General features: G+C 37.2%; 16 protein-coding genes across 19 annotated transcripts; 6 read left to right on the top strand and 10 right to left on the bottom strand.

The window, feature by feature from the left end:
- Positions 1–1,014: 1,014 nt before the first annotated feature.
- Positions 1,015–3,792, bottom strand: LOC149381904 (triosephosphate isomerase, cytosolic-like). Its single transcript, XM_089600835.1, has 9 exons — positions 3,650–3,792; positions 3,386–3,461; positions 3,154–3,277; positions 2,945–3,029; positions 2,741–2,873; positions 2,542–2,636; positions 1,830–1,908; positions 1,577–1,659; positions 1,015–1,486 (listed from the first exon to the last, which is right to left on the bottom strand). The coding sequence occupies exons 1-9, from the start codon at positions 3,686–3,688 to the stop codon at positions 1,439–1,441; spliced, it is 762 nt and encodes a 253-aa protein (XP_089456961.1). The 5' UTR covers positions 3,689–3,792; the 3' UTR covers positions 1,015–1,438.
- An 8,827-nt stretch (positions 3,793–12,619) lies between these two features.
- Positions 12,620–14,745, bottom strand: LOC149381905 (methyl-CpG-binding domain-containing protein 5-like). The gene is made up of 3 exons (XM_089629968.1): positions 14,378–14,745; positions 13,431–13,550; positions 12,620–13,358 (listed from the first exon to the last, which is right to left on the bottom strand). Exons 1-3 carry the CDS (start codon positions 14,558–14,560, stop codon positions 12,969–12,971), a joined length of 693 nt encoding a protein of 230 aa, XP_089486094.1. The 5' UTR covers positions 14,561–14,745; the 3' UTR covers positions 12,620–12,968.
- Positions 14,746–20,710: 5,965 nt separating this feature from the next.
- Positions 20,711–24,881, top strand: LOC149381906 (Glycosyl hydrolase superfamily protein). The gene is made up of 3 exons (XM_089630787.1): positions 20,711–21,887; positions 24,099–24,453; positions 24,538–24,881. The coding sequence occupies exons 1-3, from the start codon at positions 20,838–20,840 to the stop codon at positions 24,675–24,677; spliced, it is 1,545 nt and encodes a 514-aa protein (XP_089486913.1). The 5' UTR covers positions 20,711–20,837; the 3' UTR covers positions 24,678–24,881.
- On the top strand, positions 22,149–22,682 carry LOC149381907 (uncharacterized protein At5g01610-like). The gene has a single exon (XM_089630369.1). The coding sequence runs from the start codon at positions 22,149–22,151 to the stop codon at positions 22,680–22,682; it is 534 nt and encodes a 177-aa protein (XP_089486495.1).
- A 6,481-nt stretch (positions 24,882–31,362) lies between the features above and the next one.
- LOC149381908 (E3 ubiquitin-protein ligase RING1-like) lies at positions 31,363–31,731 on the bottom strand. The gene has a single exon (XM_089601441.1). It carries the CDS (start codon positions 31,729–31,731, stop codon positions 31,363–31,365), a length of 369 nt encoding a protein of 122 aa, XP_089457567.1.
- Positions 31,732–49,531: 17,800 nt separating this feature from the next.
- LOC149381909 (RING-H2 finger protein ATL32-like) lies at positions 49,532–52,882 on the bottom strand. Its single transcript, XM_089601442.1, has 4 exons — positions 52,859–52,882; positions 52,710–52,746; positions 51,911–52,054; positions 49,532–49,887 (listed from the first exon to the last, which is right to left on the bottom strand). Exons 1-4 carry the CDS (start codon positions 52,880–52,882, stop codon positions 49,532–49,534), a joined length of 561 nt encoding a protein of 186 aa, XP_089457568.1.
- Positions 51,507–56,964, bottom strand: LOC149381910 (CHD3-type chromatin-remodeling factor PICKLE-like). 2 transcript variants are annotated; one of them, XM_089602170.1, is made up of 14 exons: positions 56,861–56,964; positions 56,656–56,781; positions 56,018–56,126; positions 55,795–55,938; positions 55,280–55,327; positions 54,901–55,065; positions 54,498–54,794; positions 54,306–54,392; positions 53,638–53,760; positions 53,313–53,534; positions 52,859–53,183; positions 52,710–52,746; positions 51,911–52,054; positions 51,507–51,822 (listed from the first exon to the last, which is right to left on the bottom strand). In XM_089602170.1, the coding sequence occupies exons 7-11, from the start codon at positions 54,498–54,500 to the stop codon at positions 52,995–52,997; spliced, it is 624 nt and encodes a 207-aa protein (XP_089458296.1). In that variant the 5' UTR covers positions 54,501–54,794; positions 54,901–55,065; positions 55,280–55,327; positions 55,795–55,938; positions 56,018–56,126; positions 56,656–56,781; positions 56,861–56,964; the 3' UTR covers positions 51,507–51,822; positions 51,911–52,054; positions 52,710–52,746; positions 52,859–52,994. The 2 variants fall into 2 exon arrangements, with proteins under 2 accessions (XP_089458296.1, XP_089458297.1); XM_089602171.1 differs by having other exon boundaries at positions 51,911–53,183; positions 54,177–54,392.
- A 12,802-nt stretch (positions 56,965–69,766) lies between these two features.
- On the bottom strand, positions 69,767–73,843 carry LOC149381911 (uncharacterized). The gene is made up of 3 exons (XM_089601443.1): positions 73,413–73,843; positions 72,419–73,307; positions 69,767–72,307 (listed from the first exon to the last, which is right to left on the bottom strand). The coding sequence occupies exons 1-3, from the start codon at positions 73,841–73,843 to the stop codon at positions 69,767–69,769; spliced, it is 3,861 nt and encodes a 1,286-aa protein (XP_089457569.1).
- Positions 73,844–88,766: 14,923 nt separating this feature from the next.
- On the bottom strand, positions 88,767–89,561 carry TIM9 (Tim10/DDP family zinc finger protein). Its single transcript, XM_089600793.1, has 2 exons — positions 89,334–89,561; positions 88,767–89,000 (listed from the first exon to the last, which is right to left on the bottom strand). The coding sequence occupies exons 1-2, from the start codon at positions 89,426–89,428 to the stop codon at positions 88,814–88,816; spliced, it is 282 nt and encodes a 93-aa protein (XP_089456919.1). The 5' UTR covers positions 89,429–89,561; the 3' UTR covers positions 88,767–88,813.
- Positions 89,562–89,746: 185 nt separating this feature from the next.
- Positions 89,747–91,001, top strand: LOC149381913 (outer envelope pore protein 16, chloroplastic-like). Its single transcript, XM_089600792.1, has 6 exons — positions 89,747–89,954; positions 90,083–90,134; positions 90,205–90,236; positions 90,330–90,363; positions 90,456–90,523; positions 90,630–91,001. The coding sequence occupies exons 1-6, from the start codon at positions 89,853–89,855 to the stop codon at positions 90,768–90,770; spliced, it is 429 nt and encodes a 142-aa protein (XP_089456918.1). The 5' UTR covers positions 89,747–89,852; the 3' UTR covers positions 90,771–91,001.
- A 1,569-nt stretch (positions 91,002–92,570) lies between these two features.
- Positions 92,571–94,179, top strand: LOC149381914 (outer envelope pore protein 16, chloroplastic-like). Its single transcript, XM_089600841.1, has 6 exons — positions 92,571–92,844; positions 92,961–93,012; positions 93,110–93,141; positions 93,244–93,277; positions 93,442–93,509; positions 93,832–94,179. Exons 1-6 carry the CDS (start codon positions 92,740–92,742, stop codon positions 93,970–93,972), a joined length of 432 nt encoding a protein of 143 aa, XP_089456967.1. The 5' UTR covers positions 92,571–92,739; the 3' UTR covers positions 93,973–94,179.
- A 2,222-nt stretch (positions 94,180–96,401) lies between these two features.
- On the bottom strand, positions 96,402–97,492 carry LOC149381915 (metallothionein-like protein 1). The gene is made up of 3 exons (XM_089601613.1): positions 97,336–97,492; positions 97,137–97,220; positions 96,402–96,892 (listed from the first exon to the last, which is right to left on the bottom strand). Exons 1-3 carry the CDS (start codon positions 97,380–97,382, stop codon positions 96,781–96,783), a joined length of 243 nt encoding a protein of 80 aa, XP_089457739.1. The 5' UTR covers positions 97,383–97,492; the 3' UTR covers positions 96,402–96,780.
- Positions 97,493–102,885: 5,393 nt separating this feature from the next.
- On the bottom strand, positions 102,886–105,513 carry LOC149381916 (GTP-binding protein Obg/CgtA). 2 transcript variants are annotated; one of them, XM_089602167.1, is made up of 6 exons: positions 105,364–105,418; positions 104,894–105,029; positions 104,674–104,782; positions 104,501–104,583; positions 104,351–104,413; positions 102,886–104,250 (listed from the first exon to the last, which is right to left on the bottom strand). In XM_089602167.1, the coding sequence occupies exons 2-6, from the start codon at positions 105,014–105,016 to the stop codon at positions 103,186–103,188; spliced, it is 1,443 nt and encodes a 480-aa protein (XP_089458293.1). In that variant the 5' UTR covers positions 105,017–105,029; positions 105,364–105,418; the 3' UTR covers positions 102,886–103,185. The 2 variants fall into 2 exon arrangements, with proteins under 2 accessions (XP_089458293.1, XP_089458292.1); XM_089602166.1 differs by having other exon boundaries at positions 104,894–105,513.
- Positions 105,514–107,118: 1,605 nt separating this feature from the next.
- Positions 107,119–110,320, bottom strand: ATOBGM (GTP-binding protein Obg/CgtA). 2 transcript variants are annotated; one of them, XM_089601839.1, is made up of 5 exons: positions 110,182–110,320; positions 109,372–109,580; positions 109,108–109,190; positions 107,865–109,029; positions 107,119–107,779 (listed from the first exon to the last, which is right to left on the bottom strand). In XM_089601839.1, exons 2-5 carry the CDS (start codon positions 109,511–109,513, stop codon positions 107,337–107,339), a joined length of 1,833 nt encoding a protein of 610 aa, XP_089457965.1. In that variant the 5' UTR covers positions 109,514–109,580; positions 110,182–110,320; the 3' UTR covers positions 107,119–107,336. The 2 variants fall into 2 exon arrangements, with proteins under 2 accessions (XP_089457965.1, XP_089457964.1); XM_089601838.1 differs by lacking the exon at positions 110,182–110,320 and adding an exon at positions 109,935–110,130.
- Positions 110,321–122,786: 12,466 nt separating this feature from the next.
- Positions 122,787–124,403, top strand: LOC149381918 (Transducin/WD40 repeat-like superfamily protein). The gene is made up of 3 exons (XM_089629923.1): positions 122,787–123,469; positions 123,731–124,031; positions 124,127–124,403. Exons 1-3 carry the CDS (start codon positions 122,834–122,836, stop codon positions 124,207–124,209), a joined length of 1,020 nt encoding a protein of 339 aa, XP_089486049.1. The 5' UTR covers positions 122,787–122,833; the 3' UTR covers positions 124,210–124,403.
- Positions 124,404–127,187: 2,784 nt separating this feature from the next.
- Positions 127,188–129,039, top strand: SOS5 (Fasciclin-like arabinogalactan family protein). The gene has a single exon (XM_089630818.1). It carries the CDS (start codon positions 127,460–127,462, stop codon positions 128,717–128,719), a length of 1,260 nt encoding a protein of 419 aa, XP_089486944.1. The 5' UTR covers positions 127,188–127,459; the 3' UTR covers positions 128,720–129,039.
- The last annotated feature ends 11,622 nt before the right edge of the window (positions 129,040–140,661 follow it).

Consider the following 140,661-nt stretch of genomic DNA (forward strand, 5'->3'; position numbering starts at 1 on the left):
AACCCACTCAAACCCATCACTTCTCACCCGAACCCTAACATCGAGAAGAAAAATGGCGGACTCAAACCCATCACCCCCGCGTCCGACACCCCCGCGTCGGAGTCCTCGGACAATCGTAACTAAAGTTCCGGAGGAGCCGGGAAGTCCAATACCGGCTCGGAAACGAAAAACAACAACTTCGCCCAAATCCAAACCCCGGACGAAAATTGCGGCGACGAAGCCCCCAAAGAGGAAGAACATCACGGCGAGTTCGTCGGACACGGAAGAGGAAGAAGTGGTTCCCAAAAAACCCCGTACAAAAATGGGAACTTCAAAGGTTAGTCTTTGATCCAAAATCCCTAACAGTTATTGATTTATTTCGATTTTATTAATTTATTTTGGGTTAGTGTTGTTGATGAAATTATGGGTTAGTGTTGTTGATGAAATTTTCTTGATTTTTCGAAATGTTAGTCTCTGAACATGGGAATCGGTTCGTCTCTGAATATTTGTTGGTGATCTTGTCTCTGAATACTTGTTGGAATATATGTCTCTTTCTCTGAATACTTGTTGTATTTGTCTCTGAATAAATATGACATCGATGTCAACATTGTAGACATATATGTCAACCTATATCAACAGTGGACAATGATGTCTACAACGTTGACATCGATGTCAACATTGTTGACATAGATGTCTACATTCTTAATCCTTGGTGCAACGTTCTTAATCCTTCACTCCAATATTATAATATTTAGTCAATCTTAATCTTTTTATATTAACAAAAACACTTTTTTTTTTTTTTTACGTAAAGACTTATATGTCAGATGTTTGCAGTACGTAATCAAAATTGAAGTCTCTTTCAGAAAAATAAATAATATGAGTTGCTTTTTGTCTAAAACTCACGAAATAGACCAAACAGTAATAAGTACGGCAGTGTCATCGTACGTCCCAATTTAATAAAATGCTTTATCATTATAAATATATAGGACAAGAAGACTCGAATCTAGGCCATGTAATTTGAAGTTGTGAAATAGCTGAAAAGGACTTCAATCTTCTATATAAAGAAAAATGAAATAGGCTCCACTTACATGAACCGTGATCGACATGGCTTTCACATCATTGAAAGATATCATTTGTAGTCTTTTTGTTCACGCTGGTCTTGTTTGTCTAACTCCTAACTCTTATAAGCAGTTCAGCAAGAAAAGACAAAGGACAACTATCTATATTTGAAAAAAAAAAAAAAAAGTTTAGGCCCAACGAGAAGAGAGACCATTGTTCTTTTGCCATTACACACTTTTACAACCAAATGCAAGCTGTATCAAATTTCTCAGAAAAGAGTGCAAAACTAAGGAACATAATTTAAGCGACTTATTTAAAGTTTACACACGAGCATATTTATCACTCAAAAGTCATTTGAAAAAAAGAACCTTATGCCTGATTTTGGTTGGATCTTTGATGTTCAGGCATTCTTCACAGTGGCTGACTTGATAATGTCAATGAACTCCGGCTGGTCAAAGAAATTTATTTTCGGGAAGAAAGTCGGCAACGGAAGAAAGATAATAAAGAAGAGAGACTAATAATTTTAAGTAATAATCACCTTCAAGGAAGCTCCTCCAACCAAAAACCCGTCAACATCTGGCTGTGAAGCCAATTCTTTGCAATTCGCTCCATTCACCGAACCTAAAAATCAACATTTATTTATGTCAAATATTATACTTTGAAGCCATCTGTAGAAAGTTGCAAGCTGAGTATCTATAATGACAAGAAAGAAAAGAAAATAAAAAATATTTGATCTTTAAAAGAAAATTGTTAGCTCTTGTTGGATGTGAAACTGATCAATATTAATTAACCTCCGTAGATAATTCTGAGAGAAGAAGCAACTTCGGGGCCGGCATTGTCGTGAAGCCATTTCCTCAACATAAAGTGAACCTGGAAAATAGAGATAGAGAGAAACAACGGCGATGTATCGATAATTGGATTGGCATGCCTGCTTATATAATAAAGTGTTATAAGTTGATCTCATCATCAAGCTATAGCTCAGACGGCTCAGATTTAACAACCAAAAGTTGCAGACGACCGCTGGATCATCCAAGTGGTAGCTTAGATTACAAGTCACTTATGTTTCACTCCTATATGTGATGTAATTGACCAAACAAGAAACTTCATAGACATTGTATGAGATATAGTGATAGAAAGAATTCTAAAGAAAAAAAATACTGTAGAAAGAAGGAGCAAGTGCAGGATCGGATTTAGTGATAAGTTGCAATTGAGCTTTTGCCTCACTGATAGTGGAAGAACCCTAAGGCTGTCCGACCAGGATAACTCTCATGTATCTTTTTCATTCTTTACGTTTTTCTTGTTAATTGCTTGTGTTTGATCAGTTTATCGTGGTTTAAGGCATTTCAGTTTTGACAGCTTACCACAAAGAACAAGTTATTTACACAACACAAATAGAACTTCTCTTATGCTTAGACTATCCACATACTACAACGCACTATGATCAAGCAAGCATATCAGTGACCACAAAAAGTGCAACAGAAGAAAAGAAAAAAAAAATCTTACTTCCTGAGCCTGGGCAGGGGTGGCAACTTTCCCAGTTCCAATGGCCCAAACTGGCTCGTAAGCAAGGACAACATTGTCCCAAAGCGATACTTTATCTGTGGGGAAAAAAAAAAGACATACAGGTTTGATGAATTGAACGCTAGAAAATAAACAAATAACGCAACAAACAAGTGAGTGAGTGTACAAGGAATAGCATTACCGCTGATTGATCTTGTTTGTTCAGAAACAACGGACATTGTAGATCCCGATTCTCGTTGCTCCAGGGTCTCTCCGACACATGCTATAACTTTCAATCCTTGGGTAAGTGCGTACGCAACTTTATCTCCGACAAACTGAGCACAAACGAACCAAAAAATTCATACCAACACGAAAAACAGAAGACGCAATTCTCTACCACTCTCACCTCATTTGATTCGTTCAAGATGAGTCTCCTCTCTGAGTGACCCAGGATCACCCACGGAATGTGCAGATTCACAAGCATCTCACAACTGAGCAAATGCAATGAAGAACGCGAATTTAAAGTTCATCATTAACTAGAATCACAAGAAGGAAAAGCACAGACAGTGAATGTTTGCAAATAGTCTATTCTTTAAATCGATAAGCGTTACGAACCTAATCTCTCCGGTGAAAGGACCGCCTTTGCGAACCCAACAGTTCTGCGCAGCGACCTCGAAATCGGAGCGCAACAAGCTCTTCACCACAGGAAGGAACACAAATGGAGGGCTCACAACAACCTCTTCAACACAACACAGAGAAAAACAAGATAATAAAATACATAAAAGAGATTTTCCTCTCTTTTTTTATGCAATTCGACTATATAAATGTTAACGAGAAAAAATATTACCAACATCATCCTCTGATGGCACTTCAGCCTCGTTTAATGTCGTGACGATCTTTTTCACTTCTTCAATTGTTCCGTTCTTTGTAAGATAAAAATCAAACCGCGTATGAAAAAGAAGAATATATTTGTGTTGATCGAGGTTGATCAAGTATGAAAGTATAAGAAGGCGATCGTGGATCACATATTACACGATCAACAACAGCAAGCATTGTATTATAAAGAAAAGCGAAGGATTTTTTTTAAAAAAATTCATCAGAATTTGCTTACGCATTTCCAGTTGCCACCGACGAAGAATTTTCTGGCCATCTCTCTCTCTCTCTCTCTCGGATTTATCTGGAGCCTGCACAAGTGTAGCCTAGTCTCACTCTCAACTCAGTTCTGTTCTTATTAAAAAAAAAATAGTTCTGTTCTTCAGTGTCCGTACCATAACTATGCAGGAGCTTTCGAGAAATGAGCTGGGCCGTAAAAGTGAAGCCCGACCAAGTTAGAAAGTATGGAAAGAGCCTGTGATAGTGTTTTTATAAAAGTAATTTCAAGAATAGGGTACTCAAAATGTTTATTACGAAAATCATGTTTTTCAAGTTACAATTATTATATATATATAAAGAAGAGCCAGTTTTCACTATTCACACGGACTCAAATCATGTTCATTCTACAGTGCGGAGATAGTTTTGAATAATTACAACATTTTACGGTTTTGCCATTACATATGAAAAAAAACAACTAAAAAAATTCAAGTTAAATTACCCTAAGCATTAAACAATATTACAAGTTCTGCCATTCTAACTCTCTTGATGAACCCAAATATTTGTGGAAAGGACCTGAACATTTACAAAAATTACATCTATAGCCATGTGTACAGCCGTCTCGAATTCTCCAGAGCTTTGCTGACATTTTTCTTTCATCAAAATTCAGATATTTCGGGAAAGTTTTTTTTACTTCCCAATCTGCCTATATATACTTCAAGATAAATTGCTTCATTTGCCACCAATTTCATAACATTTTCTCACTTTTCACCAAAAGACTAATTTGGCCAAAAATGCCACAATCTATGTCAACAATGTTGACATCTATTTTTGTCCTTCACTATTAGATGTCAACATTGTTGACATAGATGTCAACATTGTTGACATATCGGTGGTATTTTGGACCAAATTAGTCTTTTGGTGGAAAGTGGGAAAATGTTATGAAATTGGTGGCAAATGGGGCAATTTCTCATACTTCAATAGCTTTGAAGTTCCTCGGCTCTCATATCTGTGTAAAATGTAATTACTAGGTAGCCATCTCTTTTACCCTGTTTTCATCAGCAATTTTTTTTTAGGTAACAAACAGGTTTAAAAAACCCAACACAACCCAAAAGGCAAACACTTTAAAATTCAACCCAAAACAATCTACTTTCCCCAATCTTCCAAAACCCTAAAATTATATAAACCAAGCAAATCCATGCAAAAAAAAAGAAGATAAACCAAGCAAATAATAATACAACGCGAGCGAACCCCCAATTACAGCGATCAAAACAGGGAAACCTAGAAATATGTAAAATATTATAATTGTTTAGAGACATTGAGTGAGAAGGCGATTAACGGTTTCGTTTGGGTTCATGTTACAGTCTTTGAGCTCCTCTTGGATTTTCGAACGAGAAAAGAATAAAATTTTGAACATTCACATGATGGACGATATCTGAGGCTGTGAAGAACGAACAATATTGAGCTGAGCGGTCCTCATGGACTTCATGGCGTTGATCAGATTGGTGTGGTGAGTTATAGCGAAGACGGTCTCGGTGATGGCTCCCAAGTCCTTGACGGAGTTGGAAGCGATGGCCTAAAGCTGAGAAGAGTGTAAAATTTTGAGGTCGGTCGAATCTCGATAAGAAGTTTCTTTTTCTTCTTCTTTCTAATTACTCCTCTCCCCCCCCCCCCCCCCCAAAATAATGTTTTTTTTTGTACAGCTCTTTGAACAGAATAGAATGGCGAAGATACAATAGATGAGTAAATGGATGATGGTCTATCTATTCAAAGCGAAAAAAATGGGTGTATTATTTTTTGTACTGGCGTGTTTTTTTAAACATAAAAATATAATAAAATCAACGTGGTTGCTTTTATTTATTTATTTATTTTGCTAGCAACAAGCCAACAACTAGCTGATATGGAGAAAGTGTTGTTGTACATATAGGTATTCAATGAATTATATAAGAAACACCAACGTGTGGAAGAAAAAAAAAAACTGTTTCAAGTATAACTCTCTTTCAAAAAAAAAAAAAAAGTGTAACTAACGTTAAACAATTATTTGATGAACATTTGTCAAAAAAATTCATAATACATTAGTTTATTGTTATTTTATTTATAATAAATTAGTTAACATTCATTTAATGTTTGAATCGCATATGTTGTCTTGAACATTATTCTCTATAAAAAAAACTTTATTGAATCGTGCTGTTTGTCCCAATAAATTATCTCATACGATTATCTATTCTAATAACAACAACAAAGAAGGTTTTTTTTTTTTTTTTTTTTTTTTGTTGTTGTTGAAGGAAACCACAAAAAAGTTAAATAATGTAAGTTATATGTTCAATGAATTTAAGAAAAATGTATTAAAATATGACCATTAATTACATTGATAATTTGCAATTTCATTTTATATTTAGAAGTTGGTGAAATTTATTATATATTTTATTCAGTGAAAAATGTGTCAATTAGAAATATATCATCAAACTAATTATGAGTGAATTACATGTAGAAATTTGTTACCTTAAAAACATAAAACAAATGTTATGCCATTGAATATGTATACTTTCATCAAAATGAAAGTAAAAGACAATTGCTCGCTGAAAAATATAATAACATTATAGATAAATTTATTATAGAAAGAAAGAAAGAAAAAATGTATAAATTTAAAACAAAAAAATTACTTTTTCAATATGCCGTTTGTATTTATGTAAATTGTTCCTATCTATTTATTGGACAACAAACAATTTTTTTTTTTGTTTTCTTTTGTTATTCTGTATAATATGATAACTGATATATATCTCCTCTTTTTTATTATATCTACATTCTTATATATATTATTATTGACTTACATAAAAAAAATTTGCAGCATCGCGCAGGTATCGTTTTGCATATTTTGATTATGTTGAAACAATGTAATATTTCTTAGTCAATGAATCAAATATATAATTTATTATTATTATTACTATATCAATTATATATACATAATTTATTGATATTAAAATGTATCAAATAATCCCGTTGTAATGCACGGGCACGTTTGCTTGTTATATATATATATTGTTATATATATATATATTGTTATATATATATATATATTATATAAAGAAGAGCGAGTTTTTACTATTCACACATACTCAAATCCATTTCATTCTACAGTGCGGAGAAAGTTTTGAATAATTACAACATATACCACTCTGTTACACTCCGACGACTAAAACATGTACCACAACTAAAAAGTAAAATTAAAAATAAAGAGGATTCGAGAGTGTGTTTGAATGAAGATAATATATACCTTTTATAGACTCAATTCAAAACCGTTCAACCATTAAGGGTAAACTTTTGAATAAGAATATAGCAAAAAGTTGTTGGGTTAAATTCTTGCTTTTATTACTCATCCATCTTGCCTTTTTTTTTTTTTTTTTTTTTTTTTTTACATTCAAACAACTTATAGCATTCAAGCATCAGTTTTTTGTTCATCCTATTCCTAACTTTGATTTTGACAACTTAAACGGCACTTTTTGCAATTCCATACCTCTCGCAATATGATGAAGAATATGATTAAATCCTTATGTTTCGATGTGAGGGGCTCACTCAAATAATTGTTATAAAATAAAATATTAACATAAAATACTCTTTAATTTTTTTTTTCAATACTTCATTGATCTAGACCATAAATCAATTAGAGTAACGCTGAAATACAACAAACCTTTTTTTTAGAGATAGTGGCCCGAGACTTGCCGATGTATGATTTTCTCTCTTTCTTTTTGTACACTTGTTGATGAGATATAATCGTTATTTTAATAAATTATAAACATAGACAAATTTCTGTGAGTGTGTCTGTGGATTCTACGATATACATTATATTATTAAGGCACCTCTTAACTTTTCAGCCTATATAATTTTGCAGATCGGATAAAATGTGGGTTGATTTTTTTCTAAGTAATTAGTTTGAGATATGAGGCTGGAATCTAATTGAATTGTGATTCTGATGAGTAAAATAACCAGATGATTATTATTTCACTTTGAATGAATATGTAAAAGAATGTGAATGTTGAGAGAAAATAGAGAAATCAAGAAAGTGTTTGGGTTGTAAACGATCATGCTCTGATCAATCTTGTTCTCTCATTCATATACACCATGTGTTTATTACAAATTCTCTTACATAAGTTAGTTATAGAGTAGAGTCAAGTTACTAATCCTCTACACATGCGTGTATTCTATTATGAGAAATTGCCCCATTTGCCACTAGTTTCATAACATATTCCCACTTTCCACCAAAAGACTAATTTGTCCCAAAATACCTCCGATATGTCAGCAATGTTGACATCTAATAGTGAAGGGTAAAAATAGATGTCAACATTGTTGACATAGATGGTGGCATTTTTGGCAAAATTAGTCTTTTGGTGGAAAGTGGGAAAATGTTATGAAATTGGTGACAAATGGGGCAATTTCTCTTCTATTATCCCCCTCAAGCAAATCGGAGGGACAAACGGTGAGCTTGGACTGGAGAGAAATGAAGCGCGAGACTGAAATGGACTTGGTGAACACGTCAGTTAGTTAACTATGATTTAGCGTGGTTAAGTCAGTTAGTTAATGAGGAAACCACGCACAAATAGAATGGTGACACGTGTATTCGACGCATTGTGTGATATAAATTTAATTTCCCAGTGACTGGAATAACCAGCTCTCTCATAAATCCAAAAATCCAAAAATGGATCTACGAACAATGTACTTCGACTCTCCGATCGAAGGCCGAGTTCCGATTTACGTTTTGACGGGCCAATACTTGACTGGACTCAGACGCCGCGTGAGGAACAAGACGAACGAACTCGCCGTGCAGTTGTGGGAGAGAAGGTTCGAGCTAATCCAGCAGAACGAAGTCGTTGAAAACCTCCCAATGGACCTCATCTTTCAAGTCAAGGGCTACTGGGAGGTCCAGATGCTCACCGTTCCGACCACGTTCCGCGTGTGTTGGGATTTTACATCCACTTTACCGCTGCAAAGTCATTATAAACCCAAATTGGGGAGATATTTACAATATATACTTGGTTTAAAGTGTTTCTTGCTGGGATGAATAGAATACATCATATGGACCCATATTTATACACTTTTTGAGCACACAAAGTTGTTCTCCTTTTCCCATGTGGGACTTTTATTCCCTCCTAGTATTTTAGGCTATACACCTCTAACAACTTTGAGACTAATCTCATCACGTGTCTCCATTTGGCAACGGCGACTCAACTCATCTGACGAGGAGTCCAACTTAAGTCGAGCACAACTTCAGTTTGTCATATGGCACTGACTTCGACAACATGTCAGCTAGATTATGGCTGCATGCGATCTTCTCGAGTGGTAGCACCCCATCTTCCAATACTGATATGATGAAATGGTATCGCAGCTGTATATGCTTCGTCCGAGCATGATACACCAGGTTCTTTGCCAACTGAATAGCACTCTGGCTATCGCTGTATAGCACACTCCCGCCGTGGTCTTGATCCAGCTCGCGCAGAAACGTCTGCAACCATATCATCTCCTTCGTGGCCTTGATGGTGGCCACGTACTTCGCCTCGCAGCTTGATAAGGCGATGATCTTTTGCAACCTCGACACCCAGCAGATTGTCGTCCATACGAACGTGTAGACGTACCCGGATGTACTCTTCCTGCCGTCGCCGTCGCCTCCATTGTTAACATCGACGTAGCCTTGAAGTCCCAGCTTGAACTTCCTGAATATCAACGCCGCTCGAACTGTCTCTTAAATATCGAATGATCCACTTCACATCCTTCCAGTCCTTTATCTCTAGGTTACTCATAAATCTTCTCACAACTCTCACTGCATGAATGATAAGTGAGATTCATTCACACTTATCTATGACTCTTAGATAAGAACCGGAACTTGTTCTTAGTTTTTTTGATGTTATTTTGTAGTTTTATTATGTTTTCAGGATAAAGAGAGTGAGAGAAGGCTGTGGTGCGAAAACAGGTTGAATTGGAGCTAAATCGAGGAAGTTATGGCCTTTTGAAGTAAAGTCAACAAAAGTCAACGATGGTCAACAAGAAGTCAGCGTCTCAAGGTTGGTGCGCCGCGCCCTGGTGACTAAATTTGCACCCGAGAGCTCGAGCGGGCAACGCGCAAGAGAGGCGCGACGCGCCTTCAGAATTTACGAGTGGCGCGGCGCGCCTGTTATGTGGCGCGCCGCGCCAGTTGCTTTTTCAGAATTTTTGGAGCTCGTCTTTTAAATCATTTTTGGCCCTTGGATCTCATCCAAGGGTCCATATTTGCTCCGAAAACCTCTCCTAAACCCTCATATACACTTATTCAAAGAGAAAGAGGGGAACTTTGAGAATAGAACACTTTACTTTTGTTTGAAAAACTAGAGAGAGAAAGTGAGAGAGAGAAAGCTAGGGTTTGACACTCATTTTTGTTCTTGAGCTTGGGAGTGAAGAAGAAGAGGGAGAAGTGACAACCTCCATCATCCTCATCACCTCCATTTGTTCATCCTTAACTCTATCTCTTTTATTTATTGTTCTTTATTTATGTACTCCACTTATTGCTTTGTTGAACATATTTTAAGCTATTAAGTATTCTATTTGAGTTTTTGTTGACTACCTTCATCCATTGAGTATTGAGTATTGTGATTACTTTATTGTTTTATCTAAGTGGAATATTGAAGTAGTGCTTGAAGTTAATGAAAGCTTTATTTGGTTGTTGAGATTAGCATTCAATGTCTTGTTTCTTTATTGTTTTATTTCTTTTACTTATTTCAATTTTACTTTGTTTATTCTTAATCATGAGTAGCTAAATAGATTTGGGGTGCGATGTAGTTGAGTAGTTGAGTTGGTTGGTCAAACATTTGGATTAGATTGGTGCTTCATGGTTGGGTTGAGAGTGAAACTCTATGGGTATGGGTGTGTGTTAGCGCTAACTAGAGTAGCTACCTAGTTAGTGAATCTTAGACGAGTTTAGACACCGAGAGGTAATAAACGAGTGAGCTCTACCCAATCCCATCTTTTACCTTCCTAGAGCTATAGAAAGACTAGGGGTAGTTGTAGTTGATTGAAATCACGAGCTAAATGCGGTTTTGTGTTTTAATAGAACCCAAACCGAGAGGTGTAAGTTCGACACATAGCTAGATTCCTAAAGACTCGAGAGAGATTAGTGAATGTTATATGAGGGATTGAGACTAAGTTTTAACACTCTAAACCCGAGCTTAGAATCGTATCTTGACTGACCGACTCGATGAAATAACAAAATCGTTCCCCTTCCTTTTAACTTGTGTTTAAACATTGTTTTCACTCTTGTTTACATTTCATCTTGTTCTCAAAACAATAAAAAACCCCCATTTTTCACTTTCATAACTCGAAAAAGAAAGCTAGTGAGTTTGCTTCGGAAATAGTCTAGAGTCCTTGTGGGATCGATATCCGTGCTTTTGCACTCTATTACTTGACGACACGTTCGCTTGCGTCGTGTAGAATTTTTCTTTAGTTAAGAAAATTCCCATCAATGAACAATGTCCGGTCTCGTACACACCATTGAGTACAACAAGCTTCCGATGGCCGAAGCATAGAGGATCTTGTCCATGTACGCCAGCTCGTCCTCCATCACCGCCAATTGCTCCTTGGACAGTTTGAAGTGGCTAGCCAGCGGCGTGCTGACTGACCTCACATCTTCCATGTTGAAGCGCGAGCACATTCTTAACGTACTCTTCATGTGAGAGCTCGATGCATTCTCTGGCACTCTTTATCCTTATCATGCGGATCTGCTTCGCATCTCCCAAGTCTTTCATTGGGAACTCTCTGGACAATCTCTTTTTTCAGCTCGTCGATCTCGTGTAGGTTGGCACCTACGATCACCATGTCGTCGACGTAAAGAAGAAGAATCACGAATGAGATTGAATCCATGATGAAAATACCATTTTGTAGCATCATTCATAAAAACCAATCACTACCCAAAGTTTCAACCAACCAAAATTTAAAGTCAATTAAGTCAGTTAAAAATTACAAATTCCACGCTTGAGATTTGAATTTGAAAAATTTAAAAGGCAATTCATTATGAAATATAATATAGGAAATAAATTAAATATTGATTTTAATCAGTAAAGAAATCTTTATATATATATATATATATATATATATATATATTGTATGTTAAAAAATTTATTTATTGTTTGGGCTCAAATGAACTTGCTACCGTTCACCAGTTTCATGATTATTAACATTATTCTTCAAATAATTAAAAACACCCATTATATTATTTTAAGATACACTATTTCTGTAAAAACATCTGGGTTGTTTAGTTTGTGATTTCAAATTTGTTTTCTGTTTTCTAATTCTAAATTCTTGAAAACACTTTTAAAAAACATGTTTGGTTATAGTACTTAGAAAACAAATTTAGAATCATGTTTCTTTTTCTTTGAAATTTGTTTAGAAAACAGAAAACAATAAAAATGTGTTTTCTATTTTATCTCTCTTATATTTTAAATTAAACTCTAAAACAATTGAATGTAAAACATAACCAAACAACATTTTAAAATATTCTGAAACGTAATTCTAAATCTGTTTTTTAAATTTAAAATTAGAATCAGAAAACAAATTTAAAAACAAAAAACAAATTTAGAATACTAAACCAAACAATCCTTATTAGTTTGTCAGTAGTGGCTTTGGGAATAAAAACAAATTTTCCACATGTTTGTAATACAAAACACGGAAAGGTATTAATTCATGTTAACTTCCCTTATAAAATGAAAAATAAACTATTGATTCATATGTTACGTACTGCCAACTTGCTGATAGCATAATACAAAAAATCACGCATTAATTGTTTGGAGTTCCGATATATAAGACTAATATGTTATCCTCAAATCAAGTTGAGTGAAGAGTTATTTCCTGTTCAAATATTTAATTTTTTGGCGCAAATCCAAAAAACTACCAGAAAGCAAAAGCTGCACCAAATCTAAGTTCGTGTGAATATAAATCCCCAAATAACCCACCTGGGAAAAATCTGCAAACCAAGAGCAAAAATCCACCAAATTGAATCTTCTTATCTTACAAAAGTTGAAACACATCACCGATATCATTACGATCAACTCGAAGGATGAACCGATCTTACAAAAATATAAAATGATGCCACTAGGACTACTGTTACAAAATTCCGAATCGACATCACATACAGCTGTGCTCTATGGACTGAGGAGCCAAAATGACCGGAACTAGAAAATAAGGGGAGTAAAAAAAAATTTGAAGACCTATTTGTTTGTTGCTCAGCAACACAGCAACTATTTGCATAAACGGAGACTTAAGGGACGAAAAAAAAATCCTAGTGTTTTATGAATAATACAAATGCCTAACTGAAAATGTCATCTTCAATGGTATTTGTCTCTATCTTTAGAAGCAAGCAACGTGAACGCGGCTAACCAATCAAGCTTACTAGATTCGGGCACTTGATCTCCGCCGATATATGCATTCCATGATGCTCTAGAGCCAGGCTCGGCCGAGAGAACCCATTGAACCTTCTCCGGAATTTTCGAGAAGTTGAAACCGACCCCAGAATCTTTCTTCTCGCTTGGCTTCTGAGAAACTTTCTCGCTTGGTTTCTGAGAAGTCTTCTCACTTGCTTTCTTCTCACTCGGTTTCTTCTCGCTCACTTTCTTCTCACTCGGTTTCTTCTCACTTGCTTTCTTCTCACTCGATTTCTTCTCACTTGCTTTCATCTCACTCGGTTTCTGTTTCTCATTCCCGGGTTTTTCCTTGGGCTACAAAAACCATGAACACTGAGTCCCCAAAACAATTCGACCAGAAGAGAATGGTTTAGAGTTTTTACTCACCGTTCCGTCGGCTCGCGGAGTTTCTCCCTTGCTCTTTTTGCGGGGAGTTCCCGTTTCTAGAAAGTAAAGAACCTCTTTCTTTGACCGGAATTTACGGTGTGATACTGGGTCAAAGTAGTACTGCAATACAGAATACGCCTTGTTATTCGGGTCCTTACGGTCTGGCAAAAAGTAAAGCTCAAATCCAAGGTCCGAGCATCCAATTCTTTATGAGAAAAAAGTATCGTGTTTTTACGGAGCTGACCGCCTAATTTGGTATTGACCAATATAGATTTGAGACCTTACAACTCAAGTTCAGCAACAAATCATATAACCTGACCAAAGATTAAATTTTGGAAACGAATTTATAGTTGGATAGCATTGAGGTCACTCCCAATCCTGACTCAAACCAGTACAGAAGGTGTATATTCCTTGCTAGACAAAGCAAAGAACTTTCTGCGCAATCAATCAACATTTTTGCATACAAGAAAAGACCCACTAATTCTCAAACTCTGAAAGTACTCCGGCCTGTTTCTATTCTATCCATGGATTCAAATGTAACTCAACACTATAACGTTCACAAAGATAAAGGCAGACCAGACCTGAGAGCTTAGTCCCAATTATTTATTTTATTTTTTATTTTTATTTTTGTACTTTGTTTGTAGGTGTTATTGAGTAAAGTTTGGACCTTTATTGCATTGCACAACAACGAACAAAAAAAAAAAATAATACTCACCACTCAGTCGCACCCATAGTGCCAAGAAACAGGACAAATAAAAAAATATACCCAATTTTCAGCTTTCTATCATAACCATCCAATTAAACCGAAAAATCGAAGCGCCGAACACGAAGCAGATCAACAAACCAACAAAGTGAGAGAGTTTCAGGTCTACCCAATCGCAGTTCAACAATGAAAAACGAAAAGGAAAAGGAAAAGGAAATGAAATGAAAAGCAAAAGAAGACTAACCCTATCGGTAGTACCGGCAGTGGCGCCGGAAGATCGAACTCTGTCCTCGAAAGACCATCCCTTAGGAAGCCAGTCCATCTCCGGCTCCGGCGTCTTCCTCTTCCCCTTCTCGGGAGTCGGGCCGTTGGAGGAGACGAACGACCCGGCTCGGAGCAGCGGATCCGAGTCCGGTTTGGCGGCCATGGGAGATAGGGCTTAGTTTCTTCGATTGACTCTGTCTAGAATGGGAAAACGAACATTCCGTTTTACATTTGTCGACTGCTTGGTTGGTGGTCGTCGTCGCGGTGGCCAAAATTTGAAGCCGAAAAATCTTTTTGTTTATAAACTTATTTTTATAAATGAATAAAAAAAAAAAACAAAAAAAAAAAAAAACACAACTTAACAGAACAGACTCTCCGGGGTTTTAAATTTAAACTAGCTCCACTTTCTTGCTCTAGTTATTAATTACTTATTAGTTTTGTTGCCATTTGTCTGACTCAAGTTTTTGTTTTTGTTTTTTCGAGTAATTAATTTTTTAAGTATCACATTTATTTATTTATGTTATCGCTGCTTTTGATTATAGGGAATTCGATATTTACTATTTAGTTCCGGAATTTACGTAATTGTTGGGCCTATTTTGAAACAAATCAGTGGGAAATGGGAAATGGCCCAACACGTTCACATACTTGCGGCCCATACAAAATCAGAGGTACCATTTCTCTACATAGAGAAACTACTAGTCATTTTCAAACCTTTTTTTTTTTTTTTTTACAAACAAACTTAATTTCTCAAATACCAAAAAAATTAATTACTCCCATAAATTTGCTTTTCTACAAATTTTTTTACTGTAATATTTTACTTATTTTCCGTGATGATTTTTTTTTACCATTTACTGTTTAAAATTTTACTATTTTTTATTATTTTACTGTTTACAATTTCAAATTTTTATATTGATCGTTGGATAAAATTTTGGTAGTCAGTATTCTTGAAATTAGCGTAAAAAATCAATATACGTGGAAATTCCCCTTGGAATTACAATAAGAACAGTGATTATTTAGTTAAAAAGGCTCAATTAAAATATTAATTAAACTATGACATATTTTGATACTATAGCCAAGCTAAAATAACTTTTTTCTAAAATGCCATTTCGTTAGGAACAAATTATTTTTGAACCGTATTCTCCACAAAACTATTACTTAGTCCTCACTAACGACGGGCTTTTGAAGCTCAAATGGGTGATGGTGATTACTTGATTTTGTTATGGACATAATATTTTATTAACTTCCATAGTTAATTTTGTAAAGTTTTATAGTTAATTTAATTACAGTTAATTTAACTTTGGTAATTTCGATTATCGAGTCATTCTTCATCAGTAACCACGACTCATGGGCTACTTTCGCCTGCGTATTCATGACGATTTTAAGAGGCAATTCTAAAATATTTGAAATGTGTTTGCAACTTTGATACATTTAAGTTCATTGACCTGGATAGTTAATTTGATTGACCTTTACACTCATATGAACTAGATAACAATATTTTAATTTATCAACGAAATAATTAGTAAGACACTCAAATTCAATGTGAATGTTGCAAATTTTTGGGGAAAACTAGAGAGTAAAAGAGGGTATATGATTGAAATAAATAAATTAGAATTGATTAGTATTTTACGAATACAAAGCATTGTAATGAATTTAAAATAAACTAGCCTTAAGAACATTGAATATAATAAGTTATTATTCTTAATGATAAAAGAGATTTGTAACTAATAAGGTCACTTTAAACATGTGATTAGGTCACTTTAAACATGTGATTTTGGATCTAGCCTACGTTTGACAATTTTTAGGGATATAGTCAAATGACTTATGTGACAATAATTAAGGTCTGATTTGCCCTTATTTATTAACAAATTCATCACTTTCTCTCTCCTATTTTTTTTTCAAATATTTTGTTTTTGCTTCAAAAATTCGCATATTTCTCATACGAACTCGAAATTGAGTGATTTCAGATACTACAAATTCGTGGCGTCGAGATCTTCAAAAATAAACTCATTGTGTTTGATGAAAAATTATGTTTAATGCATCATATTTACGTTTCCATTTATTTTTTTGATAATTTCAAAAAAATTCAGTTATTTCCATATTTAAGGTAGTAACGTAATTTTTCTACATCTATGGTATTAAACATGATTTTTCATCAAACACAATGGATCTATTTTGAAGATCTCGGCGTCACGAATCCGTAGGATTTGGAATCACTCAATTTCGGGTTCATATGAGATAGATATGGTTTTTTGAAGTTTTTATGTAAAAAAAAATTGTAGGAAAAAAGTAAGAGAGAGAAAATGACGAATTTGTTAATAAATAAGGACAAATCAGACCTTAATTATTGTCACACAAACATGTTGGTTAATTCCCTAAAAGTTGTGAAACGTAGGCTATAAACAAATTTCATAGTTTCATTTTGGTTATTTTGCTACACTGCTCATGAGTCACGCGCCTAGATGAATTGGTTGTCGACTACATTCAACGAAAAAACTATGAAAGAAATAAGCCGCAACTATGCAAACTTGAGCTTGATGGGAGGAACCCGACTACATCTCCGAAGGCATGGGTACGACCACACTCTGGTACGCTGAAACTGAACGTCGACGTGGCGTGGGACGCGCAGACCCGTCGGGCTGGGATCGGGGGAGTTATTCGTAACCACTGCGGAGCGGTCGTGGGCGCCATGGGCCTGGGGATCAGGGACGTGGATTCAGCGCTGACTGGAGAGTGCAGAGCAATTCGAGAAGGGCTGAGGTTTGCCCAAAACCACGGCTGGGAGATTTCGGCGGTTGAGTCTGATTGTCAACGGGCGGTGCAACTGATTAAAGGTAGACACACGCTCGGGCTCCAAGGTGCAGTTATAGCCGACATTTGCTTCTTTCTGGATGTTGTTTTCCCTTCTTTGTTATGTTCCTGGGTGCCTCGCTGCTGCAACGAGGTCGCCAATTGTATTGCGAAAAAATGTTTAGACTCTCCTACGTTGGAGTTTCATTCTTTTGACAGCCCTGCGTGGCTGAAGGCTTGTATTGACCGAGATGTGGTCTTCTCCTTGGTTGATTAATGAAGCTGTGAGTCTTTCCTTCAAAAAAAAAAAAAAAAAAAACTATGCACATTTTTTTTGGAAGAAAAAGAATTCACACATTTAAGATGAGACTTTTACCAGCTGAGTTTGCTAAAAGACATCGAGAGCCGGTCAAAAAATGCAATAGCTTCTTAAAGTTAGAGAAACTCTGAAATTGAAATTACTAGTTTCGTGCGATTGTCTCAGAATATGTTATAACACATAATGTAACAGTTATTAAAATTTAGAGAACATAAAAATAAAAATATAAATTACGAAAATAATAAATAGATATTGAAATTGATAATCCAGTTTGGCAAGTCTTGCTTACGTCTGCAGGGCATTTGTCTAGTAAAAAACAATTTACTATGATAACATGGTGCAATAAGGATTTACACTCAACAACTTCCTCGCTAGCTACACAACTTACGTCTATCCTCTTTAGCAGCAAGACCCTCCAGACGTAGGCACGACTTGCCGAACTGGTTTACCAATTCTGATGTTTATTTATTATGTCTGCAATTCATTTTTTTTTCTATTCTCTAAATTTAAGTGGAAAAAAAAAACCTAACCTCGTGTTTCTAATCAAATCACCCGAATATACACGACAAAGTAGAGGTAAAAGACACCTTAAGAGCTTGAACACAGGTCGTTCTAAACTTTTCTAATCACTTAAATAAATCTCTCAAAATGTGTGAGTGCAGATGGTGTGGGTTTGACATCTTTATAGAGAAAACTAGGTCAAAACGATTCTTAAAGTCGGATTAGGAGCACCAACCCTCTATCTCGTCAATCCACACTGAAATCATACTTCAATTTGGAATAGCAAAGACCAAAAATGAATGAGCCGTAACTGTTACATAAACATGTTACAACAAAAGTTGCGATGCTTTCAGAAAATAATTGTAATGAGACTCAATACTACCCCAAATTATATTTCACGATTCTTTAACTATTTTTCCAATTATAAATTGCCAATTAATGTAACAACAATCTTCCCCTTTGGCGTTTAAAGTAAAAACATAATCGTGCTTGTGACGAGGTGATGATGACAACGAAGCTTCAAAAATCTCAAACCCAGAACAACCCAATAAAGTAGAGAGTCATCATAATCGTGCTTTCCATCACATCCCTGTCCGAGCTTTCTAATACAAATAGTTTACGCCGTCGAGGAGGGGCGGATGACCAATATATGCATCTTCTTTCTTGAAGTATCTCTAAATAAACAGATCAGAATACGAATCATACTTAACAGTACAGTACCGAGTGAACCGCTCTGATACCAATTGAAATTAGTGATTCCGCTCTAAACGTGTTTCCCAAAATTTTCAATGGAAAAAACCTAACCTCATGCTTCTAATACAATTATCCGAATATAAGCAGCAGAGTAGAGGTAAAAGACACCGTAAGAACTTGAACACTCGTTGTTCTAAGCTTTTTTAATCACTCAAAAAAATCTTTCGAAAAGCATGAGTGAACATGTTGTAATTTTGACCCAATTATAGAGAAAAGTATGTCAGAATGATTCTTGAAGTCGGATTAGGAGCACCAACCCGCTATCTCGTCAATGCACACTGGAATCCTATTTCAATTCGGAATAACAAAGCCCAAAAAATGAATGAGCCATAACTGTTGCACAAACCTGTTACAATAGAAGTTGCGACGCTTGTAGAAAATAATTGTAACGAGGTCAAATATTATCTGAAATTATATTTCAAGATTTTTTTTAAGTATTTTGTCAACATGTAACAACAAACTCTAGTGTGGGTTGCTCTAGTGCAACTTGGCTTCTACATTGTATTGTGCGCAAAACTTGACTCTATGATCATTTGAGCAACGGTGTCTATGTATGACACCGATATCCACAATTTTTTAGACTAATTAAGTAAGAGTAAAGATAAAAGATTAAAAATTAAATACAATATATTAAAATAGATTTTTAGTGGACAACTTATAACGTTGCTGATATTGAACTTTTGATGTCTGCACATGATAGATATAATAAAATATATTTTTTAAATTATGTTTTTGTCATGAGTGACGACTTATAAATGATTTTTGTCACAAGTGACGACTGTCGACTTCCACCACCAAAAGTGATAAATAGCAAAAGCTGTTTAAAATGATTTCACTTGTCACACACACAGTGAATCGTTAAAAATCGGACCCGTGACAAATAACATTACTCGATAAAATAGGCATTTCGTATCATTGGTTATGAATGAAGTATAGAATCGACGTGCATATCTCCTACAAAAAAATATCAATAAATAAACTATCAACCAATAACCTTCCTAGTTAAGGCAAATATTGGTTGCGTAATCCCCATGTAAAAAAAAAGCATTACTTTTGCGCGTTAAGAGAAATCAAAAGTTGGACAAACGAGGGATCTTCCGCATCAGAACGGCTGCCGAATTCAAATGATACACGTAAGAAAAAGAGACATTATTTTTAAAAATTTATCTCTATGTAGTATGTGTAACACATACACACTAAAAAAACAAAAAACATACACACTACATACTACACTAGCTCGATGGTCCATCCATAGCTTTTTTTTTATCTTTTTGGGTATCCATCGAATCGAATCGAATCGATTGCTATTTAAAAATAAAGAATTTGTATAGAAGACAAACATAAAGTATAAATGTGATTGCATTATTGACTAGTACTTTAGTAGAAAACTTAACCGCCTATATCATAATTGTTATTACTTTTTCACTGTCTTTTCCAGCAATCAATTTTCCAATTTATTTCGGACAGAAACTATAGGCCACATATATACATATCGAATTCCGTGGTCCAAGTCCAACAATCTTAATCAAAACCAAAAGGTCCAAAAATAGAACGCTCACTTGATTAAAGATGTATCTAGAATTAGCAAAGTAGTAAAGTACATATGCAAGTAATTACAGACTACATATCTTTAAAGCACATTGCGAGACCCTCTAAATCCAGCAACGGAATTTATGCATCAGCAGCACCACATTAATTTAGTTCAATTTAAATTTAATTATTGTTCAGTCGAAAATTATGACCTTTCACCTGCTTGTTTCGTTCGTAGGACTGAAAAAGTCGTTTTAGAATTTAGTATATCATAAATTTGATAACTTAGCTCGTTTGTTTTTCTTCGATCAACAAAAAGTCCAAATTAAATAATACAAAGTATTAGTATACAACATTTGGCGGGACCCACAGTCCTCGTGAGACCAAAACTGAAACGCTCAATTAATTACAGCTATGTCCAAAATAAGCAAAGTAGTAAAGCAAAAGAAAAACATGAAGTAACGGACTAATAAACATCTTAAAAGCACATCGTGGGAGTGAGAAAACGAGACCTCACTTTAACTCAAAAAAAAAAAAAAAAAAAACAGCGATGGAACTGAAACGCCAAACCTCTGTTCTGTTCCTCCTCTTCTTCCAGTACTCTCTTTCCTCCGCCGCGGCGTACTCAATCGGCGTCAACTACGGCACCGTCGCCGACAACCTTCCTCCGCCGTCCCAAGTCGCCAAGTTCCTCAAAACTCAAACGACGATCGACAAAATCAAGCTCTTCGACGCCAACCCGGATATCCTCCGCGCCTTCGCCGGCACCGGAATTTCCGTCACCATCACCGCCATAACCGCCGAAATCCCCGCGCTCGCCAAACTCCCCGCCGCCCAAACCTGGATCGCCGCCAACGTCCTCCCGTACCTCCCGGCGACCAGAATCACCACCGTCGCCGTCGGGAACGAAGTCCTCGCCACGTCGGACAAAGACCTGATCGCCCACCTCGTCCCCGCCATGGAGTCCCTCCACTCAGCCCTGAACCTCGCTAACGTCACCGGAGTCCACGTCACCAGCCCGAACTCGCTCGGCATCCTCGCGGCGAACTTCGGGCCGCCGAGCGCCGGGAGATTCCGCGGCGGGTACGACGGCGTGGTGTTCGAGCCCATGCTGGATTTCCACCGCCGAACGAAGTCCCCTTTCACGGTCAACCCGTACCCGTTTTTCGGGGTCTCCGCGGAGAGTATGGACTACGCGCTGTTCAGGCCCAACCCCGGGGTTTTCGATAGCGCCACGGGGGTGAACTACACGAACATGTTCGACGCTCAGATGGACGCGGTTTTGGCGGCGATGAAGAGGCTCGGCTATGCTGACGTGTGGCTGGTGATCGGCGAGACCGGGTGGCCCTCCGCCGGGGATCCGGGCCAGGTCGGAGTCGGAGTGGAGAACGCGGCGGGGTATAACGGTAATTTGGTGAAGCACGTGGGTTCCGGGAGAGGAACGCCGTTGATGCCGAACAGGACTTTCGACACTTACATCTTCTCGCTCTTCAACGAGAACCTGAAACCCTCGGTTTCGGAGCGAAATTACGGGTTATTTGAACCCGACTTTACACCGGTTTATGACATTGGGGTTTTGAGGGACACGCGGCACATCCAGGTTGGTTCTAACTTCTAAGCTAATATGTATGAATAGATTTTTTTTTTTTTACGATGTGGAGTAGGATATTTAATGGGTAATATAGCTAAATAGCCTCCTATAAATATAGAGTTTTGGATTTAGCCAACATTTTGTTAATTTCGGGTAAATGGCCAACCCAATTTATTAACACGTAAAAAAGTACCAAAATACCCTGTAAACCGTTCCCGCCCATACATCCTGCGAATTAATTAAGCCATCATTACGCCTTCCTCGCAAACCATGGGTAACAATCCCTATCCACAAACCCTAATTCTTTCTTTCGCCTTCCTCGCACTCTCCATCCTCGTCTCCGCGAACGCCGGAGAGTCTCCGCTGACAATCTATGATTACCTCCGTCAACACGATCTGCCGATTGGGCTGTTTCCGAAGGGAATCACGGAGTTCACACACGACCCTTCCAACGGAAACTTCCAGGTCATGTTGAACCAGCCGTGCAACGCCAAGTTCGAGAACCAGGTCCACTACGACTTCAACGTCTCCGGAACCCTAAGTTTAGGCCGGATCGGAAACCTCTCCGGTATCTCCGCCCAGGAGCTCTTCCTCTGGTTCGATGTCCGAGGAATCCGCGTCGACGTTCCGAGCAGAGTACTCATCTACTTCGACGTTGGAGTCATCGACAAGCAGTTCTCTCTCTCGCTCTTCGAATCGCCTCCCGATTGCACCGCCGTTGAGCCCTCCTCCGATCTGTTTTCCAATGGCGGCGATTCCAATTCCAAGGCTTCTAAGGTTGATTATTTTGATTTTCTTCTTTGATTTCAGAATTTTATATTGCATCTTCGTGATTTTGTTTGGGATAATCAATAAATTGGGACGTGACTCGGCCTTTCCCCAGCCCCATGCCCGTGGATCGCCCCGATCTGGAGTTCGTGTTGGTTGGTTGGAATCACATGGTTGGAATCACATGGTTCGTGTTGGTTGGAGTTCGTGGATCGCCCCGCCGTTCGTGTTTATATTTTGTTGAATTTCTCTGTCGCATTGCTATGTTATCCATAATAATACATCGCTATTCGATCCCCGATGATAATTTTTGAATCGGTGACTCACATAGTTCCCAGGTGTGTTTGGCTAAGTTAAAAATGGTGTATTCGTAAGCGATTGTTGTTGCAGAGAAAGAGATGACACAGGGAAATTGTAAACTGATTCTGTAGATGTAAATTAATGTTAATGGACAATAATTATAAAATTTATTTACAGGTTATTTGTATTGTAAATAAGCTGCCAAATCAATTAACGTGAAAATTTCCATTTACACGTCCAGAATTTCAGGGAATCATTACCATTAATGCCGATATACACAGACCAAAACACACGTCCAACATACTAAAATGCAATAACTGCTTTCCAAAAAAAGTTTATTCCGAAAATAAAAACCATTTAATACATTTCAAATTTCAAATTAAAACTGCCTCAATTTAAAAATGAATGCGCAATTAATAAGGGCAATTCAGTAACAAAAAAAGAGTTAATTTCCTGCCACGTAGGCGCAATGGCCATTTACAAAAAATTAACCAAACGTTGGCTAAAACACAATTGCCACTGTTTTTAAGGCTTATCTAGCCAATTTTTTTATATTTAATTGTGACACATTTTGCTAGCTTGTCATATGTTCAAAAGCTCCAGATCTAGAACTTGAAAGAAAGAAACTGGTTCGGATGTGATTTTACCATATCGTCCTCGTATCACTTCTCTTTACAGAGCACATTTCTAAAACACAGTCACGTGCAAGAGATTCGAAAATCCATTCATTTTCATGGTTTCACACACACAGTAAAAAAGGAGAGTTGGCATCTGTACGGAAATAACTTGGTAGAATTTTATTTATTAGAGTCAAAGCGAGCTGTTGACTATTAGCATTAACCGAAAAGAGAGAGTTAATATCCCGCCTTATGTTACTTACTATATATGTTTTTTAAAAATTAAATTTCCCTTTCCCTTCCCCAGAAAATAAAAACCCAACCAAAAAAATATTATTTCTATTACATGCGTTCACATAAATTTAGAGGCTTGGTCTATTACGATATTATATACATTTATGACCGTTAGCCAGCTGGTTTAGTTCGCGTGTGAGAAAGGGGAAGAAAAAAAAGAAGTTAAATTATCAATTATATACACAAAATCATGATAAAATTTTATCTTAAAAAACGAAAAAAAAAAAACTTGGTGGTGCAGGCGGAGAGTCCTGCTCCGGCTCTGGCTCCCGGTCATCCCGCTCTTGATCTCGCTCCGGCTGTCTCTGTGGCTCCCGATTCTGGTCCGGGTCCCACAGGTGCCAAAGAGGACGAAAAGAAGTGGTGCGTGGCAAGAAAGGATGCGAGCGATGACGCGCTTCAGAAGAACATCGACTACGTGTGTGGGTCCAAGAAAGTGGATTGCAGCCCAATCAATCCGAATGGCTCGTGCTTCTACCCCAACACCGTCGCGTCTCACGCCTCCTATGCCATGAACGCCTTTTTCCTCGCCTTCCCTCCCAATGACCTCAACTGCGATTTCAACCACACCGGCCTCGTCACCCACGTCGATCCAAGTAATTACTACACATAATATATATTCCTCTGTTTTTTTTTTTTATATGTATCTTATTATAATTAATTTATGATGAGCGTGGCAGGTAACAAGAATTGCACGTTTGCGGGTGAAGAAGTTCGAAATCTGGCGCAGGCGCCGCAGCCTGTTGGGAGTGGAGGATCTGTGACTAGAATGTGGAGCTTAGTTTATGTTTTCCTAAGTTTGGCATGCTACGTTATTTAATTCCCACTTTGTTTAGTATTTATTTTCTATTATTGGTAATATTCGTCTTGTTTCTGGTTATATATTTGTATTCAAATTAATTTTATAGAGCATCGTTCCTTTTGGCCCGGAATTTTTTGGTTGTAAGCAAGGGATCACGTGAGTTATGAATTCGTTTAGGCCATTTTATTGATTATAATATATTTCAACGTAGATTCTGTTTAATGGGCGTGTTTGGCACAGTTTTTTTAAGCCTGTTTTTGCTGTTAGCAAAAACCAAACTGCAATCTTACTGTTTGGTAAAAACAGTTTTTAGAAAAAATTTCAAAAACGATTTTAAAAATTGTACACGAGTCACAAAAGCTAAGAATCTTAGTTTTTAGAAAAAGCGTTTTTGTATCTGATATAAAATTACTTTAATATCCTCACGTGATTATCCATAGCACTGCTAAATATTTATTTTATGTCTATTTTAGTCTTTTTACTACAATATATTTATTTTACCAAACGCTAAATCAGTTTTTGTTACCAGCAACAACTGTTTTATAAACAGTTTACCAAACACCTTATCAGTTTTTGAAAAAAACAGTTTTTTTCAAAAACTGAATCTAAAAGCACTTTTTTTAAAAACAAAGCTATGCCAAACGATGCCAATGTCTTGATTTGCTTACAAAAAGTTAGTTTTAAGGGTCAACTATGTATGTGGGCTAAAGAATTTGTTTGTAATATTAAAAATGATGATCCTTGAAATCGACAACACGGAAAAGCCGTCCGGTGATTAAGCACATATGGAACTCCAACGTCACTAGAGATGAAATTGGTTCGGTTCATGTTTGAATATTTTCAATAACTATGAATTCGAATTTTCAATTTTTAAAATTTAAAATTTTGGATCAATAAACAATTAGCTAGTTCACCTAAATAAAACATCCCCTTTTTAAACCCGATTTTTAATTAAACATTTCAAATATGAAATTACTAAATGTGTCATGAGAGAAGGTTGTTCAACTAATGTTGGTGGAACTACTTGCTAAAGAGCTGATTGATTTAAGCATGATTAATTAAATCGACAATCATATAATCAATCAAATAGAAAGTAATAAAGGACACACGGAATTGATAATCATATTCGCAGGAGGGCAGATACATCCGGTGGTGGAAAGTAATTCACTATATTAATCAAATGTACAAGGACTTGTGTTTGCAGACTCCCTCTCAAATAGCCGTCTCCTCAGATATCCGAAGAGTTGCAATCTGAGCTCTCCTCAGATATGAGACTTCTTATCACTTCCACGCGACTCTTCCTCCCGAAAATAACTTAACCATAAATTTTGGTTTGCTAATGTGGTACCAAATTTTGGATTTAAATCGGTTCAATTATCGATAAATTTTTGTAAAGCTTATAGGCGCAATAACACAATTTTTATTTTTTATTTTTTATTGTTGTTGCCTAAAAAATTTATTTGTGATTATGCAGTTTTTTTGGCGACAACATGAAAAAGCCATCGATTAAGATCATCGATATACATACATAGTGAACTCCGGCGCGCGATACAATATATAACAAAAGAAAGAGGTGATAATTTTATGGTGATCCACCCATGAATTTGTTTGATAGAGAGGAATGGGAGGGGATTTATTAATGTGGCATTTTGTAGTTGTTGGTAAGAAGAAGAAAAATGTGAAAAGTTTTATTTTTTGATTTATAAATATATAACTATCAAAACAATTCATATCATTATCTGGTTTCTACCAAACACAACTAAACATTTGATCTTTTTTTTTTCTTTTTTTTTTTTTTTTTTTTTCATTTCTTTCACTTTGTAAAAGAACCTATCACACCTCTTCATCTCACTCCAACCAAACATAAAATAAGTGAGCATGTCTTACCCTTAATCCATGGTTTAGACTTTCGAGTAATTTGAATGACAAAATATAGAGAATTTTAAAAAAAAAATCGCCATAGTGCAAAAAAATTCTAACATCCAATAGCTAAATTTGGTCCTGCATTGGGTGTGCACCTTCATGAACTAATGAACGCGGTTCCAATATGCCATGGTGACTATAGTTTTTATGCCATGGTGGATCTTACTAATATGCTAATGATCAATGAAACAATTCAAGTTCATCAATTTTAAGAAGATCGGTGTGATCGGGACCCTCCATATATTTCATGGTCAAGAAGTTCTTATAATTATGTTGTGATTAGTGCCAAGATGACATTGTTTAACTCACTTATGTGTCAGTGGTCTATATAATAAAAATTATAGTTGCATGAGAAGCTAACGTTCCAATTAATTTTCTCCATTTATAACTACAACTCTTGGCTCGTTTCTAATCCCTTGCTTGTTTTGTGCAAGTGAACATAAAAATACCATATAACATTTGTAACCTTTTTTAGTGGATGAGTAGCCTAAGAAGACAGTTTTAATGGTCCGTGGGTCGAGTTTTCCCCGGTTGATGTTATGAGCATGCACAAAGGCCGTGTGCATGGCCGTTCTTAGTTGGTGGAGCGATTTGTCTGGTTAATTCCGTTAATGAACGAGACCTCAGCCTGCTAACTAGCTACGCGGAGGGTTCACTTTCGCGGCCAGCTTCTTAGAGGGACTATGGCCGCTTAGGCCAAGGAAGTTTGAGGCAATAACAGGTCTGTGATGCCCTTAGATGTTCTGGGTCGCACGCGCGCTACACTGATGTATTCAACGAGTCTATAGCAGCCCCCCCCCCCCCCCCCCCCCCCCCAAACACTTAGGTACTTGAGTCTTAAAACATAATGGCCCTAGATACTTCGAGAAGGTGTCTTAATTTTTTTTAAATTTATTTCAAATATTTATAAATTAATCATCCCTCAATTTTTTTTCTCGCATATTAACCCCTCTGACTTGTTCCTGGCTTCGTTGTCTATCTGCTGCCACCTTTAGACGTTAAATAGATAAATTTCATTTATCTGAAACCACAAAAAAAAAAAAGAAAAAAAGTATAGATATATCAACAACAAAGGACCATAAACATCCAAAGTTCTTGTAGCTTTTGATAGAAAACGACAATCGTTATAATTGAAGTTTTTCCGGTATAATACGTGGCCCACGATCTGTTTCTGGGCATTTCTTGTATGGCCCACTATTTCTGACCTTTTAGTTCTACGTAGCTTGAACATCCCTTTAGCTTACAACAAGGCTAATATAAGGACGATCTAACCGTTAATTACTAGCAATTGATTTTGCATGCAAGTAATAAGAAGAAATAGAAAACGCTATCCATTAAAAAAAAAAAAAAAAAGCTTGTACATAATCTATATACATGTATACATTTTTTTTTAATGATTTGTATATGGGTTCAAAAGAAAAAAAAGCGGCAATTATCAGCTGTATACATTTCTTGATTATATTATTATGTAATAAACTAAACCTGAGTAAAGCCATGAATAGAACCACGACAAAGCGGGCAGTGAAAGTCAAGAGCGAGCCAGCGGTCAATGCAAGCCTTGTGAAATCCGTGGTTACAATTGAGAAATACTCGACACTGGTCTCCGAGCTTGAAATCCTCCAAGCAGATGACGCAATCAGTGCCGTCGATGTTCTTCTCCAGCTTGTAATCGCACACGGCGGAACCGGCGTCTCTCGCCGGATTCGGCGGCGCTGGCGGTGAAGGGAGAGCATTCTGCGGCTGAGAGTCAGTTCTCCGGCGGCGAAAGTGGTGGCGGATGAAGCGGCGGTGTTGGTCGTACGGGTTGGGCTTGGAGCCCTCGGCGACGACGAAGAGGATGACGATGACGAATAAGAGGAGGGGATAGTACTGAAGAGCCCAATGGCTGTCGGAGTTGTCCGGCGAGCACGGTGACTGATACGACGGAGAGAGAGTTGGAGATAGCATGACTGGTGTGTGAGAGTTGAGAGAGAGAGAGAGAGAGACGATGTTTTGAAAAAGAATAAATTTTATTATTATTTATTCATTGGCTAAGGTTTCTAGGTACAATATTGGACCAACGAAACGACTTTTAAAATGGTGGTGCTCAAATATTCAGGTCTTACGTGGATTTTGTTTCTATGAGAAAATATATTATCCATTTTTTTTTTAAAGATGGTTACTTAATTTAAAACCGTTACCACATGCCATTGATGGGGAAATTATATTTGTCACATACACATAAAAAAAAAAAAAAAATTGATATCGAAATACAACTTGGATATTGTAAGGTTCGGATGATACGGGGATGAATATCAAAACTTGGCGTGAAAAAAGCTTACTTTCGGCGGAACTTAATGTTCAAACACTTTTGAACATTTTAAAATACAAAAAATTGGTTACGTAAGCCACCTAAACTATATGAATTGTAAATTAGCCAACATTTGGTAAATAATTTGTAAATAACCAACTTGCATACGTGGCAGCCTATTAACTACCTAAAATATATGTTTGGTTGTGTTAAATAAGGCTTTTATTAATCTGTTAATATTTACAAAAAATTAACCAAAGGTGAGCTATATCTCAATCCACTATATCCGTGTGGCTATATAACTTAATAACCCTTTAAAATAAGATTAGGTTTTTATTTTATATATGAGCATCGACCTCTAGCTGTAGAAATAATTAATCGCGTTAAAATGTAATAAACTGACAAAAAAAACTGTGGGTATCGAATTTTCTAAAGATTTCGAGGCAAGATTACTGAATGAGATGTTTTGAGGACGTGAACTAGTGGTTGGGTACTTATTTGGATCTGGGTTTCAACAATGCTTTTGTTAATAACTGGAAATAAGTATTATTAATGCGATTTCTCGTACAACCCTGGCGGGAGACGTGGTAAGAGCGAGCTTTGACACGTGTTCCGTTTAGAGAGGCATTGAGCTGTTTTTGTGGGCTTCAATGGGCTCGAGGAAGATTAGGGTGAGAACTTGAATAATCAAGAGTCCCGGGATAGGCTTTGATCGCAAGTAAGAGGGAGAATTAATCAAGCTCATTTTGAAGGGGAGAGAGAGAGAGAACACTTTGGGGCCTAAACTGAAATGTCTCCTTAATCAGTGATTCTAAGAAGATATTAATCTGAGAGTGGTGGTGGCTCATCGCGTCACTTCAAGCCGGAAGTGAGTTCTTCGCAGTTGTTCCCTAAGAGAAGAAAGAAAACGTGAACTATCGAGGTACGGAGGATTTCCCCCGATGCTCAATATTAGTAGTAGTGTGGCGTGAGGAGAGGAGCCTTGATTTGATATATTTTTTTTTTGGTCTCAAATGTGTTTGAGTGGAAAAAAATCAAGAGTATAAATTTTGGCATAGTTTTTTCTCGATTGAGAGTGAGCTACCTCAAAGTGAGTGAATGAGATGCTATTCATAGTATCTTAAGATTCTGTTGATGGGACTACGGTTATTTTGTGCGCTCTAATCGTAATTGGCCAATGATTGGGGATGGGACATCCTTGGGCGAGTTATTAATTTAGTATTGGGTGGTAGAAATATGCCTTGGGCGGATGCTCTTTCTAGGCATGGCATCCTTCTGGATGAGGAATCCCACTTTCGATGACGAATTCTAGCGGGCGAGAAGGGAACCCGACGAGCGGCCCAGTGCTCTTGACGAGGAGCTTTGTCTTCCTGCCAGGAAGTTTTGCTCTATGGGTGGGAAGATCCTTCGTTGGGCTTGGTTGCGTTCTACGCAAGGAGCAGGCTTTCGGCCTCTCCTTTTTATGCTCTTAGGCTTTTCATCTTATTGCACCCTTTTTTGCAACCCACGATGACGAATTGCGCCCTTTTGCTCTTGCATGAAGTTGGGCCTTCGGACTCTTTTGGTCGTTCTGGGTGAGTCATTTTAGTGGGAAGGGCTTGTCGATTCTTTTTTTTTTTTTTTGGCTCGAAAAATCGAGGCTCGACAAGTATTAACTGTGAATATTATGTTCATATGTGTACTAACTAAAAATATTTAGATATACCTGAAAATATTTGGAAATATGTGGTAGTAATGCTAAAGAACTACTAAATTCAAAACATTGTCTTGATTTACAGCATACCATGATCTACCAAATCTAAAACATTGAGTGTTCAAACAACTTGACTACATATAAGAAACAACCCAATGTAAAGAATTGTTGTAAATAGTAGGAAATGTAGCTAAAGACCTTTTTAAGATCAGAAAGAGTGTAGCTAAAGACCTTAAAAATGCTAAGTAGATCTACAATTCTCTGACATAGTTATTTACAAAGAATTTATATATATATATATATATATATATATATAATATATATATATGTATATATAGATATATATATATATAAATAAATAAATAGTAGTTAGTATGGGTATAACTAGTTCCTAATATTTTTGGAAAGAAAATCAACGACTTTTATTTTATTTTTAATCAGAATACAACGACTTAATAATGACACATATCCTCTATTCCACGTATTAATACTATTACTAACTGGTAAAAAAAATCGGAACCGAATCAGCCATTTAATTGGATAATAAATCCGCTTTATTGTCTTTTTTTCCAACATAAAGTATATATACAAACTTCTGAATATGTATCAAGACAAAACTAGAAACGGAGGAAAAGTAAATACGAAACAATCTTATTTATGCGTATTTCACGACGACAAATAAGTTGATATGGAACTACAGGCAGGTATGATATACTAGCGATCTAAATGATGCAAGCAAGCAATAAATTTATATAAAAAAAAACGCTTGCTCCGGTTTTCAAGATATGGTTCGTTCTTCAAACAGCCAGACCAGCCGGAATTCTGACGGAACCGCCATGGATAGAGCCGCGACAGAGCGGACAGTGATTGTCCTTTGTCAGCCACGAATCAACGCAGGTCTTATGATAGACGTGCTTACACTTGATAAAAGCCCTACACTCGTCGTCGACCTTGTAATTGTCCAGGCAAATAGCGCACGACTCGATGCCGTTCTCTTCCCGGGGTTTGTACGCGAACGTGATCGAAGCCACGCGATTGGTGTGCACGCGATCGATGACGCGAATGGTGATGTTGTAGTTGTTGTTGTTGCTTCTTGTCTCCTGAACCGGCGGATCGGTTAATGCGCGGTCACAAATAATTATTAAAGCAGCGAACAAGAAGCCCATGATAAGAAAGATTAATATGATATCAAATGTTTTATGGGTCCAAAGGGGTATCATCTGTGATGTCGGTGAAACAGCCGGGACGAGTGAAGAAGACATAGTTGTGTTTGTACGTAAATTAAGAGATCAAAATAATTCATTCTGTGCCCTCTCTCTCTAGGATGTTTATATAGTATATATTCTTTAGTTTCCAGAAATACACATGTCTGTTTAGGAAATATATAACAAATGCTATTGTCAACGATCTTGGATTTACAATATATTGTCTTTTATTACGGCCGATTTATTATTGTAGACGTTTCCTTATTTTTAGTTGCTTAATTGCTTGACTATGTACCACGAAGCTTCGCAATATGAACTTCGTGAAATGTATATTAAGGCTTTGAGTTTACAGGAAAAAAATGCTCGAGAATGAAGACTGCTCATGTCATCCATTAATGGGACATAAATATATAAATATATATATATATATATATATATATATAGTTGCCTTTTTGTTGTTGTTGAAGCACTATTAGTACAATGGCGAAGAGTTGGAACTCGGAAGAGTATAGACCTTCCTCACCTACACACCAAGCAAATAGTAAATCAAATAACGGTCACGGAGTGACTAGGGGGCATATATATTATATATTATTTTACCCATATTATTTGCTCTTTCGTCCAAATTTAGGTAAAAATTTCTTGTATATATCTCTCATGAAATGATCTTTTTTGTTTACATGTGCCCCATTTACATGTGATGTGCCCGCTTATAAATTTAAAATTGTGTTCATTATTTTATATTTTATTAATAGACCAAAAAAGAAATCACAAATATCAAATACTTTTGGAATCGATTTAAATCAAAGGTTACCGTAGTAAAATAGTCATTTAAAAAATATTAAATTTTGCAATCATGATCAATATTTGTTCAATTGTAAAATTAGCGGCTTGCTAAATTTCTACTATACCCTTAAGTAAATTAGGCCAACAAAAATGGTATGTAGCCCGTTGATGTAATACTTACCCACAAATATGTCTCGTAACCCACGTTTACTAGTTATTTATTAAAAATTACAAAAGAAAAAACAATCAATGATCTTTTTATTAATTGTTTAGGAGAGCCCATTTGTATTTATATAAAATTGAAGGGATTTGTCTGATATTTCTAAAAATTAAGAGTATCAATCGCTTATTTCGATTAAACAAATGGACACCGTTGATATTTTCCATTCGAAAAGAACAAAATTTTGTAGCCTATTTAACATGTTTATAAGAGTTATAACTGATTAATTTTGGTAAATAATAAATAATACGCATGAAGATAAGCAAATCATAATGCTTAATTACGTCTCATTGTAAAAGGATATTACTTTTGGTACTGTTTACCGTCAAAATGGATTAATAATAGTTTCTAAATGTGTATATATATATTTGAAAAATATATTCACGATTTACTCATTAATCAACAAGTTTTTGTTCTTTATCTGCAATCTCAAAGTAGGACTCATATTATTATTTTTTAATTTTTTTTGCTTTCCAGTGATTTTAATTACCATGTGTGTATGTAGTACAATAAATTTCATAGTAACGATAAAGTCTTCAAAAAAAATAGCCACCCAATGTAGATATTAACAATACTAATTACATTTTTTAATTCATAACTTATTCAATCAGACAGAGAGAGAGAGAGCTAAAAGCAATATATATGTTATAATCATAAAAACGTGAATTGTTGGCTTTTTATGAATATTTTATTAAAAAAAATGTTAAACACGTGATTAAATCACATTAAGACGTCCACGTCATGGCTATATCTGAAACATTAGTGAAAACTTGACTATAAATCCAAATATTTAGAATCGCCTAGTATATATTTTCTTATTGAAATCAGATTTATTGAACAAAACTTCACGAATAACAATGGTAATTTGTTTTTAATTTTATTCGATTGAAGGGTTGCTGCACGCCTGCACATATATATCGGATTTTGAAAGGAAAAATTGTATAAAATAGTTATTTGAAACTTATTGATTAGCAAAATAGCTAAGGTTTCAACTTTTCAGCAAAGTAGTCAAATTTACGTTTTCAAAATTTTTTTGACAATCAAGATTAAATTTTTTGACGATTATTATTATAAGTAATTTCTCACTTTCAAAATAATTAATCTTGGGTTCAAAAATTTTTTTGAAACCAACTTGCTGCACATTTTGGTTATTTCACACAATTAAGATAAACTTTGACTATTTAGTAAATTCATAATTTTAAATTGGCTATTTAGCTACGTCACCATTTATGTGTGTATGTATAATATTGTACAAAAACTTCTGGAAATCTAAATATAAAAAAAAAAAAAAAGAGAATCAGAGAATTCAATAAAAGTAAATATCGCAGGAACTAATGATAAAAACACGTATAAAATATCAAAAGAACTAAAATATAAAAAGAAAGGAAAAAAAAAAAATTATACTTCCTCTCCCTTGGATCTACAGTGATCAGGCTTAAACAGGCAGGCGGGGAAATCTGATGGAAGTGCGACAGAGCGGGCATTGTTTGTCCCGAGTGCACGCCTTGTGATAGACGTGGTTGCACTTGATAGAAAACGCACACTCATCTTTGGCCTTGAAATTTTCCATGCAAATAGCGCAACAGTACTCGATGCCGTTCTCGTCATCGGGTTCGTACTCGAACGTAATCGTAGCCACGCGATCGAGGATGCGAATGACGTCGTCGGTCTCGCAACTCTTTGACCGGTGATTGTATTTAAGCCTGTCGTTTCGTTCCTTATCATCCATAAGCATAGCATAGAAGTACAAGATAATTAAGAGAGCCGCGAAAACCACGGAAATCACCGTAGCGAGGGAAGGGCTATGGGATATATGTGATAGCGGCGATGGAGAAGGAGCGAGTGAAGCAGACATCGTTGGCTTTTCTTGTAGTAACCCTATAGGTTAAATCAGTATATTTATACGATTCACTCTGTGTTCCCAATTGGCAATTCTTGTGTATATATAGAAACCTTTGAAACAATTAGGCTTTGTTTTAGTCGGCGAAAAAATAAACCGGGGAAATTATACATGTATCTTAAGGTAGCTCAAATTCTATAAATACCTCGTATTTTAAATGTTTAATAAAAGATTTTATCCTTATTATAAGGCAGAGTGTACACAGAAGGAGAAATTAATTAAATTTGTAAAGGTATAAATATTAAAATGTCAAATAAAATTATAAATAACAAAAAAATATTGTAAATAAATATGTTTTTGAAATAAAAACAATAATTGCAAATAAAGGATAATTTCCCTACCCATAAATAAGTCCAAAACGAACCAGTTTTTGAGTTTTGGCTTTTCGTTTTTTTTTTTCGCTCCAAAAATTTCCAATTAAAATGTGGTTGTTCTTGGCTTTTTTTATTTTTTATTTTATTTTTATAGATATAGATATGTATTATAAATGACAGTGTGCAATTGAAAATTATACTTTCATAATTGGAGGAAAGTCCGTCAACTAAGTTAAGTAACACTACTACAAAAATAGGATTCTACAACGCTTAAAAAACGTTGTAGAATGATTCTACAACGCTTCTTAAGCGTTGTAGAATCCTGCGTTGTAGAAGCTTCTACAACGCTTAAAAATCCGTTGTAGAATCCAACAGCTTTCTACAACGCTTAATTATCCGTTGTAGAAACTACGCTTCTACAACGGAATCTTAAGCGTTGTAGAAGCTTCTACAACGATCTAATTCCATTGTGTAATTTTAAAATATTTTCACACATGTCGCCGCGGCGACGTATATTTTTCGCCGCGGCGACGTGCTTCTACAATGGATTGATTTTCCGTTGTAGAAGGACCTCGCCGCGGCTAGAATTATACGTCGCCGCGGCGAGTTATTTGCCGCGGCGAGGTACGTTCCGAGCCGCGGCGAGAACATTCTACAACGGATATTCAATCCGTTGTAGAAGCACGTCGCCGCGGCGAAAAATATACTTCGCCGCGGCGATAAATTCGCCGCGGCGAAGTCAAATCTTTGCCGCGGCGAGATGATTCTACAACGGATATAAAGCGTTGTAGGAAGGCGATGAATTTTTTTTTAAAAACTCGCCGCGGCGAAGAAAAAATCTCGCCGCGGCGAGACTAAGATATCTAATTTGCTTGCTCTCGGTATCTTGTCTCGCCGCGGCGAGAAGTATAGTTCGCCGCGGCGAGAATCATTTATTTTCAATCCACAATTTGTTTTTTACACGATACTAGCACCTGAAAATAATCTTCAATACAAAAAATATCTAATATATACATTCATCTCAAATATCCTCATCTTTAAAACATTCAAAATCTAATATATACATCTTCGAAAAAACTAGCTAATCGTCACAGTTAATAAATGTTTGTACATAAGTTACCCATTCTTCCCTAACTCTCTCTAAATCCTCTTTTGTATAGGATTTCTTATTTTCTAATTTTCCTACACCTCCTACGACTATATCACGCATATAAGAAATGACAAAATACCCGCATTCCGTGTTTCCCGTTTGTCTCGGAGCGTCCCAAGCCTTGATGTACGTTGATTGCCCGTTACTATTGGCGTTTTGATGCTCGAGCTTGAAATCAACAAGAACCCTATATAACACGGAGATTATAAGAGAAAAAACATCTAGAACGGTTTATAATAAAAATTATTTAAGAAATCAAAATATTACCTTTTTATCAATCGATTTAAATCCGTTGGGATTTTATTTCTCAACGGGTCAAAGAACATAGCGCTATTTCTCCAAAGGTCGAGGACAACGAGCATCCAATGCGCACCTTTGTTATACGGCATCAAAACTAGTTCACCAAATTTGCAATGTCGTACCACGTTTCCAACGTCCTTGACTCGTTTTGACAAATAAGCCTCCTCGTCGTCATTTTGTATATACGAACTTAAGCTCGGATTTATAAAACAAAAATTTCGAGTCTTCTTCGCCTTTTCTAGCCTCGATCGTAGATAGCTATGACAAACAAATATTTAGTTGATCAAAACACTAAATATTGAATATTGATATTAAAAAACGCATATAAAGAAAACTCTTACTCCATATAAACCGTTATGCTCCCCGCGCCAATTTCCAAGTATTGCAAAAAATCGGAAATGTCTTCAAATGACACCGGAATCGGGATAGCCGCGAGACTTGGACTAACATTGACCATAATCACATCCCCTTCCGGTAACATTACTTTGTTGGCATGTTGAGCGAGCAATCGATACTTTGGATTAATCACCTTGTACGGAATCTTCTTAGCATCATCGATGCTAGCTTCACTCTCAAAACCGAGCTTTGAGAGTTGTTTGACAACCGGACCGCGACTCTCTATTCCCGAGTCCATTTCCATGAGTCTCTTCGGCCACGAGACAAACCCGCCTATAGCATCTTCAACGGTTTGAGCTTCTTCGGTTGGAATTGGCAATTTTGCTTTTTTAATCAAAACCCCCAAAACGGCCACGCGTAAATTTCCTTCCTCCAAAGGTGAGAAATGAACTACGCCTCCATTCATGTACGCTCGCCCATTTGCAACATGAATTGTGCCTCCGAACTCGGTGTCATCAATGAAAAGAAGACACTCGACGCTTTCATCCGAACTCGGTGTCACCGGCGTGGTTGGATTCAAAGAGCAACTAGCACGGACACTATTTGGTTTTTCCACAACAATAGGATCGATCTTCGGACGATCATCAACAATGATAGGATCGATCTTCGGACGATCGTCAACATCGTCGTGTTCTAAGCGAATCAAGAATTTTATCAATAACTTAATACCAAAACATTTATCTTTAATAAATAGATAAAAAAAAAATTGAACATACCTAAAGAGACCGCTTCATTGACGTGTTCTTCAACATTTGCCATCTCTTTATCATCAACAACCTTCGCGTTGAGATTCTCTTTCACTTGCTCGACACTAAGCGACTCGACATTAATGCTACCATTTCCACCGAATGCCTTCATCACCAAAGACTTTAACTCGCTCATTTCCCGACGCATCTTCATTACTTCTTCGTTGGGCGTTGGAGGAACAAAGTACTTAAAACGCGACGTGTGTTTGGATTGACCGCAAACTCGCGACGTTCCCAAAGCTTCTTGCAAAACACTCTTTCCCGATTCCGGCAACCATGTCCCTTGCGATGCTTGTTGTGATAACGTTTTCTACACATAAAATTATTTGAAAATAAAATTACAAGGTTAATTGTTATAACAAAGGTAAAGAACTTACGATTTTGTCTCCCATCAATTTGTCTTTCTCATCCTTGTAGTTATCTACGTCTTTCATTCGCGAGTCAATCCAAAGTTCCTCTTTCGTAGGCCATTCCCCCGTTTCGTCATGCTAGTAAGAAGTAATTATATAATAAATTAAAAAATAATTGCAACATTTGAAATAACTAAAAGAAAAAAATGAATCTAACCTTTTCTTGATCAAGCTTTTGATATCCATTTCGGCCCGTTCGAGATTTGTACACACTTTTTCCGATATTTGATTTCCCATGTTCCGATGTTTGTTTGAACATTTCGGTTCGTCTATACTCAACAAATGCTATCTAATCTTCTTCGGTGATACTTGTATAGTATTTCAAAATACAAGCCGGTCTCTTTAAGGCGATTGGTTCGTTGATTATGTCTTTGAGTAGATCGTTGTATATCTCATGACGAAATAACCTTGCGGCTTCTCCGACTCTCATAAGGCAATCGTGTTTTTGTTCGATAGGAATCGTAAATCCTTCTTGCATTTCGTTCCAAATCCGTTCTTTAATTTGGGCGTTGTCTTTACATCTCCAATCACGCATCGAAAGTGGAACGTGTTCTCTTGCTAACACGCCAAAGTAACTCGACAACTCATCACCCTCTTTACCGATTGGTTGCCCTTTATCATCAAATTGTACCGGGATTTTTTTACCAAGTGTTTTAGCCTTATTAACCCGACCCATAAGAGTGTTTCTTCGTTTTCCTTGTTCATCGGAGTTAAGCGCTAGTTGTCTTCTAATTTTTCTTTTACCACTACCGCTAGAAGTAGTAGTAGTGGACGACATTGAATCTAATAAACAAAATTCAAATCATAATTTCAATTTTCAACTCAAATGTTATCAAAATTTCAACTCAAATGTAACAAAAATCAAATATAAACTCAACTCTAATCACAATATAAACTCAAATCCAATCCGATTCTAAACAAAAACACAATTTCAATCCCAATTCAATCTACTATCAAATATATTTCTCAAATCAAATCAATATCAAACTTCAATTCAATAAACTCAAATCCAATACAATATCTCCTAATTTCAAATCAATATCGAATTCACACTAAATAAGTTCATGTAAAAATGTTCAAAAACATTACCCGGAGTTGGACGAGCAAAAGGGCGGCGAAGAGAAGGTGGTGAGGCGAGGTGAGGGCGCGCGGCGAGGGTGGGCACGAGCAAGGTGAGGGCGCGCGGCGAGGGAGGGCGGCGTGGGCGTACGGCGAGGTGAGAGAGGGCGGCGTGGGCGCGGCGCACGGCGAGGAGAGGGAGTTGAGGGTCGGAGAGAACGCGCGGGAGGGCGCGGTAGTTCAGCGAAGTGAGGGACGAAGAGAGAGAGAGGGGCCGAGAGAGAGAGCGTGGCGGAGAGAGAGAGGGACGGGCGGCAAGAGAGTGGCGGAGAGAGAGAGGGACGGGCGGAGAGAGAGAAGGACGAGAGAGATAGTAGTGGAGATGAGAAGAAATGAGAGGAAAAAAAAACGCTAAGTATAGATATGAATGGGCGCGGGTAGTTAAAAAAATTTGAAAATTTCAGATTTTTTAACGCTCCTACAACGCTTATTCTAAGCGTTGTAGGAGCTCGCCGCGGCGAAGTGTATTTCTCGCCGCGGCGAGATGATTCTACAACGCTTAGAATAAGCGTTGTAGGAGCCTCGCCGCGGCGAAACCAAATTCTCGCTGCGGCGAGAGTTACCCAGAAACGTCTCGCCGCGGCGAAAATGTGTCATCGCCGCGGCGAGGTAACCCTAGATGTCCTCGCCGCGGCAGTATACAATGTCCGCCGCGGCGAGACCTTTCTACAACGCTTAAGTAAGCGTTGTAGAAGCCTCGCCGCGGCGAAGGCTAATTCCCGCCGCGGCGAGGAATACATTCGCCGCGGCGGGAATTGTATGATGCCGCGGCGAGAGTATATGTCTGGAACATGGTGCTCTCGGTAAGTTTTTCGCCGCGGCGACGACCTGTTCCCGCCGCGGCGCAGGACTCCTGCCGCGGCGGGATTTGTACCTCGCCGCGGCGTGATATGTCGCCGCGGCGAACGCATATTTTTGCCGCGGCGAGGACATTCTACAACGCTTCTGGTAAGCGTTGTAGAATGTCTCGCCGCGGCGAAGTAGAAAGTTCGCCGCGGCGAGTGACACGAGACTGGTGATATAAATTCTCATTTCTGGTCTTTTTCACTTTGAACTCTCTCATAACCTCACTCGAAAAAATATTTCCAGTACCTTTTCTACTCATTCTAGAGCGTCCTCGTTTACTAGTCTCATCTACACATTCAAATCTTGTAAGTTCTTCTTTAACTTCTTCTAATTGTTGTTCTCTTGATAGTTTATACTAATTAGAATTGGTAATTTTTTGTATAATTAGGGTTTTTCTATGAATATGAGGAAGTGGATGTGGGAGAATAGATTGAATGAGATATATCGGAAAGGTGTAGATGAGTTTTGTGATTTTGCTAGAGAGAACATGGTAGATTTGAAATCTATTCGTTGTCCTTGTATTAAATGTGGAAATCATAGACATTTTTCGATTGATGTCGTTCGGACCCATTTGTTTGCATATGGAATAATGACCTCGTATCAAAGATGGTTCTACCATGGTGAGGTTTTTCGTTCTACGGCAAATGAGGATGATGTTGAAGATGATATTGATGATATGTGCGGCATGATGAATGATTTGGAGGACGATTTTGTTGAGCGACCGGAATTGTTTGAGTCCATGATGAATGATGCGGAGACACCATTATATGAAGGGTGTACAAGCTATTCGAAGTTGTCATTTTTAGTTACATTATTTCATTTGAAGGCGTCGGGGGGTTGGACTAACACTAGTTTTACTCTATTGTTGGAAACACTGAAAGAAGCATTTCCGAAAGACAATAAAGTACCTTTAAGTATGTATGAAGCAAGGAAGACTTTGGGTACATTAGGCATGAAGTACGAGAAATTCCATGCGTGCCCAAATGATTGTGTTTTATATAGACACGAGTATGAAGATCTAGATGAATGTCCGACGTGCAAAGAGTCACGGTGGAAGAAGGGTAAAATTCCATGTAACGGGGTTAAAGGAGTTCCAGTTAAGGTACGTACATTTTCATCACTTGATTAGGAAATACATGTAGCTCATATTCATTATTTATTACTGATTTTCGTTAAATATATTTCAGTCGTTATGGTACATTCCTCCAATGCCGCGCTTTCGTCGAATGTTTAATAGTGTCAAACACGCGAAGAACATGGTTTGGCACTCCGAAAAGCGTATCGATGATGGTATGTTGAGACATCCTGCTGATGCTGCACAGTGGAAATCATTCGATTTAGAGTATAAGGATTTCAGTGTTGATACTCGAAATTTGCGCCTTGGTCTAGCTTCTGATGGAATGAACCCGTTCAGCATGATGAGCAGTAAATACAGTGTTTGGCCGGTTATACTTGTGAACTACAATCTCCCTCCAAAGCTATGTATGAAGAGAAAGTTCTTGATGTTAACGCTTTTGATTTCAGGACCGAATCAACCAGGAAATGATATTGATGTCTATTTGGCACCGTTGGTCGATGATTTGAAGATGTTATGGGAGAAAGGGATGGAAGTCAAAGACGCTTACCGTGGAGATTCGTTCAACTTAAGGGCAATGTTAATGTGGACTATTAACGATTTTCCGGCCTATGGAAACTTGTCAGGATACTCTGTGAAATGCTCGATTGGTTGTCCGATTTGCATGAAAGACACATCTTCCATCCGTTTGAAGCATGGTAAGAAAACTGTTTTTCTGGGTCATAGAAGATTCTTACCAAGAGATCACTCGTATAGAAGATTGAAACAAGCGTTTGATGGAAATTCAGAAGAACGACCCCCTCCTAGAATTTTGTCTGGTGAAGATGTCTATGAGATGGTTAAAAACGTCAATGAAGTGCTTGGGAAAAGAAAGCGGAGTGCTAGTACTAAAGAATCGTTCAAAGAGAATCCTTGGAAGAAGAAATCGATTTTCTACGACCTTCCTTATTGGAAGACACACTACGTCCGACATTGTCTGGATGTTATGCACATCGAGAAAAATGTTTGCGAATCGCTTATTGGTACACTTCTTGATGATCCAAATAAATCGAAAGACGGAATACAATCTCGATTGGATCTCAAAGAGATGAATATAAGAAGCATTTTGCATCCCGAGGAGGGGGGTGGGAAAAAAACAAAATTACCACCGGCAAAGTACACTCTAGATCGAAAGGAGAAAAAGAAATTGTGTAACTGGTTTGCTTCTATTAAAGTCCCCGAAGGTCATTCGTCAAACTATAAGAGGTTCGTGTCTTTGAAAGATTTGAGACTTACTGGAATGAAGACGCACGACTGTCATGTGCTGCTACAACAAATGTTGCCTCTTGCTTTACGAGGAATTGTGCCAAAAGATGTGAGGTTTGCAATATCAAAGATATGTGTATTCTTTAACTCGATTTGCTCGAAGGTCATCGATCCAACTCGATTGGATTTAATGCAGTCAGAATTGGTGAAAACTCTGTGCTTGCTCGAAAAGATCTTTCCACCTTCGTTTTTCGACATAATGATCCACTTAACCGTCCACTTGGTACGTGAAGTGAAATTAGGAGGGCCCGTGTTTTTACGGTGGATGTATCCAATCGAACGTTATATGAAAGTGTTGAAAAGCTACGTGAAGAACTACAATAGGCCGGAAGGGAGCATAGTTGAAAATTACATAACAGAAGAGTCGGTTGAGTTTTGTTCTGAGTATTTAGCTAAAACAGACGAAATTGGGTTACCCAAGAATACCAATTTTGATTCAAAAGCTCTATCTAAAGGTATTTTTTTTAACACTTTATTTGTTTATTTAAATTATATATGAACATTATTTTTAAGTATTTGTTTCATTATATATAGGTAGTTATTCGATCGTCAACCGAAAAGAATGGGAGCAAGCAAGTCTCCATGTGCTACACAACGTTTCCGAGGTCAAGCCATTTGTGGATATTCATTTGAATGAGTTGAGAGTGAATAATCCAAAGAAGGGTAGAAATGAAAAATGGTTGCAAGAAGAGCACAACCGTTTGTTTCAGAACTGGCTTGGAAAACGCATATTTATAGAGGCAGGACATTCATCTACGTTGAGTAAACTATCTGGCGGGCCGTCCTCAATGGTTACAAGGTACACTGTTTGGTCTGTTAATGGTTTTACATTTTACACAAGGGAACGAGACAACAAGCATCCCGTACAAAATAGCGGTGTTACATTGTTTGCTGAAGCTTTACATGTTTCGTCGGCAAAAGATAAGAATCCAAAACATGCTTTTATGAAGTATTACGGATACATTGAAGATATTTGGGAACTTGATTATTGCGGGTTGCGAGTCGCATTATTCAAGTGCAAATGGGCAGACAATAATCACGTTAAAGTTGATAATGAAGGAGTTACAATTGTCGACTTTAGACGGATTGGCTACGAGAATGATTCATTTATTTTGGCTTCGCAAGCAAGTCAAGTGTTTTATGTTTCAGATCCAGCAAATCCTGAGTTATCGTTAGTGGTTCATATGAAAGCGAGAAACGGTAACGAATAAGAAGACGAAGACATGTCTAGCATTCCTCCGTTCACATCAGGATTACCGCCAATTGATCAAGAGGTGGATGATTTTAATGATGACGATGTTTCACATCTACTTCGTAAGGATATAGATCCTACTTTTGTTTGATATTGAACATTTAGATAATGTATTTTCATTTTGGATTTTATGTTATTCTCCTGTGGACAACGTTATTTTTCATTCAAAATTTCTCTATACAATGTCATTTACATTAAAATTACATTTCTCCGACATCGCCGCGGCTGAGTACAATTCTCGCCGTGGCAGGATCATCTCGCCGCGGCGAAATACAAATCCTGCCGCGGCGAGGACCCTTCTACAACGCTTTAACAAGCGTTGTAGAAACCTCGCCGCGGAAACGTATATTCCATGCCGCGGCGAGGATATCACGCCGCGGCGGGAATATTACCTCGCCGCGGCGAGACTAGATCTTAAAAAACACAGACTCTCGGTATAAAAAAATGAAAATCTCGCCGCGGCAAAATACAAATCCTGCCGCGGCGAGGACCCTTCTACAACGCTTAAAGAAGCGTTGTAGAAACCTCGCCGCGGCAACGTATATTACGTGCCGCGGCGAGGGTATCCCGCCGCGGCGGGAATATCAACTCGCCGCGGCGAGACAAGTTCTTAAAAAATACAGACTCTCGGTATAAAAAAAATCAAACTCTCGCCGCGGCGAGGTGATATTTTAGCCGCGGCGTAGATCACTCGCCGCGGCGGAAAATATACTGTGCCGCGGCGAGAATAGTCACGCCGCGGCGAGAAAGGTACCTAGCCGCGGCGAAGAAGCACTCTACCAGGTACTCATTCACTTTTTTGCAATGTTTAACCAATTCTCCAACTAAAAATGATCATTCCATTAAAATTTCTACAATAAATAAAACAAACCAAACGAGTCTCAAACACACAAATAAAACAAACCAAACGAGTCTCAAACACACAAATAAAACACACCAAGCGAGTCTTAAACTGAAACTTAAATTTAAAAAGAGTTTGAAATTTATATGGAAGAGTTGGTGTTGTTGGTTCTTGAAATTTGCTCGTCATTCGGTGGTGGTGGTGGTGGGTTCGCCGGATATTGAGGAGGTGCCATATGCGGTGGCCACTGTGGTGGTGCGTACGGATAGTCGAAGTACTGAGGATATGGAGGAAATAACACCTGATTCTCTTGGTTGATGTCCCACCGAGAGTAGAGATCGTTCAACTGATTGATGTGAGAGGCGCCATACTCCGCTTGTTGGTGCATGTACTGTTGCGTGTGTTGGAACCCGCCGACGAGATAGTTGGAGCAATGAGCAATGTAGTCGATGGTGGCGGGGTCGATTACCGGAGGCGCTGGTAAGCGCAATAGGGGCTCCGCTTCCCCCTCTTCACCCTCTTCCTCCGCTTCTTCCTCTTCCTCCGCTTGTGGATCCTCCCTAATCTTGTACCGCTCGATAATGGAATCCGTAATAGGCCCCATTGAACTGTGTATCGTATCCCTTTTCGAGCGTGGTACCCCCGCATTTGTACAAAGGCCGGTAATGATCGCCGGATATGGCAAACCGTGTCGTTCATTAGTATAGTCGAGTTTCTTCATCCAATTATAGATGAATCGACCGACGTTAATGGAAAGGCCTTTAACAATGCAGAACAACACCTGAATACGATCCTCGTCGAGAGTGGTGAAGTGCTTGATTGGATAGAGACGAGCGCAAACAAAGTATATCCACGCTTTAGCGATCCTGGTGAGTTGGTCACGCTTGAGTACCCTTTTTCCTTTTTCAGTGACCCAATCCTCTCCCGGAATGCACAACACCCGTGACATCTCCTCATGGCTGCAACTTCTTAGCCATTCTCGATAGCCCTCGTTCTCGAAAGGCACATCTGGGGTCCCAAGAAGATCGTTGATAGCTTCGATACTCATATCGACCGGTTTCCCACGGACCGTCACAACATCAGCTTGGGAGTCCGGCAAGTTTGCGTAGAATTCGTACACGAAGTTGACGTTCGAATCGAACTCGGGTACAGCACAATACCTCCCCCAATCATGACCAACTATGCTGTTGCGGATTTGCTTTCCTATATCCGACGTATTGCTTACATTGAATCCTCTCTCATGGATAATGTTACGCGGCAAGATTTTGTCGTAGCGTTCCTCTGCGACCTTGCTAGTAAAGATACTCGAGTTGTATTCCTCTTCGGGAGACTGTTGACGAGGTCGCTTGCTTTTTACTTTACTCTGACCTCTGGAAGAGCTCGGAGCCTTGGAGGCCGTGTTTTTAGTTCGAGGCATTTTCAAGCTCCTACAAAACATAATCATAAACAATTATACAATTAACATATAACAAATTATATATCAATTCCAAGAATATATATTTAAGTACATGACAAATTAAAACAATTCCAACAATCACAAATAATTCATAAACAATTCGACCAATCACAAATTCATGAACAATTCGATCAATCACAAATTCATAAACAATTCAATCTCAACATTAATATACATAACCATTTTAACCACTAACCTATGTAACAATATGTCAAACACAATCCGGACATTTCAATTTAACTCAAATTCTCATTCAAATTCACTCATTCAAATTCCACTAACCTAAATTCACTCATTCAAATTCCACTAACCCAAACCCTAATTTCTTGTTCTAATAAGAGAAAATCAAACAAAACCCTAAATTTGTGAATTCAAAAAATCAAACTATATGCAATTCGGGTAAACAACAAGAAATCCATATCAACAACACCAAATTAAATCAATATACACCTTAAGAAACTTTTAAAATCATACCTTACAATGACACGGCAAGAGAGAGAGAGGCGCGAGAGGAAGCACGGCGAGGACTCGGCGAGAGAAAAGTGACGGCGAGGACGAGGCGAGAGAGAGTTGGCGGCGAGGACGAGGCGACGGCGAGATTTTGGGGCGGCGAGGACGTGGCGAGGGATTTTGAAAGAAAAAAACTGGAGAGAAGCGGCTGAAAATGGTTGTCTCGTGTGTGGGTATTGGAAAAAATGAGAAAAAAACTGAAAACGGCCTTTTATAGTGAAAACCTAAAAACTCTCGCCGCGGCGAAAATATGTCTTCGCCGCGGCGAGACGGTCCTACAACGGTTTCAATATCCGTTGTAGGAACATGTCGCCGCGGCGAGATACCTCACTCGCCGCGGCGAGACAGTTTCTTAAAAAACTGCTTGGCCACGGTATCCACCTCGCCGCGGCGGAGGATATTTCTAGCCGCGGCGAAATTAACTCGCCGCGGCGAGAAATACTTCTCGCCGCGGCGACATGAATCTACAACGCTTGTAACAAGCGTTGTAGAACTAGTCGCCGCGGCGATGTTTAAATTGTGCCGCGGCGAGACCAATCCTTCTACAACGCTTTTACAAAGCGTTGTAGAAAGTTCTCGCCGAGGCATAAATCACGTGGTGCCGCGGCGAGGATTCTACAACGGATAGTGTAAACGTTGTGGAAAATCTGAAATTTATGTACTTCTACAACGCTTAGCTTTAAGCGTTGTAGAAATTATCATATCCTACAACGCTTATCCTTAAGCGTTGTAGAAACACCGAGATTCTACAACGCTTAGCCATAAGCGTTGTAGAAACACTATGTTTCTACAACGCTTATGTTAAGCGTTGTAGAATCCCTAGTTTCTACAACGCTTATGTTAAGCGTTGTAGAAAGTGGGTTGTATAATCCAACATTTGTAGTAGTGTAATAGTCTATTTAAAAATAAAATGTGTTAAAAATTATAAGAAATATAAATTGATTTCCTCATAATTATTTAACCATCTTACTCGAAAGATATACAAAAATCTAAAAGTTCAATAAAAGAGAAGAATGTCTCTCTAAAGCAATATTGGAACTATGTATACAAATGCATTTTGACTGCACCAGACAATTTTCCCTCCAAAATGCACGAAAAAATTGAGACATAGAGCAATGACCTCTGCTTCCTTGAATGATAAATCATTGTCTTGGAGTCGTCCTGGCTATCGGACGATATCGGCACAACCGTGTCCGACGACGCAACCTTTCCGAGTCAAAATGGGAGGAAAATTTCCGGAACTTCAGGACGGCAGTTCCTTGCTATCGGCAAAGGAATTTCCGTCGCCCGAATTAAAGCTTGACGAAAATAAGAGCTTCCAAGCTCTTATTCAGTCTTTAATGGCAGACCAAGTCTCGGCCGTTGGATTTTACATCCAACGGCCCAGATTAAAAAAAAAAAAAAAAAAAAAACAAACCTGTGCGCACATACCCAGCCTTCTGTCGTCTTCCTTTGAACCCCAATGTCACTTCCGTCGAGCCACGGAAATCAAGTCGCCAATTCCGTGCGACACGGAACTCGGAATTTCCGTCAGGCGCGTAGGCAGTTTCGGAACCCGTCATTCCGTGTGCTTCCATATCGACAAGCCAAGATGAGTCTTGGAGGTGTCGAAATTGTTAAGATTTTTTTTTTGAAGCTCATAGCTCTAATGCCGATGGAATTTAAATCATGCATAGGAGTAAAGCATCGATGTGATAGAAATCACATCGAAGAACTAACATGTTTATGTAGAAAACCTCGCATCCGCAATCGATAATTTAATTTCAAGATCTGATCTTGTGAAAAAAAATAGCGTAAGGCTCAATGCTTTTCTTGTCAAATTTGAACGCAAACATAATCTAAGCCACGCGATTGATGGAGGAGCAATTATAAAGAAACCTTTATACTACAAAATAGAGAAAATGATTAATATACTACTAGTTTATAACCCAATTCTCACTTTCCACCAAAAACATAATTTGGACAAAAAATACTAGTAAAAAGAGGAGAGAGAATATTTTTTTAATCCATTTTTACCCTTTTTTTTCTTTACTTTTTTTTTTCTAATTTTTTTCTCTGAGTCTCGCAAGAAATCTGTTTTTATTTATTTATTTATTTATTTTAATTTGGGTTTATTTGACGATTTGTTGACGTATGTCAACAATTGACAGAATTTGTTGACATATATATGTCAACAAATGACAATACTTATAAATTTGTTCATTTGTTGACATAGATGTCAACAAATGACATAATTTATTGACATAGATGTCAATAATCGACACAATTTGTTGACATATATGTCAACAATTGACATGAATTGTTGACATAATTATCAATAATCGACATGATTTGTTGACATAGAAGACACAATTTCTTAACTATTTATGCAAATATATTATACAATAAATTTGCAAAATACGAAAAAAATACATAATCATACACTCGGATTATGCATACAAACATGCACACACAAACATTTATCCACAAATATTTTCTTGCAAACAAAAAGAAACTAAAGCACTATTTTCATATTGAACTCCCAAATTTTGGTGTGCAAAGGAGGTGGTCCCCAACAAGAGAAACAAGGATAGTTGCCTAACAAAGAAAAAGAAAAAGAAAAAAAATGGTACTATACCTCCACCAATGATAAGTAGCTTCATTATACACCATGAACTAAATGACAGCATCAAAACCTTTTATTAAGTTGTTAAATCTTATATATTATTTCATTTTTGACCCCTCAACTATGTCACCTCAACTATCTCATATATTCATATATTAGGTTATAATTGAAGGAGGGCATTAATATAATTTTCTTCATTTTATGATCATGTGATAGTCACGTGACTCATTTAACAATTTTTTGACGGATTTTTTAACAGAAGGATCAAAGATGAAAATGTGACTATCACGATGGGGCGATGCTACAGTTTTTCTTGCTCATGGTGCAACTTGTTAGAGGCGACGTAGTTGAGGGGCCAAAAATGTCATCTATCCTATCTTCTAAAAAGGAACAGTCTTATTCATGCGTGGTATAAAAAGACATTTCACGACGATTTATATTAAGTTGATATGGAATTGCAGGCTCTATCATATACTAGAGACTCAAGTAAAATGCAAGCACGTAAAAAAAAAAAAAAAAAAAAAAAACCCCTATACAGCTAGACCGGAGACTCTGATGGAGCCGCCATGGATGCAACCGCGACAGAGCGGGCAGTGATTGTCCCGAGTGAGCCACGAATCAATGCAGGGCTTATGATAGAGATGCTCACACCTGACAAAAGCCCTACACTCGTCGTCGACCTTGTAATCCTCCAGGCAAATAGCACACGACTTGATTCCGTTCCCGTCGCGGGGTTTGTACGCGAACGTAATCGAAGCCACGTGATTCGTTGGCAAGCGATCGATGACGCGATTGACGATGCTGTTGTTGCTGTTGTGGTCGTCGCTTCTCGTCTCCTGAACTGGCGGACCGCGGAATTTGTTGTGTAAAATAATAACTAGAAGTCCTACCAAGAAAATAATAGCGAATATGATCATCAATGTTTTTTCGGTCCAACGGGGTATGATCTGTGACGGCGGTGAAACAGCCGGGACGAGTGAAGAAGACATAGTTGAGTTTGATCTGCGTCCGATCTATTTCTGTGATTTTTAAATACTATTTTTTAGTTTCCAGTAATACACATGTCTGTTTAATTAGGAAATGTACTAAATGCTGTTGTCAACGATCGATCTTATATTTGCGATATTTGTCTTTAATACGGGTGATTTGTACAGTGAAGCTTCTCAATATGAACGTGAAATTGTGTTTATAAGGCTTTGAGTTTCCATGAAAAGACTGCGTATGCCATATCCATTAATGGGACATAAAGTAATTATTCTTATATCTGTACTCATATAAGGTACGAAAAAGTGGTTTCCCTCCAGGCCGTAGACATATTGTAAATTAACGTTGCTTCTTCAAAATATTGATGCCTTATAAGCATTATTAATACAATGGCGCAGACTAGTTGGAAGAGTATAGACCTTCACCTTATAAGCTATACACCAAGCAACCATTAAATAAAGGGCATCAACGAAGGCGGTGGGACATGAGGGGCATATATCCTAATATTTTACACATTATTTTGCTCTTTAGTCCGAATTTAGGTATATTTTTTTTTTTATATATACCTCCCCTGGAATGATATATTATTTACACGTGCCCCTTATAAAATTAAATTCGGGTTTAATTTTTTTTTTTTTAATTTCTATAAAATATAAGTCCCACTCTTCACCAGGTCCAGTTTGGCTTCTAGGGCGTAAAGCAATTGCTTTACGCCCCCTTTATAAATAAAGATTTATATCATGTAAAAAAACCTAAATTTAATATTTTTAAATAGATTTGTTTAAAAATAACAAAAACAATATATTTCGTTGATTTGTTTAAATAGATTAACCATCTTCTATCATGCATTTCCACATTTAATAATTTTATCATGTAAAAGGAAGTTGAAAAAGGCCTATAATAAGTGACGGATCCTGAAATTGGATGCATGGGCACAACTAAAATTAATATATATATATATATATATATATATGTATAAATGTTTGCGAATTTTTAATATGTTAAATTATCTTTGTAAAAAATTAGTTATTATTATTATTTTAAACTAAGAGAGTAATATAAATTTTAGAATACAATACAATTGATGTTAACATTAAACATAACCTTTAGCATTTAAATTTAAGAAAAATATCAACACTATCTCATGCGTTTAATCGAAATGCGCAATTTATCTCCTCAGTTTTCATAAATATCAGATATTACCCTTAAGTTTAATATAAATGACGCATATCTTATGTTATATCGCAAATATCACCATTTTCGTTTATTTTTTTTATTAAAAAAATCAAACTCTCTTAAATGCCCTTAATAAAATAAATATAAATTGGAGGTATGGTTAATGATATACAAATTTATTAGTAAAAAGGTATATTTAATTTTTTTTAATTAAATCATATCGGGTTGTGTATAAAAATAAACAGCAAACAAATTTAATATACAAATTACTAATTCAAATGATATCATTTTTGAAAAATAAATATATTTGAATAAAATAGAATAAAAAAACAAAATGGCATCATGGAGCATTAAAGTCAATCATATTAAAAAAAAAAAATTAAAGCATAATGGAGTTTAAAATTGCAGCAAAATTTTAAGTTTACAGAAAATTAGAAAGAATATAACCAATTTAAACGTTTGACATTGCTAAATAGCCAACGTTTGGTAAATCTTAGATAAATAGCCGTAAATAATGACGTGACATAATATATGGAAGTGATTATTTATCTAAGATATTACGTATTTAAATACATAACATCAGTGCTCAACTCCACCTAACATAACATGCAAGGATGACGTAGTGCTTGCGTAATTCCATAACTACGTTGATAAGTGAGATCTGTGTTCGACCAAAAAGATGTCTTACGCAATGTTACATTAAAAAGATAAAATGAAAAATCTTGGTTTTAGTAACCTGGATTCCTTACCTGTGCACCACCACAGCGACATAAGTATCTGATAGTCGCGAGAAAGATTTGCTTTGTAATATTCATGTTGCTTGCTACTCAAGTCAACCCGCATAATAAGTTTCCTTTTTGGAGGTAACTCTTTCATGGCATCCTTTTTCACTCCTGGGGAATCAACAATGAGTTTAAACACTTTAGAATAATAATTTCATGCCCAGAACTACACTATCTTATAGTTATGAGTTCATAATGTTTTCAGAAAGCCGTTTTAAATACCACAAAATAAGAGGTAAAAACTTTTCAGCCTGACAAAATTTACCATGCATGAGGTGAGGACACGAGACCAGATTATCAAATTCTATCCTAACATGTTACGGATTCTTTCGATGGTAAAATATTCCATCGGAAGAAGTGATAAAAGACGGGGTTTTTTATTTATGCATTAGGAGTTTCTTTTTTTGCATTAGGAATTTATTTAATTACGAATTAAATAAATTAAATTGCAGTATTTAATTAGTAGGATTCCTATTAGTAGGATTTCTAGTAGGATTCGATTGTAAGTTAGACCTATCTATTAATTGGTCTCTTTTCATGAATAAAAAATTATCTTTCAACCAATTAAACTTAATCACTCTCAAGGAAGACGGATTAGGTTTTGTGAAAGACCCAAGCTATTTTAATTATGAATTTCTTTTAATTACGTCTCCCGTCACGAGCTCGAAATCCTGGGTTGTATCATAATATTTACGAAAAACAAGACAATAAACATTTACTGTCTACTTCTAAGTCTGATTTTGTATCTATTCCTCTAGATTTATACCCTTGAATTCCTCCTTAAACTCCGCCAAACTCCCAAACTGCAACACAGGAAACATTAAATACTGAATAATGGAGTTCAGATAAATCTAATCTCAAAACCAATTGCAAAGCAACTAATATAATTCAATACATAAAACATCTTGGACTCACCTTCTCACCATCAAGGAAGTTCATAAGCATGAAATAGTTCATCAAGATTGTTCGGAAAGCAAGTATAACATGAGTAACTTTGGGTAAATAATTTGATGTATGCAATAAACAATAAATTTGTTCAGAATATCTGTGATCAAAACAAGACAAAGAACTGATTCATAGCAGCCGATGTGAAATTATCATAGAATATTAGCACAGGGCAAGTAGAACAAATCTGGTGTGGAGTTCCAGTCAAAAGCACATGATGATTACTAGAGTATTGCTTCAATGATGAAAATAGCATTGAATCCTTGTTCTTGAGACGATGACCTTCATCCACAATCTACATACAGATGTAAGCATTAAGCTGGAGAGTAAAATAAATATAGTCCAGCAATCATGAAAGATTAAAGATAAAAGTAAAAATAAAATAAAACACCAGCAATCTCAAAAGATAGTATAAGAATATTACCATGCTTTCCCACTTTATAGGTTGCAGTGAGGCCGAATCCGAGTTTATCATCTCGTACAACGTTAAGAGAACATCGAATTTGATGCGTTCTTGCTTACTATCACTAACCTCAGCATATTTCTTCTTCTTCTTCAGCTTCTTGGGATTTCTTGGCAAGTAAAATTCATATTCTTGTATTAGTGCGAGCCTGTAAAGATGTCCTTCCAAACCAGCATACATGACCTGCAGCAATAAAAGATTATAATTAGATAAACATATCAACTTAAAGACGTCCTTCCCAACCAATCGTGGGGTATCTACAAAGACTCATCTTACGCGCACATACCACGTTCATATGAGGTTCCCAGATTGCAAATTCATGCTGCCAGTTCCTCAATGTTGATAGCGGTGCAACCACCAAATGAGGGGCGATATTGTCTTCATGAAGAGAGGCTAAAGTTGCAATGCCCTGTATGATTTTCCCCGGAACCAAACAAGATAATAAGAAGAGGCCCAAGGTCAAGTTTACGTGTGTAAAAAGAGGAAGCACGCAGCGGGGAAAATGTCACCAAAGGACGACCTTTTAAAGCAGAAGACATGAAGCTCATTCTAGAAGCCCGAGATGATGCCATTAAGGTATTTTTTTGTCTTTTATTCATGACAAATTAGCCATTTTCCTATGTGGAAGATTTCGTTACGGAGTTGGGAGGGAATATGCGAGGGTGGGAGAGTATAGAGGGGACTTCAGAGATGGAAGGTTATCGATTTTGATAACTTTTCTTGTAAACTAATTTTAGGACCACCCGAAGCCCTCATTTTTCAATCAATATTATCAGTGCTCATCTGTGCAAATTGTGTTCGCTAATATTGTGTCAAACACCATACCGTTTCATTAAGCATCAGAGATTCAGTGATCAAGACAAGACTAAATCGTTTTTAGATGTTGACTTCAAGAAGGAAAGCAATTAAGAGCACCTTTCCACCTAGAGACAAAAGAAGAAAACAAAGACTCACCAAGTCCCATCTCATCTGCAAGTATAACATGGGTTTGTTTGGACCAAGAAAAACGTAATCCTTCATGCTGGTAAGGATATAACAAACCTTCAATTCCAGACAAAAAAAAAGCATTTAAATTCACTATAAAGAGAGACACAATAGCACCACAAAAAAAAAAAAAAAAAAAAGAAAGAAAGTGAAATCGCATACCATGAGGTAGAAAATTCAGGACTTCTTTCGTAATGTTGAGATTCCTTCTGTCTCTGTTTTGGTTCAACACTGTCTTAATTTGTGCTAATTTAACAACTGGTTGCTACCCCTCGACTGGATTCTCTTGAATTTCTCAATCTCCGGTTGACACGTAAATATGTATACTTCAGATTCCTAAGAGCTTTCGGCACAAGTCAATTATTTCCACTTCACGGTACCCCTTCTCATCTTCAGTACCCCTTCTCAAGCAGTAATTCTATTAATTGTTTGATAGCGAGAATTCCATATCACTTTCACCTAGGAGAACAATAAAATCCCAGATTAAAAAATCACTAAAACTAGAAACTGCACATACAATTATTTGAATTTTTTTTTCTTACGAAAATCGCTTATATACAAATACCTAAACTTTAAAAGCTAGTACATATCGCACCAAGTCTGAAGTTTATAGTAACCTTTTACAGGGCATCTCCATTCGCCAGGATTCTCAGCATTCAGAGCCAGAAGCAAGCACTTGGAATGGTACAGGTAATTTACCTTCTCCATAGGATTGACATAAATCCTCTTTCTGTTCAAATTCAAACCACAGAAAAAGACCAAAACAAAACAACTATATATGTAAATATTGAAAAGAAAAGCAAATTGGTGATTATATCCAAAGAAATGAAGCAATGTTAACAATAATCTAGGGTTTAGGCATGAATTTAGGTTCATGAACTCCCTCTTAATGCACTGAAAAACATTTCAGATAAAATAAAAACAGATGAATCTCGGCTACATACCCGTTTGGCACCTCAATTTAGCCTTCCATACATGTTGCCACCATTCCACTGCCATACAGACGGAAATTCATGAGCCACTATTTCTCATACTACGACGAAAACAGATGGGGCAGAGACCTACGAGGCGTCGAGCTTTGCAGCAATGACACTTTCTATTAGTATGTACACGATAAACAAGAACCAACAGTATTAATATTCATTGACTATTACAATAACCAATTTATACGACCAACTTTAGCAAGAAACAATAAAATATTACTGAAAAATGAGATAAAGAAAGGGTAAATCATACTATTTAGTGGGAAGTAAAACTCTATATGAAGTCTTTCTTATCATCTGATCTCTCATTAGTATCATCACCTTCTCATTGTTTTTTTTAAAATGGAGATACAAACAAAATAGAAAAGAGATGCACTTTCTCGATTTGTTTGGCAAAAGTTTTAGAAACAAAATCTAATAACAGTACACATAGAGCCTGAAATTTCAAACCCAAAAATAACTTTTATATAACGAACCAGAGAAAGAGGCTTCAGGGCAATAACAAATATCCTGATCTGTGTATTCTCTTGTTTATTCATCGTCTCACTCGCCTGATCATCACCGCGCTGATCTTAGGTATCGGATATCTCAGGCACCGGAGCTTTAGTAGAGGCTCTAATCTGCCAGCCGGAAGGGACACAACAACGCGTATAAGCAGAAAGAAATGAAAAAAAAACATAGAAAATATCAGGTACAAACTTGTGAATCTCATCCTCAACTCGCTGTTGGGCAGTGACCACCGTGAAACACTGCTAATCTTCCCTTGTTTCAGTCTCTTGTTGTAGAACATTTGAAGTAGGCATTTCTCCTGTATAGCAAGAAACAAGCAAAGAGAAAAAGAAAATTAAAAAAAGGAAGATAAGCAAACAAAAATAGAAAATACAATACATTTTCTCAGTCGTAGTAGAGTCCTTTCTTCTCCGAACAAGGCATATGAGTACAAAAATCCAAAGAAGCCAGTTCAAAGAGAGCGACTGAGTAAGCAGGGCGTAAGAGTTTAATATTTTTCAATATGGCTTTCATTAAAGATTTTTAAGTAGAAAATACTTGGCTTCAGTCTTTAATGCTCAGAAACCTCAACCCCCAAAGGTCGGGGGTTAAAACACGAACTTATTCCCCAGTGATCTAAATTACCTCTGACAGAGAAAATCCTCAATTCCAAAAGCCATGAAACAACTTATAACCACATTGAGATGGCATAATCAAACATTAGAGATTTAACTCAAATAATTAACAAAACTCATAACACATAAATCGCTAAGAGAAAATCCAATTAGATTCAGCAAAGGATAATAAAAATAAAAATAAATAAATAAAGAAGAAACTTTGAACCAGACATTTTCTTCAACTTGACAGCATTCCCAGAGCTTTGTCCCTATGGACACAGATCTTGTTGAAATTGGAAGGCTTTACGGTCCTATGCCGTATCCTTCGCGTGTATCCCTTCTTCATGCTATCATTTTCTGCATCGCCAAACACACACATAAATGAGAGAGAGATTAGGTGTTTAGGTATTTAACCAATACTCTCAAAAGAAATTACTCGACTACCATACATCCCAAAGCACTCATAGGCACATTTGAAGTAGACTTGTTGTCATCAATCTTGTAAAATTAATTCACATATAATTACATCAAATCGAAACCAAAACAAAAACTAAAAAAAAAAAACCTGAGGATTGAAATTAACATGGTCCTGAACCCGAAGCAGAATCATTGTTGAAGATTCTGACTCCCTTATCTGCTCCTCTTTCGCCGCTTCCAAACTGCTCGTTCATGTTCCTCCCACAACACTCAATTTCGTCTTAAACTCCTTAACTGGTTTTTGTCTTGACATCTAGGTTTTTTTCTCCACAGCCAATCTCGCTCTCAACCCGTGCTTTTATCCGACTCGGGCCACCGTGTCGGGGTTCGTCGACAGGGCAAAGAGAGACAGGTGAACGAGCATAGCTTGTCTCTCTACTCCACCCGAGTGTCGCTCTCCAGCCATGCCTCGCCGGAGTTTCTCGGGCGTCAACGCTATCCCAAACAGAGGCACTAGCGAGCTTCCGAGAGGGACGGATCGGCAGCGAGATTCCGGCGACGGCGGGGCAGACTAGGGAATGCGACGGCGGGCCGATGATTGAATCAAAACGATTTTAGGGAATTAGAGAGACTATTAACTTGAGTTTTGGGTTTCTAGGGTTTATACTGAAATTAAGGCGCTCTTTGATGGACGGGACGGGCGAGACTTGTCTCTCCGCATCGAATCTCACTCTCCAACAGCGCTTTTAGTTCGATCGCCGACACGCTGTTCGATCGCCGATGGTCCAACGGTAGGGTTGAGATCTGGTGGTGGACAGGCTCTGCAGAAGATTGAAAACCCCACTGCTGAACATGGAGATATCTACGCGAGATCGGCCTTGCGAATCCGGCGACAGCGTCGGAGTTTGGCGGCGAGGCAGAGAGAGCGATTTGGAGGGAGCGGTAAGAGACGAACATTTTTTTCCGAAGGAAAACAAGAATTTTGTGAACTGAGGCGCGAAATGTAAGAAAGAGCCTTTAACGGTTTTATAACAATGTTAAACTTGATGCGCAATTAACTCTCGCTTACATCTTACGGTGCTAGATTGTATTTTCATCCGACGGTTGTTATTAGGGTTTAATCAAAAGGAGAAACTTGCAACGAATAGCTGATATAACGGGATTAAATCGTGAATTCATACTTTCATTAATGACTATCTTTTTTTCCCTTTTTTTTTTGTTGACCTTCATTAACTACTGATCTTGATTTTGAATTCATTTATAAATCTTATAACACGGATCTGAACATTAAGGCACCCGGAAAATAGGAGGGAAATGAAAATAGAAATCCCTCCTATTTTACTTAGCTTGTTTGGATTGAGAAAAATAAGGTGGAAAAAAAATATGATGGAAAATGCTAGGAAAAGTTTATAACTAAAATGAGGATTTCATTTTCCTTCGAAAATCAAATGGAAAATGAGACTCTCTCCAAATTTATCTACGAGGGGATCGTATTTGTGTGTGTCGTCCAGGGACCGAGCCAGAAAAGCTAAATAGGGGAGCTTATTTGAAAAAAAATATTTAGAGGGGCTAATTAAAAAAATCATGGTAAAAATGAATTTTTTTTAAAAAAAATGAGTCAAAAGTGTAAATTTTTAGGGTAAAAAATGTAATTTTTTTTTAAAATGGGCAAAAAATGTAAATAAAAAATATTTGAGGGGGGTTAATTAAAAAAATTCATGGTAAAAATGAATTTTTTTAGCGAACGCATGTCTTATTTACCCAAGAAAATCTAATCGATGTACAAAATAAATTTTTTACATTTTATTATTCGTTCATGATTTTTAAGGGTTTTTTCTTAATTATACTATATCTTTTTTTTTAGTTTTTTTAATCTATTTTGTAAATCTTTTTTTAATGTATATTATTTTTTTTTCTCTCTCTCTCTCATCAATATCTTTTTTATAATTTTTTTATGTACTTTTTTTAATGTATATTATTTTTTTTCTCTCTCTCATCAATATATTTTTTATAATTTTTTTTATGTATTTTATAATCATAATTACTGATACTATATTATACTATATCAATAATATACATTATTTTGAGGGTATGTTAGTTTTATATTTCCTTTATCAAATTATCTTTCTTTTTATCTTTGATATTTATTTACTTTCACCTTATATGTGTCTCCATATTTCATTAGAAAGTGAACACAAGTCTTATTTACCTGTGAAAGTCTAATCAATGTACAAAATAAATTTTTTACATTTTATTATTCGTTCATGATATTTAAGAGTTTTTTCTTAATCGTCGATTTCTTTGGTGCCCATTGTTTACGATTCTTGATAGTACAAATTAACCTCTACAAATTTTACTTGCTATTTCATTTATAATATGCTAAAATCATTCGCGCGTAGCGCGAAGATAAAACTAGTATATATATATATATATATATATATATATATATATATATATATACGATGAGCAATAGAGGCCGTGCCGCTTACTTTGTAGATGGCCGTTTACATCTCCTTCCAGGCCGTGGCTTGGGCCCTTACCCTACATGTATGTATTTTCGCAAATTGTATATTTTCTTTATGGTTTGAACAATTAATAATGGGATTATTCCTATTCTATGACCTCCACAATGATTTTGGACCAAAATCAAATAAGTTCAATTTAATCCTAAACTATGACTATCTATTTTCTTTAAGTACAAAAATACCCTCAATAACTCACTGTGACTTTTTATTGACATTAATACAAATAAGTTCCAATGTTTATTGACATTAATTTAAATAAAAAAAAAAGACCAAACAAAATCCATAACAACTCAGTTACACACGGCAAAAAAAAAAACAGCATACACGGTCAAGTCTCACTGCCAAGTCCAAAACACGTCCAAAAATCAGCAAATCCATGGTAAATTCATCCAAAATTCGAAAACAGCCCAAATCAACAATCCCAAGCATAATTCCAAACACAAAATCGACTCACAATATCAACAATTCTCAAGATTATCAAAACCTCCAATTTCTAATGAACATACCCTGATTTTTCGGCCAAAATAATCAAAATAATCTCCGACGCTGAAGCTCCTGGGAACGACGGTCATGGCCGCCGAAAGAGCAGCCCATGGCCATCCCGGCTACGGCGACCTCGAAGTGTCCGCCGGAACAGCCCGCCATGGATTCCGCGTAGAATTTATGTGGTTTTTAAAGTTAAAAAATCAAAGAAAAAACGATTCTCGGGATTCTGGATAATTTTGAAAAGTTTCTGAATATTTCTGGGTTTTCGTTGAAGATTTATTGACGTTGATGTCAATAAAAATGCATATTTATTGACATCAATGTCAATAAATCTTCAAATGAATTTTCCAGAATCGTTGAAGATAAATCTTCAACGAAAACCCAGAAACGTTGAAGATTTATTGACATTAATGTCAATAAGAATGCATATTTATTGACATTAATGTCAATAAATCTTCAACGTTTTTGGGTTTTCGTTGAAGATTTGATTCTGGATAATTTTGAAAAGTTTCTGAAAATTTCTGGGTTTTCGTTGAAGATTTATTTACATTATTGTCAATAAAAATGCATATTTATTGACATCAATGTCAATAAATCTTCAACGAAAACCCAGAAATTTTCAGATTTTTCTTACCCAATTCCTGTGAAATTCACTATCCTCGGTGGGTTCTCTTCCTTTCCCGGCGTTCGCTTCCCGGTCGGTCTCCACGGCGACGCGCGGCGTTCTCGTCTCCTCGGTGGGTTCTCTTCCTCTTCCTCCGCGAGCTCAACTCCGTCTCACTCTCTCTCTCTCTCTCTCCCGAATTCTCGTTCTTCTTCTTCCTCGCTCAACTCGGCGACAAACCACGAGAACCCCAAACTAATTTTAGGGGTTTGAAACCCCCGTGATAAGCCTCGACGGAGTTCTTCTTCTTTTGGACGCAAGAGAGAGAGAGAGAGAGAGAGAGAGAGAGAGAGATATTTTGAACGAAGAAGAAGAAGAAAAGAAACGCAGAAGAAGAAAAGAAATAAAGGATAAAAAAAGCAATGAGAAAAAATTGAAAGAAATAAAAGGATAAAAACGTAATTGTGTAAAAAAGCAAGTCATGTTTTTGGATTAAATTAGAGATATTGGATTTTGGTCCAAAACTATTGTGAAAGTCATAGTTTAGGAATAATCCCATTAATAATTATGTATCAGGGACTGAATTGAGGTTATTCTAATCCAATTTGTGGTCTCCGGTTGGTTACCGAATTACATAACATGTCTATGTACGTGTATGTGTATGTGTACGTATATAATTATAATCATAATCCCTTGTTTAGTTTGTGTTTAATCTGTCTGTAATGTTATGGTGAGAGTGATGAATTTGTTTTGTGTGTGTGTCTCTCTCAGGGATATCGCATTGATAGCGAATATGTTATTCCGACTTGTGGTGGCGGAATTAGTCCCACTTCCCCTGACTCGCCTAAAGTTTTAGAAGCAGCTCAGTCCGGACTTGGCCATGTTTTGGAACAACGGGTCAGATTTCTTAATCTGAACGGGTATGATAGTAATAGTAATAGTAATACTTAATACTTATAAATGCGGTGTTATTGTTTCAGGGCATTAATCTGGAGATTCAACAAATCGTGAGAGCCAATAGGGGGCTCGTAAATGGATTTATGTATTATATAACTCTCCAGGCGTCGGACATGAAGTTCTATGAAATGAAAGTTTGGGTGCGCGCCGGCCCAGCTGGCACCACAGAACTCAAGGAATTCAGGCTCGCCCGACACTATTCCGAGGGTTGAAATCCTTGTCTTTCCTAGTTGTAATAATAATATGATCATGTTATGTTCTTGAATGATATAGTTTTTCTTATGCTGAATACTCTCTATCAAGTATCGTCCCTGGGTATCATGTTTGGCATGGCTTACCTGTTGATCGTTAGTTTGTTTGCCTCTTGTTAATTCATGACATCTATCAAAAGTTTAGAACAGTAATTTTCTCCAGTGATTATATATTTATGTTGCACATCAACATTTTGCTATTTACAGCAGCACTGATTCTTGCATATAATTGGCATACAAGTATACAACCATAAAATAAACCCTCCAATTACGAGGTTTATAACATACATAGATGGAATGTAAAAAAAAATATAATAATAATAATAATAATAATAATAAATAAATAAATAAAAATCTAAAGCAGCATCATATATAGAAGTGTGATAACCATGTCAAAACTAAGTTAGATCCTAGAAATTAAAATACAGCACGAGTCTTTGAAAGGTAAAAGCAGAAGCATCATGGGAATTTCTCATCATTCTTCGAATCCGACTCCGCAAAAACTGTCTTGCGGGATGACATATTCGGGATCGTTCTTTGCCATATCGGAATACTTAAGTATATTTGGGAAATAGCTAGTATATTTCTTGTAGACACTTTATCCAATTTGTAGAAGAGATCAAACGCTTATTTATTCATCTTTTATAGATTTAGTGACATAGTTTGAGGAAAATAAAAAAGTAGGTAGATTTATGTCAGACTTTTCGGAATTTTACATTATTTTTTTATGAAATCCGATAGTTTCGGATGATATTCAACTAGTTTTTCCGATGAAATTCAAGGTTACATTAGGTGAAAATCCAATAGGATCCGATAGCTAGACAAAATCCGTCAAAATCCGAGATTTCGACAGAATCCGACGGATTCCGACCAGCTCCGAAAAAATCCGACCGAATCCGATGACTTTTGTAAAAATCCGATGGTCTTCGATTGATTTTTATTTTAATGTAATTTAATGTATTTTTGTGATATTTCTTGCAGATTTTTTTTTTTTTTTGGAAATTTGACACTGCATAAACCTCAAACCGGCAGAGAGCCAAAACCGGAACTGTCCCGGACAAGGGCCGGGACCTCACCCACGTTAAAAAACCCCGAAACTCCAGAGATTAAAGCCCATTGACACACTAAATGGGCTGTAATGTTGGAGTTCCTATTAATCCAGCCAAAACTAAGGCTATCAAAATCTGAGATTAACCGAAGAACATTAGAAAATAAAGGAAAAACTCTCCAACTAAGCAGACTATGTTGTTTGCTTAAGGTGTTCATAACATTCCAATTATCCCCAACAATACACACCTTCTCGATGTTCTTGAGGTTCGCCACGAGAACTTCCAAATGAACTCCTTGAAGCTCCGCCTCCGTTGCCGACGTGGCGTCGACTCTGGCACGCCAAATCCACTTGATATCGGAAACAGACCACGCCACCACACTCACCGCAGCACCGTCATTCCGGAAAGTAGCGTCGACTGAGATTTTGACAGAACCCGTCGGAGTGACATGAGGAGCCACTCTACTCCTGCGACGAAAACACTCCGACCCCGCCAGATTGACTCCACGACACCGTCGCGTGTTGCTCCGCTCCGCAGCCACCCCTCTAATGCGCCGAAGAATCTGATCACAGCCCACTTCGCCCGGCTTGAACACCTTCGAATTTCTCCAGGCCCAAGTTTCCTCCATCACCGCACAAGACTTGATGACGAACTCATCTGCTTCTCTCCCCCACTGATTCCAAACTTCGTTGATCTCCAGAATTAGGCGGACAGCATCAAAACCATTCTCTAAAACCGGCCCATCCCAGCTCGTACCATAAACCTCAGAGAACCATAAACTTCTGGACGCGGGACAACGGAATAGCAGATGCACCACATTCTCCGGAACCATATTACACAGCCTGCACAACCCGCTATCCACGAGCCCACGTCTAGCCAGAACAACACCCGCCGGAAGACAATTAGTGGCTACACGCCACAAAAAAACTTATTTCTCTCATGAATCTGGAGCACCCTCAGAGTATTGTAAAATATTGCTGTCCATTGTGATAATCAAGCAGCTCTTCATATTGCTGAAAATCAAGTCTTCCACGAACATACCAAACATATTGAAATAAACTGCCACTTCATTCGTGAAAAGATTATCTCTGGTGTTATTTCGCCTTCCTATCTTCGCTCCTATGACCAACTAGCTAACATCTTCACCAAACCACTTGGCGCCGACACATTTAATCGACTACTTGGTAAGTTGGACGTAGTAGATATTTCTACTCCGACTCCAACTTGACGGGGTGTTGATATTTAGATATTATTTCATATTAATGTTTTTATTCCTCCTTGATATCACTACTCATTTATATTTGATTGATATCAATTAGTTATTGCTTTTTATTCTGCTTTTTATTCTACACGTAATATACTGATATTATTCCTTTATATTGGACTCATATTAGGAATGTAAATATATGTAATAATTATTGTAATTTACTGCTTTTATTCTGAACGTGTGTCTGTAATGCTATTGCCCATGTATATGGCATCACTTCAATACAAAGAAAACATCAGTTCAAAATCAATTACTTGCTTTTTATCACTACACGCAGTAATTTTTTCATGGCTGATTTTTTATGTATGTCTAATTTTTAAACTTATCTAAAATAATTCAGTCCGATTTTAAAATTTGAGAATGTAATTCGGTCCTATGTTTTTTTATAAAATAATTCTATGACATTTAAACCTAATAAATTGGGTTAGACATCAATAAATATTTGTGTTAATACTTAACTTTTCTTTTTTGCTTTTTCTCTATTTTCTTACTAAATTTGATTTTTTTAAACCAAGACAGCTTTTACCATTTTATTTTCTTAAAACAATCCAACACGTTCTAAAATTTCAATATGCCTCATCTCACCATCTCAATGATATGGAAAAATTCTCATCTCCCTCCTCGACAAAGAAGAACACCACCGATGACAACCGAGTCAAACCCTGTGGCTTCAGTATGGTGATCGAAATACGCAATAGTTTATCGTAAAGCTTCTTAATGAAAGAGGAAAAACACAATTTGTGTTTTCTTTTTTGTAATGAATGTGTATTTTTTTCTCAATAAAAATGTTGCTTGATTAGATCATTTTATACGTAACAATAACCTATTTTCGAGCTTTGATTTCACGCGTTCAAGGCTAATTTTTCGTGTGTTTAATGGGTCCGTGAGTGATTTGCATGCTTGAGAGACAAATCAAGGTTTAATATGATATTGGAGCATCTCGAGACATTTTAGAACCATCGTAGTATCAAACCGAGCAGTTCGAGCGAAGAAATAAATACAACAAGATTCGGCTCGCCAAATTGAAGAAGCTTTCCAGAACATATTGCCCTCAGCGCGCGGGTTAGCGCACCGCATTGCCTAGGCTGGTTGGCACACCGCGTTGCATCCTTGGTGCGCCGCGTAGAAGGCAAATCCAGCAATTCTGATTTAGCCATTTATAAGTGTTTTCGACTGTCGGATTAATCTAAAGGCCTAGAAGGCTCCAAAAATAACCTAAAAGATGATATATGCGAATTAGAGTCATCATAATCACAAATTAGTTTTATAATAGTTTTTATTAGCTTGTTTGGCTCGTTGGGTGGAAGAGGAAGTCGGAGACGAAGACCACCAATCATTGTCGTTCACCACCACACGCGATTCAACATTTTTCTTTTTTATTCTTAACTCCCCGCTGATGCTTTATTATTTTAGTTTGCTTTTCATGGAGTTTGTTTATTGATGAGTGTATTTTATACGTACAAATCGCTTTTCCAAGACTTGAATCGAAGCGAATCTTCAGGTGTTTTTGATATATTTTTGTGTTTTTCTTTCTTATTATAGGTTTTTCATGAGCTAAAAATGTTTTGAGGGCAATGGAGCAACTTTGGGATGATTTGAAGACTTTTCGGACGAATTAAAGCAAAGCAAGAAACACGTACGACGGGATCTTTTGCAGCATTCTGAGATTTTCATTTGATAAATCTGGATGTTCTAGTTCCAGAATTGGAAATATCTCTCTCTTAGCTTTCCAATGCATGTTTATTTGCGAATATCGGACAATGAAGCAAGAAGTTACGGCTTATTTAAAATCACTGCGCAGCTGTTCACTTTCTCCGCGGCCCAAAAATGTTGTTTTTGTTAATTACCCGATTTTAAGCGTTTTTTAGGCCAACATTCCTCCGAAAATCATCCCTAAGCCTATATATACTACTCTTGTAACCTCAAAACACATTTGGAAGAGGAAAAAGTGTTCTTTGCCGGAATCGACAATCCGACGAGTCTCCAAACCTCAACTTCATTTGCTCTTCTTTTTTCTTTTCTTTTATTTATTTTATTTCTTTAAATTATTGTTGAACATCAATTTTATTTAATATGAATTCTCTTTTTCTTTCAATATTTGTTTTATTGCTTTCAATTATTATGCTTTGTTTAATGTTGATTATGAATTCCATTAGAGGCTAGGTTTCTTATGGGGTTGCGATGTAGCCGGATTTGATAATTGAAGGGGGTTTTATTAGGGTTAAATAATTATTGCTTGCTTCATTATTATGGATTGCTTGATATGAATTGTTCTTAATGCTTTCTAGTGCTTGATTATCATTAGAGTTGTTAGCTAGGATTGTTTAGCTACTCGATAGAGAGTTTGGTTTTAATTTTTTTTATACAAGACTCATATTCAAATTGGAGTCTCTGTAAGTAAGTGACAAGGATTTTGCTCTACATGTGAGACTTTTACAAATTAATTTATATTTACAACACATTTATTTCTTTTCATAATTTTGTGATATTCTTAGCACAAATAAGAATATGATGTGATAGCTAGTTTTGTCTAGTCGTAATTTCACACATAACTTGTCTGAGAGGTCTTGGGTTCAAGCCTCATGAGCTGCAAAATCATAAATAATGTAATTTTGGTCAATAGTATCACATGCGTTTGCACTGTTACTATATCATGTAATCTTGACTAATAGTGTCACATCTAAAATAAGAATTTGCTAAAAAAATTCAGAACCAAATCAACCACTTAATTGTATAATAAATCCTCTCTAATTTTTTTTTTTCAACATAAAACATACCCAACCTTCTAGAAATATTAAAAAAATGGAGAATGCAACCATACGAAGAAAAAAAATTCTCTCTAATTTTTTTTTTCAACATAAAACATACCCAATCTTCTTTAAATGTAAAAAAAAAAAATTGGAGAATGCAACCATACGAAGAAAAAAAGAAACTGATGAAAAGTAAATACGAAACAATCTTACTACTTATGCGTATATCACGACGACTAATTAAGTTGATATGGAAGTATACTACGATATACTAGCAACTTAAATACATGCAAGCAATCACGCTTTTAAATATATATATATATATATATATATATATATATATATATATATATATATATATATATATATATAGATATATATTTTTAAACAGGCAAACCGGGATTTCTGACGGAGCCGCCATGGATAGAATCGCGACAGAGCGGGCAGTGATTGTCCCGAGTGAGCCACGAATCAATGCAGAGATTATGATAGACGTGCTTACACTTGATAAAAGCCCTACACTCGTCACCGACCTTGTAATCTTCCAAGCAAATAGCACACGACTCCAATGCGTTCTCGTCCCGGGGTTTGTACGCGAATGTAGTCGAAGCCACGCAAACGATGTTGTTGTTGTGGTCGTCGCTTCTCGTCTCCTGAACTGACCGATTGATAAATGGGCGGTACAAATCAATACAAAATACTATAGCTAAGAATGAGATGAGCAAAAAAATAAGGAATAATAATCCGATATTATATGTTTTGTGGGTCCCAAAGGGCATGATCTGTGGTGTCGGTGAAACAGCCGAGACAAGTGAAGAAGACATAGTTGAGTTTGTACGTAAATTAAGAGATCAAAAACATTCAGTGTCCGACTTCTTTCTGTGATTTTTATACACTATTTTTTAGTTTTAAGGAATGCGCATATCAGTTTAGGAAATATACCAAATGAAAGTTAAAAATAAAAGGAAATATACTAAATGCTATATTGTCAACAATCTTATTAGACGTGCAATATATTTTCTTTAATACGGGTGATTTGTAGATGGTTTCCTTATTTTTAGTTGCTTATGAACTACGTGAAATGCAAGGCTTTGAGTTTCCAGGAAAGGAAACCGTTTTCGATCATGTATGTCATCCATTAATGGGACAGAAATGTATAGTTGCTTGTTTTATTATATTTTGCTGAAAGGCATTATTAGTGCAATAGCTAGAGTTGGAAGAGGACAAACCTTCATCACCTACACATCAAATATAGGCACCTACGAAGGCTTGCGGTGTGATTAACGCTTTATTTATTTATTTGATTTACTATTTAGTTAATTTTTAATAAATTTTTAGTAAGTAATCATAAATTATTATTTACACGTTCAAAACTATAACAATAAAAAAAATTAAAAATGTGTCAATGCGTCAAGTTTGTGGAAAAAAATTGACTCTAATTCAAGGCTGCGTAATTTGTGATCGCGGCTTATATGAGCAACACATAAAAAAAAAACTGATATGTATATATACATATATATAATCGTTCATGATATGTAACTCTTTTATAATGTAGAAATATACATATGTATATAATATAATTTTGGCTGTAGATAGAAATCAGGATAGGCAAAATAATCGTATGAATCTAAAATTCATATATATATATATATATATATATATATATACACATATTTATATCAAGTATGTTTTAGAATGAAAAATTATATGGACTCTAAGTCACTTGAAACGTGAAAATTACAATTTAGTCAACGTTTCAGCTAAGTTTCAAACATAGTCACAATTGATGACGTGATATTTATTAGTCATTTAACAATTTATATGTTTATCCTTTGTTTAAAAGTCGGTTGAATATCTCGCCTATTTATTTTGGTTTATTTTCGTTTATTTAACACGCACATAAATAAAAATTAACGAAAATTTATTGACGATTCACAAGTTACTTATTTTAATCAATATTTAAATTGTTTCTTATATTATATTCATTAATTATTTTCCTTTTAAATATTCAAGCGTGTACTAAGCTTGATGATGTTGTCGACTTTCTTATTAGTAGAACTCAAACGTTGGTTATTGTTTTCACTCATTTAAAACACACAATGGTATATTCGATATTTCATAGTCGTAAATTTCAGTAAATTGTTAGATTACAAAATTTAACAAACGTGGACTAGATCTTAAATAACACGTTTCAAAAAAAGCTACGTTGCTAGTTTGCCCGCTTATAATTATTCTGGAACGTAAATCATACCGAAAGATAATAATTGATATAATATGTGCGCAAATATCGGAACAAAAGATCGAAGACGACGACTAAATATGTAAATATATGAAATAAAAAACTAAAACTCATTGACGACGACCAACTAAGTAGATAACTTGATATGGAATTCGGAGGAAAAAAGAAGAAAAAAAAAAAAATTGGATAACGTTGTATGATTAGCAGCGATTTAATAAATTAAACTTGTTCGAGAGCGGGAATTCTGACGAAACTGGCATGAGAAGAGCCGAGACAGAGCGGACAAAATTTGTCCTGAGTGCAGGCCTCATGATAGACGTGCCCGCACTGGATAAAAACCCTACACTCGTCGCCGACTTCGAAAGTGTCGTTGCAAGCACTGCACGATTCCATGCCCTTCTCGCCGGGTTTGTAGAACATGTACGTCATCGAAGCAACGCGATCTAGGATGCGATTGATGGTCACGCGTTTCTCTCGTTTTCTGCGCTCCTCCTTGTCCACCACATCTTCTGATTCTCCACAAACCAATCGGCAGAAAAACAATAGAATCGCAAAAAGCGTAAGCAGAGCGATTGTAGTTCCGGAGAGGCCATCGGAAAGGGTTGTCTGTGACGGCGGCGACGGAGCTGGAGCGAATGGGAAAGACATACTTGTTGACTTCTGTGATTATTATTAATAGCTGATTTCGCAGAGATTGACAACAGAACTATATGATCAATATGCTTCAGTATTTTCATGTTTATATAGTGTTGTTGTTTTTTTTTTTTTTTTTTTTTTTTGAGGGAAAAACGGTTTCATTAAACCTGAACCAAGGAAGAAATATCCTTTTGAATACAGTTTTCAAGCCACGCAGGGCAATGGAAAAACACAAAATCTGAGCTCACAAAATTCATACGAGCCTTAGCAATACAGTTTGCTGGTTCATTACAAGATCTCGGGACCCACCGGTAAGTAAAAGGGAGGCCCAGCTCAGCCTCGACAGCGGCAATATCAGCTATAACCGGTCCTTGAAGGCCATTAAGATATCTACCTCTAACCAACTGGGTTGCTCTGAGACAATCGGATTCCACCGACGAAATCGTCCATCCCCGCGTCTTAATGAAGCGAAGACCCCCCCAGATGGCTTTGCACTCCGCCGTCAACGCAGAATCCACACCTTCGATCGCCGAGGCCATAACGCCGAGCACCTCGCCTTGCTGATTTCTGACAACACACCCAATCGAAGCCCTTCTTGAACGCGCATCCCATGCTGCATCCACGTTAAGCTTGAGGCTGTCGGAATCAGGCGCAGTCCACACGGTCTGTCTAGCTGGTTTACCGCTGGGTGTAGTCTCCGCTCGTCTCGAACAGTCCTTGAAGCTCGCCAGCCAACTAGCCACCTCACAGACCCAAACCTCCGGCCTCTTCACATAGTGGTCGAACAGACGAAGGTTACGATCAGTCCACGCTGCCCAGATAATTCCGCAAAAGAGCTCGAGGTCTTTATCAGGGAGACTGTCCATCGCCCGCAGGCAGATCTCTTTGAGCGGAATCGGCCATGTTTTCTCCGCCCACCGCTGTAAGCTCGAGTTTTCCCACAAATCCCGGGCGCGCTCGCATCCCCACACTGCGTGCAGCGCGTCCTCCGGCAGAGCTCCGCAGAAAGCACAGAAAGGTAAGCACGCCACGCCACGTCCTCGCAGGTTTCCGTAAGTTGGCAAGGCATCGAACCAAACCCTCCAGACAATATGCTTAACTTTTGGCGGAATTTGGAGTCTCCACAGCCGCGTCCACCATCTTGGTTCGTCACTAACCGAACACGACGGCCCCCCGCATCCTTCAGAGCGTGCTAACCGATACCCGGAACGCACCGAGTAATTCCCATCTTCTTCGAAATGCCACACCAATTTGTCCCGGTTCGTCCCAGCTCCCAACGGGATCTTCAGGACTTCTTCGACATCGTACGGGGACAGCAGCGCCTCAAGAAGATCTCGATTCCAACACCCGTCCTTCATGAAATCGGCGACTCTCCAAGGGTACCCGTCTTCTGGTTCCTCCGACAGCAGCGAGAAAGCTCCCGCTCTCGGAAGCCAAGGCGTTGAGTAAGCTCTGAAGTTCCCCTCCCCGATCTGCCAGCGAACTCCCCGGCGCACCAAATCCCGACCCCAACACAAACTTTTACAGAGAAAGGAGAAGTGATCCTTACAGGCAAACTCAAGCACCGATGAGAAGGGGAAGTATTTGGCTTTAAGAACTTTGGCCATCAAACAGTCTGGATAGTTGATAATACGCCACGTAAGCCTACCCACGAGAGCCCGGTTGAAATCGCCTAAATCCTTGAAGCCTAAACCACCTTCCTTTTTAGGTTTCGCGATTAAGTCCCATCTCTTCCAGTGAATCTTCCTTTTTTCCTCCGAGCCACCCCACCAAAACCGAGCTATTAATCCATGGAGCTCAGCAATGAGTGACGACGGGACTTTAAACAAACTCATCGTGTACGCCGGGATCGCTTGGACCACTGCTTTGACCAAGACCTCTCTGCCCCCCGCTGAGAAGATTTTAGCTCGCCACGCACGGAGCTGTTTTTGGACACGGCTGGTAAGGTTGCTGAAAACCGCCATTTTGTTTCTCCCGACATGGACCGGCATCCCCAGGTAGCTTTCGAGCTCATCCACGAGGGGGATCTCGAGGGAACTAGCGAATTCGGCCGCCCGTTCCCCCAAGATATTGCGGGAGCAACACATGATAGACTTCTCCATATTCACCGATTGACCCGAGCCCCTTTCATAGACAGCCAAGATGGACCGGATCGCCTGACAACATTCGTCACTAGCTTCGCAGAAAAGGAGGCTGTCGTCCGCGAAGAAAAGGTGGGAGACCGAGGGCGCTGCGGGCCTACAAGAGAAACCTTTCAAAAGACCCAACCGCTCTTGTCCACGAATAAGGGCTGAAAAGCCTTCTACACACAGGATAAAAAGGTACGGAGAGAGGGGGCAGCCTTGACGAAGACCCCTCCTCGGGATTACCGGACCGCCCACCCTTCCATTGACAACCACAGAGAAGATCGGCGTGGATATGCAGTCAAGGACGACCCTCACCATTCTCGGCCCGAAGCCAACTCTCTTCAACATGGCGATAACAAACCCCCACTCCACTCGATCATACGCTTTGCTCATGTCCAACTTGAGGGCCAACGCACCCTTATTTCCTTTCGACCTCATCTTGATTGAGTGGAGAAGCTCGTAGGCAATCGCGACATTATCCGTAATGAGCCGACCCGGAACGAAGGCGCTTTGGGCCTCGGACATGATCAAAGGAAGGACGCCCTTGATTCTATTGGCAACCGCCTTGGTGACAATCTTTAAGCCCACGTTGCACAAACTAATAGGCCTAAAATCTTTCACCTTTGTCGGATTCTAGGCCTTTGGGATGAGAACAATGTTTGTTGCATTCCACTTTTTAACACTCGCCTTCCCGTTCAAAATCCCCAAGCACTCTCTCCTCATGGCCGGCCCTACAACACTCCAAAATTTTTGGAAAAAAATGGCATGGAATCCATCGGGACCCGGAGCCTTCCGGGGGCCCATCGCAAAGAGGGCGTTGTCTACATCTTCCCCGGAAAACTCCTCTTCTGTCATATCTCGAAAATTCTCCGGGAGGGAGGCAACATCTTCTCTCGTAATCGCGCTAAACTCATCCTCGGTCGCACCATTTGAGCCATAAATATCGATGAAATATCTCTCGAAAACAGCCCTCACTTCTTTAGCCGAAGACACCCACTTGCCACTCTCATCAAAGATACCCCTGATGGTGTTCTGTTTCTTTCGTCGTACTGCTCTCGAGTGAAAATAGGCTGAATTCTTGTCACCTCCTTTGAGCCAATCCGCCCGCGCCCGTTGTTGCCAATAGTACTCGTCTACCAGAATGAGAGCTTCCAACTCGTTCCCAAGTCGTTTCGCCTCTTTACAAATGTTCGGGGAGAAGGCTAGTTTATTAATCCGCTCTAGCCTCGTCGACAACGCTCTGATGCGTTTCTCGCGGTGCCCGAAAGAACTGCGCGCCCAATCCCTCAGCGCCTCCCTGCAGTTGTTGAGGCCCTCGACACAGGTGCCATCCCCCATCAGGTTCGTTCTATACTCCCACGCGCTTCGGATCACACCCTCGCACTCCGCATTGGTCAGCCAACCCGGCTCAAACGCCCATCGTCTTCCAGAAATTTCTCCGCCGGGCGAAGCCGGAGGTCTTTCTTCCGTGTCAATGACAAGGGCCCGGTGATCAGAGCCCCAAAAATCCAAAACCTCCATAAACCCCGCCGGGAATGACCGTTTCCAAGCCCGATTCGCACACGCTCGATCCAGCCTGCATTGGACATTTTTATCTCCACTTTATTTGTTATTCCAGGTCAACAACTCACCTTGGAACCCCAAATCGACTAGGCCACAGTCCTCAAGGGCTTCAGCAAACCTGGCCATATCGCTCGCGCGCCGCCGTGTACTGCTAACATGCTCGTGATCGAAGAGAACTTCGTTAAAGTCTCCGGCACACAACCACGGCATGTCGTCTCCTCCATAGAGTCGCCGAAGGAGCTCCCAAGAGAGATGGCGCGCTGTCTCCTTAGCTTCCCCGTAGAAGCCCGTGAACCTCGAGGGAGCCCCATTTCCGTCGTCGACCCAAGCATCGATATGACCTTTGCTATAGCTCCGAACTGTGACTTCAATATTCTCACCCCACAGAAGGTACAATCCACCACTAAGACCCACTGCGTGCACACCAAACCCGTTAGAAAACCCAAGTCTCCATTTTAACTTATCAACCCGAGCTCCTTTTAATTTCGTTTCCGAAAGAAAAAGGAGGTCCGGTTTCCGCTCGCGAATTAGCCTACGCAAGCGGCCCATCGCCCGAGGATTGCATAACCCTCGGACGTTCCAACATAAGGTTTTCATGGCTTCCGGTCGGCCCGCACATCGCTGGCCGCCGATATCTCAGAAATTGCTGCTGAATCCTTGTCTCCGCGTGTGACCTCTCTTTGTGGCTCTAAACTTTTACCCGCCGTTTTCGACACGGCCTCCCGTATAGCGCTGGCGAAGGAAGGCTCGGGTTGAGCTGTGGCGAAGGGAAGCTCCGAAACTTCGTTGGGTTTGGACGCACTGTCTTCCCGGCGGCGTTTGGCTCTGGTTCTTGGGGTGGGCGCCTGGGCCTGGTGTAACCGGTCATCACTGAGGTGAAAAAACTCCACCGGCCTCGGCAAAGAAGCTTCCATCGCGCTGAGAAGATTAGTTGCAGAGCTAAAGGAGTAGAAGGGCTTCCCAACAGCCAGGAGAGTCTCGTTTGCTACAGGGCCCAAAGAGGGGAACAAATCTTTACCCAACATGTTGGGCTTTTGCCCCATCCCAGGCCCAACCAAGTTAGGGTAAGCCCTTGGGGCCCGAATCCCCTCATCACCCTCAGGATAAAACGTAGCAGTATCCCTTTTGCTCAAAGAGGAAACATCAGAGGAGCCTTTCTTGCTGCTTCTCTTGGCATGGCCAGAACGAGCTTTACCTCGCCTCTTCTCGATTGTCACAACCTCGCGCCTCGCCCCAGCCCCTTTGTCAGGAATCGCAGGCTCCAGCTGGGTCGGTCCTTTTCGCAGGGTCTCTGACGCGTTGACCTCGCCCCTAACCTCTTCCTTGGAGGTATCTACCGGAGTGTGAGCTACACTTCCCTCCCCTGGTACCACGGTCGTCCAGATGGCCTCGTCCCGACCACGCTTTGAGAAGCAGCTATCTACCTTCGAACTCGCACTAATCCAATCACCATACATTGGGACCGGGTCAAATCCCACTTTTGAAACAGTCGCTTCCTTCTCTCTGATGCAGTCCGCCGCCCCATGGCCAAGGGTACCACACCGAAAGCACAGCGACCCCAAATTTTCATACTTTGCCTGTATCCAGATTGGCCGGAGATTCTCTCTATCCAGGAAAAACCCGGAGCAGAGGGGTCTAGAGAGGGGGACATTAGCTCTAAACCGCACAAAGGCTCCAAACTTGGCCTCTCGACTGAGCTTGCATTCTATCATATCTCCAAACAGGCTAACAAAACTCTTCATAGCTTGCTCCGAAATCAACGCCGGTGGAAGACCAACCAACCTGATCCAGAACGGACTACTAGTGAACTGGACTTCATCCAACGTGAGATTCTCAGGCCAACTTTCGATTAAGAACTGAGCTCCTCGAATCGTCCATGGTCTTCGATTGAGAATGGCGTCCCTATCTTTCCGGTTCTTTAAAGCAATCTTGAAAATCCCTGCCTTGATCTCTGAAATGGACCAGTGCTCCATCTTATCCCGGGCTTTATGGAGGACCGCCAGGATCGTGTTTCGACTAAACTGTTTTCTAGAAAGAATCTTCCCAAGCAGAACAAAACTGCCATCCTCGTTTCCCTGCTCATTCTGAGAATCGTTCTCAATCCCCAACTCCGAGATACGGAAAGACTTGGTCTGGGTAACCTCATCGGTGATGTTTCCCGTGTTCTCATCCATTAGAACCCCTACCCCCGGAGCTGATGCCGGAGTAGCACACAAAACAGAGGACCCAAAGCCTCACACCGATTTGCCGGCAAAAACCTGAGCGAAGCAAGTTTTACTCAAAAAGCTGTACGGAGAGAAAAGTCAACATGTTCATTTTTGCCCCTGGAGTTTGCGAAACTATGAAGAGAGTGATTGGAACTTTCCTCCTTCGAAAATATAGTCTCATCGGAGAAAGAAACGTGGCAACCGAAACCCTTTTCTTTATCTTGATTCTCGATAAAAAATGATAAAACTTTGTTATCTATCGTTTTTCTTCTCCCTCTGATTATCTATCGTCTGTTTATATAGTGTTGTTAATTCGACTTTGGTGCGATAAAATAAATCGACTTTGTTGACTCAAGTACAATTGGGTTTGGTTAGGCTGAAAAGCCCGTACTGCGGCAACTTCCATTTTCGGCCCAATCGCTTGGTCCATAAATAAGGATTATTCCTAAAGTATGACTTTCACAATAGTTTTGGACCAAAATCCAATATCTCTAATTTAATCCAAAAACATGACTTGCTTTTTTACACAATTACGTTTTTATCCTTTTATTTCTTTCAATTTTTTCTCATTGTTTTTTTTATCCTTTATTTCTTTTCTTCTTCTGCGTTTCTTTTCTTCTTCTTCTTCTTCTTCTTCTTCTTCGTTCAAAATCTCTCTCTATCTCTCTCTCTCTCTCTCTCTCTCTCTCTCTCTCTCTCTCTCTCTCTCTCTCTCTCTCTCTCTCTTGCGTCCAAAAGAAGAAGAACTCCGTCGAGGCTTATCACGGGGGTTTCAAACCACTAAAATTAGTTTGAGGTTCTCGTGGTTTGTCGCCGAGTTGAGCGAGGAAGAAGAAGAACGAGAATTCGGGAGAGAGAGAGAGAGAGTGAGAGTGAGACGGAGTTGAGCTCGCGGAGGAAGAGGAAGAGAACCCACCGAGGAGACGAGAACGCCGCGCGTCGCCGTGGAGACCGACCGGGAAGCGAACGCCGGGAAAGGAAGAGAACCCACCGAGGATAGTGAATTTCACAGGAATTGGGTAAGAAAAATCTGAAAATTTTTGGGTTTTCGTTGAAGATTTATTGACATTGATGTCAATAAATATGCATTTTTATTGACATTAATGTAAATAAATCTTCAACGAAAACCCAGAAATTTTCAGAAACTTTTCAAAATTATCCAGAATCAAATCTTCAACGAAAACCCAGAAACGTTGAAGATTTATTGACATTAATGTCAATAAATATGCATTTTTATTGACATTAATGTCAATAAATCTTCAACGTTTCTGGGTTTTCGTTGAAGATTTATCTTCAACGATTCTGGAAAATTCATTTGAAGATTTATTGACATTGATGTCAATAAATATGCATTTTTATTGACATCAACGTCAATAAATCTTCAACGAAAATCCAGAAATATTCAGAAACTTTTCAAAATTATCCAGAATCCCGAGAATCGTTTTTTCTTTGATTTTTTAACTTTAAAAACCACAGAAATTCTACGCGGAATCCATGGCGGGCTGTTCCGGCGGACACTTCGAGGTCGCCGCAGCCGGGATGGCCATGGGCTGCTCTTCGGCGGCCATGACCGTCGTTCCCAGGAGCTTCAGCGTCGGAGATTATTTTGATTATTTTGGCCGAAAAATCAGGGTATGTTCATTAGAAATTGGGGGTTTTGATAATCTTGAGAATTGTTGATATTGTGAGTCGATTTTGTGTTTGGAATTATGCTTGGGATTGTTGATTTGGGCTGTTTTCGAATTTTGGATGAATTTACCATGGATTTGCTGATTTTTGGACGTGTTTTGGACTTGGCCGTGAGACTTGACCGTGTATGCTGTTTTTTTTTTTTTGCCGTGTGTAACTGAGTTGTTATGGATTTTGTTTGGTCTTTTCTTTTTTTTTTTTAAAATTAATGTCAATAAACATTGGAACTTATTTGTAGTAATGTCAATAAAAAGTCACAGTGAGTTATTGAGGGTATTTTTGTACTTAAAGAAAATAGATAGTCATAGTTTAGGATTAAATTGAACTTATTTGATTTTGGTCCAAAATCATTGTGGAGGTCATAGAATAGGAATAATCCCTAAATAAAATAACGGAATGGACATTATTATTATTATTATTATTATTATTATTATTATTATTATTATTATTATTTGCATGGATATACGGTGTAGCTTTTAGTATAAACGTTTGAAATGTCGATGGCCGATGATCCCAAAAATCAGAAATTGCAGCGACTGATGAAAATTGCGACAAAAATAATGAAAATTTGAAAGAATTGTGTCGACGAAAATTAAGATGACCGACGAAAATTGCGATAAAACACGAAAATTACGACAAGAATAATGTTGTAAAATAATAGACATCTATATATATATATATATATATATATATATATATATATATATATATATATATATATATATTCAGTTTATGTTTTATATTTTTGTATATTATATTTTTATGCGATTAAATTAATTTTTATATAATACAATTTTTTATTGCTAAGTTAAAATTTTATTATTTGAAAGTAAAATAATCAAGATATATTATATATCTTGTTATATATATATATATATATATATATATATATATATATCCTTTTAATAATTAATACATATATCATATTAAATATATACAATTTTTTTTATTTTTTTATATTTACACTACTTTATTATATGGGTCCATTAGGAAAATAATAAACTTTAACGTTTGATACTGTAAATAGCCAACGTTTAGTAAATCTCAGATAAATAGCCACTTTCATACGTAAATCTTAGGTAAATATCCACTATCATATACCAAACGTTGGCTATTTACCTAAGATTTATCAAAGGTTGGCTATTTAGCAATGTCAAATGTTTAAGTTGACTATTTTCCTAATTTTCTATGATTATATTGGATGTAGTTGATATAAAGCTAATCACTAAAATTTTGAATTCGAAAGGAATCTAATATACTCCATAAAAAGGATGACCGTAGTTTATTTTAACATACTCCATTTTAACATGTAGTTGATAAACAATTTTTTGGTAGTGTATATCTGTTAATCATAAATCGTGAATTGTTGGCTACGTAAAAAGTTTTTTGTAAACTTATAAAGATGTTAAACAAGTAATTAAACATCCACTACTACAAATTTGGTTTTCTGATGCGCATGACTATCAGGTGCGACTAGTCGCACCTAAAAGTCGCATCTAAATGACTTTCGGGTGCGACTAGTCGCACCAGATTGTCAACCCGAAGTATAAAAAATTTCGCTAATTTTTTTTTTGCTTTTGAGTATCAGGTGCGACTTTGTCGCACCTGATTGTTTAAAATTTTAACCGGGCCAATTCTCCCCCTCATTTTTTCATTCAGTTTTAAAAACAACAACTCATCTCTCTCGTAGAAGAAGAAGAGAGAACCGAGAGGGAGGGAAAGAGAGATCGAGCGAGAGAGAGATGATAAGAGAGCGAGAGAGCGAGACTGAGAAGGGGAGAGACCGAGGGAGAGGACGCACGACCACCAGATGATAAGAGAACAAGGAAAAAAAACGCAGAAGAGAGAGGTAGAGGGAGATCAGAAGTGAGAGAGAGAGAGAGAGAGCTCGGGGAAGAAGAAACGAAGACCGGATCTTGGTTTCGAGGTAAGTGTACGTTCGTCATCTTCTCTATCTTGTCTACTTCTTTGCTCTTCATCTTCAAAACCCATACATGAAGATCAAGGGTTTGAATCTCTTTCTTTTTCTCTCTCTCGGTTTTGCTGTCCTTGAAGCTTCTCGGAGCGGTACAAGGTCGAAGGAGAAGGATTTAAGCTCATATTACCATCTTCAATTCAAGGTGAGGAATTGATTTTTTTCCCAAATTTTGAATCCGAAAATTAAGGTTCTTATTTTTGAATTGGGGCTTTCCTTCTCCGAGCTGTTTTAATGTGTTTTTTTATGTGATTGGACTCGAATTCTTGGTGGTTGTACTTGGATTAATGATGAGTTGTGATGATTTCTCGAATTTTCGTTTGATTTGATAAACTGTTTGAAGAGCCTCTGTAAACGGACGTAGACAGTCTGATATGGTCTGAGATAATTTTGTGGATATTTTTCATAGATAGTAGACTGTATGAGCTTTCTAAAATGACCAAGAACATGTAAATCCATGGAGTATTGAATGAGTTATGAATTTCCAAAGTTTGTGTTTCGCAGCAGTAAAACGGGATTTCCAGAATTGTAACAGTGAATTACGGGCTATTTTTGAGATAGCGATTCTTGTCGTATATATGCTTGTAATATCTCGTTAGAAAGCTACATGAGTCTACTTTCATTTGCCGCTAGAATCAATTGATTTCAAGTTTTGTAGCTCGAGTTATGATGGCTTAAGCGCTAGTGGGTCAGGCTGTCGGGAATCAATCGATTTTGATTTTTCTCGCCGTGCGCTCAGCCCCTGCTCACTCTCCGCCGTGCGCTCGCCTCGTCCCGAGTCTCTGCAGGTTAGTGTTTAGTTTAGAATTTGTGATTAGTTTGTGAAATTGTGAAATAGTAATATGTTTAGTTTAGTTTAGTTTGTGAAATTGTAATTAGTTTAGTTTGTGATATACTAATATGTTTAGGTTAATGTTTAGTTTAAATTTGTTTTTGTTTTAATTAGTTTTTATATATTGTAATTTATCAATTAGGAATTGTAATTAGTTAATGAAATTAAAATTAAGATTAATAATTGTAATAATGTAATAATGTGATTAGTTTATCAATTAGGAATTGTAATTAGTTAATTAGTTAATTGATTAGTAATTGTAATAATGTGATTAGTTTAAATTTGTTTTTGTTTTAATTAGTTTTGATATATTGTAATTTATCAATTAGGAACTGTAATTAGTTAATGAAATTAAAATTAAGATTAATAATTGTAATAATGTGATTAGTTTATCAATTAGGAATTGTAATTAGTTAATTGATTAGTAATTGTAATAATGTGATTAGTTTAAATTTGTTTTTGTTTTAATTAGTTTTGATATATTGTAATTTATCAATTAGGAATTGTAATTAGTTAATGAAATTAAAATTAAGATATATTGTAATTTATCAATTAGGAATATAATGAAATTAGTTTTGATTAGTTTTAATATGCTGATTATATATTGTAATATATAATCAGCATATTAATTTTTTTTTTTAAAGATAAAGAGCATCAGGTGCGACTAGTCGCACCTGATAGTCAAGACTTTCAGGTGCGACTAGTCGCACCTGATAGTAGAAGACTTTCAGGTGCGACTTGTCGCACCTGATATCAAGAGGATTATCAGGTGCGGACTTTCGGGTGCGACTTTGTCGCATCTAAAGTCGCACCTGAAAGTACTTTCAGGTGCGACTTTTGCACTTTCAGGTGCGAAAAAAGTCGCATCTGATGCTATATTTTGTACTAGTGATCACATTAAACGTGCACGTCATGACTATATTTGAATATTAGTGAAACATTGATTATATACCAATCCAAATATATAGAATCGTCTACTTTTATTAATCAAATCAATTTCATTAATAAACAAAACTCATTAGATAATTATCCTCTATTAAAATTATAGCTCAAGTATTATGATATTAAAGAAATTGTCCAACTCATGCCTACAAATCTTACCGTGCATCTTATTTCGATTAAAATTTTACTGTAAGGTTATAAATGGGCTATTTGATAGACAAAATCCAAGTGTTCAAAAGCAGATCGATTTAGATTAGAACTATTTTGAATCCTAAATCATATTGGAAAATACGAATATATTAACGTGATGCATCATACATTGAAAAAGAATAGATATATGAGCGCTTACCTTTTAGGTTGGCCGAAAAGGACTAAATATTGAATCTCATAACTCGAATAATGAAAGAAGAGAAAAACTCTTGACTGATTGAATATTATTAAAGTGCAGAGAATGAATGGCATTGAAGAATTACGTGAATAGTATACATACACAAACTTCGGAAAATATCAAAACAATCTAATCGTAAAAATAAAATAAAAGAGAATCAGAGAGTTCAATAAAAGTAAATATGAACACACTCATATTCTACAGGCTCTAAGTTCTAAGATCTAACCATTAGATACTCTATATCCCAGGAGCCAATAGAATTAATGAACTAAAATAATAATAAAAAAGCACGTCAGAAATATTAAAAGAACTAAAATATGAAAAAGAAAAAAAAATCCTTAAACGGGCAGGCGGGGAAATTTGACGGAACTGCGACAGAGCGGGCATTGTTTGTCCTGAGTACAAGCCTTGTGATAGACGTGCTTGCACTTGATAAAAACCCTACACTCCTCTTTGGCCTTGAAATCGCCCATGCAAATAGCGCAAGACTCGATGCCATAATTCTTGTCGGGTTTGTAGTCGAACGTAATCGAAGCCACGCGACTGATGATGCGATTGACGGTCTCGCGACTCTTTGACCGGCGATTGTAAAAAGCCCTGTCTATATCTTCCTTCCCTCCCATAAGAGTAAGGAAGGTGAAAAACGACCAACAAGACCATAAAATCACCACAACAATCAGCCAAAGGACGACATGGCCTTGGAATATATAATCCGGCGATGGAGCGGGAGCGAGTGAAGAAGACATCGTTGCTTTTCTTGAAATTGGCCGTATAGATGATCGACTCAGTATATTAATACCATTCACTATATATCTATATATCTATATAAATATAATAAGACCGAATCCGAAATCACTGTTCATAAGATTTTAACCAATTGAAATATGACACGTCATTCCAAAATTACTGTTTACAATACAACACGTTTTATTTTTCTTTTACTTTGTAACCGTTTGGATTTGGACGGTTTCTTTGTTTAAATGCCCGCTTCTCCATTTTCTCTCCGACTCTCTGTTTCTCTCTCGTCTCTTCTTCTATATTATTTCTTCTTCGGTGCTCCTCGCCGCCAGCCAATCTCTCGCTATTGCTGCCTCGCGCGTCATCACTGGAATTCATCGTCTCCACTCCTCTTCACGGTACGTTCTCTGGTTCATCGTCTCGAGTCCCCGTTTCTGTCTCCTCGTCTTCTTCTATCTTATTTCTTTGGTGCTCCTCGCTGCCAGCGAATAATTCGCCATTCCTGCCGCGCGCGTCATCGCCGGAGTTCAGCGTCTCCGCTCCTCTCCACGGTACGTTCTCTCTAGTATATATATATATAAGAGATTTGTAACTAATTAGGTCATTTAAAAAAATGTGATTTTGGAGTCTACGTTTAACAATTTTTAGGTATATAGTCAAATGGCTTACGTGGCAATAATTAAGATCTGATTTGCCCTTATTTATTACGTCACTTTCTCTCTCCTATTTTTTTCAAATAATTTTTTTTGCATTAAAACTTCAAAAATTCGTATATTTCTCATACGAACTCGAAATTGAGTGATTTCAGATCCTACAAATTTGTGGCGTCGAGATCTTAAAAAATAGACTCATTGTGTTTGATGAAAAATTATGTTTAATACATCATATTTACGTTTCCATTTATTTTTTTGATAATTTCAAAAAATTTCAATTATTTTCATATTTAAAGTAGTAACGTGATTTTTCTACATCTACAGTATTAAACATGATTTTTCATCAAACACAATGGATCTATTTTTGAAGATCTCGGCGTCACGAATCCGTAGGATTTGAAATCACTCAATTTCGAGTTCATATGAGATAGATATGGTTTTTTGAAGTTTTTATGTAAAAAAAAAAAAATGTAGGAAAAAAGTTGGAGAGAGAACATGACGAATTCGTTAATAAATAATGGCAAATCAGACCTTAATTATTGCCACATAAACTTGTTGGTTATTTCCCTAAAAGTTGTGAAACATAGACGAAAACCAAATTTCATAGTTTCATTTTGGCTATTTTGCTACACTGCCTTATAAATTTTGGACTCGATTGGGCTTTTGTGTTTAGTCGGCAAATATGATGGTAGTAAAAAAAAACCTCAAATTCTACAAATATGTGTAAACAAAGTAAAAAAAAAAAACAATATGAAATTTTAAAATGCTATAAAAATATAGGTTAAAAAATTGTAAATAAGGAAAAATATTATAAAAACATTAATGTTTTAAATAAAAATAATAGATGCGATATATGGGTAATTAAGTTTTAAAGTAGGACAACACATAAAAAATTGGTGAATCTGTAAATCGGACAAGATCGCTGTTTTTATACGGTTTAAACCTTTGTTAGTCCGGTCCGATTTGTATTTTTGAACGATCACATGATCGGATCGGTTAGTATTAAAAAATAATTAAAAATAAATCTTAGACGGTTTGGTTTGAAACGGTACGGTCTAAAATTGGATCGTTAGTAAATATGTTAAAAGGTTTGGTCTCAAATGGTCTATAAGGTCTAAACCAATTTGAAAAGATCTAAATCAGACTGGACTGTTTTAACCAGTTAAGTCTAGTCCTGTTTTTTTTTCTTCTTATATGGTCCAGCCCGATTTAATTATTTTTAGACTAATTTTGTTTAACTTTTTGACCGATTTCGAACCGTTTTTAACCTTTGCAAAAATGACTACCGTTTTGAATTTTGGCTTAATGTTTTGTCCTTTGCCGTTTTATGTGCCTACAAATTGTAACATTTTTTTGCGCCCGAAGATTTTCGTGTAATATATGGGTGTTCTTCAGTATTCTAGTTAATTAGCAATAAATTAAAATTTGAGTTATGTAAAGTAGGCTAATATTTGATGTATATACGTATATGGTAAAATAATCATTAGTTTAAATAAACAAGATAAAATTTGACAAAACTATCTTGATTTATTATTAATTAAAATTAAAATTAACAAAAACAAACATTTATTTGACTTCTTAAATTCAAAACTTTCACACGGAAATAAAACTTTCTTACTCTATTGGCTGTGTGTTATATATCTGAAGTGCTTCTTTACGAGTGATTTAATCCTTCAATCATTTGGAATGGGAAACTCTATGAAGGAGCCTAATGAGAGATTTCATGTGAAAGTTACAAGATTTCTGACTCGCGGAGAGCCTGAGTTGTATTCACAAAAAGATATGTAGGCCAAGTAGATATTAAGAGAGTCGTTGAGTGATGAGCATATTAGAGTGCGTTTAACATATTAAAGAACTATTTACCACCGAGTTTATAAGGCCCTTTTTCTTATTAAGGTAACACATATCCGCTTCTCTCATTCAACAACAAAATAAAGAAAAACAAGAATAAAATATATTTTAACTTCTGGAAACATCAAAACAAAGGAACAGACAATTCAAGAAAGTCAATATGAAAGCAATAACAAAACGGATTCACGACGTCTAATAAATAAGCGGATAAGGAATACTCTACATGTAGATTAGATGGTTTCTAAAAAAAAAAAAAAATTAAAGACTATAATGAAACAAAAAAAAATAAATTAAAAGAAGTAAGCTATAAAGGAATATCAACTTTGACGATAACACTTAAAAGTACGAAACAAAAAAAAGTTGGCCTCTCTCACAAGGAAGCCTAACTCTTTCGTCTGCGGCGCGACAGATCGGACAGTGTTCGTCGCGAGTGCACGCTTCGTGATAGACGTGCCCGCAGTCGATAAAAACCCTGCACTCGTCCACGTCGTCCTTGAAATTCTGCTTGCAGATACCGCAGGACTCCATGCCCTCCTCGCCGGGTGAGTAGTACGCGAAAGTAATCGAAGCCACGCGTTTAATGAGGCGCATGATGCTCACGTGATTTATACGGACGCTCTTGTCTTCTTTGTTGCGCTCGCCGTCTTGTGTACGCGCACAACAGACGATGCAGAGGATCATCAGAACAAGGAAAATTTCGATTAGCGGGATTAAATTTCCGGGAATGCCATCGGGAAGTGATATCGGCGATGGAGAAGAAGCTGGAGCGAATGAAAAAGACATAGTAGTTGACTTCTGTGATTATTAGTCAATATGCTTCAGTGCTCTCATGCTTATATAGTGTTGTTAATTCGACTTTGGTGACTAAACTGGTTCTAGTGGGGCCAAAAGGCCTGTCGTGTTTTTGGCCCAATCACCACTATCACTAATTCCAACTTTTAATTTCATTAGCAATGTGACTTTCATCTTTTGTATGCCTTTTCTAATAAGATTTTTATTTATTTTTTTATATTTTATTTTTTATAAACCCTTTATATATAATAATAATAATAATAATAATAATAATAATAAGGGCAAAAAACAGTCATACATATGACTAAATTTGGTATTTTATGGAATAAAAAAAAAGAGAGAACGTTTTCATCTCCAAAATCGTTTTAATTGTCCCACTACCTAAATAAATAAGCCTTAAAAGGGATTACGATTTTAAAAGCTGGTTTAGAATTTTGACACTCGACGTATTAGTATTCATGATTACACATATTTTTTTATGTTGTGAAATTTTGCGCTTAATGTGCTTACAACATTGCTTATGGATTACTAGTCCACAACCAGCAAAGCTTATACATACATATATATATATACATATATATATATATATATATATTCTCATGTTGCATACTGCGTTATCTGGTGACATCTCCGACAAAGATCCAGGCCTATAGAAACAATTAGAAAGATATTGCGACAAAATTAAATAACTTAACTATAAACCCGACAAAGGTAATAAGAGAAGAAAGATTATTATTGTTGTTAGTTTTGGGGGTCTGATCACGTGTGGCATATATCACATAGGTTGAGCTCAACTAAACTCATACCAACAAGCATTAAATGGTTGAGGAGCTTCTCGGAGCACATACTTGAACATGTCCATGTACTAAGTATCTTTCTCCACCATTGACTTTTTCATTCTGAAATTGCCTTTGTCATACGTCCACCAAATCGATAACAAGTTATGACATGTCATGTCAACCACATTAACGTGCACTATAACAAATTGGATCAACAACCATGACTTTTTTAGCCGTGACATTTGATGATAAAGCCGCGACTTGTCGTAATTGATTCCGATTTCATTATTTAATTGCGCGGCACTTTTTTTGCGCTTCGTGTTTAGGGATTTTTCGATAGTCGTGACAAATATTGCGGCTATGATTAGGTTAAAATATAATTACGTTTCTTTGATCGTCACTCTGCCCGTTCTCTCATCTCTCTTATCAGTATCGTCTCTCTTTCTCTCTGATTTTGAACTCCGACCACGACCCAAGGCCTCTCAATCTACGACCACGACCCTTCTCGCCTCTCTATTTGAGGCCAACTTTGGTCACGAGGTTCGGAAAATTATTTTAGGAGATTAGTGTGAATTCACTTATCTCAATTCAGTTGTGTGATTGATTCCTTTGATGGGTGATAATATCGATTTTTTAATTCCTTACTGATTTCTCAATAAGTTGCATTTTCTTTATTTCCAAGTGATTGTAAAATAGATTATGTTAATGTGCGGATTTTTTTTATATAAAAAGATATCCCCGGCGGGACAATCTCTTGCCAAATAATGGATGATAATGTTTACGCAACTAGTCACGGCTATTTTAAAACAACGACGAAGCTTCAGCCGTAATATATGTAGCGGCTAAAATCACGACCAAAATTTATTTTGCTGCGACTTTTTGAGCTACCGCCGCGACAAAAGTCGCGGCTGAAAGTACGATTAGTTGTAGCGGTATGATTTCTCAAACAATTTCTTTAACATTATTTCTTAAACATATTGTTTAAGAATTAGTTGAGTACCCATAGGACGAAGCCATTTCTTATACGGTGCTAATATATTTTTTGTTTACAGTATTTCGTAGCATTTTGAGATAATAAAATAATAGATTATATGAAACAATGTCGGGAATTTGTTTTCTTATATCATCGAAATTCTATAATTTTTTAGCTGATATAGGACACAACGTGCTCTGACTCCAGAATTTTATGGCTGATGAAGCAGTGCTACAATTAGTGAATTCAAAACTAAATTTTCACGTACCTAATAATGAGAACAATTAGGGCAGACCCAAAGCGTCAATATCTCAATACGATCATCGGAATTGCGGTGAAGACGCATATCATTTACGTTGGTCGCAAGGAGACCGTGGAAAGTTTGGGACAAACCTGAAACCGAAGAGCCTCGAGAGAGACAATTACGAAAAACTAGTTTATGACTAACAATTGAAGATTGTGTTATTTAAAATTTAAAAGAAAAAAAAAAGTGTACAATTTTGCTTCAAATTTGTTTTAAAAGAAAAATCCCCCAAAATCAGAGCTATTCTCGACCCAAATCATATTGGAGGATACGAACTATTAATACATTATAGCTAAAAATATAACACTTATACGCTTTCGAAAAAATGTGAATAAAATATACACAAACTTCTAGAAATATCAAAACAAAAGCTAGAAAATGTAACCATTTGAAAAAGAAAGAACAAAAAACTAATGAATCATAGAATTCAAGAATAGTAAATATGAAACACTCTTATTCCAAAATCAAAAGTGATTGAGGTGCTCCGTTTTCCATGAGAGTAGTTCGTTTCGATAACAATTATTTTTATACAGCCAGACCTGGAATTCTGACGGAGCCGCCATGGATAGAACCGCGGCAGAGCGGGCAGTGATTGTCCCGAGTGAGCCACGAATCAATGCAAGGCTTATGATAGACGCGTTTACACCTGACAAAAGCCCTACACTCGTCATCGACCTTGTAATCTTCCAGGCAAATAGCACACGACTCGATTCCGTTCTCGTCGCGGGGTTTGTACGAGAGCGTAATCGAAGCCACGCGATTGGTGTGAACGCGACCGATGATGATTTTGTTGTTGTTTATGGTCTCTTGAAGAAGATGCAAACAAACGAAGATGGGTATAGCTATAACCGCAGAAACAGTCAAAGCGATTAAAAGTGCGATGATTGTATTGGAATCGGGTATTACCTGTGGTGGCAGTGGAGCTTCTGGGAGCGAAGAAGACATATTTGAGTTTTTGTGATTATTAGCCACAGTAGAGAGAGAGCAATTCAAAACAGTGTTTGCTTCATTCTGTGTCCTTATTTTGTGATGTTTATATACTATTCTTAGTTTTCAATAAACACACATATCTACCTAGTAAATGTAGTATATTACACACCATTTGCATATATTGCCTTTTATGACCGAAGACTAGACGGTTATAACTCGTTTTTGCTTGCTTCCTTATTTCAATGGAGATGGAGTAAATTCTAAGATCACAATCAAAACAGATTTATTGAGCATATAAGACGAGAAACAAAATTTGGTTTTGATTTATTTTTGCTTGAAGGGTAATAATACACTATGGTCTTTTTTTTTTTTTTCCCAAATGATAATACACCATGGTCTCAGCGCCAAATAAATGCCAGATCAGATATAAAAGAAAAGGAAAAAAATCACTGTGATTGGCGAGGGTCTAATCCTGTGTGGCAGCGCCTTGGTTGAGCTCGGCGAACCTCATGCCGACACGCATGGAGTGCTTGAGGAACTTCTCTGCGCAGCGACGCACACAAGTCTCCTCTTGCTTCTGCAGCGACTTGTTCTTGAACGTGTCCACGCAGTCCGTGAAGCATCTCTCCACCAGCGAGTTGTACATCCTCAAACTGCCATTGTTATAGTAAACCACACCACAAAACAAGCAACGATATAATTAAGTTTTCACTTCACTTATACTCGAATTGCTCTGATTTTCAAGGAGAACTGAACATTGCCGGTGAAACAAAACATCTGTGCTTCAATACACGTATACGATTTACACAATTGAAATTTTCACGGCTGGCCGACCAATCAGTGTGACTACCGATCAAAAGCCGATGAAGCATTTACAGATCGAGTTATTTACTTTCAAAAGAAAATGAAAATATCAATTCGATTGTCAATTTTGAAATTTAATGAGAGTAGGGGAAAAAAAAAAAAAAAAAAAAAAAAAAGCGAACCTGTCACGGATTTGGAGCTGGTCGATCATGGCGGCCATTCTAACATTATCTTCCTCGGAAAGATTTTGCATATCTCCCAGCATACTCTTGTCCATCTTTGATCTTCTCTGATTCTGATTGCGGAACAAGAAGCGGATTTTCAATAGTTCGCTCTGTTTGTTCGTCCCTTCGTTCTGTTTGGAAATCTGAAATCTCAAAACTTAAACCCTAGAAAGACTTGCTTTGACCTCTCAAACGAATGTCGTTTCAAAGATTTGGACGTCCAAAATGAAAGCCCGGCCCAAAAGCCCAATAAAGACCGAATCTTAAGGCCCACGTAAAGTGCCCAGTCACATGCGCAGCCACGTGTCGCTCATTTCACGGTCTATCCATATCTTGGGTCTCGGCGCATCTGAAAATGCTTTTCTAGTGAAAATATCTGGATTTTATTTTATTATATAAGTTGTCACCAGACCAGAGTAGCTAAAAAGCCAGCAAAAATAGAAGGTTGTGTTTGAAGAAAGAAGAAGAAAAAGAAAAATGGTAGGCAAATACTTTTCAGGCCCAAATGTCGACGTCTGGATTGACACAGGAAATCCTCTCCTCAACCTCACCGTCGATGGATTTGTGAAGATCGGAGCCGTAAGCATTCTTTCCCATTCAAAATTTAAAGTTATAATTTGTTAAATTCCCTTATATAAATGGAAAAAGTTATAAAAAAAACTTGCATTAATGGCTGACAAAAACACTTGCTTGAATGTGCGACTCAGGTTGCAGCTGCGAGATCTGCAGCTGAAGATGGCTACCACGTCGTCGATAAAGGTCATTTTTTTTTTTAATAATGTCGATTGATGTATATTATGTAAGCCTGATTAAGTATTATGTTTTTCAGGGAGTGTTTCTCGTCGTGATTTTGAACACTCGGTTAGTTTTCTTTTTTCTTTCTTTCTTTGCTATGCGTATTGTTGGTAATTAGTGCCTAAAGATAGTCAAAATCACACATTTATGTGGTTGCAGCTGAAGAAGATGTGCAAAGAAGGCGCATATTGGGGTGAGTGAGTCCAGTTCAACCACTACTAATTAATTACAGTTTATTCTCAGATTATTATAAAATTGAAACTTTTGTTTTTTGGTTATCATCAGGAGCTGTGGCCGGAGTTTATGTGGGGATGGAATACGGCATGGAGCGAATTCGCGAGAAAAGAGATTGGGTCGATAAATTTACATAAATACACATATATACAGAGTCTTCTCTAGTATACATTTACATGGACACAATGATTAATATTGTAATGTGATTTTTGTATGATATTTCAGAAGAATGCGATGCTCGGAGGAGCGCTCACGGGAGCGGCGGTGTCGCTGGCGAGCAAGGAAAACAAGGACAAGATATTCATCTCCGCCATTACCGGAGGCGCTGTAGCCGTTGCTGCTGATTTCATCAATCATCTCACCTGAATAAATTAACTCTCTCTCTCTCTCTCTCTCTCTCTCTCTCTCTCTCGTTTATGCAGGCATTGTCGTTATGAATAAGTGCCAATGGTTTCGAAAATCGAAAAAATAAACTTCGATTAGATGTCTTAATTTATTTCCGCAACTTTATTTTGTTTTGTTGAGGTGTATCGTGGCTTTTGCGATTACGCATTGTTCAGTTAATGATAACTTATCAACGAACCGTTCAAAGGCCGAGTTTGATTGTATATATAGTCTAAATCGTAATTCACCCCCCACTTAAGATGGACTATGAATATCAATTATAGACATAGGCTTTGGAAAGTAAAGGAAAAACTAGTGGTGCTGAGAGAGGCTCATTGGAGATGTTTGTCGATTGATGATGAGTGCCAAACATAAGAAGCTTTGGAACACCATGAGAGATTTTATCGCGGATAAGGTATATTTGTTAACTCTTCATTCACAAAGAACAAAGAAGAAACGATTATCGGAGAGTATAGGAACATGAAAATTTCAAAGAGACCGATTGTGAAATGGTGGTTTACTTGTTTGCCTTCCACGAAAGAGGCACGTCACGACAGAACAAACAAAAATCAGTGACAGATCGGCGTGAATCCGGACAAGAGCCTCTGTACCGTCAATATTAGCAATATTTACCGACAAGAAAATTCCTTCTTTGCATTTTGATAAAATAAATAGGCATTTTTCTCATCTGATTAGAATTTTTTATTTTCATTTATGATTTATAAACGTAAATTACTGAGTGTGTGCATTTTGTATAGACAGCCTATACATGGCCTAGAGGCCCTGTACACACTTCGATTATATGTGATGTTTTAAAAACCGTTAAATGAATCTTCAAAATTCATCATTACTTTTGTTCATTTTTAAATAAAGTAATCATCATTATATAAAATCATCATTACAATTCTTTGTAAAATGGGATAATGAAACATTCCATCTGAAAATGACACATATTTCCCAAATCGACCTTTTCTATAATTAAGCTTATATTTCCCAAATTGATCATGGTGACAACAACATCAAAAGACTTTTGCTTAACCGAAGAATCAATCTCACTCCCTCGTTTAGGAGTACGATTCAGAATGACTTTCATTTTTATGCTTTCTTTTTTTATTTTTGTTCTTAATCGTTTTGGGTAAAATAGGTCTTGTCGCTTTTTTTTTTTGTCCACCCATGTCCTTCGTTCGTAAGTCAAACCATTCAGTGCATTTTTCATTTTTTATATTATAATTTATGATGGATGGATGTGATGGATGAATGTTTGTTCTTGATTTGATGAACACCATCACTGTTTTTCTAGAAGTATTGTCTGATCTCAGTATATCAGTTTCTGTTTGGTTAATATTTTTTTAATTTTATTTATTTTATATGTATATGTGTGTGTGTTCATCAAGATAGGAATGACTAGACCCAATTGTTTATCAGACTCCGCACATATTTCCGAAATTTAGTTTTGAGTACTTATTTTAATGAAATGAAAGAAGATGAGAAATGAAGGTATTTTGGTAAAATTTCATTCATTCCATTCTAAAGTTTTGGGATTAAGAAAAACAAACCAAATAGATTTGAAACTCTACCAAACATAAATCCTATAGCTACTCTAGAAATGAAAAAAAAAACAAGGTATTTGTGATATCACCCGGAGAAAAGCTGTTCCAAAGATTTGAGAGTCCACAAGAAAGCCCGGCCCATAAAGCCTAATATTGACCGAATCTTCAGGCCGAAGTAACCTGCCAAATCCAATGCACAGCCACGTGTCGTTGTTTTATTACACGGCCTATCCAAATATCCTGGCGCTATTTCGAAAGAAAAAAAAATATCCTGGAGCGTCCCGCAAAATATCTCGTCGGTGGATTCACTTGTCAGACTCAGAAGCAAAACAATTTATAAATGATCAAAAGAGTAGCAAAAGGCAGCAGAAATAGAAAATTGTAATTTGAAGAAGAAGAAAATGACAGACTCGAAAGTATTTTCAAGTTCCAATGTCGACGTAATGATAGACACGGGAAGTCCAGTCCTCAACCTCTCCGTCGATGGATTTGTGAAGATTGGAGCCGTAAGTATTTTTTACCATTCTACATTAATGCTATAATTTCGGTAAAAAAAAAAACAAAAAAAGAATGCATTGATATATATGGTGATGAAGATACTTTGCTTGAATATTCGGTTCAGATTGCAGTTGCAAGATCTGCTGCTGAAGATGTCTACCACATCGTCAACAAAGGTCATTATTCTCTTTGAATTTATTTATTTATCTTCGATAGTGTTCATCGATGTATATATGAACGTGAACGTGATCAAGTATAACTTTTTTTTTTCAGGGAGTGTTTCTCGTGGTGATTTTGAAAACTCGGTCAGTTTTTTTCATTCTTCTTTTTCTTTCTTTGCTAAACGTGTTTGTAATCAGTGACTAAACATAGACAAAAACGCACATTAATTAATTATGTGCTTGCAGCTGAAGAAGATGTGCAAAGAAGGCGCATATTGGGGTGAGTCCAGTTCCACCACTACTACCAACCAACAACACTTTATTTTATCTTAAAAGAAAAACAAACAAAAACTTAAAAACAGTTTCTTACTTAGAAAATAAAATGAATTTAAACTATAGACTTATTCATTTTTAAAAATTTTAATTTTGTTTTGTGATCAACAGGAGCGGTGGCCGGAGTTTACGTGGGGATGGAGTACGGCATGGAGCAAATTCGCGGAACCAGAGATTGGGTATGTATATAGTCTCTAACATCTAATATTTATAAAAAAAAAAAAATTAGGTAAATAGCTAACTAAAATTGCTATATAGTCAACATTTTGTAAATCTTAGCTAAATAGCCATAAAGATGACGTAGCCTAATAAATAGAAGTGGCTGTTTACCTAAGATTTACATCTGTAAATATATGAAATATGTTATTTACCTAAGATTTACGAAACGTTGATTATTTAGTAATGTCAAATTGTAAGTGTAGCTATTTACCTAATGGACGCAATATTTATTTGGACACAATTATTAATGTAATGATGTTTGTATGATTATGATATTTTCAGAAGAATGCGATGCTCGGAGGAGCGCTGACTGGGGCGGCGGGGTCGCTAGCGAGCGGGCGAGACAAAGACAATATCTTCATCTCCGCCATTACCGGAGGTGCTATAGCCGCTGCTGCTGAGTTCATCACCCATCTCACCTGAATTTTTTAACCCTTACTTTTTTTGTTTTATGTCTTGTATTGTTGTCTGTATATGATTCTGAATCACTGAGAATGGCTTAGAAAACATTGAATAACAACAATTTCAAGTAGTAGCTGTCAATTTTCTGTTTCGGTAATCCTGTTTTGTTGTGGTGTATTGATCAGTACTTGTATTATGTTATGCTTTGTTCAAAAAAAAAAAAAAAAACTTTTCTACTGTCGGTATTGAAGTGCTCTATGCTACAATAGATTATCGCTAATATTTAGAAGCCGTGAAAATAGTTAAGGGTGTTCTAGCTGACTAGTCAATTGAAATTTAGCGAACATTTTTCATGAGATTAGTCAAATAATCAAAGTTTACAAAAATGTGTCAATAAATTTTTAACTGTGGTGAATTGCATATATAATATTAACAGTGCCTTTTATTTTTTTGGCAATGTAAATTGTCTATTTTGTTAAAAACTATAACCTTGACTATTTTTCCAAATATTTAGTTTCGAAAGGTTATTTTGTATAAATCTCAAGAATTGATGTCTCTATTATTAAACAAAGTTAGGAAATAAATGTAGCAATTAATCGAACTAGGATGACAAAGTCTAAAGTGTAATGGCATCATCTCATTATTTAGAGACGAAAAAAAATTAGTATGACTTGTTCTTGAACTTGTTTCTCTCGTAGATTCTCATTCCCAAATTAATAGTCTATCATTCTCTTTAGCATTGTCAATCTTTGTGCACACCGCTTGTAGCTCCTACCGATTGAATGGTCCGGTGAAGTGTTCGATTCGCTACCCGCAACAATGCGAGAAGTCTGCTGAACCTTCATTATCATCTTTCCCGAGAATTGATTATGGAAATCAAAGTTGGTAGGCACAAATTTGAGTAAACCTTGACATTCATTGGTTATCTAATTGAAAGAGAGGAGGTTACAGTTTGAGATTTGACAGCAACTTAGTCCTCAACACTTGGTATTGAAAAAATTTCAATCCTGTCTGTTATCCTAATCTTGCAACAGCAACACAGAGTCAATAGTGTCCGTCAACAAGGGCTCGCTATGGTGACCATTCTCTTCCAAAGATCGATCTGGATCATAGACCTTACTCAATGTGTTGTAACCAAATGTGTGCTTGCCATACCAAGCTTTTCTCAGCTCTTTTAACATCTTTTAGACATTCTCAATGTTATATCTATATATTTTTTTAAGGCAGTTTTGCTAGTAGTGGGGATTGAACTGGAACCGTGGAATTAACAACTAAATTATACTAAATATCAATATATATATATATATATATATATATATATATATATATATATATATTGTTTTTAAGTTGCTGTTCGCTTATAGCTAATAATTTATTCAAAAAATTGGTTACGTAAACCACCTAAACTATATGAATTGTAAATTAACCAATCTTTGGTAAATACTTTGTAAATAACCAACCTGTATACGTGGTAACCTATTAACTACCTTTTTTACATGTTTAGCTGAATTAAATAAGTCTTTTATTAATCTGTTAATAAGTTAATTTGGCTATTTACAAGAAATTAACCAAATGTGGGTTATATGCCAATTCACTATAACCGTGTGGCTATATAACTTAATAACCCTAATTTATTTGACCTTTATAAATAGTTTCTGTTCTGTATAATATATTCAGTACATGGCTGTAATTCATCAACAAGCCACGTGATAAACTAGTTGGCCCTTTCTCTTTTTTTCTGTCTTCTCAAAGGAAAATTAAAAAATTGCCTCTCAGGATACAAAACCACAAAACAGAAAAAGTATCAGTTCAAAATATTCTAGGGGAATAATCAGAGTAAATATCTAATCCACTCGTTATTATATTAATACCTATTGCATAGAGGTCACATGCCCCTTATATCTATTGATATTATAAACTAAGGCGAGTCTCTTTCAGTGCATTGTAAAAATGTCAATCAAATGTATTGTTTTTGGCCATCAATAATAAGCTAAGGTGTCCGGGCTTAGGACCACTTTATATATATATATATATATATATATATATATATATATATATATATAGATGTCAATTTTATAAACACGACTCTTTCATTAGAAAAAGCAAATTACATTTAAGAAGAAAAAAAAAGCATCACTTCTTTGACTATTATAACCTCCCAATCCACTATAAAACAAAAAGGCCCAAGTTAGGTGATCAATCATATGACGCCCATGATTTGATTTTCTTTGTTTTGCTTACGAAACGTGTAGTATTTATCGGCACAGCATTCATCCTTTGTTAAACTGCCTTATGATCTTATCTTCTTTTTCCTTCGACTATAATGACCAAATCCAATAATATCAAGACTCAAGAAACTTCTGGTCGATATACGATCCGTATGACTCACGACATCTTTAATCAATCAAGCACAACAAGCATACTTACTAAACGACACATGGAAAAAACGATAACATAGAACAGTCACATTATATTATAGGAAAAGAAACCGGGAAAAGAAATCAAACATAGATCAGGCATGTATGAAATACAAAACAATACAATAATAGCCCACAAGATCAAATCTCTAAGCTGAGACGAAATGAGGGTTTGCTTGTTTGTTCGATTCCATTACAGCCTTATTTTGCAAAGCAAATATATAAAACCTTTTACATCTTCATAATCGTAATACAAGAAGAAGCCCCAAACTCCCAATCTTCCAATACAGTCACATAGTAAAATAACATAGTACAACATTTTTTTTCATCAATACATATCATAATTAAATATTATGTTATTTATTATTTTATGAAGAGAGAGAGAGACCATTGGGTTTGGAATTCGGCGTTTTCACTTGCCGCACTTGCAGCCGGAGCCGCAGCTGCAGCTCGAGCCGCAGCTACAGCCTGAGCCGCAGCCGCCGGTCTCGGCTCCGTAGAACATCTCCGACTCCTCAAAAGCCCTGACACGTGTCCAATTTTAATTAGCCAAACAAAACGAACAAATATTTAGGGTACGTTGTGGAACCCAGAAAATAAGATTAAAAAAAAACAGAGAATTTTTTTTTTCATATCCCTTGCGTTGTCTTTGAACTCGGTATAATTTGACGGAAATAAAATATGAGGAATTTATAGTGAAGGAATATAGAAATTTGATTTTTCCTTTTATTTACATAGATTTATTTAATTAGAAGAATTTGAACATACATCTTCGTCGGGGCGAACCCAACGACGGCAGAGACAGAGGTGATGATCTCCTCAGATCCAAGGTCCATATTCCTCTTTCCACATCTGCGTATATATACAAACATATCAGCATGTGTGTGTGTATATATAATATATGTAATTAGAAGAGAGTTTGAATTAATTAATTAATAAATAAATAAATGAAAGGCAAAAGACTAACGTGCAGTTGCTGCCGCACTTGCAGTCACTTCCGCATGAGCAAGACATCTTCGGTTTGGGTTTTGTTGGAAATGAAAGAGAAAGTTTTATGAATTTTCGAAAGCTTTGGAATTCACTGATTAATCTTGAATGATTTTAATTTGGTTCAGACTTCTTCAGTATTTATAGAGCCTAGGGAGGGTTAGAGAGCACAATCTTCACCGTACACGTGTACATAGACAAGATAGATTTTTTGTTTATTTCTTTTTCGTTTTTTTTTTTAATATTCTGTGTCGCGGATAGATTTAGTCGCGGAAGTTCCGTAAGGAGGTCCTGAAGCTAAACCGTAATAATAAATATATAATTATTCTGAATATGATTCTAGCCAATAACACTAATTTGATATGTATATATTTCATTCGTTTATTTTTTATTTTTTATAAGTTGTTTTGTAATAAAGTAAAAAATTAACCAGATAAATAATTAAGAAATTTCAGTGATTTGAAAAAATATGGAAAGAATGAGAGAAAGAGTTGAGATATTAATTATTTTAGTTTACTTTTTTTTTTAATTATGGATTGAGTTTATAGATATTTTTAATTTGTTCGATTCTTTTTATCTAATTATTTTAAAACCGTGGACTTAATCATAAATATTTTTATAATCTAGTTATTTTAAAACAGTGGACTAGTAATCATAAATATATTGTGATTCTTATTAATTCATTTATTTTCATTAATAACCAAATTACAAAATTGATTGAATGTTGACCAATTTACAAAATTAATATTTGTTCATGGTAATTTTGTTGGAATGCCCTAATATATAGTATACTATTGTGAAAAGGAAAACTCAGTTGGTTCGTCATTCATCATTCGTATGAAACGGCCAAAAGGCTTGGTTTATTGGGATCTTTACTGTTGGCAGGGACATCAGTCACTAGGTCAGGTGATAAGACATGGAAGTCAGTTTCAGTGTTCATTGTTGAAACTTGAAACTTTTTATTAAACACTTTTTCTAATCAGATTTTTCGTGCTTCCCTTTTTCTTTCTTTATTTTTTGCACCAAAAAAATAATGAAATTAATAAACTGAAATGCCGATAACACTATCCTTTTTCAACTTCGGGCATGTCTATTTATTTTCCCTATTTTATATGATATAGTCATATAGATCTTCGAGCATATCGCCAGGCTCAGCTGGGTCCGCCCACTAATAATTAAAGAGAGAAAAAAAAAGGGGGGGGGGGGGGGGGGGGGAGGGCCGGGGTGTTATGTAGTTATTTTTTAAAAATAAAACATTTGTCAAATATTGGAATTAATAAGTTTGGCAAGTGGCAGCTCAAAGGCGTGATTCACCCCTCTTTATAAAACTTAGAAAATCAAATTTTGCACGCGTTCACTCGTTAGTCTGTTTGGCATAACTTTGTTTTTTTTAAAAGTGTTTTTATATTCAATTTTTTAAAAAAACTATTTTTTTCAAAAACTGACAAGATGTTTGGTAAACTGTTCTGATAACAAAAACTGATTTAGCGTTTAGAATATATTGTAGTAAAAAGACTAAAATATATATGTTCTTAATAATTAAATAATAATTATTAATATGCTTATTTATATACATATATATGAATATTATTTTGTACGAAGATATTACAGGAATTTATATACCAAACTTAAAAACACTTTTTCTAAAAGTTAAGAATCATAGCTATTTCATCTCATGTACAAAATCTAAAATCGTTTTTAAAGTTTTTTGTAATAACAGTTTTGTCAAACACCAAATAAGCAGTTTAGTTTTTTTTTTAAAAACAGAGTTTTTTAATCTGAACCAAACGCAGCCAATATATCAAAAAACGTGGGTGTGTATTCAAAACTACTCCGATTAAAGATCGGGTTGTACAAAAGGAGATTTAATAAGTCTGGATTATTGAAAGATAATCAAAAGAAAAAACAAAACATGAAGAAGAAAATAAAAATAAAAAGTATTTTCCTTTAGGTCAAGAATCTTCCATTGGTTAAGACCACCGGAGTATTCGTATTCCATGGGAAGCGACGATACCGAAGATTAAAAGTCCAAGTTTTGATTTTTTTTTTTTGAGAGAGAACGAAACGGTTAGGGTTTGGGAGATAGAGTGTTTTCTTCCTAACCGAGTTTCTATTATGTAAGTTTGTTTTACGTAGTTATCCAAAAAAACAAGTTAAAATTCGTTTTTAATGTTGTTACTCATATAATTTGCATAGTTCGAGCATGAGCTCAAAGCGCCGCCGAGAACGGAAGGAATCCAACACCCATCAGAGTCAAATAGGTTCGAAGGTTCACTAAGGATAACGAAAGACTTGTTCATAAGTTAAGAAAGGACCATATCAAGCAGAATTTTGGAGAGAAGAAAAACATAATAAGTCAAACCAAATATAAACACATGTAAACAAATTCAAATTTAAGTAAAACGCTCACCTCAACAGTTATGCCGAGCAAACAAGGAAATAACCACCCACTACGCACGTTCTATGAACGGTTACTTGATAAGCGCTCGAGACGTAGGATTGTTCACCCCACGTACTCGATCCCAAAGCTTATAACTACAAGAAGAGATGGCTGAAAGGAAAAATTCACATTTTCTCCGCATACTCAAGCACATGTCAGAAGTTTAACCTAGCATTCAGTTGCCTCTATTTCTTGCTCTTATTTATTAGATTTGTCTGTATTTATAGATAATCTTACTTAGACACTCGGAGTTTTCGGAACTACGTGCTAGGAGTCAAGTGTTTTTCGTGAGATAATTATTCTACTAATTTTGTCTGCCGACAAATATAAAAGCCCAAACATTATAGTTAATTTATTTTTAGGGCAGAGTTTCATTGTGCAATATAAAAATGTCTAACAAGAAAGAAAGAAAGAAAAAAATAGTACATGTCATCAGCTATTAAGATAAAGTTATTTTTTTTTAAGTATTTAAGCAGATAATATACTTCTAATCTAACATTTCTCAAATAATTAATAGAAATGTGACAAAGCTGATTCTCCCACTACCGGACAGTCTCCTAAAATCTATCTGTCCTCCAATATGTATATATAAATATAAATTAATATATATATACACAATGTCGAATTTGCAAAGACCAAGTGGGCTTAATCTGCAGATAAACATTATTTGGAACTATATTCTGCCTTCCAAAGTCGTAAGCAACATTAAGACTAAACTCTCCCAAAATATTCTATTATTATCATTTCGCTTTCTCATTTTCTTGAAATATCGAAAGGCTCAAGGAAAAAGTAAAGGTGGATGAAAAGAAATAGGGATAACGAAAGAAAAGCGAAAATAAATGTAGTGAAAGAGAAAGGATAGAAGAAAAAGAGATTGAGTGAGATCAAGAGAAGAAAGGATTAAAAACGACGACTGAATTGAAGGCTCTAAAATGGTGGGCCTCTAATGCCTTATATCCCCTTATTGTGGAGTATGGCTTTACTTTGTATTATACTTATTATTTTATAGTTTTTGTACAGTCATGACTCAAAAGTTTTTATTCTCTCCCAATTCTTCAACTATCGTCCACTCTTTTTTCCATTTTGGAATTGATTGGACTAATATTTGAATAGCTACCCATAATAGATTTGGACAAGACTCAAAATTCTTCAATGGCCGTATTTAAATTGCTTGCCTTTTTCTTTGGCAACGATTCCTGCCTGGTCTTCATCAATCAATTGACAAAAAGATACATTACACTTATTTAGTATATACGTAAATATATATAAGAACCATAATGTAATCAGATCAATGGAGTCTCTTGGTATACCTAAGTTTAGGCTGAGCCCGAGTTTAGAAGTATGCCAATAAATCCCAAGGCCCTGGAAGGTGAGGCTGAGCCCGAGTTTAGAGTGGTCTACACCGGACTTAATAAAATCAAACAAAAACTTATAAAATAAAATGCAATTTTGATGTTAAATAGTTGTATTTTAATTTGCAAATTAAATCACAAATAATAAACTTTAATCTGATTTAAATGTTGAGAGAGAGAGAGCGTTTTCCAGACATAATAGTGAGCGATTCCCGTGGGATAGTCCACTTGCTTACAAGAACTTGCAAATGTGGATTCAGGAGCCATATAACGACATAAGCCAATCCTAACTGAAATATTTTATCATATAAGTCTTGGATGTAAAAAATATTTCGTAATTAACAATGGCGATGGTAAACGATTAATCATGTAAATGGATTATAAACATATATATATATATATATATATATCAGTCAAACAGTTAGTACTTTGGTTATGGGAAAATTCATAACTGTACATTTGTTCTCAAAGGGTTGTCGAAATTATTCACAATAAATAATATGTAATTGGAAATAAATTTGCTTCAACAAGGAGTAAATTACAACCTTGTCGGCCCCGAATAAGAGTTTTTTGAAGGCTCGAGTTGGATCGAGCTTAAAGGCCTATATCTCAGTCTCAACTCAAGCCCTTCAAAAAGTTGAATTCGGCCGAAATATCTTCATAAAATAGACCAAACGGGCCACAAAACTGAAGAAAGTTAGACCGGGCGGCCTACTAGCGACCCCGCCAAATTAAAAACGCTACATTACACCGTCTTGAATCAATGAATTGTTAAACATCCCATTTTACTTAAATGAAAGTTGACATATGAATGAAAAACTAGATAGTAAAAGATGACAACACAAAGTCAATAACAAATCAAAGAGGGGACTTAGATAATACTCATAACGCGTGTGTGGTTGATTTTGTTTAATTCCTTATTACAGTTACTAATTAATACTCAGACCAAAATTTAGTTAATTTTAAATTTGGAAAATATTTTAGCGGAAATTTTGATAGGGTATTTCAGTCAATTTGCGCATGTAAATATTTGGTCATGGCTATTGTTGATGTTGAACTTCGTCTTTCATTAAGAACACAATGGACTCAGCCCGAACTAGTCAAAATTTGGCCCAGGCCCACTAAACTGATTTAATAAACGAATCGAGTTGAGTAACTTGACTTGGTCAGCTCGTCAACTCGTATTCATGAGCTGATCTTCGTCGTGAGGTGAATCAGCTCACCCAATTGAAGTATGTGAATTATCTCCCCGAAGACCTGGATAGCACGAATCCACCACAGTACGTATTTCATAACCATTCTGTGAAAACTGGGAATACTTTGAAGGTTTCTTACCGAAAGGCGACGAGGTCCGAATCTAACGCGCGATGTGTCCCTAGAATATCGGAGTTCGCTAACTGCTCCTTCTCGCTATAGAACAAGATTAAAAGGCCTTTCTACGGATGGGGCAGAGAGCATATATCAATTTTACATTTTCTCTATTTACTGGATCTCGTGTAATTGTTCATCTTCCACAATCATTCATAAAATACCCCAAAACATCTTTTAGCCTGTTTTTCTTTACGCATTTGAATTTATTATTTCGGAATTGAATTTAATCTCGTTACAAATTCTGAGACTCATCTCAATACATTTAAATCGACCCTTTTTCGCTACGAATAGTCGAGATTGTTCTTGGTGCGATTTCTCACATCTACGGCTATTTACCAAAAACTTACTAAAGATGGACTAAATGGCAAACTAAAAATATAAAATACATCATCAATGGTCATACCTCCGATATAGAAGCAGGAGCCAAATCCGAGATGGGTGTCTCAATACTTTTTACACTCTTTTGAAGCTAATAGCAGAAATAGTGTGTATTAAGTTTTACACTGAATTTTTTTTCCTGGAAATTTGAAGCAAGCCCTTGCTCGAATTGCTCTGTGTATCAATTCCCAACCAAATACTATCCAAAACCAAACCAGCAACATGAAGTAAAAAATGGCTGTCATGCCAATACCATCATTTAAAAAAAAAAAAAAAAAAAAAAAAAAGACTAGTCAATGATAATTCTATCTATTTTGAGACTCTCCGAAATCCCACCATCCACAAGCATTCTAAGACCGGCTTTCAGCTCGGGAACTCCCTCCTCGAGAACGGCACAAACCGGGTATATCGGAACGCCCTCGACCCTCGTTCTGAGCTCGTCGTACACGCCGGTCGCCCCTTCTTCGTCGATCTTGTTCGCCACGATCAGCGACGGCCGATCCGAGAGACCCTCTTGGTGGTGCTCGAGCTCCGATACCAAGTCTCGCAGCTGTTCCCACGGCGAAATTCCCTTCCTGCCCTCCAACGCGGCCGCCAAATCCACAACGTACGCGATCACCTTGGTCCGCTCGATGTGGCGCAAGAACGCGTGTCCTAGTCCACGATCTTCATGAGCACCCTTTATGAGGCCCGGAATATCGGCCACAGTGATCGAGAGATCGTCGAAGTTGAGATTCCCGAGATTCGGCCGGAGGGTCGTGAAGGCGTAATCGCCAACGCTGGGCTTCGCTCGCGATATCGCCCCGAGGAGCGTGCTTTTCCCGGCGTTCGGAACCCCCACGAAGCTCACGTCGGCGATGCTCTTGAGCTCCAACACGAGAGTCAGCTCCGAGCCCGGCGAACCCGCACGGAGCGAGCTCTGATAATTATCGTCGGGGTTCGTCGGTTTCGGCTTCTTCGAAAGCGACACGCTTCCCAAACCGCCCTCTCCTCCGCGGCAGATGATTATCCGCTCGCCTTGCTTTATCAACTCTGCTACGTCGCATCTCATTTCTTCTTCTTCGTCTGTCTCGATTTCTTCCTCTGAAGTAGAAATTCCGGGACTCGCATCACGGGAAGGAAAATCTAGAGCAATTTGGTCCACATTCGATTCCTCTGTGGCTTTTTCGGTACATGAAGACGAATCACTCAGTTTCTGTTCTATACTCGGATCCTCGGATTCAGTACTCGTGTCGGTGAGTGTACCAGGAAGCTCCCAAGGATCCAAGTCTTTTGAGGAAGGAGTTTCGACCGCCACATTGCAAATTTCGCCTTTTACGAGATGAATCACAGTGCCAACCGGTACTCGGACAACCTATTAATAATAATAAAAAAGGGACAAAATTCACGAACAAAAAAAAAACGACATCGATTTCTCAGAAGTGATGAAAAAGAACACGAAAAGGATGGTTAACCTTATCGCTTCCCCTGGTTCCAATCATATTCTTCGAGGTTCCATGTCCTCCTTTACCCGCTATCTATGCATGAAAAATGGTTGCAATCAAAATTTTGAGCCCGTAATCAAGTTATTTGAAAAGAAAAAAAAAAAAAAAAAAAACACGTACAGCATGATGTTGCAAACTGCTAAAGTCCCAAACCGTCGGGGAACATTCAAGTATCACATCACCTCCTCTTCCGCCATTCCCGCCTGAAAAACAAACAAACAAATAAATAAAAATTATGAACCGAAGCAACAAAGCAATGGAAATAATAAGAGAGCAAGAAGTGAAGAAAGTACCATCGGGTTTTCCTCGGCCGTCTCTCTTGCTACGGTGAATGCTGTGGCAACCATTGCCTCCATCGCCTCCTTTCGCATATAGCTTAACCTTGTCCACCATTTTCCTCTCCTGTACACCCTCAAAACAATTATATAAAAATATATATACATACATATATATATATATATATATATACAACGTGCTTCGCGTAACGGAACAGTAAGAAAAAAGTGCAGGAACCTGCAGAGGAGCGAGTTTGGTCTTCTTTCGGAGCGCGTCATCGTGGAATGAAGAACGGAGAAGATAGTTCGAGCACTGCCTCGAGAATTTCAAGAGCCGGATTGACTTTGCACACTGTAGCATATTTAACCCTAATCTACAACCAAAAAAATGTAATCTTTGTGTAACGACTTTTGGTTCGAGCAAATTATCAAGCAGTTTGTGTGCACATATATAAGAACTGCTAAATGAGAGCAGAATGTATCGTTCTTGTGCCTCTCTTCGATCAATCTGATTAACATAATTCCATTAAACTATCCAGTGTCTGTTTTTACTAACTTCTAACTAGTCTGAGATTTTGTTGTCATTTCTTTTGTTATTTCTAAAATGAGTAGGTGGAATAATTGTAAACTAAATCCAATTTTTTTTAAATAGCAATATGAAAAAAAAAGGAACAAAACACAGAAAAATCATGAAGCATAGGAACAAACTTGATATGCAGTTCGGAACGCTACGAAAATTTAATCTATCTCTTCTTTAATAAGCCACTCCCTTCCTTAAAAAAAAAAAAAATAATAATAATAAATAAATATATTAGAGGCCTCTCTGATTGATAAGAAACGACTGTCGTTTCTGTCTTGAATTCGAGCTATTTCAGTGGAACCCAAACAGATATAACATCGCAAGTAATGCAATTGAGTCAGGTTGCTAGTGGCTAGCCCGCCCCTCATATTTAGAGATTTTGGGCTGGTCCAACTTTTTTTTTCGGAAAAAGAGAAACAAGTCTGTAAAGAGGTTTGTACTTAATCTAGAGTATGTCTTCAAACCCGGCCCGAGCCCTTAAAAAAGCCCAACACAAATTCGATATAATTATAAAAAGAAAAATCTCGACGAAAACAATATTTTCTTAACATAAAAAATATGTGGTCCAAACCGGCCTAATGCCCATGCCAGGCTCAAGTTGGACATTTTTTCGAGTCAAGGCATGCCAGACATGAAGGCTTATATCTCAGGTCCAATCTATGCCTTTCAACAGGCCTATTTGGCACGACCTTTTTCTAAAATGGGCCAAGCGGACCTAAAAAATAAAATTTATAATTCAAAAAATTAGTCAAATAAGCCACCGAAAGTCTAAGAATTGCTAGATAGCTAATCTTTTGTAATTTTTTTGTAAATAATCATCTCAACTTATTTACGGCACTAAAAAAACAAAAATATCCAAAAATATTTCCGCCTATTTTGGGCGCTTTTTTGTCTTTTTAGTACCGTAAATAAGTCGAGATGACTATTTACCGAAAATTAACAAAATGTTGGCTGTATAGCTAAAAGACTCTTTATAATTTTACCTTAAACAAAATAGTAAAATGAGTTTAGGTGAATAATACTTCTTCTCTGTTATACTAGGCGCTAATACATGCGTATCGCACGTGGTAAATAGATACTAAATTAGCAAATAATTAATAAAGATGATGAATGGTTTCTTTTATCAGCAAGTAATTATAGGTTTCTTTTAAGTTGATTGATGATAATAGAATATTTCAAAAGAATAGCATCCAACTATAGATTTAGCATTAATTAAATAAGCTAACCACAATCTAGAAATTTGCTATGCATTATTAGGAAATAAAAAAAATCAAAACATCAAGAAAATACGAAGCAAGTCAGATTGAGGAGATTCACATCAATACATAAATACTTAAAGCATCTTTATTGGTTTGCTATAGGGACTTGCTAGTAAATAATGTAAAATTGGAGTTAGTAGTTCCACCGTTATTTCTTGTTTTGGCTATTTCCTTTGTAGAGCAAAATAACTTCATAGAACAAATTAGTTCTAGCAAAATCAATGAGCCCCACTCTTTTTTCAACCAATGAAAATTGAATAAAAAATAAAAGAAAGTATGATTTACATTTGTGATATAGTAAAATAAGGAGATGAACCTTAGCTTATTGAAGAGCATTGTTGCTTAATGAAACTAATGTTAACTTACTACTAAAGTTGCTCTTAACCATTCAAATTTCGAGTATGTCGTATCATCTTATAATGTTCACAAGGCTCTGTAGTGCATTTTCAATGACTCCAACATGTTTTTTTTGTCTCATTCAATCATATGAAGCTTTAGCCCCGTGGAACAAGCAAATACATACTTACTAAAAAGCTTGTTGTTTTTTATTTTATTTATAATTGTTTTAAATGAAATAACAATTATAAATTAAATCATTTAAATCAATTATAAAAGTCTGGCCTATGAAAATGTAACTACTGCTGAGTTTTATGTATTTACAATAGAGATCTCTTCATATACTACCTATGAAAATGGACTCTCAAAAGTCTGGCCTGATTTTCATAACTAGGTTTACACTACACTAGTTCTACACATTAACACATACAAGCTCAAACTAACTCCACACAAAATCACCTTCCATACATGATTGACAAAGGAAGGGAATAAAAAAAAAAAAAATACTAATCTAAAGAGCACAATAGTTCATCCAAGAGGTGGTCAAAGACCAAGTCCTCAATCTCAAGAGCCACCATTTCCTTCTCCCACTCGGAGCTCTTCCAATCGCCGCCTTTTTCCGTGGCCAGATCGCGAGCCACCACGTCATCCAATGAGCCGTCCAGTTCGGGCCTCAAGACCATATACCACCTGATTCTGGCCCAAATCTCCTCCATCAGACCCTCCCTCTCTCGCCTCGGAAAATAGCCGTACGACCTCTCATTCATCTCCACGACCGCCTCGTTGACCAAGTCAAATAAAAGCCCGTACCAGTGTTGCTCAGCCTCGCAACTCTCTGCAGAGATCTCGTCTCTGAACGCCGCCGCTTCGTCGTCGCCGTTGAAAGTCAACAGCTCGAGAACCTGCCTCGCAAAGACCAGGTCTTGGTTCTCGGTTCTGCCTTTTAAACCTGAAAAGCGATTCAGTCAATACACAAGTTGAATGATGGTACTACAATTTGGTGTGTCATGAAATTGTGTGGTCTTTTTCGTTACCTTCACGCATGGACAAACGGTTGGAAAAATAAGCTTCGACATCTGGTTCGCGATCCTCGGGATAACTTGTGATGCAAGCTTCGTCTTCTTGTTCGGCGTTGCTTGCTCTTGCTAGTTCTCTTGTATCATCATCTGAGCAAAGAACTCCTATTTCGTTACATTCTTCTATATTTGCGAGGCTTTGGCTTCTCTCCATGTCCACGGAAAGCCTCGGAGCCTTGAGAAAGGAAGACAGAGAGTCAAGATCGGGTAAAGAGAGATTCCTTCTATACGATTTTCTCGTCTGAGAAGACAATAGCTTCTCTTCCTCGCTCGTCGAAGCTAGTCTCAAGCTCCTCGATTTGGTGTAGTTGGCTGCGTCTGAACCAGAAACATCGTCGTCGAACAAACGAGTGTATCTATCTAATGATTCGGTCAGAGAAGAAGTTCTTCTCACGCGACGATGGACTCTCGGCTTGCTGACATCATCGTCCTCGATAGTCACTTCAAGTCCTTCCAAAATCTCGGTCGCTTCCACGGAACTCTCTTCTTCCTCCTTCTCTTTTTCGGTGCTCTCTTCCCTCTTGCTCTCCTTGAGCGCGCGTTTGATTTTGCGCTTGATGTCTCTGAACCGCCTCATGACCGTTTGATTCCATCCATGGCTGCCACTAAACCCCTTTGACGAGACAACCTTCGTGGAATCTTTCACAGGCGATTCGTCTTTTTTCGGGAATAGCAAAACTTCATTTTGCTTCTGGTTGAGCGTCGTAGGCCTCACGGGTCTGGCTTTCGGCGGTTGAGCCATGGGAAAAGACTTGGACTTTCCCAACCTGACTTTGATGTTGGAGTTTTTCAGGCCATGTAAGTACTTTTGGCTTCCACGGCCTATGGGGTCTTGTAGGATTTTCATGAAGAATTCCTTGTTCACCTTGAATATCTCGAGGAGGTCGACGCTTTCGCCCACTTTGCTGTCTTTGTTCGAATCATTCTTAACTGGACTTTTTTCATTCGTGTCGATATTGTCCTGACAAGTTTCGGAAGGTTCTAAACATTGGACCGGGTTAGTTCTTTGCAGCCAAGAGTTCAAAGGGAAGCTCAGAACCCAGCTTCCGTGACCGTCTTCGCTCGGAAAACTCGGTCGTGATTTCCCAGTTCTTGCTGAATTATCTGTGTCGCGGTGTTCGACCTATAAAAAAAGAAGCAAATTAAAAGCTGTTAGTTTAAAGAACTCTGTCAAAATGTTATCAGTATAAAGCAAACTGACCAGCAATGGCTCTGAATCTGCATCGATCAACGCTTCGACGCCGAGATCACGCCTCTCCGTAATCACTTTCACATTTCGATTGCCTGCAAGCAAAAAACAGCTTTCTTTTTAGTTTGATCCCATAGTTTTGTAGTTGGAATTCTAAGACTTGAAGAAACTTCTTCGCTAGGAAACACAGCTCAAAATAAGACCATATCTCACCATTATCTAAACAAAAAGCACTGACTAAACAATAAACAAAAAAATTAAAAACTCGAAGCTTACGCTTTTTTCCGGCGTGCTTTTTGTGAGGAAGCAATCTCTTGACGTGCCAATGATGGTAATCGAGGATTCTGAGTATTCCGGCGATACATCCCGGATAGCTTTGCTCTGAAAACGTGTCGTTGCGCTGCAAATTCCTTCCCATATTATATAGTCTAATGAATCTCAAGATTGTTCCGATTTTGGCGAGCCTCGATCTTCGTCTCTCTTGCCTGGAACAACATGTAACAAGTTAAACTCTTTTGCTTAGCCCAAACTATCTTATTCCAACACTTAAAACAAATTTAGTAAATTTCACGGGTTCTGTACAACAACAAACTCTGATTGAATCTTGCCAAGAGAAAAAGATGACTTAAAGAAGCTAACTTTTTTCCCCTATGATGAATCTAAAGCTCATCAAACACAACTGAACGCACATAAAAGGATCAATTAAGTTGTACCGCTCTGTTCATGAACATGAACAAACCAGATTAATTCAAAATCAATTAATACCAGAAAAAAAAAAAAAAAAAAAAAAAAAAACAGCGACAATAAATCAACAGAAACAATAATTAATCCGTCCGAACCTTTAGAAAGATCAAAGCAATCGATATAACTGCGAGATGCATAAATAACAGGGAAGGTTATTAAGTAGCTAGATATAGTTGAAAAAATCAAATAAAACGTAAGTATAGTTTGGTTTTGGGACGTAGAAGAGACGAAGATCAGAAGAAAGTTCGTTGGTCTTCGCTTGACATAGGACCCGGGAATTGACGTGTATGTATTCTCTTTACGACACATTAAATGGAAGATGAATAATTACGTGTAACTTACAAATAGAATGAATAAAAAAACGCTAAAATCTCCTTCAATTTAACGGCCAATTGGTGTAGTTGGGACCCATTTTTTCGTCTTGCCACAATGACCAAGTAATTTCTTCAAACCAAAGCTATACGCTCAACAATGAGTCCTTAAAGTAAGGATGGATTGTTATGAGAACTTATTATCATAAACAGTTACCGTACTTGACATCTAGATGCTTTTTTAGTTAACTTGTCTTAAGAAGAAGATAATCTTGTTTTCAATATTCAACAGAAATTATAAATCCAATTGAAACAAGATTATCCCCAAGAGTTGTTAGTTGGTGTGACATTGCGTAGTGTCAATGTTATATAATTAAATGATTTGATTGGGTTTTTTTTTTTTTTTTTTTCTGGCAGCTACTTGGGTATATATTTTATTAATTTTATATAATGCATAACCATAGTGATTAGCGAATCGTGAAGTAGTTGTTGGTCTTTTGGTAGAGACTAGAAATGTTGTTCAACACTCCAACCAGATAAGAATATATATATATATATTTAAGCTGTTGAGTTTCATGGTATTAAATAGTTAGATTCAGTAGAGTCATAAACAATATTGGTAACTTTTATATACTCTACCTACCATTAGGTAGAAGGATAAATAACTCTTATTAGTATTACACTATTACCTAAAGCTTTAGCCACTCCATATTAATCCTTTACGTTGTGTATTTTTTGACTCGTTCAAACTTGTACTTCATTAACCTTTGAATTCAGGCACTTTCAATTCTGCCTGGTCCAATTTAATAAAATGCCAAGTCTGCGGACTTCTTGAAAGGGACAGTAATATAGCATATAATAAAAAGATATATTATATTTTTTTCTTTTCTTTTGTATGAAATTCGTAAAAGGTCGGTCTGAACTTTGAAGCTTGAATTTATCAGTACCAAGTCGTACTCGACGACACACTTTTACTTCGTCGGATTATTCCACATTTAAGATTGTTAGCAAAGGTTGACAATGAAAATGAAATTGACAAGTCGTTTAATGCCGTGTGTCTAATTTGATGAACTTGGGATATTATATATTATGGCTGTTTTAAAATATCGGTTCTAAATTTCAACACGCTATTTTTTTCAAAATAAAATCATATCACGTTATTTGATTATAATTAGGGTAATAAAGCTAAATGAGACTTTAGATGACCAAATAAAAGTTAACAAGAAAACTGTATAGCCATTCGTTGCTTTGACTTGATAATGGTACTGTAAAATCAGAATAACTTAAAGTGATTTGTTTGAGTCTATCATGGAATCTCGAAGCTTTTATGAATTCTCGAAATAACGGTGACGATGTGAAGAACAAGACTTGAACGACGAGAATTGACTATCTATTGCTTGGGTTGCAAAACTTGGTTACACGTTAACAATGAGGTCTTTTTATAGATGTTACTTACCAGTGGGACCCAGACTTTAAAAAAGAGGGGATAAAAAAAATTGGGTTTAAATTTTTTTCACTTGATAGGAGGGGGTGTGAACGGCAAGGCAACCTAAACCTTTCACCTGAGTCTGTCCCTGCTTATGGCATAATTTTTTGTCCGAGAATATGGTAAATACTTAATTATTATGCATTTAATTTAGTCATTCTAATCTACAAATTTCAAAAAACTGAAAATGGTTTCCTTGATTTTGTTGTACATACGAACGCTAGGTCGATCATCTTTGTGATTTCTACCCAAGTTGTTGAATTGATTTGTGACACCATATAATATTTTGGCGAGTAAATTAATGTCGGTTAAACAGTTGATGAGTTTGTTTGCTATTACATTAAATACTAAGGAAGTAAGGAGCATCGCCATAATTTTAAATCGAGTGATTCCATCAATAAATAAATATCTACGTTGTCGATTAATTACCATTAATTGCTAAAATAACTATGTTTTTTTTTACAAAAAATTGGCTACGTAAGCCACTTAAACTATAGGAATTGTAAATTAGCCAACTTTTGGTAAATAATTTGTAAATAGCCAACTTGCATACGTGACAGCCTATTAACTACCTAAAATATATGTTTGGTTGTGTTAAATAAGGCTTTTATTAATCTGTTAATAAGTTTACTTGGCTATTTACAATAAATTAACCAAAGGTGGACTATATCTCAATCCACTATATCCGTGTGGCTATATAACTTAATAACCCTTTTTTTTATGAATTCATAATAAGAATATTATGGATTTTGTAGGGTATAACACTCATAAACTTCCTCCTCGAGATCATCACAAATTGGATACCCGGAACGCCTTCGACCTTGATTATGAGCTTGTCGTACACGCTGATGCCTTTCTTTGTCAGTCTTGTATGCCACGATCAGCGACTATCGATAGGAGAGACCCTCTTGGCGATGCTCGAACTCCGAGACTAAATCTCTCAAACTTTCAAGGTTATTATCTTGTCAAGAACTCCTTATAACATAAATTAACTAGTCTAAGTATGTGATTTCGTTTTTTTTTTTGGTTCTTTAAAAAATGATATGTATAAACATAACTTAAAAAAGAAAACCATCACACATTTACTTGAAGGAAACCAAATTTTAATAGAAAGAAAGAACAAACTGTTAATGCGATTTCTCGGATAACATTTACGGGACACGTGTCGGGGGTGCGAGCTTGCGACGTGTCTCGATCTTTTGTTGTCAGGGTCACGTTTCCTCGGCTCGCAAGAGGATTTGTGTTTTTTGAGGAGTGAGTAGGGTGAATGGGGGGTGTGACCGTGCTCTTCGTGAGCTGCCTACGTACCCGCTTTGCGGGAACAGGTCATGACGTAGTTCAGGGTGAGTGTGTTTGCTATGTGAGTGGATTATTGGATTTTTGTTTTTCTTCCTCCCGTCGAGAGGTGGTTCTCGGTCTTTGTTTATGATCCGGGATAATTATGAAGTTGGGAGAGTATTTGGCTGAGAGAATTCTGGGGTTGAGAGAAAAACTGAAAGTTCAGAGGATTCTCAGTTGTCGATTGAATTTTGATTTGTGTGAGTGAGCTATTTATAGGGAAAACATGTCGCTTGTCGCAAATTCGCTTGTCGCTTGTCGCAAATCCGCTTGTCGTTTGTCTCAAATTCGCTTGTCGCTTGTCTCAAATTCGCTTGTCGCACGTTACACATTCGCTTGTCGCTTGTTGAAAATTCGCTTGTCGCAAATTCGCTTGTCGCTTGTTGAAAATTCGCTTGTCGCAAATTCGCTTGTCGCTTGTCGCAAATTCGCTTGTCGCTTGTCTCAAATTCGCTTGTCGCTTGGCTTTAGTCATGCGTATTTTTAGCATTTGACTAAATTATCTTTTTATATTGTAACGTCGTTTTAGCAATTAAGATGTCATTTTTACCATAAGAAAAATGACGGTATAACATTAACCCCCCAGTTTCTTGTGCGACTTGTCGTGCGAGAAGTTTAATTGCTCTGATGGAGTATGGAAGGTGCTCGTCTAGACCGCAAGGAGTCTAACTTTGAGTTTTTCGTTGATTTCGGAGCCATATGGGCTATTAGCGATCCCGGGAATCAGGCGACCCTAATCCACGGGGGTCGGGATTTTCGGAGCCACGGAGGCCTTAAGCAACTCGATTACGGGGATCGAACGACCCTGAACCACGGGGGTCGGGATTTTCAGAGCCACGGAGGCCTTATGCGACTCGATCACGGGGATCAAGCGACCCTAAACCACGGGGGTCGGGATTTTCAGAGCCACGGAGGCCTTAAGCGACTCGATCACGGGGATCAAGCGACCCTAAACCACGGGGGTCGGGATTTTCGGAGCCACGGAGGCCATAAGCGACAGGATCACGGGGATCGAGCGACCCTAAACCACGGGGGTCTGGATTTTCGGAGCCACGGGGGCCTTGAGCGACTCGATCACGGGGATCGAGCGACCCTAAACCACGGGGGTCGGGATTTTCGAAGCCACGGGGGCCTTAAGCGACTCGATCACGGGGATCGAGCGACCCTGAACCATGGGGGTCGGGATTTTCGGAGCCACGGGGGCCTTAAGCGACTCGATCACGGGGATCGAGCGACCCTGAACCACGGGGGTTGGGATTTTCGGAGCCACGAGGGCCTTAAGCGACTCGATCACGGGGATCGAGCGACCCTGAACCACGGGGGTCGGGATTTTCGGAGCCACGGAGGCCTTAAGCGACAGGATCACGGGGATCGGTCGGGATCGGTCCTGTTGCCGCTCGGGGGTTCGCCGGGGGATGGGGATTCCGTGGAATCTCCCATCGAGCGTTTAGCTGTTGCCTTTGGTCTCGGCCATGGCGGGTCCCGGGTCTCGGGTTATGGACACGTCTTGGTGGCGCGAACCTTCGAGTATCGCCGCTATCCGCCATGTCCTCTTCGTGGCCTCGGCGATCGAAGGTGGACGGACGCGACCGATCTGTTCTAGCCTCGACGAAGGAGCGAGAGCTTTGTGAGGTGGTCGGGTGGTTTCGTGGTCTTGGCTCGACCATCGCTCTGCCAGCCTGACGGCGTCAATGATGGTAATGAACTCCTCGTGCTCCTTCGAGGTGGTTGTGGCCGATGTCCTGAATGCTCGGATCGGGGACGTCATCGCTTTCTCCTTGAAGGGGCTCGGGTGCTTCGTCTTCGGGGTTGTCGTCGGGGGCTTGCTCCGAGTTTTCAATTTCCGATCCCAACGGGATATACTCCGGTACGTCTTGCTCGTCGAAGACGTCGTTGATGAGGGTGTCTTGGCCTCCGAGTCTTGCGACAACGCCGGCGAGACGAAAGATACCTGTCTCGATTCGCTCCATTCTTGCGTCTCGGTCGCCTTGAACGAGTGCGGGGAGAGATTCCTCTAGGGGGCGTCGTTCTCTTGGGCTTGGCGGGTTTGGACCCGAGTGTTGAATGCGATGCTTCCCGCCGGAGGGGCGCCGCCCTCGGAGATAGCTAGGTGGCTAGCCATTTGTTATACGTGAGTTTTATGGTCTTTCGTAGAGGAAGTGAGTTTGCCGGTGGAGAGCTCGTGGTTGTTCTCGAGATCCCCTCCTTCTAGCGCCAAAATGTTAATGCGATTTCTCGGATAACATTTACGGGACACGTGTCGGGGTGCGAGCTTGCGACGTGTCTCGATCTTTTGTTGTCAGGGTCACGTTTCCTCGGCTCGCAAGAGGATTTGTGTTTTTTGAGGATCGAGTAGGGTGAATGGGGGGTGTGACCGTGCTCTTCGTGAGCTGCCTATGTACCCGCTTTGCGGGATCAGGTCATGGCGTAGTTCAGGGTGAGTGTGTTTGCTATGTGAGTGGATTCTTGGATTTTTGTTTTTCTTCCTCCCGTCGAGAGGTGGCTCTCGGTCTTTGTTTATGATCCGGGATAATTTTGAAGTTGGGAGAGTATTTGGCTGAGAGAATTCTGGGGTTGAGAGAAAAACTGAAAGTTCAGAGGATTCTCAGTTGTCGATTGAATTTTGATTTGTGTGAGTGAGCTATTTGTAGGGAAAACATGTCGCTTGTCGCAAATTCGCTTGTCGCTTGTTGTAAATCCGCTTGTCGTTTGTCTCAAATTCGCTTGTCGCTTGTCTCAAATTCGATTGTCGCTTGTCTCAAATTCGCTTGTCGCATGTTACAAATTCGCTTGTCGCTTGTTGATAGGTGCGTTAATCACGCGGAAAACTCCTATTTTCCCGACTAAATCCGAGCTTGTTCTCGAGTATTTGTGATTTTTTTGTGTGTTTTTGAGAGACTTGTAGGTTTTAGAGGCCAATGAGGTATTAAGGAGGTTAGTAGAGCATCACGTCAAGTAACGGAGCCATTTTGAGAAGATTCGAAGACTTTTCACCAAGTTAGAGCAAAGAAGAAATACAGCGTCCTCTTGTGAACAATTCTGAGAGTTTGAATTAAACATTTTGGATGATCCAATTTCATGATTGGATAGATCTCTCTCTTAGCTTTCCAACGCATATTTATTTGCAAGAATCGGACATCGGAGCTAGGAGTTATGGCCGTTACAAAATCGGTGCGCGCAGGAAAAAAAAGTGCGCCTAGGGTCGCGCCGCGAGGTTCCGAAAATCGCCGAAATCGATCTCCGAGCATGAAGCGCGGAACGCGAGGTCTTCCGGGATGTCAACCTCGCGGCGCGACCCTAGAACTGCGCGCCGCGAGGTCCGCCGAGACAAAAAAAGAGGAAACGCGTTTTCTGGAGCGATCTGGGCCGTCGGATCAAGTTTTGTTACCCAGTCTACTCCGAAAATTAGAGGAAACACCCTAATTTCGACCTAAGCCTATAAATACACTTCTCAACCTTTTGTTTAGGACTTTTGGCACTTTTTCATTGTTTTTCTTAGTGTTTGGGAGAGATAGAGAGAAAGAGGAGAGCCGTTCTTCATCAATTCGCGCCAATTACAGTTTTCTTCTTCACTTTTACTCTTGAACTCCCGTATTTTAATTTTCAATTTAGTTTTCAATTATGGTTTCTTCTACTTCCTATTCTTTTATTTTATTTTTGTTTTCTCGCTACGCCATGAACTAATTCCATTAAGGACTATGGCGTAGCGGGTTTAGGATGCGGTTATGGATATGATTTAATATATTGAAATTCAATTTCCATTCTCTATTGCTTTGCTTAATTCAAATCCGTTTTTAATGCTTGATCGAGTTTAGCTGCCTTGTTCATGATTTTGTACTACAACTTGATGCTTGAGAAAGATTAGGTTGTTAGCGATTTGGTTTGAATTACTATGATGCATGCCTAGGCTAGAGATAGTTAGGTCGCCATAGAATCGTGTGAATGCTCTTGTTATGAATGCATGTTTTTGTTAGGGATTGAGATCGAGAGAAGATTTTCCTAATTTTGACATAGGTTGTTAGATGCTCGAGAGAGATTTAGCAATATTATTCTGTGAGTATGGTTAGCAAAGTGTAGTGAGTTGATTATTGATTGTGCGTCAAGTTTGTGTATCCAAACCGTTGAATAAACCCGTGAAACCTTGGTCCTTAGCCTCTCTTTCTGCTTACAACTTTTATTTGATTATTTTGTTATTTAATTATTTTAAAACTTGTCAATAATTTGTGACATCTTTCCATCTTCTCGTTAGTTCAATTCGTGCTAGTTGATTTGTTTGCTAATTAAGCTTGTTCCTCGTGGGATCGACACTCGTACTTAATTCACTATATTACTTGAGCGACACGTGCACTTGCGCGCGTAAAAATCGCAACTAGTTTTTGGCGCCGTTGTCGGGGAACTAAGTCTTAAATTGAGATTCAATTCACTAGTTTCAATTTGAACTTTATTTTTATTTTTGTGTAACGTGTGTTCATTCTCTTGTTTCATGGGCCCTTTCGACAACCAACAATGAATTACAATTGGCCGACATACCAAACGCCAGAGAATGAGCACCACTACATGGAAGCATGGGATGATCAATCGTGCAACGCGTGGGGAGCGCCACAATATCATCAACAATACTACGCCCCACCGCCACAGCAACATGAGCTCCAACACCAATACTCGGAGTACCACTACATGGAGGAGTGGGATAGTCAACACAATTACTCATATGACTACCCTCACTACTCCCCTCCTCCTCAATACGACGATTCCAAACTTAGAGCGTTGTTGCAATCCGGGATTGATTGGTTGTCCGCGTTCTCAAATAGGCAAGAGGCTTTCATTGCAAGCCAAGAGGCCTTCGTTGCTCAACAAGAGGAAGCCATATCAAGCTTCGTGGAGAAGAAAGACCTCATGGTTTCCATCGAGGAAGACGAGGGGGAGGAGATGAACACTCTAGGTGAAGACAAAGAGAGCGAGGCGGATCCTTTACCGACAAACCCACCGCCCACTTCACCACCGCTAATCCTCTCTCTCCCAAAAGAGACATACCCACAACGTCTCCTTGATGTTGTGACCTCATCACCGATGCTTGAGAAACATGGTCTCCCCGTCCTTCATGCCACAAGCTTCAAGCTCCCTCAAGGAGACCTTCCTTGGAAGCTGCAAATTCCTTGGAGCGTGTCAATATCGGTGGCAAGAAAAGGCGGAGACAATACCATGAATGAGGGCCAACCCAAGGGCCTCATTACGCCAAACAAATCCGTGTCGGCTTCCGTTGATCCGATTCGTCCACCTCGACCACCTCCCTGGCGACGAAGGAAGACACTTTCGTGGAGGAAAAAGAGGAGCCCATCACCGCCTCCATGGAGAAAGAAAATGCGTGATCTGACACCTCCACAGCCGCCGAGTTATCCACACTCGGAGAACCATCATGCTATCTCGCTTACTACATGGGTCAATCAATGGACGAGGCCTCCCGAGCGAAATTGGAAGATGAGGAAAAAGAAGATCCTCCACGTTAAGTAAAAATGTCAAGAGTAGGGGCGTTCGACCACCCCCGCAAGGTAAGTCCCTCTATCCATGTTTTCCATAATTACATTGGGGTCAATGTAAGTTTTAAGTTTAGGGGGGGGGGGGGGGGGGGTCATTGTTTGTCTTGCGGAGGATTTTTTTTGTATAATAGTAGTTGATTTTCAAGGTTGTTTTTGTTTTGTTTTAGGATAATTGGTAAAAATTGGTGTTTTGTGTGCTTTAACTGACTCAATAAATGTTTGCCGATGATATGGATAGTCTTAAGCCGTAGACATGTGAAAAAAATCCGTGAATTACCGAGTGAAAAAGAATCTTGTTGAGTTTTGTGTTATCGCTTAAAGCCCGAATAATGTTTGTCTCGATTCTTAGACGACCTTGAGTAGTAGTTTAACTCGGTTTTGAAAAGTGACCACCGAACACACTAAGAACCTTTTCGGATCCCTAGTCGAAGCGAAATTGAGCGCACATTGATCTAGTAAGAATGATATAGGCGTTAGGAATAACCCGTCGAGCCAAAAATCCAACCCGAGAATGTTTATCAATTAGAACCCACTCACAAACAGCCGAACGATTTACCTTTCTTGATACTTAGTCAGAAAAAGCCGAGCCAATAATTTTGAAATCCCACAAAAAACCTCATTGACTTTAGCGACTCTTGAGTGATATTGTTAAGTTAAATTTTTTCTATTTTATGACATGTTCTCCGACTCGTCTCTACATATTACATTATCCACTAGACACACCACGCCGGTGATTATTTATATCGTTATGCAAAAACAAAAAGCAAAAAAAAAAAAAAAATCTGAAAAAATAGAAAAAAAAAAAGAAAAAAAAATGTTTATTTATGTCATATAGTTTTATTTTGGCGTGGTGTTCTATGTTTTTGTTTTAAGAGACTTGTCGCTTGTTGTTGTTAAGTTGAAGTTTGGGGGGAAACACGGGAAATAAAAGACTAAGGAAAACGTTCATGTTAGGCGAAATTTGATGCCAAGAACGTGGGGATGAGTGAATGAGTTTTGTATGAGGGTTGTGATTTTGGTGAGAGATTTGAGTCGCTAAGGTCGATGTTTGAGCCACTAAAAATTCCATTCCATACCTTTGACCCTAGCCTAAAACATTACAAGCCTTAAAGACCTATTGACGAGCTAGAAATGACTTGTGCGCATTAGTGGAGATCAAGGGTGAAGAGAAGGCTTATGGTGTGTCGAATCGAATAAACTATCACTCAAAGAATCGATTCTTGTGGTCGCATATTAGGATTGGGAAATGCTACGAGACTTGGGAATCGAAAGCTAATCGAGACAGAATAACATTGCAAACGGCTTGAGCTAACACGAACTTGTATGGATTCTTTTACATTTGGTAGTTGACTTAGAGTTTAAAACCATGGATTTCCGTGTAGATGTAAGTCTAGAGGTTTGAAATTGAGGCAAATATGAGTAAGTTATTTTACTTAAAGCATTGAGATTTACCAATTTAGTGTAGGTAACTTCTTTCGTGTGTTTTATTTTGTGTTATTTGTTTTGTTGATTGAGGACAAGCAACGGTTTAAGTTTGAGGGTATTTGATAGGTGCGTTAATCACGCGGAAAACTCCTATTTTCCCGACTAAATCCGAGCTTGTTCTCGAGTATTTGTGATGTTTTTGTGTGTTTTTGAGAGACTTGTAGGTTTTAGAGGCCAATGAGGTATTAAGGAGGTTAGTAGAGCATCACGTCAAGTAACGGAGCCATTTTGAGAAGATTCGAAGACTTTTCACCAAGTTAGAGCAAAGAAGAAATACAGCGTCCTCTTGTGAACAATTCTGAGAGTTTGAATTAAACATTTTGGATGATCCAATTTCATGATTGGATAGATCTCTCTCTTAGCTTTCCAACGCATATTTATTTGCAAGAATCGGACATCGGAGCTAGGAGTTATGGCCGTTACAAAATCGGTGCGCGCAGGAAAAAAAAGTGCGCCTAGGGTCGCGCCGCGAGGTTCCGAAAATCGCCGAAATCGATCTCCGAGCATGAAGCGCGGAACGCGAGGTCTTCTGGGATGTCAACCTCGCGGCGCGACCCTAGAACTGCGCGCCGCGAGGTCCGCCGAGACAAAAAAAGAGGAAACGCGTTTTCTGGAGCGATCTGGGCCGTCGGATCAAGTTTTGTTACCCAGTCTACTCCGAAAATTAGAGGAAACACCCTAATTTCGACCTAAGCCTATAAATACACTTCTCAACCTTTTGTTTAGGACTTTTGGCACTTTTTCATTGTTTTTCTTAGTGTTTGGGAGAGATAGAGAGAAAGAGGAGAGCCGTTCTTCATCAATTCGCGCCAATTACAGTTTTCTTCTTCACTTTTACTCTTGAACTCCCGTATTTTAATTTTCAATTTAGTTTTCAATTATGGTTTCTTCTACTTCCTATTCTTTTATTTTATTTTTGTTTTCTCGCTACGCCATGAACTAATTCCATTAAGGACTATGGCGTAGCGGGTTTAGGATGCGGTTATGGATATGATTTAATATATTGAAATTCAATTTCCATTCTCTATTGCTTTGCTTAATTCAAATCTGTTTTTAATGCTTGATCGAGTTTAGCTGCCTTGTTCATGATTTTGTACTACAACTTGATGCTTGAGAAAGATTGGGTTGTTAGCGATTTGGTTTGAATTACTATGATGCATGCCTAGGCTAGAGATAGTTAGGTCGCCATAGAATCGTGTGAATGCTCTTGTTATGAATGCATGTTTTTGTTAGGGATTGAGATCGAGAGAAGATTTTCCTAATTTTGACATAGGTTGTTAGATGCTCGAGAGAGATTTAGCAATATTATTCTGTGAGTATGGTTAGCAAAGTGTAGTGAGTTGATTATTGATTGTGCGTCAAGTTTGTGTATCCAAACCGTTGAATAAACCCGTGAAACCTTGGTCCTTAGCCTCTCTTTCTGCTTACAACTTTTATTTGATTATTTTGTTATTTAATTATTTTAAAACTTGTCAATAATTTGTGACATCTTTCCATCTTCTCGTTAGTTCAATTCGTGCTAGTTGATTTGTTTGCTAATTAAGCTTGTTCCTCGTGGGATCGACACTCGTACTTAATTCACTATATTACTTGAGCGACACGTGCACTTGCGCGCGTAAAAATCGCAACACTTGTCGCAAATTCGCTTGTCGCTTGTCTCAAATTCGCTTGTCGCTTGGCTTTAGTCATGCGTATTTTTAGCATTTGACTAAATTATCTTTTTATATTGTAACGTCGTTTTAGCAATTGAGATGTCATTTTTACCATAAGAAAAATGACGGTATAACACAAACCATTCAAAATTTTGATTTGAAATTAAAGACGGTACAAAATTTGAATATGTTTTTTTGGATTGAAGCCCACGTCATTTGTCAAGGCCCAAGCCCATTAGATGGAGTGAAGACTTGGTGGCGTCCTTTGGTCAGACAAACGACACTGGACTCGAGCCACTTAAGTCCTGGTGTATTTGACATCCCACGATAGTCGCCGTTGGATCTCCACGTAACTTAACAATCTGGATTGCTTTGCAGTTAGGGTATTAAAGACAAGTGAAGATCATTGTTGAACTAATCGATCCATTTCCTATATGTTTGTACTCGTTGCTAGGGTTTGTTTTCCCTATACGATTCTATCGTCTTCTCTATTCTTCGAGTGATAATTTGGTATGTGTCGATCATCTTGATCATAAATTCTTTGTGTGAGCTGTGTAAATTGATTCTTTGTAAGCTTTGACTATATGTTGTACTGTGTGAGAGATAAATGATCTGAGTTGAAGGCGTGATCGATTCAACAGCTAAAGCACGAGCTTTTTCGGTTGGAGCCTAATGAAGATTATGATTTAAACCAAGATTTTGGTTTGAGTCCGAACCTTGGTAAAAATACCTTGTACCCTTTTATCTTTCCTTATTCTTTTCTTTTATGTTACGTGGTTTGCGTGTTTGTTGATTGCGATAAAAATTAGGGCAAAATTTACTACATAGTTCGTAATTAATCGACCTCTATTTTGGGATTAAGGCACATTTGTCTTATTTTTTTGAACAGTTGGTATTTATGCCTTATCTAAATTTGTTTTTAAATCAAATATTTTTAGTTGGAAGTTATATGTAAACGTGAGACACTATGAGAAAGAACATGAAAAGATGCCATAGGGGTATCATTTCCTTTAAAAAAAAAAAAAAAAAAAAAAAAAAAAAAGAGCAAGTATGCAATTTGGTATCAAACGACATGTCGTTTACCTTAAACCCCCCACACAAACAATAAAACGATAAAACCTTCTTTGACATCACCATCTTCGTCTCTCAAGTCAAAACCCTAAATCCCCGAATCAGAAGGAAAAGATGAGCATCATCGCCGGCTCGTACGAGCGATTCATCTGGGGATTCGAGCTCCAATCTCAACCCCAAACCCTAACCCCGCTCTTCTCCTACCCCTCCCACACCTCCTCCATCACCTGCGTCGCCTCCGCCGGAAACGCCGCTGCCTCCGGCGGCGCCGACGACTCTATCCATCTCTACAACCTCGGCGCCGCTTCCTCCATCGGCTCTCTCCACGACCATGCCGCCACAGTCACCGCTCTCTCGTTCTTCACCCCCGCCGGAGCCTTGTTCCCTCGCAATCTCGTCTCCGCCGATAAGGAAGGTACGGTCTGTATCTACGACTCTGATCCTTTTGTGCTCTTAAAGTCCGTCAAAGTCCACCGCAAGGGAGTCAACGACCTCGCGATCCACCCTTCTGGCGCGGTGGCGCTCACCGTCGGCCGCGACGAGTGCCTCGGGATGCTGAACCTGCTTCGCGGTCGCCGGAGTTTCTACTGCCGGATGGGGAAGGAGGCTAGCCTCGTCAAGTACGGCGTCGGCGGCGACAAGTTCTTCATGGCTGCTGAGGAGACGGTTTCGGTCCACGAGTCTGAGGACGCTAAGATCCTCTGCGAATTCTCTGCCCCGAAGCGGATTCTCTGCGCCGGCCCGGCCGAGGTCAGAAAATTCAATGTCTTGCACCCATTTTATTTTAATTTTAGCGCTGATTCTTTGCTCAGAAAAAAAAAAAGATTTAACCTTTCAGGGACAAAATATGAGAATTCATTTTCTTTGTAAAATGTGTGGAAAATTGAAAATGAAGCAAATTCGTACATGTTGAGATTTTAGTTTTCTAGGCTTTTGAATAGAATAGAGAATTTTGATTTTTTTTTTTTTAACTAAGCTTAAAGGAAATGACTTTGGGTATTTTGGTGGCAGAATGGGGTTCTTTTCACGGGCGGTGAGGACTGTGGTATAACTGCGTGGGATATAAACAGTGGAAAAGTCGCGTACACAATCGAGGGCGCTCATTCTTCCCGTGTGAAGGGAATTGTTTTGCTGACCAGAAAGGCCACCGGGGCCGATGAAGATCACCCTTACTTGGTAGCTTCAGGGTCATCCGATGGAATCATTAGAGTTTGGGATGTTCGTATGGCAATGAAAGACGAGAAGCCGAATCCTTTGGCTGAGGCCAATACGAACTCGAGGATTACTTGTCTCACCGGATCTTCTATGAAATGTGAGTTTTTTTAATTTCAATATATGGACAAGTCTTTTTCATCACAACACTGTAAAGAATATATATGGTGTTAAGCCAATTGCTTTCTTGTTCAGCATCCCGAAAAAAGCCGCGAGTTGGAAGTGACGCGTCTAAGAAAGGAAACGACGACGTTGCAGTAGAAGATACAGAGTTATGATGAAAAAAGCGTGGACCAAAGGGCATCTTATGAGGTTTGAAACATCTTATGAGGTTTTTGAAGAACAGTGTCTCTCTGTATTGCCAATGAACTTCCCTGCATAGAGATGTTTTCACTCAAATGTTGGTCTAACATATCAATTTTGTCTGTAAATTAGTTCACATTTAATTAAAAAAGATAAAGCAGTTTTGTGATGGCTTGGTTTTGTTTTGTTTATTTTTTGTGCGTGCAATCTCAAATGAATGTTTTACGCAGAAAAATTTGGTCAACGGTTCCTCTAAATATTCAGTTTCTATTCAGCTTGTTTTCTAATTTTTGTGTCATCAATTTTTTTAAAATGTTCGGAAGATTGTAATCCATCCGAGTATGATATGATCATATTATGATCAAACAGCCGATGCGAGTCTTTCTATTCTCTTGGCGTCGATGTTTCTGACCTCTTATCTGCAAAATTGTGTAAATATCACTTTATCTCGGATGAGACTTGTTGGCAACACGGAACTTGTATACACGACCATTTAACTCTAACCAGCTAATGCCTGTGGTTTTCTTGAGCTCTCAATCCCTAAGAGCCTCTCCTGAGTCTACTCAACCGGCTTTCAGAATCCATGAAATTCGTTTATGGGGTGAGATTATTAAATGGGATGACACTTGATCACCTGACCTTGCCGCTGAGCTTGCCTGTTGCAGAAGAGATGGGAAAGTATCCGCACCAATCTCCTTCACGTGATGGGCGAGAGAGCAATCTGCCGATGAAGTTTCACTCTTATAATGTCCAGTGACGTGCACAATTTAGAACAGGGTGAACACAAAACCGATATGGACCTGTATAATCCATGCTCGTATTCCTGAGGACATCCACAGTTTTGTGAGCTGCGAAGCTGTATTCTTCATTTTTGCGCTTAACACAATCATAGAGCTTTTGATCTGCCCAAATAATATATATATATATATATATATATATATATATATATATATATATATATATATATATTGGGATTACGGTTAAGTACAGAATCATTTGCACACCTCGCACACGAGTAATTTTACAGATGACATAAAGATGATGAAGCTTTAGCGACATCTACGTCGGGAAATTTCGACACCACATTTCGGCACTATCTTGAACTACAATGAGCAGGCATATAGTGTTCACAAAATGTCTCGAGACCAACCAACCGGTGGCTGATTCAAGCAGATAATAAAATAATCAGCAATCACAACAAACTCTCACGAGTTGACGTCCTATTGACATGACTGTCCTCAGGAACAATGTGAAGTGTATAAGCTAGTGAATTTTCTTTATCCGCTTTGGGGGTCTCGTTGTCAATTTCCTCGCATCTGGAACTCTCAAGCCGATATACGGCTGCAAGAGTTATTCAAAAGTCAGTTACAGAGCATCATAGTAATCAGCAAAACCGAACACCATATCTCTAACCAAGAGGACACTTTCCGTAAATAAATAAATAAAAACGAGGCTATTTCAATTCAAAGGATGATTTAGGGTGCAAGAATAATATCAGACCTTGACCCATTTTGTTTGGAGTTCCAAGAGCTCTCGACAGTAAGCGAGACATTCTACGTGGCCTTCCTTTTGATTATGCCAATCACTTCAATAGCATTTGAACAAACACAGGTTCATTCACACCCCGTGGTGATAACACGAACCCAATGAATAAAACCATCCAGGGCCAACAAGATATGGAAAAAAAAAAGGCTAAAAGCAGCTATCTTGCTCCTACTAATTTCCTACATGTCCACAAGAACTTTCTACAGTATGACTCTCTCCCAAAATTTGTTTCAACTGTCAAACACAAATACGCACTACGATCGACTCTCACTCGCTTGTCGATGAAGAACATAACAAAAACATGAGTGAAGATAAAGTCGGTGATAATCAAAATCTTAGCTAGGTTTTGTTAGAATCTATGAACAATTTCTCCCGGAATCAGTGGCTGGAAAACCAAATCTGATAATATCTTTAATAATATTGAGAATATACCATAAAGACATTTTAGTTCGATTTGCACAGGAAAGAACGTGTGTCCAAAGTGGCGAGTTGTCTTGAACAAGTAGCACAAGAGTCTTTTCCAAAACTAAAAACCATGCCTGAAGGAATGAACATTAGCTTTTTGGTGCCTTCTTGTTTGAAATTATCTATATTTGAAACGTTCGTTTTACATTATTAATACTTCATTCTTGCATCATATATTAGCTTGCACAAAATCAATTAGCTTCTTACATCATAATTAGCTAGCATACAATTCAATTAATAATTAGTACATTTTGTGAGCATTGAACAATCGCTCTCTCAAAGAAGATTATCTCACAGACACGACGAGGTGTCGCCATTCAGACCAAGTCATTCTGAAAAATGTCTACATACATTGTTCATCCATCACTCGTTCTTCCATTTTTCTTGTATATATAGTTTTATACATAATTTATTCACGTCTTTCACATTTCTCAATAAATATATGTGAAATTTCATGTTGTTATTCTCTATATCCTCTAAAAACCGTTTATGTAAAATTCATTTTGCTGTCATTTTCTTCAACCAACTTGACATTTCATATTTTCAAAGATACTTTACGGTTCCGGACAAGAATACTACCTTTTTAATTTCGACACGCATAAGAGAAGATTATATTATTCTGATTTTTTTTTTTTGGAGAAAAAAGTAACATCTTCTTTTGTAATAACTAATAAGCAAACATATGCGAAATTGAAAGGCCTTCATGCTTTTGCACAATGTATTGGAATCATAGAAGAATGCCAATCCGTTGTGGTTAGTGTGGGTTTTTTTTTAGATAATGTTCGTAGATGTAAATATTTAGACAACTTGGGTGTTTTCCATTTTTAGGCTTCGCAGTTATGGCATTGGGGCAGTGTGACAGTCAGACACTCTCTCTCACTTCTTCGTACGTATAACGTATCTATTAATCCACAGCACTTTCTACTCTTTGGGCCGAACTGAAACCAAACCAAACTCTCCGAACAAAAAACAAGGAGGGAAAAAGCCCTCTCTCACAGTATTCCTCCACGTGGCAGGCCCACAGAGCGAGTTCCCTCATCCGGAAACACCCACTCGCGCGTGGGCCCCACAAAGCCTTCATTCATTCCCTCTCATCATCACGCACTCTCTTCTCTCTCACTACACTACAGACTACACTACACTACACACAAACATCTCTCTTCGCTCTCTTCTTCTTCGTCTCTCCATTGCAGGTGAGAGAGAGAGAAGAGAGAAATGGGGGATAAATCTCCACATTCCCATTATGCCCCTGGGGTTTTGGCATGCCTTATCCTGATAATAATCCCAATTTCCACATCTGCCCTTAACATAACAGCCCTCCTCTCCACCTTCCCAGAACTCTCGGACTTCAACGCCCTTCTCCAATCCTCACCGTCCAACTTCGCTGAAGATCTCACGCGCCGAACGAGCATAACTCTATTGGCCGTCCCAAATTCATACCTCTCCCAAACCGCGGACCTCACGCGCCGCCTCTCGTCCTCCGCACGCGCCGACGTCCTCCGCTACCACGTCCTCCTCGAGTACCTATCCGAGCCAGACCTCCTCCAAATCCCCCCAAACGGAAAAATCATCACCACGCTCCTCCAAACCACAGGCCGAGCCTCAAGCAACTTCGGCTCCGTGAACATCACGCGCGACGCCGCAACCGGGACGGTCTCGATCCGATCTCCGGCGCCGTTCTCGCCGTCGAACGCCACCGTCCTCAAGCTGGTCAAAACCCTGCCGTACAACATCAGCGTTTTGTCGGTAAATTCCCTCCTAATCCCGTACGGCTTTGACCTAATGGCCTCTGAAACCCGTCCCCCGCTAGGGCTCAACATCACGAAAGCTCTCCTGGACGGCCACAACTTCAATGTGGCGGCGTCGATGCTCGCCGCCTCCGGCGTGGTGGAGGAGTTCGAGGCCGACGAAGGCGGCGCCGGAATCACGCTCTTCGTCCCCGTCGACACCGCCTTCGCCGAGCTTCCCTCCACCGTCCGATTGCAATCCCTCCCAGCCGATCGGAAGGCCGTCGTGCTCCGATTCCACGTCCTTCACTCCTACTATCCTCTCGGATCTCTGGAGTCGATCGTGAATCCGGTTCAGCCGACTCTCGCGACCGAGGACATGGGAGCCGGAAGCTTCACTCTCAACATCTCGAGACTCAGGGGATCTGTGACGATTGATACTGGTGTAGTACAGGCCTCTGTTACACAGACTGTTTTCGATCAGAATCCAGTCGCCATCTTCGGCGTCTCCGAGGTTCTTCTACCCAGGGAGATCTTCGGCCGGAACCCTATTCCATCCCCTGGTTCGTTCGCTCAGCCGCCGGACCTTGCTTTCTCGCCGGAGACCTCTCCGGGCTTCGATGGACCTTCCGCTTCTCACCTCTCTTCCCCGCCGGGATTCCGCGGCGGAGCGGCGCGTCAGTTGGGGATTCCGGTCTTCTGGTTGTGGTGGTGGTGGTTCTGTATAGGATTGTCTCTATTGGTATGAAATTTTCGAGATCTCATCTCTTCTCGTCTCTTCTGCCTCGTAATTATTTTTATTTTTTTGGATTTTTTTTTCACACGGTGAATTGAAATTGGCTAAAAGTGGCCTCTTTTTCATTTTCTTTTCTTCTACCTCTTTTTTTTTCAAAGATTGAATGTTGATTATGTTTTGTATTTTTAAATAATTAAATGTATTTAGAGAGAAAGAGAACCGGAATCTGCATTGGTTTTGGTCCTCACTGTAAAGCGTTTCCCCCTCTTTGTTTTTTTTTGTTTGTTGTTGTAAACCAACTGTAGAAGGAAAATGAGGTTTTGCTTGCTTTTTTTTTTTTTTTTCCTTTCATTTTTGTACAAACTATCTTTGCCACAAAGCATTGCATATATTTATCACAAAAAGATTGCATTGCTTTACTTTCGTAACCTTTTTAAAGCATATTGGTTGTGGGTTGAACTTATGTGACTAAGATAAATATTATTAGTGTCTATTTTATGACTCTTTTAAGCAAACTCACACGACACATATTTCATTTTTCTATTTTGATGCACTATTATGTAGATGCTCTCTTTTGGGTTTTGGCAACATATCCCCGCCAAAGCAAAAAATAATTATTTGTTTAAGTGTGGCAAATGACTATTTTCTCTGATCATAGGATTAAATAGAAAATGTATTGTGAATTTGAAACTGGAACTGGAGTAGAAAATGTATTGGGATTGAAGGGTAAGATTGGAATTTGAAAGAGATGGAAATGAGCAAGGGAAAGTGGATGACAGAAGGGCAAGGATAGGTGGGCCCCAAAGTTGACGGTGTAGTGTTGATTGGGAAAGCAAGTCGAGTATGAAAAAAGATCTAAAGCGGTGTGACCGTGTGTGTGAGGGTACACATTTTGACGCGTATGGATTTAAATTTAATTGATGATCTTGCCACGTCACGCCGTACGGGTCGAGCCAGATCTAGCGAGACTATTTGGGAACACAGGAAAAAAGATCTACGCTGTGTGAAAGTGAAACTGTAAAGTTGAGATTGAGAACACATTTTGTCTTTTTTTTTTTTTTTTACGTTTTTTTTTGTCATAGATTTTGGCGCGCGCTGAACTGGTGTGATTCCCTGTCGTCTAACCATTAGTTTGGTAATCTGCTCACACGGGTGAACAGTAAACAATTACAAAATTACAAATAGAAAATACAAACCGAGTGTGTTTTTTTTTTTTTTTTTTTTTTTTGTTATTATATGAATTTACAATAAGATACATTCAACAATTTTGACGGAAGACAATCCAAGTAGAATTTAAGAATCCCGATTCACTAGTGACAAAGTGCCCATGATGGGTGGCGATTATCATGGAATTCCGATTAATTGGACCTAAGCTCTCGGTAAATTGTACACTCAAATAGCTTCTTTAAAATTAAAAAAATAAAAACACATTTCTAGTCATTGGGTAGTCACAAATATTCCGAGTCCAGAACACTCATTTAGAGAGATTAACTCAAATCATTATAGGACACAATCACTATGTATTAGGATGATCTGCAAAGAAATTCATTATTATTGACTTACCATCATCGAAACTTGATCTTAAAAAAGAATAATAAATAAAATTACAAATAAGAGGATGTACACATATGGTAGAGAACATAATCCGTATGGTAGCCACACAATAACCTCATAACAAATATGTCATTCAGTCACAAACTTTATTTTAATTCAGACCACATGAATTTTGACTTAATTAATAATGACTCAACACATTTATCTAATGACATTACTAGTCTCCATATTATTCTAACAACTTTGTCATCGAGGAGTTTGATTGTTGGTCTCTGTCCTTTTTTAAAGATATTTGTTATCGGTGGGGATTGACCTCTTCGTAGTATTGAATTATCATTAGACCAAGCTCGTGGTACTGTCGTTCCACAAAAATAATCGAATTAGTTTAATTTTCTTTTTAATAAAAATAGTTTTGTTTAATCTGTTCTAAAAAAATACTTAACTATAAATATAAAATTGAAGCCAATCTAAGTTCTAATAGCTTAATTAAAATTTTGCACGAACATAATTTGTTTTCCCAAATATTGATCTAAGAAGCCGTAAATCTTCGAAATCCACCATCAAATCAAACAAAACCAAACCAATATATCCCTCCAATCCAAAATAATTCTTAAATCTACACTAAGCTTTTAATAGTCTAATACAATACTAGCTAACTATAAAGCAACTAAAAATATAATTATTGAATTTGGTTGACATACTGATAAACGATAATTAATCGGCAACCTATGCGTTAACTGTTGCTCACAAAACAATTAGAAAAATTCGAATACTGTTTATCAATAGTCACGTGACACGTGTAAACAGATTTACTAATCCCACAATTGCTCCTGCCTTCACTCAAATATATATATTTAAATCTTATCCTTTTATTATCCTATCTTAAAGTGCTAAAAACTATAAAAGTTATGAAAACAAAAAGTAGCAATATATCTTCTTTATGAAAAGGTTGATGATGGATTACTAAATGATTTATGTCTTATCGTCTAAACTAAAGAGCTAAATCGCTTGGCATGAAGCTGGCAAAAGCCTCTGCAGGCCCATTACTCTTAATCCGTTTAACGGGCTTGACATTTTTGCAGTGTCAGGCCTCATAAAAGTCTCTTAAAATCGCGGTGTGAGAATTGCTTATAATAGTGCTTTTATTTTTAACTAATCACAGTAATAACGTGTATACAATTTTTGTCACCAAATCAACTTGTTTTAAATTGTAAACAATTATTTTCTTGATGTTTACCAATTTTCTTCTAAAGTTATCGGCTTCATTTAACTTTTTTTATAGCATAAAATAAAAAAATGGAAAGTTGAAATTCACTAAGGTATTTATCGAACCAAATAAAAGGCTCAAATCTATTTTTTATTGACATGCGTGTTTTATATTGAAAAAGAAATCCATACCCTTCGCTTTAAAACTATTTCTGTAGTAAGCTATGTAATAGAAAGAGTACTGTGGTAATTTCGTTTGTAAGAAAAATAACGTTTACATTTGGAAGAAAAAAAAATTATGGCTAGAAAGATTTGAAATAGTCACTATTTAAGATTGTTGCACTTTTAAAATATTATTCTTATAATTTTCTCCATTAAAACCAAGATTCTGAGTGTTACAATAGACTTGTTAGATATATTTTTTTATCAGCGAATTTTTTGTGTGGAATCCTTTGTGTAAATTAGCCAAAGGCTCACTTACCCTTGTTAGTCTAAAAACAGAAAGCCAAGTTAGCAATTCAAGTAATAATATCTACGGGTAAGACAGAGTACACAATACACATATACTATTGTACCATCTTCAATAAATTTGTTCACTGATTTTTCGAACGGACCTTATAATGGGCATACCCATCACGTAAGCAGGTACAAAATAACTATACTCGACACATGTATACCTGTTTATTGGGAAAGTGTCCTCGTTATCTGTTAGTAAAAACAAGTACTAAGCAACCAACAATGCCTTTATATTACTTAGATAAAAATAATCAGGATATTGATACCGAAATTCATGATAAATTGAAGTTCAAACTTTATTTTTATTTTTTATTTTAAAAAAGGTCCATTAACAAAAATAGTCAATTTAAATGTTTGACATGTTAAATAGCCAACGTTTGACAAATCTTATGTAAATAGTCACTTTCAGACTTAAATCTTAGATAAATAGCCACTTTTATATCAAACGCTGGTTATTTACTTAAAATTTACGTCTAAAAATGGTTATTTACCTGATATTTATCAATTGTTGACTATTTAACAATTTCAAACGTTTAAATTGATTATTTTCTTAATTTTCTGTTTTAAGAATAACACGAGTAATTTAACTCAATGCTTTTTTTTAAAAAACAAACGGGTTAGTATTAAGTTATCTGATACATGTTTGTTACTCGCACCCGTTTAAACCTTAAATGGTATCATAATTTACTCAATTAGAGCAATGATTACCGGATCCGATCAGTAAATAGGTATTGAGCTATATTGACATTACTACATATTATTCTGAGTTTGATGTTACACTTACACCAACATATAAGGTTTTTTTTTACAACAGCTGATCTTTGAAATCCTTAAGCTATATTTTCTTTAGTCAATGCTATGTTTCAAATCGCGATACATATATATACCAGATACCAAAAGAGATACCGACATATAATTTATACTTCTACAAAATATTCCTACCGATTTATAGATCAAAGATTTACCGAGAAACCGGTTACCAACGACTCTACACATAATATGATAGCATATATATTTAACAAAAGGCATTCATAATCGGCAATATAGCGCTGAAAAGTTACACAAAGGCATAACAAAAAAAATGATAAATTTCGTCAGTTAATCATTGAGTTGCAAGTTAAAAAAAAATGTTTGGGGTTCCACCAACTCGATTGGCAATGTGATCAGTTTGATGCAAAAGTAGTAAAATGCATGAGCATGGCATACTTGTATTAGTCAAGACGTACAAAAGATGATATATCAAATATACCCACCCATCCAAACCGGGTGAGTTTGGCCAACCATGCCTTACTAAGTTGGTTAATAAGGAAGAGAAATCTCATGACCACACTTTTCAAATGACGATATAAATTACTGGAAGAGATGGAAATATTTGAGGAAATAGGATTCAACTAAGCTATAGGATCCAGACGGGTCACCACTTTTATTATATTACGTATAGTCATAGTTATATAACAATATTCAACAAACGCGGAGTCAATAATAATAATAATAATAATAATAATAATAAAAATCTTCAAAACCTTATAAATATTTAGTTACCATTGGTGTACCTGAAAATCATGCCAAATTTTTTCACTAATCTCATTTCCAAATTGGGTTGAAAGTGAGAAACGAGATTAATTCGCTAAATCAATAGTATACATAACAAAATGGCCTTTTGTACTTAGGTTTCTTCTTGTCAGCTTTTTAGTGAGCATGAAATATTTTTGTAATCAATATTGATAATAGAACGAGATGTAATATAATTAACGACATGTGATTTTATTATAATCATGGTATTAGTCGGTTTTAATATAACGGCATGTTGATTTCTTATCGAGATGTTGAACATCTCGGTACACCAATAATATACCTCTGTACTTTTTAAACCTTAACGAGATATAAGTTATAATCAGGACTCGTCAAATATATATCGTGGTCTTTGTAAAAAGAAAAGAAGTGAAAATTAGATTTTCTTTTTGCTAGGTATTTTTTTTTTCCAGTAAACAGCTTAGGCTCCAAAAAAATTTAAGCCTATATACAATTAAGATTAAGAGACTTCTAAATTCTGAGAACCATAGAGCATGACTTTATGCTTGGCCGGTCCTGGTTATAAACTTGTACTATTGCTATTGCTGGTGTCACTATTTGTTAAAAAAATTACCATATTCATCAGAGATCAAACTAATATAATTTGTTTTCTACGTGATTATATACTGTGTTATATATGTGATCATATCATGAAGCTTTCTGAAATGTCAACCGTATGAATTTCAGGACAATAATACAGAAAAAAAAAAAAAAAAACATTGTTATGCATGTCTACTTCATTGCTATTATTTCTATTTGATTGATAAAGCTTAGTTACTCGTGAAAAGGCATGTCGTTGATAAGTTTATTTGAAGTGAAACCATCTGTATCAACATGTTTGAATTTAGATGAATCTTCTAAAAAAAAAAAAGATATAATTATAAATAAGGTGGAACAATAAATATTCCACGACTTTTATATTTTGACCACGAATAGGAAATTCAGGTAAAAGATGTTGAATTTGATTATTTCAGATTAAAAGACTACCATAATATAATAAAAAAAAAAAACAAAATTATATTGCATAAGATTTGTTGTTGGAAGACAGAAAACAAACAGCAGATTTTGAAAATATTGACCGAAGATTTTTTTTTCCTTTTTCCCACATCTAAAGTTGTGTCTCATTCACAATCAACATTAGATGAGCAAATAAAATTTCCATTGAATCCTTGATTTTGATGCTCCTCCCATTCCATGTTTGACCAATTATAGCTTCCCAATTCTCAGTATGTAAATGGTCATGTTGATTAATCTCAGCTATAGCATATTTTTACCATAGTATTTGGTTAATATATAAAAGGAAATTTGATAAAATACGACTAATCGCATATGAAATTTTATTATTTCTGGAAGATGTCAGACTTTTGAAAAAATATGACCCCGTTTAACCATAATATCATTAAAAATGACTGTGGTTGTCGACGGAACCTTGAGTCATAGTTATATCAATTAATTTGGTTTAGGGGCATGTGTTGGTAAATTGAGTCATATGTTCTTAATTTTTTTAATCTTGTGAAAGTATTATAATAGAAACTAGATTTCATATGTTACTAATCATATATTCTTCCAAAAAATAAATAATAATAATAATTCAATATCGGGAGTACAGTTGGACATGGTGGATTAAACTTTCCACCAAATTTCAATGGACTTATTAGATCAAATTATACAAAGCAATTTGATGCAAATAAAAATGTAAAATGAACGTGTAAATTACGATATTTTCATGGAATATTTATTGTAAACACATGATGATGTGATCAAAGCGTCTTTTTTTTCATATGGGAAATAGTTCTCGAATTCCATAGTCCGAAAGGGAAAACTTTTTAATTTTATTTGACATACCTGGCAAGTTCAACATTCTATAAATGACCAGTGTATAATAGAAAATAGAAAGAAAGCATATAGTTGAAACTTGAAACAATGAGAAGACTCGTGTACAATATACATATGAAGTAATAGTATGAAAATGTGATTTCAGTTACCAACAAAAACTCTAAAAATGTCAAAGCCATCTATAGTTATGTGGTTGATAGTGGGAAGTTAGTGGTGGTGGCGATGGCGATGGCTAGTGACATTGACCATAATGGAATACATTTAAATAATATAAAAAAAAACAAATAAATATAAGAATTTTTTTTTTTTTTTGGGGGGTCAATAAAATCTGGATTGTGCTAGCTCAATGTATCATTCTCTAAATTATTTTTCAAAGTATGCTGTTGCTATTTTGTCAAAAGCTCAAAACTTCTTATTTGATGCTTTGCTCTAATGTGATCTTATCTTGTTTTTATTACCTCTCCTTGATTTCACATGTACATTGCATGGCATGCTTGCAGCTTAAGTTTCTTTGACTTTCGTAAAGATTTTCAACATTCCTTTTGCATGACAAGATAAAATGTCCAAATATTTTGTTTCCGTATAAAAAGCGCAAATTTGAAATATAATACTTCTAGTTGAAGTCGTTTTAAGAAAACGCCGTTTTGTCTATCTAGTCGTTAGTTTATTCTTTTGCTTATAATATTGCTAATATTTTTTAAAAAATTTTTTGTAATCGTGGACTTAGCAGCCCTGCCACCCTGTAGGCAAAGTTGGAATCAGTCCCAGTCAGGCTTTGAATTTGAGGCTAACAGCTAATACAAAAAGAGCTAAAAACTCAAACACGGGTTTTGAATCTGTTAGTTATGGAGTTCATATAAACTCCCAAGTTAAAATTTTAACTAAATTATCTAAAAATAAAAATAAAATATATTCTAAATTAAAACAAGACGCATACATCTGTGACACTGTAGACATGAATTGGGTTATTTCTTTATCAAATGACGGCCTTGTATTTTTAAGTTGATCATAATTATGCTCTTGATTATTAGTTCGTTGTTATTTATTTTTTGTTGTTGTTTATTAACGTCAAAAATCATTGAATCGACATTTTTGTTAACATCTTGCGCGTTATTTTACCAGAAGGAGCATGATATATAAATTTTTTATAGGTTCTTAAAAGTATATATATAAATTTTGGAATTAAAATTAAAGCCCTTAAGAATCTAATTCTGAAATAGACATTAGTCACATTAAAAAAAATAACGTCTTTTTTTTATCTGGATAATGACACCAATATTATTAATTGTGCGCCACTTATCAAAAAACAATCCAAAATAAAAGTTTGTTAGATCTATTACTAAATGAGTGTGAAAAAAATACCTTAATAAAATTGCTTGAACAATTTCATGACCACCTTGAACATCGGTTGCTAAAATAGCACCGTGCGAATGGTTAAAAACTGGTTAATCCTAAAACATTGTACTTTACACCACGGCTTCAACCCCCTGTAGAAGATTTTTCTAGATGACATTTTTAGAATGAAATTATACTTGCTTGAAAAAATAGAATATGTGGTATTTGCCGCAACAAAATTCACTTGCACGAATGTTTTAAACAGTCTATCGTGCAAAGTGTCACATATAAAGCTGGCAATGTGAAACCCGGGAAATGGGATCCCGTCCCATATTTTACGGGAAATAGGACTTCCGGAACCGTAAAAATTGGTACCGGAAAATCCCGGAACCATTTTCTACGGTACCGGGAATTTCCGTATTTCCCATATTTATTTTTTCCTTTTATTTTAATCATGAATACATTTTTTTAAAAAAGAAGAAAAATTCCCATATTTTCAATTAAAAAAAATACAATTTTAAAAATATGAAACTAAATTGTGTTAAACGGGGATCCCAGTTCCGTCCCATTTCCCGAATGGTTCCGGGACAAAAATCCCGTAACCACATTTCATAATATGGTTTTTTCCCATTTCCCATATGATACTAATAATACTGGAAACGGGGTCCTGTGGGATCCCATATGACCAGCTTTAGTTGCATATAAAAGTAATACACGTTGATGATGATTCGCATAAATGTCCTGCATAACTGAAAAATTGTACCATATTTTGGGGTAAAACATGTAAATTTATAAGGAGCGTATAAGAAAAAAAAATTCAAGAGGGGTAAATATGAAAAAAAAAATTATATAATTTTGGGGTCAAAATATATAATATTAGGGTAAAACATTTAATTATTTTAAAATTTAGGGATAAAAAAATTAATTTTTAAAAGTTCAGGGGCTTTGGCCCTCCCTGGTTGCAAAAGACCTTCGTGTATAGTGGTATTTGCATCTTATGTCACAAATTGGCAATCCAATTGCAAATAAGTCACACGCACAAATTTTAGAAAGTTTTAGAGGAAGATGAAGTGATTTTTAATGAGGTATTGTAAAAATTCAAAAGACATGTAATAACTAATAAAAAGATTAAATGATAAAAGAGAGTAATTTGAAATTTGCACATGTGATATGAATGTAAATACGTGACACAAATGCAATTTTGACAATTTTGTGACACGAATGCAAAAACCCGACGAATTTGTGACATTGACGCAAATTTCCCTCGTGTATATAGTTGTCATACTATGGGCCTAAAACCTACTAGGTTGATATGCTCTATTTGCAATATTCCTCAATTCTAGATCTGTGACTTTGAATTTCTAAATTATCATTCTAATATTTAGCTTTTAAAATGAATACAAATCTCCAAAGATTACTATTCGTTTTGAGCAAAGTGAAGATCATGGCCTATTAGCTTAAACAAAGACAACTTCTATAGCATCTTCAAAAGGTTATAAGATGGTGGTCTATAATAAGTATTAAATACTTATTTTGAATCAGATTAAAAAATCATATCCTAAACTGAAATGTTGAGATATTATTCTCTTATAATATATATGTTTTAATATGAATAAGAAATGATGATTCTTTGAGCAGCCAAAACAGTAGTTACCATGAATAGATTTAGAACACCACGAATCATAGAAACTACGAAACCAGCCTCTAATCACCTCTTCATATAACCATGTGAAGTCATACTTCTTTGAACTCTTTCTTCGGGTATGAAATTCTTTCATCAATAACCGGCTTAGAGACTCAGACATAAGAGAAAAGACAAAGAAACAACGTGATGAAACTTTCCATGACTTGTTTTGTTTTCCCTCAATATCTCATTTGCATTTTGGATACTCATAGGTTCCATTATAGGCATTAAAACTTTTAGTCCACCGTTACGACTTTTAAATGTGCAATTATGGGTCTCATGTTTTCTTTCATAGTTTATTAAGTATTCATCATTAGTTAAAGTTGATGTAATTGTAAGTTAACTAGTTATATAGATCGATGTCCATTACGAGATTAATTAATTTACATTAATTGCTTATTTTCCCTTAATTCCATAAATTACGAATATCTGAAGTGGATGGCATTATATAAGTCACTTAATTAGTCAGCACACGCGGTTTCATCAATAACCCAGAAGGTCCATAAAGGTAATAAGTAAAAACCCACTAACACAACATTAACAGATATTTATATACAAATCCACCACAATGGGTTGTTTCTTATTGATGAAATATATATTAAGGATAGATCCCACAAAAAAAACATACCTTTATCTTAGAAATATGGCAAATGATCATTTACTCGAAAAAGGCTATAATTTAAGGATCCAAGGAAGAATTATTTTATAGTTAAAGTAGCCAAGTCAATGCACAAAGCGATCATTTTTAACTCAGACTTCAGTTGAAGCCAAAAAAGAGGGGGTCTTAGTATAATAGTTTTAGTTAATATTATAGTGCGTGTAATTAAAATTGAGAAACACTTACAGTACTGATACACATACAACCATGTATCCTGTGAGTTTGATTATATATTAAAAATAAACAAGCACGTCTTGATATCATGAATTAGTCATCGAACGTTGAGTCTAAGATTGTAAAAGATATTCTCCGATCCAAAATGAAATGTGGTGCGTCGTCAAACGCCAAAAATAAAATGCTAAACCGAAACAAAACAAAACAAATAAACAACTCCACAAAGAGGTACATACAGACAAGACAGACGTGGTTGGGTGTAAAATTTTGTTTCAAGGCATACATGTATTGTATATTGCATAAATCTATATACTTGGGCAATGTCAAAGATTTGCCAGAATTATTTTGGCTTAAAATAGAAACATAATGAAGTATATTGATACTCCAAAGTATATGGCAGCATTCACGTGGGTATACTCTGATGCGATCACTATGAATACATGTATGATAATTTGTTTCGGAGAAGAAGACACTTATATACAAGTGCCCAATTGATGTTAGGTTACATTAGTTTATGAATTTGGTTTTTTAAGTTTTGGTGAAAGAGACAAATTTGGAGAGAGAGAGAGAGAGAGAGAGAGTGGGTGGATTTGAGCGCAAGTGGGCTTGGTTTGGAGATGGTGGCTTAGGAAGGTTTCTCCACTTGATATATTTAATCATTATGACTTGGAAAATTCTTTGAGATGGGTTTTGCATATTTAATTAATTTTTTTAGGAGAAAAATAAAACATAGCATAACATAATTTTTGTTTAAGCACCATCCTTTATTTTTTAATTTTTCTTTTTTTCTTTTTTGGAGTGTTTTGATGCAATCATGTAATGTACCTAAAAAAACCAAGTTACCCTATTCTTCATGATTTTGCCACCGTGGCTTGGATTGCAACTTTACAATTACATTTACGCTACACATGTGGCTGAATTGAGTCTATTGGCATGTTTTAGGTGAAAATAATAAATTAAAAATTATTACTACACCTACATGTGTTACATTCAATATAGATTATGCCGAGAGTTCAGACAGGTGTGACAATTCAAAATGAAAAATATGATTTCTGAATTTGTTGTAATGATAAAGTTCATACTGGTACAAGCTTTATTTTGGAAGGAGTTTAGTAAATAATATTAATTGCGATTATATAATTTGTACAAAAGTTGGAAGTCAAAATTAAAAATTAATTGTTAAGAGTATCTTTCGGAATGCAAAAAATGCAGTAGGGGAGTTCCAACCGACCTCCATTTCTAATGCTAAAATAGCGTTTTATGGTAGAAATGAATAATATCGTCTTATATAAAGCGTTCATTAATGTATTTTTTTTCTTCTAATTATATTTAAATTTAGTCTTTATATTTATGACAAGAATATAAGCACAATATTCTATTTGATATGAAAATTAGAGTTCATTTAAAGATGACTTAGTG

The sequence above is a fragment of the Urtica dioica genome, chromosome 11 (genome assembly GCF_054948205.1).
Source record: "Urtica dioica subsp. dioica isolate 48M chromosome 11, U.dioica_male_clone48M_v1_H2, whole genome shotgun sequence".
NCBI classification, from domain to species: Eukaryota; Viridiplantae; Streptophyta; class Magnoliopsida; order Rosales; family Urticaceae; genus Urtica; species Urtica dioica.

What these genes read in the sequence shown, in the direction of transcription:
- LOC149381904 (XM_089600835.1), bottom strand. Translation starts at nt 3,688, where the DNA reads ATGGCCAGAAAATTCTTCGTCGGTGGCAACTGGAAATGC. An exon ending in GCCATCAGAGGATGATGTTG is followed by an intron (nt 3,278 to 3,385) that starts GTAATATTTTTT and finishes GTTGTGTTGAAG; the next exon opens with AGGTTGTTGTGAGCCCTCCA. An exon ending in TCTTGAACGAATCAAATGAG is followed by an intron (nt 2,874 to 2,944) that starts GTGAGAGTGGTA and finishes GTTTGTGCTCAG; the next exon opens with TTTGTCGGAGATAAAGTTGC.
- LOC149381905 (XM_089629968.1), bottom strand. Translation starts at nt 14,560, where the DNA reads ATGGCCGCCAAACCGGACTCGGATCCGCTGCTCCGAGCCGGGTCGTTC. An exon ending in CTGCCGGTACTACCGATAGG is followed by an intron (nt 13,551 to 14,377) that starts GTTAGTCTTCTT and finishes TCTGTATTGCAG; the next exon opens with TACTACTTTGACCCAGTATC. An exon ending in CTCCGCGAGCCGACGGAACG is followed by an intron (nt 13,359 to 13,430) that starts GTGAGTAAAAAC and finishes TGGTTTTTGTAG; the next exon opens with CCCAAGGAAAAACCCGGGAA.
- LOC149381906 (XM_089630787.1), top strand. Translation starts at nt 20,838, where the DNA reads ATGGAACTGAAACGCCAAACCTCTGTTCTGTTCCTCCTCTTCTTCCAG. An exon ending in GGGACACGCGGCACATCCAG is followed by an intron (nt 21,888 to 24,098) that starts GTTGGTTCTAAC and finishes TTGGTGGTGCAG; the next exon opens with GCGGAGAGTCCTGCTCCGGC. An exon ending in CGTCACCCACGTCGATCCAA is followed by an intron (nt 24,454 to 24,537) that starts GTAATTACTACA and finishes TGAGCGTGGCAG; the next exon opens with GTAACAAGAATTGCACGTTT.
- LOC149381907 (XM_089630369.1), top strand. Translation starts at nt 22,149, where the DNA reads ATGGGTAACAATCCCTATCCACAAACCCTAATTCTTTCTTTCGCCTTC.
- LOC149381908 (XM_089601441.1), bottom strand. Translation starts at nt 31,731, where the DNA reads ATGGGCTTCTTGTTCGCTGCTTTAATAATTATTTGTGACCGCGCATTA.
- LOC149381909 (XM_089601442.1), bottom strand. Translation starts at nt 52,882, where the DNA reads ATGAACTTCCTTGATGGTGAGAAG. An exon ending in ACTTCCTTGATGGTGAGAAG is followed by an intron (nt 52,747 to 52,858) that starts GTGAGTCCAAGA and finishes CCTGTGTTGCAG; the next exon opens with TTTGGGAGTTTGGCGGAGTT. An exon ending in GTTTAAGGAGGAATTCAAGG is followed by an intron (nt 52,055 to 52,709) that starts GTATAAATCTAG and finishes TTGATTCCCCAG; the next exon opens with GAGTGAAAAAGGATGCCATG.
- LOC149381910 (XM_089602170.1), bottom strand. An exon ending in TGCAGATGAGATGGGACTTG is followed by an intron (nt 53,761 to 54,305) that starts GTGAGTCTTTGT and finishes AAAATCATACAG; the next exon opens with GGCATTGCAACTTTAGCCTC. An exon ending in CTATAAAGTGGGAAAGCATG is followed by an intron (nt 53,184 to 53,312) that starts GTAATATTCTTA and finishes ATCTGTATGTAG; the next exon opens with ATTGTGGATGAAGGTCATCG.
- LOC149381911 (XM_089601443.1), bottom strand. Translation starts at nt 73,843, where the DNA reads ATGGGCCGCTTGCGTAGGCTAATTCGCGAGCGGAAACCGGACCTCCTT. An exon ending in CGCGCGAGCGATATGGCCAG is followed by an intron (nt 73,308 to 73,412) that starts GTTTGCTGAAGC and finishes TGTCCAATGCAG; the next exon opens with GCTGGATCGAGCGTGTGCGA. An exon ending in TGGGGATTTTGAACGGGAAG is followed by an intron (nt 72,308 to 72,418) that starts GCGAGTGTTAAA and finishes GTGGGCTTAAAG; the next exon opens with ATTGTCACCAAGGCGGTTGC.
- TIM9 (XM_089600793.1), bottom strand. Translation starts at nt 89,428, where the DNA reads ATGGACAAGAGTATGCTGGGAGATATGCAAAATCTTTCCGAGGAAGAT. An exon ending in CAGCTCCAAATCCGTGACAG is followed by an intron (nt 89,001 to 89,333) that starts GTTCGCTTTTTT and finishes TAACAATGGCAG; the next exon opens with TTTGAGGATGTACAACTCGC.
- LOC149381913 (XM_089600792.1), top strand. Translation starts at nt 89,853, where the DNA reads ATGGTAGGCAAATACTTTTCAGGCCCAAATGTCGACGTCTGGATTGAC. An exon ending in GATTTGTGAAGATCGGAGCC is followed by an intron (nt 89,955 to 90,082) that starts GTAAGCATTCTT and finishes TGTGCGACTCAG; the next exon opens with GTTGCAGCTGCGAGATCTGC. An exon ending in CAAAGAAGGCGCATATTGGG is followed by an intron (nt 90,364 to 90,455) that starts GTGAGTGAGTCC and finishes GGTTATCATCAG; the next exon opens with GAGCTGTGGCCGGAGTTTAT.
- LOC149381914 (XM_089600841.1), top strand. Translation starts at nt 92,740, where the DNA reads ATGACAGACTCGAAAGTATTTTCAAGTTCCAATGTCGACGTAATGATA. An exon ending in GATTTGTGAAGATTGGAGCC is followed by an intron (nt 92,845 to 92,960) that starts GTAAGTATTTTT and finishes TATTCGGTTCAG; the next exon opens with ATTGCAGTTGCAAGATCTGC. An exon ending in CTACCACATCGTCAACAAAG is followed by an intron (nt 93,013 to 93,109) that starts GTCATTATTCTC and finishes TTTTTTTTTCAG; the next exon opens with GGAGTGTTTCTCGTGGTGAT.
- LOC149381915 (XM_089601613.1), bottom strand. Translation starts at nt 97,382, where the DNA reads ATGTCTTGCTCATGCGGAAGTGACTGCAAGTGCGGCAGCAACTGCAC. An exon ending in AAGTGCGGCAGCAACTGCAC is followed by an intron (nt 97,221 to 97,335) that starts GTTAGTCTTTTG and finishes ATATATACGCAG; the next exon opens with ATGTGGAAAGAGGAATATGG. An exon ending in GGGTTCGCCCCGACGAAGAT is followed by an intron (nt 96,893 to 97,136) that starts GTATGTTCAAAT and finishes GACACGTGTCAG; the next exon opens with GGCTTTTGAGGAGTCGGAGA.
- LOC149381916 (XM_089602166.1), bottom strand. Translation starts at nt 105,016, where the DNA reads ATGCTACAGTGTGCAAAGTCAATCCGGCTCTTGAAATTCTCGAGGCAG. An exon ending in CGGCCGAGGAAAACCCGATG is followed by an intron (nt 104,584 to 104,673) that starts GTACTTTCTTCA and finishes TTTGTTTTTCAG; the next exon opens with GCGGGAATGGCGGAAGAGGA. An exon ending in GAACCAGGGGAAGCGATAAG is followed by an intron (nt 104,251 to 104,350) that starts GTTAACCATCCT and finishes TATTATTAATAG; the next exon opens with GTTGTCCGAGTACCGGTTGG.
- ATOBGM (XM_089601839.1), bottom strand. Translation starts at nt 109,513, where the DNA reads ATGGGAAGGAATTTGCAGCGCAACGACACGTTTTCAGAGCAAAGCTAT. An exon ending in AAAGCACGCCGGAAAAAAGC is followed by an intron (nt 109,191 to 109,371) that starts GTAAGCTTCGAG and finishes TTTTGCTTGCAG; the next exon opens with GCAATCGAAATGTGAAAGTG. An exon ending in CCGTTTGTCCATGCGTGAAG is followed by an intron (nt 107,780 to 107,864) that starts GTAACGAAAAAG and finishes ATCGCTTTTCAG; the next exon opens with GTTTAAAAGGCAGAACCGAG.
- LOC149381918 (XM_089629923.1), top strand. Translation starts at nt 122,834, where the DNA reads ATGAGCATCATCGCCGGCTCGTACGAGCGATTCATCTGGGGATTCGAG. An exon ending in TCTGCGCCGGCCCGGCCGAG is followed by an intron (nt 123,470 to 123,730) that starts GTCAGAAAATTC and finishes TTTTGGTGGCAG; the next exon opens with AATGGGGTTCTTTTCACGGG. An exon ending in CACCGGATCTTCTATGAAAT is followed by an intron (nt 124,032 to 124,126) that starts GTGAGTTTTTTT and finishes TTTCTTGTTCAG; the next exon opens with CATCCCGAAAAAAGCCGCGA.
- SOS5 (XM_089630818.1), top strand. Translation starts at nt 127,460, where the DNA reads ATGGGGGATAAATCTCCACATTCCCATTATGCCCCTGGGGTTTTGGCA.